The following is a 144,179-nucleotide window of genomic DNA, read 5'->3' on the forward strand; positions in this document are numbered from 1 at the left end:
ATATACCAGCACAGTAGCGATCGCATTTAGCAATGATGAAGAGGAGCGGTGAAGGCGTGTCAGTGGGATGGGGACACAATTTCTGCAATGTCATGGGTGTGCCATATATGTGAAACATAGGAAAGCAGCGAGAGAGCGACGCAGATTGTGGAAGTACTGACGGCAGCAGCAAATGTTCTGATGGGCAAGCTTAATAATTGCACAATCACAGGATGGTGTACACAGTGATGCAGGGAATGCTGCGGAGTGTGCTGATATCAGCAATCGCTAGGTATGAGCTTAGTGAGTAACACCTGCAGTGATTGGCTTAGGACAGACTACAATGGTTTTGTGGTGACATCCATGTATAAGAGCTGCATTTATTCTCCTCACTTTAAGTGAACGTATGCAATCAGTGGCGTAACTACTTCCCCCGCAGCCCTCGCGGTGGCTTGGGGGCGAGGGGCTGCGGGGGCGCCACTGACAGAACAGATTGACATGCGGACGAGCGTCCGCATGTCAATCTGTGGTCTCTTCCCTCCGCCGCTGAGCCGCCCTGTAAGGAGGGACACGGAGCGCACATCACGCGCCCCCCTGTGTCCCTCCTGGCTTTCCCCCGGCCGGTCTAATAAAGGAAGTGCCGGTGGTTAGCTCTGATTGGCTCACGAACCGGCACTTCCTTTATTAGACCGGCCGGGGGAGGGCCAGGGGTTGATTCTATTTCGGAGTGGGAGAAGGGACCTTCTGACGTATCTAGGGGAGGAGACACGTCATCAGGGGAGGAGCTACGGGCGAACAGGGTACCCGAAAAGTACCCTCGCAGGCTCGCTTCGCTCGCCACGCTTCGGGCTCGGTGGCTCGCTCCGCTCCGCTTTGCTCGCCACCTGATTACTAAAGGTAATAGTTGGTGGCGTGGATAGTAGAGGAACTATGCCGCTGGCGTAGCTCCTCCCCCTTGCGTTGTAACTCCTCCCCCAGACGGAAAAGGTCCCTTAGCCCACTTGATTCTAGCATCTACCAAGAGCCAGGAGGGACATTGGAGAGGCGCGCTATGCGCTCCGTGTCCCTCCAAAACAAAGGAGGGGGAGGGGAAGCAGGCACTGAGGGGGGGGGGGCATATACCTGGCACTGGGGGCATATACCTGGCATCGGGGGCATATACCTGGCACTGGGGGGGCATATACCTGGCACTGTGGGGGAATATCTGGCACTGGGGGCATATACCTGGCACTGGGGGCATATACCTGGCACTGGGGGGGGAAGCAGGCACTGTGGGGGAATATCTGGCACTGGGGGGCATATTCCTAGCACTGGGGGCATATACCTGGCACTGTGGGGGAATACCTGGCACTGGGGGCATATACCTGGCACTGGGGGGGGAATATCTGTCACTGGGGGGGCATATACCTGGCACTGGGGGGGCATATACCTGGCACTGGGGGGGAATATCTGGCACTGGGGGGGAAGCAGGCACTGTTGGGGAATATCTGGCACTGGGGGGGGGGGCATATACCTGGCACTGGGGGCATATACCTGGCACTGTGGGGGAAGATCTGGCACTGGGGGCATATACCTGGCACTGTGGGGAATATCTGGCACTGGGGGCATATACCTGGCACTGTGGGGGAAGATCTGGCACTGGGGGCATATACCTGGCACTGTGGGGGAAGATCTGGCACTGGGGGCATATACCTGGCACTGTGGGGGAAGATCTGGCACTGGGGGCATATACCTGGCACTGTGGGGGAATATCTGGCACTGGGGGCATATACCTGGCACTGTGGGGGAATATTTGGCACTGGGGGGAGCAGGCACTGAGGGGGCATATGTGGCACTGTGGGGGAATATCTGGCACTGGGGGCATATACCTGGCACTGTGGGGGAATATCTGGCACTGGGTGCATATACCTGGCACTGTGGGGGAATATCTGGCACTGGGAGCATATGTGGCACTGGGAGCACGGCCCTAGCAACAAGCACTACCCCCTAGCAACGAGCATGACACCCAGTGCATGAAACCCCTGGCAACGAGCATGACACCCTGAGCATGAAAACCCCTGGCACCGTGCATGGAACCAAGAGCATGAAACCCCTGGCAACGAGAAGGTAATTTAAAAGTAATTGGAAGCTTTACTGTAGAACTTAATGTGTAATGGGCATTACGGTGTGTGGTATACTATATCACGGGCATTGTGTGGTATGTGGTATAATGTCTCAGGGTCACTGCAGTGTTTGGCATAATGTATCACGGACATTGCGGTGTGTGTCATAATGTGTCAGGCATTACGGTGTGTTGTATACTATATCACGGGCATTGTGGTATGTGGTATAATGTCTCAGGATCATTGTGGTGTGTGTCATAATGTGTCACAGACATTGTATGTGCTATAATGTATCAGGGGCATTGCAGTGTGTAGCATAATGTATAACGGGCATTGCGATTCCTGTCATAATGTGTCACAGGCATTACGGTGTGTGGCATAATGTGTCGGGGGCATTATGGTGTGTGCATATTGTGTCATGTGCATTATTGTGTGTGGCATAATGTCTAAGGGCCATTGCAGTATGTGGCATAATGTATACTGGGCATTACTATAAGGAGGAAAAATGACAAATAATGTAAGGGGCATGAATCAGGATTATTTTTCTTTCCTGTGGTGGCTAACGTCTGGGCGTGCAGGTTGCAAAACTGGGGTATAAGGTAGTCTTTTCCTGCAATACCACGCCCCTTTACGCGAAGCCACACACCCTTTTTGGCGGCGCGCGCCTGCGGCGCGCGCATATTTATCCCTTTACTAGTGCCAATTATGCGGGGTATGGGGGGGGAGAGGGGGGGGGGCGCCAAAAGATTTTTTGGCTTGGGGGAGAACAATTTCTAGTTATGCCACTGTATGCAATGTTACGTTTGTAGCCATGTGCGGGGGTAGGGCCTGATATGCGGGGTGGACTAGCCCTGTGCTGGGCGTCCTCCCACATGTCAGAAAAACTGATCGTAGATGTGCTAAATTTATCACATCTACGATCAGGTCTGAATAACCCCCATAGAATGACGGAGGAGCAGCGGAGGTCGATGGTGTGTGTAATAAACTGTAGTATGCTCGATCAAATCTAACACAGTGCGGCCTACTCCAGGTGCTGGATCTTGGTTACAGCAAGGCACTTTTATATTCTCCGCTCCCAGGTGATGTAACTGAAGTGGGTGTGGCTATGCTAATTCCCTAACAGCCGCCCGACCACTGCACAGACCCACATAAACTAATGTGAGGACTGTCTAGACCAGGCCTGGACAATCTGTGGCTCTCCAGCTGTTGTGAGACTACAAATCCCAGCATGCCCTGCCCCGTTTTAATATTCTAGAATGCTAAAACTGTGGCAGGGTGTGCTGGAACTTGTAGTTTCACAACAGCTGGACAGCCACAGGATGGCCAGGCCTGGACTGGACTAACGATATCACAGTTTGCGCTTCGCAGCTACAACCCCCCCCCCCCTCCAATATGACATGAAATTCTCTAATTCCGCTACTGCACACAGATAAAATTAGCTAAGTGGGTGACGTCGGCCATGTTTATGTGCCCAAATGAAGCCTGTCTGAGTACACCCCCGCAGGCGCAACAAATTGAAATCCCCTCTCTTTAGAATGGGGCATATTTTGGACAATTGTTAAAAAACTGTAACGCTCTCAACTACCTGAACCCCAAATTGCCCTAAACTGGTACAAGAGCTACCTAACAAAAAAGGCCCCAAGGGGTAAATTTACTAAAGCTTCTAAAACAGAGAATTGGTGGTTGCTATGGGCAAGATCACCAATTCTCTGTTTTATAAGCGTTAGTAAATTTACCCCCAAGTCATTATTCGTCCTTTACCCTGAGTTATACCTTTCCAAACATCCCTCATAGGGCCTAATTCAGATCTGATCGCAGCAGCAAATTTGTTAACAGTTGGGCAGAACCATGGCCCTTATTCCGAGTTGTTCGCTCGCAAGCGGATTTTAGCAGATTTGCTCATGCTAAGCCGCCGCCTACTGGGAGTGAATCTTAGCATCTTAAAAATGCGAACGATGTATTCGCAATATTGCGTTTACACACCTCGTAGCAGTTTCTGAGTAGCTCCAGACTTACTCGGCATCTGCGATCAGTTCAGTGCTTGTCGTCCCTGGTTTGACGTCACAAACACACCCAGCGTTCGCCCAGACACTCCTCCGTTTCTCCGGCCACTCCTGCGTTTTTTCCGGAAACGGTAGCGTTTTTTCCCACACGCCCATAAAACGGCCTGTTTCCGCCCAGTAACACCCATTTCCTGTCAATCACATTACGATCGCCAGAACGATGAAAAAGCCGTGAGTAAAAATCCTAAGTGCATAGCAAATTTACTTGGCGCAGTCGCAGTGCGGACATTGCGCATGCGCATTAAGCGGAAAATCGCTGCGATGCGAAGATTTTTACCGAGCGAACAACTCGGAATGACCTCCCATGTGCACTGCAGGGGGGGGCAGATGTAACATGTGCAGAGAGAGTTATATTTGGGTGGGGTGTGTTCAAATTGAAATCTAAATTGCACTGCAAAAATAAAGCAGTCAGTATTTACCCTGCACAGAAACAAAATAACCCACCCAAATCTCTCTGCAAATGTTATATCTGCCCCACCTGCAGTGCACATGGTTTTGCCCATTAGTTAATAAATTTGCTGCTGCATTCAGATCTGAAATACCCCCAAAGACTACAGCAGAAAAGTGTCAGTTTTGACCAAAGAGGAAGTGGAAGGAAAACGCTGTTATTTTCATCTTTAGATTGTTCCCAATGACTCATACATTTAATTGAAGACAGCAAAACTAGTGTAGATTTTATTGTGAACACCAATGTGTAGACGGGTTTTAGTTTATGTTCTTACTAATAAAATAGCTTTATTTTTGCCCATTTTAGATAGCTTTTATTTGTGGCGTTAGAACATACTTGCCGACTTTATGGCTGATCTCTCCGGGAGAGAGCAGCCAGGTCGGCTCAGCAGTGGGGCGTGCAGTGACGTGACATGCAGAGGGGGGCGGGCCAGAGGCGGAACGGGGGCATGGCGGAGGCGGAACGGGGGAATGGCTGCGGGATCGCATCATGAAAGCCACGCCCCCGCTGTGTAATGCTGCTATTACCAGCATTATACCGCAGGGAGCATGGCTATGATGACGCTATTCAACAAGAATCGCGTCATCGCCTGCCCGTCCCGCCCACTTTATTCGCTATGTGGGCGGCTGGGCAGGTGGAACCCCTGAAATCGGGAGACTTGCCAGATCTTCCGGGGGGCCGTGAGGGTCACCCAATTTTCGGAAGCCTCCCGGCCATTCCAGAAGAGTAGGTAAGTATGCGTTAGAAGGAGTAAGCAGACTCATGATTTTTTACTGAAAACTTGTGGAACAAAAAAAATGTATGATGAGTCGATGATATACTGACACTCCCTTTTGTGTGACAGCACGCACTTACTCTTCTCGTCCCATTTTGGATAATTTTGGGATATAGTTCTATTTTAGGCTTAGTGGTCTTTTAATAAATTGTCTGTACTAAGGGGGTCATTCCGAGTTGTTCGCTCGCTAGCAGATTTTAGCAGCATTGCACATGCTAGGCCGCCGCCCTCTGGAAGTGTATCTTAGCTTAGCAGAATAGCGAATGAAAGATTAGCAGAATTGCGAATAGAAAATTCTTAGCAGTTTCTGAGTAGCTCCAGACTTACTCCTACACTGCGATCAGCTCAGCCCGTTTCATTCCTGGTTTGATGTCACAAACACACCCTGCGTTTGGCCAGCCACTCCCCCGTTTCTCCAGACACTCCTGCGTTTTATCCTGGCACGCCTGCATTTTTCCGCACACTCCCAGAAAACGGTCAGTTCTCGCCCAGAAACACCCACTTCCTGTCAATCACACTCCGATCACTTCAACGATGAAAATTCTTCGTTCGAACGTGAGTAAATCTACTAAGTTTTGTGCTAAAATACTTAGCGCATGCGCACTGCGTACCATGCGCATGCACATTTTTGTCTTAATCGCTCCATTGCGAAAATCGGCAACAGGCGAACAACTCGGAATGACCCCCTAAATTAACATTTGTATTTTATTTGGCAGATCAGTATTGCATGAAAAAATTATTATTAAAAGAAGTATTTTTAAATGATTCATGTAAAAAGGTGAATGCAGATGTAGGATAAAGTATAAACATAACTTTAATTTGACAATGTACCATACATACATTAATCTATAGATTGTAAGACCCCCACATACATTATCGATGGACGGACACTATCTCCTGTCTGTTATTGCACAGTCTTGTTTTATTACTGTTTGTTTCCAATTGTGAAGGGCAGCGGAATATACTGATATATATAATTAACTGATAATAATTATAATTATAATGTATTAAGGTAATAAGATGTGTGCGGAAGTTTTTCCTTAGTATTTATTATCACCTGACTCTACTAGGGAAGAAAAAGTACAATAATAGCCCCAAAAAATTCTCATCTTGGAGCACCAAGGGTGTCGGGGACTTTTCTACATAAAACCTGGTTATATTATAGGGACAGCAGGTAGCAGGCAGTGACACTGGGCCTACAGCAGCTGCTGCTGATGTTACAATGCTGCTTTGTGATGTCACAGAGCTTTGTGATGTCACTGGCTGCTGGCTCAGGGGCTCATGAACCTCATTTCCATTAGTGTATCTTCACCTATTCCAGTGTGAAGCTGCTTTTCTTTGCCCTTGGCAAATTTGTTTATATTGTTTCTACAATATGGATCCAAAAAAGAGAAAGCGACCAAATAACAGCGGGTCTGCTACAAAGGAGCTAGTGGCTCCTAACAAGAGGAAGAAGGAGGAGGATGTATGTGAGGAGAGAGGCGATGTTTCCAAAATCATATTGGCAGGAGACATCCAGGTGCATGAGGAGAACAAGTCAACTGAGATAGCATCAAAGACTCTTCAAAGGAAAAGAACAAGAGAGTCATCAGATGAGTCTCCAACTATGAGCAAGATGAGAAAGACCAGCAGTGGCAGAACTGAGGACATGCTTAAGAGAGTGGCCTCTAAAAGACCCTCAGACAGGACAGGGGACAGTGGAACGTGTAAGAAAAAGAAAGAGGAGGAACATCATGACAATCCAGACGAGGGACCCAGCGTGCCCATCATACCCCTGGCATCTGGACTGAGGGGCATAAAGAGAACTCACACAAGTGAGGAAACTGGCCACAAAAGGAAGAGATCCGCAGGTGCAAGTGGGATATCCATAGCCAGCACCCCAGAATCATCAGCTGCGTCTCACCTTCTGGCTAGTTTGACCTTCCACAAAATGCTTGGAGAGGGCGCCTTCGGGAAGGTGTTCCTAGCTTCCCATTCCACCAGCAAACAGCGTCTGGCAGTGAAAGTAATAGAAAAGAGGAAAGCATTGAACAGCATTAAGAAATACTCCATGTGTGTAGAGAAAGAGGTGCTGAAAATAACTGGGGAGAATGCACTCTTCCCGCACACATATGCAGCGTTCCACACCCCGGGCCATATATTCTTTGTAATGGAGTACCTGAGTGGGGGAGACCTCTTCCAATTAATACAGAGAAGAGCCCCATTTGATGTCCCTACTATCAGGTTTTTTGCAGCAGAAATACTCTGTGGGCTGCAGTTCCTTCACACAAGAGGCATTGTCCACAGGGACATTAAGACAGACAATATACTTCTGGATGCAGCTGGCCATGTGAAAATTGCAGATTTTGGCCTCTCTGCCATGAATGTCCATGGTGATAAGAAAATCTCAGGACAAACTGGGACTCTGTATTACATGGCCCCAGAGATTACCTGTAACCTCCCATATAACACCACGGTAGACCTCTTTTCATTCGGGGTAGTATTATTTGAAATGGCTACCGGAGTATACCCCTTTCATGCTGGCGATGATTCTGACGAGGTTATGGAGTCTATCAGGCAAGATGCTCCACGCTATCCGAGCAATCTCCATCCAGAGCTTAGGGACATCCTTGAAAGACTCTTATGCAAAGACCCAGAGGAAAGGCAGAAACTCTGTAGTAACATCAAATGTCATCCATTCTTCAAGTCCATAAACTGGAAGCAACTAGAGACCGGCAGGATAACTCCCCCATTTACCATGTATCCTACCCCAGAGACAATGGCTGAAGCTATACCGGTGGATGACCTTCTCTCACCTACAGAATCTGCAATATCTGCAGAGGATGAGAGCCTGTTTACAGGATTCTCCTTTACCAGTGACACATGGACAGCAATGAACTGCGAAAAACAAAATACCAGCCGCTGCATCATCCTCTAGGCAGTAGCACCACCAGCTGCCTCCTCCTCCCGGCACAACCACCACCATGTGCCTCCTCCTTCCGGCACAAGCACCATCAGCTGCCTCCTCATCCCGGCAGCACCACCACCAGCTGCCTCCTGCTCCCGGTTGAAGCACCATCTGCTGCCTGCTCATCCTGGCAGTAGCACCACCAGCTGCATCCTGCTCCCGGTAGAAGCACCACCTGCTGCCTAAATGCATATAGGCCAGGTTAGGGACTTGCAGAATATTGGGGTCCCTTGACGTGGGCTGCAAGCTTAAATGGTTTGATCAAAACATGATAACCCCCCCCCCCCTATTTTATTTGCTACACACAGATTTGCAGTATATTATTGTTAGAGCTGGCAGAAAATGTCTCTGTTTTATATATATATGGCATTAATACTGCCACGCAGCTGGTACCATGTACAATATGGGTAACACTGAGTGTGGGCATATTTATTTTCTATTTTGTTTGAAAATATTTTACCTAGTGCTATCATGGCATCTTACAATTAAGGCTATGATAGGCCTATTTGGGTGCGGCCCACATGCCAGCTCTGTATAGATGTTCCCCTGTGTAGCTGGGAGGACATGTAACTGCAATGTAATGGTGTGCTGGGCATATATGTTAGGTTAAGGATTAGTAGAATGTTGGGGTCCCCTGTTGTGGGCTGCAACCTTATATGTTTTGATCAAAACATGACAAAATCCCCAATGTTTTATTTGCCCCATACACACAGGTTTATAGTAGATTATTGTTAGAGGCAACAGCAAATGTTTTTCTACCTCCTCATTGCAGAAACCACACACATGCACACTTATACACCCAGTGGCCTGATACGCACACACAGCAGCTGACACACACACACATACACACAAGCACAGTGGCATGATACCCCAACACACAGCAGTTGACATATACGTACTGCAGCCTGACACGGACATGGACATATGCACAATGGCTTGACACACACGCACAGCAACGTGACACACACACACACACACAACAGCTGACATACACACATAAACATAAGCACAGTGGCCTGACACACACACACACACACACATATACGCACAGCGGCCTGACACCCACACACACAGCAGCTGACATGTACACACAGCAGCCTGACACGCACATGGACATATGCACAGCAGCCTGACACACACACACCGCAGCCTGACACACACACACACGACATGTGAGGGGCAGCACTAGGCTCTCTCGCCTCTATAATTCTGTCCTTCTTTTGCCGGACTGCGGGGTCACGCGGCTCTTTCCCCACTGCTCCTACTAGCTCTTTAAATGTCCGTGGAGGGAGCCTGCCTGCGAAAGTCCCCCTGCCCTGAGCCGCCAGCCTCTCCTTGTACCGCTGCATGAGACTGGAGGATGGGAGAATTAGGCCACAGAGACGGGAGAAGGGAAGGGGAGATTAGGCCAGAGAGAGACGGGAGGAGGGTGGGGATTAGGGTGGAGACAATTCAGTAGGAGGAAGGGGGGATTAGGTCAGAGGGAGATGGGAGGAGGGAGTGGGGATTAGGCCAGAGAGAGACAGGAGGAAGGATTAGGCCAGAAACGAGATGGGAGGAGGAAGGGGGATTACGTCAGGGAGAGACGGGAAGAGGAAGGGGGGATTACGCCAGTGAGATGCAGGAGGAGGAAGGGGGATTGGGCCAGAGAGAGACTGTAGGATGAATGGGGCAATAGGGCAGAGAGAGATGGAAGAAGAAGGAGGGTGGGCGGGAATCAGGCCAGAGAGACAGGAGCAGCGGTACAGGAAGGGGGGGGGGGGGTAAAGGCCAGAGAGAGACAGGAGGAGGGGGGGGGGGGAATAAAACCAGAGAGAGACAGGAGGAGAGGGGAATTAGGCCAGAGAGGGACAGGAGGAGAGGTGAATTAGACGAGAGAGGGACAGGAGGAGAGGTGAATTAGACCAGAGAGGGACAGGAGGAGAGGTGAATTAGACCAGAGAGGGACAGGAGGAGAGGTGAATTAGACCAGAGAGGGACAGGAGGAGAGGTGAATTAGACCAGAGAGGGACAGGAGGAGAGGTGAATTAGACCAGAGAGGGACAGGAGGAGAGGTGAATTAGACCAGAGAGGGGCAGGAGGAGAGGTGAATTAGACCAGAGAGGGACTGGAGGAGAGGTGAATTAGACCAGAGAGGGACAGGAGGAGAGAGGATTAGGGCAGAGAGAGATGCTGCCGGCCGCCTTCAAAAAGCAGTAATTGCGATCGCATCACAATTTCTGCTTGTTGGCAGAAATAGATGAAGCCTCCTGCGCCTGCAGGAGCCCCGCCGCCATTTTGCTGTTACATATATATATATATATATATATATATATATATGGGAATGGACGTGGATCGGCACTCCGTTTTCAATATTCAGAAATGCACCGGTGCCCTCTCAGCAGCAGTGGATAAACAAACAAGGCAGAAGAAGCGGCACTCAGCGTCTTAATCAAAAATAGAAAAGTGTATTCACAACACCATCTTTAAGATGGTGTTGTGAATACATTTTTCTATTTTTGATTAAGACGCTGAGTGCCGCTTCTTCTTCCTCGTTTATATATATTTATATATGTATATACTATTTTATAAAACCCCTCTCTGCCAAGTAAAGGGGGGTGGCAGAGGCCCAGAGATATCAGTGTACTGCTCCCAAAGTCTTCTGTTGCCGGCCCTGTACACACACACACAGAGGCATAGCGTGGAGAAATGACACCCGGAGCACGATCATGCCACGGCGCACCCACCACCACCACCACACATACACAGAGGCGTAGCGTGGAGACATGACACCCGGAGCAGAATCATGCCACGGCGCACCCACCACCACACATACAATTTTATATATATATATATATATATATATATATATAGATTAAAAAAAATATATATATATATATTCCCACACATATAAAAATATAACGACATATGTTGTGACCATGACAACGAAGTTGTAAGAGGTAAAGTCAGTTTTATTGAACACACAGCTTAAGACACCTTGGATATGCAAAACGTCACAGAAGATATGCAGTGGTAATTTACAGTGCAGTTCCCAGAAGTGCAGGGTAATTAGTGCTGTGGCTTGCAGAACAGAATATCACAGAGTCCTTGCCAGAACTGGAGATGGTAAGTCCATATGCCACAGCTAACCGCTGAGGAGAGGTATGAACTGGTACTGCCCAGCAGATGGTGTACAGAGGCTGGAGCGGGTGGTCTTCTGTATGCCGAATGTCGGGATCCCGGCGTACAGTATACCGGCGCCGGAATCCCGACACCCGGCATACCGACAAGTATTCTCCCTCGTGGGGGTCCACGACCCCCCTGGAGGGAGAATAAAATAGTGTGGCGCGCATAGCGTGCCACCGTGCCCGTAGCATGGCGAGCGCAGCGAGCCCGCAAGGGGCTCCTTTGGGCTCACCACGCTGTCGGTATGCCGGCGGTCGGCCTCCCGGCACCGGTATGCTGGTCGCCGGGAGCCCGAGCGCCGGCATACCATACTACACCCACTGGAGCAACACAGATGCACAGCAGTAGATGGTACTTGGTAATTGCAGAAAGTGCTGGATGGAACCGGTATGAATGAAAGGTGTGCAGAACTCACCACTGTAGATTTTAGAGTCCGATGATGAGCATCGATGGACGCTGTGGTTCAATAGTAGAATGTTCACTGATGCAGACGATATAGGAATACAGCTGATGACGTTGAAATAAACTGAAGATACTGTAGAGCACCGCTAGCAGAATACCAGTGACTCAGGAGCACTGTGGAAGCTGGTAGGCCGTGGTAAGTATGCTGTGAAGTATGGAGAGCGGTGCTGCAGAAAGGAGGAATTGAAGACGATACCAGGACACCGCTGGAGGCTGGAAGCGAAGCAGGACCAACGCTGGAAGCAGGAAGCCGGTGTCTGATCGTGGAGAGTAATCAGGAGCAATGCTGGAGCACTGCAGAAGTCAGGCTGCACCGCAGGATGGAAACAGGTGCGGGTCTCTTAGTGAAGCTGAATCGCAGGAGCTGGAATACCTGGGGAAACAAGCAGTAGAATCCACAAGCAGAAGAGACATGTGTATAGATTTGACAACCAAAGCACTGACGATTATTCAGCCCAGGAGCAGGATATTTATACCAGCTAGGAAGCAGGCATTGGCTGGATAATTAGGCAGAGTCCAGAGTGCAGCGGATAGGTTGTGAAATGACATGTGATGAGGAAAAACATGGCTGCACCCATGTTTGCATTTGGAGGGAAAGTCTGTTTGTATATTCCATGTGGTAAATAGCAGTAATGGCGGCGGAGGCCAGGAGACGCCATTCTTTAAAACAGTGCAACTAAACTGTAAGGCTGCCATGACAGCGCTGCAAGATCACAGGGAAGAGACTTGAGGTAAAGATATACAGCGCGCTGCACACAGACAGCGCAGATGGAATCCCGTTTGGAACGCTGGAAGGTAAATAAGCGTGTCCAATAACCCAGATCGTGACAATGTCCCTGTCACCCCAGTCCTGGTCCTGTCACCCATCTCTCCTGTCCCCTATATTCTGTCCTTGCTGTCCTGCTCCTGTTCCCTCTCTTCTATCATGGCCCTGTCATGCCTGTCCTTTCCCTGTCACCCATCTTTTCTGCCCCCTCTGTTCGGTCCTGGCCCTGTCACCAATGTCCTGTTCCTGTCCCCTCTGTCTTAGTCTGTCCTGGACCCGCTGTACTGTCCCTTTCACCGCTCTCCTGAGACTGTCCCTCCTGGTCCTGTCACCTTTGTCCTATCCCCAAATTAGAAATAATTTTCCCTTTTTCTCGAGGGGAGGGGGCATCAAACTCTAACTTGCCTCCGGGCGACGGGGATGAACTTACGCCACTGTGTGTCTGTCTGTCTGTCTGTCTATCTATCTATCTATCTATCTATCTATCTATCTATCTATCTATCTATCTATCATTACCAGTTATTTATATAGCGCACACATATTCCGCAGCGCTTTACAGAGAATATTTGTCCATTCACATCATTCACACATTCATACTAGGTTTAATTTTTGTTGGGATCCAATTGACCTACCAGTATATTTTTGGATTGTGGGAGGAAACCGGAGTACCCGGAGGAAACCCACACAGTTGGGGCCATGGTTGGAATCGAACCCATGATCTCAGTGCAGTGAGCAGTAATGCTGACCATTACACCATCCGCACTGCCCTATCTATCTATCTATCTATCTATCTATCTATCTATCTATCTATCTATCTATCTATCTATCTATCTATCTATCTATCTATCTATCTATCTGTCTGTCTGTCTGTCTGTCTGCATGTTACCCATCACAGCTTTCTTGCATTACAGAAAGCCAGCTGGCACAGCTGGTAGAGCGAGAAGGGGCTCCAAGCCCCCACCCAGCAGAAAGGGAGCTCCACCACACGCCAGTGATGTCGTGCACGGCGGAGGCAAAGCAGGTCCATGTCCGGCAGTACAGTAAGTTAAGCACTCTACCGTCAGCTGCCAGCCTGCCACATTTGTTTTATTGTAGAGGGTATGGAGTGGAGACAGTTGGGGCTGGCCAGGGAGACAAGACGGATTTGGTATGATTTACCGACGTTTGGGATCCCAGTGGTCAGGAGACCAATGCCGGAATACCGACAGTGGTGTTTCGAGTCCCCTCTATGTGCGCTATGTGCGGTGTAATGTGAACAAGATTGTGCTACTGTGTGGAGTAATTTGAATTGGTACTATTGTGTGGCCACGCCCCACTTGTTTTTTTGCGGTGTGCGACTTCAGCACGCACTGTCCCTTTATTAAGTATACTAGGGAGGGCGCTAATTTATAGTTTGCAGGGGGCGCCGAACACCCTTGCACCGGCCCTGGCCTCTCTTCCAGTCATCTCCTCCTACCCTGAGTCAGGACTCCCAGCTCTGTGAACCAGTGCCTTCTGTCCCCAGCGGCACCTGGAGCTCAAGCTCCACTTGCTCCACCCTCGCTACACCCTTGCACACACACATTTTCACTCACTCACTTACTCTCTTTACAGACATTTACCTAAGGTAGTCTGGCTGGCCGGAGCTGCAGCAGCTCATCCTCCTGCTGCAGCCTGGTCCCGTGTAGCTCCGCCCCTTATTCATGTTTGGCTCCACCCCCTTTTAGGTTTGCACACTGCTGCACTGCCACAGGGGAGGGGGAGAACTTGGATTGGAGGCTTCATGCTGCCGGCGCCGCTGCCTGTTAGAGAGTGTGACAGGCGCAGCAGCCGGCAGCAGCAGGGGCATCAGCTCAGCACAGGGATGCAGAGCAGGAAGAGCGCCTCTCCAGCCTGGCACCTACCTGCACTATATCCCTTTACTGAGCGGCTAGCGCCGGGCCTGCCTACTTCCACTAAAGATCTCCAAGATGTCTGAAATAACCTACCTGCAGAGTTCCTTCAAAAACTGTGTGCAAGTGTACCTAGAAGAATTGATGCTGTTTTGAAGACAAAGGGTGATTTGATTTAGATATTAAAATATTGATTTTATTTAGATTTCTCTTCTGTTCATTCCCTTTGCATTTTATTAATTGATAACAATAAACTATTAACACTTCTATTTTTTAAAGCATTCTTAACTTGCAGCATTTTTTCCACACCTGCCTAAAACTTTTGCACAGTATTGTATTATTGTATATCATGTGGGCAGGGGCATCATAGCAAGTGCATTCACTGGGTGCTCGGGCCCACCTTATGTCCCTGTTTGAAAAATATGCGGGTGGGAGGGGGGGGATATTGGGGTCAATGCTTTTTCTGGCCCAGGACACCAAAATGTCTAGTTACGGCCCTGACGCAATGCATAGACTCCGGCACAACGCAATGGTAATAATCTTCATAGTTCTACAGAACACCTGTCAGACAAAGGATAGAACCATTATATCATCTTCAAAACTATGTTTAAACGAAAATATCTGACACCTATTTAATAATATGATATACCGATGTACGAGATGCCGACGGTCATAGGAGTGCCAGCGGCATCCTGACCATCAAAATCCCCACAGCCCCCCCAGAAAGTACCCTAACCCTCCCCTGCCCCCTACCCTAACCCTCCCCTGCCCCCTACCCTAACCCTCCCTTGTGGGAGCCTAACCCTAACCCTCCCTTCCCCGCTGCCTAAACCTAACCATCCACGCTTGGTGCCTAACCCTAACCCTCCCTTCCCCGCTGCCTAAACCTAACCCTCCCCACTGGGTGCCTAACCCTAACCTCCCATTCTATGTGCCTAGCCCTAACCCTCCCCTGTACCTAACCATCCCCTTCCCGTCACTGCACCCTAACCCCCCTTCTAATGCCTAAACCTAATCTCCCACCCCACGTGGAAGGATGTGAGTGCGTCCCGCTCACAGAACGTTCGGGATTCTGCCGCCGTTAGGGATTCCGGCGTATGTATTTCGACCGCCGGGATCCCGTCTGGCGGCATTTTAACTAGAGATGAGCGCCTGAAATTTTTCGGGTTTTGTGTTTTGGTTTTGGGTTCGGTTCCGCGGCCGTGTTTTGGGTTCGAACGCGTTTTGGCAAAACCTCACCGAATTATTTTTGTCGGATTCGGGTGTGTTTTGGATTCGGGTGTTTTTTTCCAAAAACACTAAAAAACAGCTTAAATCATAGAATTTGGGGGTCATTTTGATCCCAAAGTATTATTAACCTCAAAAACCATAATTTACACTCATTTTCAGTCTATTCTGAATACCTCACACCTCACAATATTATTTTTAGTCCTAAAATTTGCACCGAGGTCGCTGTGTGAGTAAGATAAGCGACCCTAGTGGCCGACACAAACACCGGGCCCATCTAGGAGTGGCACTGCAGTGTCACGCAGGATGTCCCTTCCAAAAAACCCTCCCCAAACAGCACATGACGCAAAGAAAAAAAGAGGCGCAATGAGGTAGCTGTGTGAGTAAGATTAGCGACCCTAGTGGCCGACACAAACACCGGGCCCATCTAGGAGTGGCACTGCAGTGTCACGCAGGATGGCCCTTCCAAAAAACCCTCCCCAAACAGCACATGACGCAAAGAAAAAAAGAGGCGCAATGAGGTAGCTGACTGTGTGAGTAAGATTAGCGACCCTAGTGGCCGACACAAACACCGGGCACATCTAGGAGTGGCACTGCAGTGTCACGTAGGATGTCCCTTCCAAAAAACCCTCCCCAAACAGCACATGACGCAAAGAAAAAAAGAGGCGCAATGAGGTAGCTGTGTGAGTAAGATTAGCGACCCTAGTGGCCGACACAAACACCGGGCCCATCTAGGAGTGGCACTGCAGTGTCACGCAGGATGTCCCTTCCAAAAAACCCTCCCCAATCAGCACATGATGCAAAGAAAAAGAAAAGAAAAAAGAGGTGCAAGATGGAATTATCCTTGGGCCCTCCCACCCACCCTTATGTTGTATAAACAAAACAGGACATGCACACTTTAACCAACCCATCATTTCAGTGACAGGGTCTGCCACACGACTGTGACTGATATGACGGGTTGGTTTGGACCCCCCCCAAAAAAGAAGCAATTAATCTCTCCTTGCACAAACTGGCTCTACAGAGGCAAGATGTCCACCTCATCTTCACCCTCCGATATATCACCGTGTACATCCCCCTCCTCACAGATTATCAATTCGTCCCCACTGGAATCCACCATCTCAGCTCCCTGTGTACTTTGTGGAGGCAATTGCTGCTGGTCAATGTCTCCGCGGAGGAATTGATTATAATTCATTTTAATGAACATCATCTTCTCCACATTTTCTGGATGTAACCTCGTACGCCGATTGCTGACAAGGTGAGCGGCGGCACTAAACACTCTTTCGGAGTACACACTTGTGGGAGGGCAACTTAGGTAGAATAAAGCCAGTTTGTGCAAGGGCCTCCAAATTGCCTCTTTTTCCTGCCAGTATAAGTACGGACTGTGTGACGTGCCTACTTGGATGCGGTCACTCATATAATCCTCCACCATTCTATCAATGTTGAGAGAATCATATGCAGTGACAGTAGACGACATGTCCGTAATCGTTGTCAGGTCCTTCAGTCCGGACCAGATGTCAGCATCAGCAGTCGCTCCAGACTGCCCTGCATCACCGCCAGCGGGTGGGCTCGGAATTCTGAGCCTTTTCCTCGCACCCCCAGTTGCGGGAGAATGTGAAGGAGGAGATGTTGACAGGTCGCGTTCCGCTTGACTTGACAATTTTGTCACCAGCAGGTCTTTCAACCCCAGCAGACCTGTGTCTGCCGGAAAGAGAGATCCAAGGTAGGCTTTAAATCTAGGATCGAGCACGGTGGCCAAAATGTAGTGCTCTGATTTCAACAGATTGACCACCCGTGAATCCTTGTTAAGCGAATTAAGGGCTGCATCCACAAGTCCCACATGCCTAGCGGAATCGCTCCGTGTTAGCTCCTTCTTCAATGCCTCCAGCTTCTTCTGCAAAAGCCTGATGAGGGGAATGACCTGACTCAGGCTGGCAGTGTCTGAACTGACTTCACGTGTGGCAAGTTCAAAGGGCATCAGAACCTTGCACAACGTTGAAATCATTCTCCACTGCACTTGAGACAGGTGCATTCCATCTCCTATATCGTGCTCAATTGTATAGGCTTGAATGGCCTTTTGCTGCTCCTCCAACCTCTGAAGCATATAGAGGGTTGAATTCCACCTCGTTACCACTTCTTGCTTCAGATGATGGCAGGGCAGGTTCAGTAGTTTTTGGTGGTACTCCAGTCTTCTGTACGTGGTGCCTGTACGCCGAAAGTGTCCCGCAATTTTTCTGGCCACCGACAGCATCTCTTGCACGCCCCTGTCGTTTTTTAAAAAATTCTGCACCACCAAATTCAAGGTATGTGCAAAACATGGGACGTGCTGGAATTTGCCCATATTTAATGCACACACAATATTGCTGGCGTTGTCCGATGCCACAAATCCACAGGAGAGTCCAATTGGGGTAAGCCATTCCGCGATGATCTTCCTCAGTTGCCGTAAGAGGTTTTCAGCTGTGTGCGTATTCTGGAAAGCGGTGATACAAAGCGTAGCCTGCCTAGGAAAGAGTTGGCGTTTGCGAGATGCTGCTACTGGTGCCGCCGCTGCTGTTCTTGCGGCGGGAGTCCATACATCTACCCAGTGGGCTGTCACAGTCATATAGTCCTGACCCTGCCCTGCTCCACTTGTCCACATGTCCGTGGTTAAGTGGACATTGGGTACAACTGCATTTTTTAGGACACTGGTGAGTCTTTTTCTGACGTCCGTGTACATTCTCGGTATCGCCTGCCTAGAGAAGTGGAACCTAGATGGTATTTGGTAACGGGGGCACACTGCCTCAATAAATTGTCTAGTTCCCTGTGAACTAACGGCGGATACCGGACGCACGTCTAACACCAACATAGTTGTCAAGGACTCAGTTATCCGCTTTGCAGTAGGATGACTGCTGTGATATTTCATCTTCCTCGCAAAGGACTGTTGAACAGTCAATTGCTTACTGGAAGTAGTACAAGTGGGCTTACGACTTCCCCTCTGGGATGACCATCGACTCCCAGCGGCAACAACAGCAGCGCCAGCAGCAGTAGGCGTTACACGCAAGGATGCATCGGAGGAATCCCAGGCAGGAGAGGACTCGTCAGACTTGCCAGTGACATGGCCTGCAGGACTATTGGCATTCCTGGGGAAGGAGGAAATTGACACTGAGGGAGTTGGTGGGGTGGTTTGCGTGAGCTTGGTTACAAGAGGAAGGGATTTACTGGTCAGTGGACTGCTTCCGCTGTCACCCAAAGTTTTTGAACTTGTCACTGACTTATTATGAATGCGCTGCAGGTGACGTATAAGGGAGGATGTTCCGAGGTGGTTAACGTCCTTACCCCTACTTATTACAGCTTGACAAAGGGAACACACGGCTTGACACCTGTTGTCCGCATTTCTGGTGAAATACCTCCACACCGAAGAGCTGATTTTTTTGGTATTTTCACCTGGCATGTCAACGGCCATATTCCTCCCACGGACAACAGGTGTCTCCCCGGGTGCCTGACTTAAACAAACCACCTCACCATCAGAATCCTTCTGGTCAATTTCCTCCCCAGCGCCAGCAACACCCATATCCTCCTCATCCTGGTGTACTTCAACACTGACATCTTCAATCTGACTATCAGGAACTGGACTGCGGGTGCTCCTTCCAGCACTTGCAGGGGGCATGCAAATAGTGGAAGGCGCATGCTCTTCACGTCCAGTGTTGGGAAGGTCAGGCATCGCAACCGACACAATTGGACTCTCCTTGTGGATTTGGGATTTCAAAGAACGCACAGTTCTTTGCGGTGCTTTTGCCAGCTTGAGTCTTTTCAGTTTTCTAGCGAGAGGCTGAGTGCTTCCATCCTCATGTGAAGCTGAACCACTAGCCATGAACATAGGCCAGGGCCTCAGCCGTTCCTTGCCACTCCGTGTGGTAAATGGCATATTGGCAAGTTTACGCTTCTCCTCCGACAATTTTATTTTAGGTTTTGGAGTCCTTTTTTTTCTGATATTTGGTGTTTTGGATTTGACATGCTCTGTACTATGACATTGGGCATCGGCCTTGGCAGACGACGTTGCTGGCATTTCATCGTCTCGGCCATGACTAGTGGCAGCAGCTTCAGCACGAGGTGGAAGTGGATCTTGATCTTTCCCTAATTTTGGAACCTCAACTTTTTTGTTCTCCATATTTTATAGGCAGAACTAAAAGGCACCTCAGGTAAACAATGGAGATGGATGGATTGGATACTAGTATACAATTATGGACGGACTGCCACGGTTAGGTGGTATAAAAAAACCACGGTTAGGTGGTATATATTGTAATACAATTATGGATGGACGGACTGCCTGCCGAGTGCCGACACAGAGGTAGCCACAGCCGTGAACTACCGCACTGTACACTGGTTGATAAAGAGATAGTAGTATACTCGTAACAACTAGTATGACTGACTATGACGGTATAAAGAATGAAAAAAAAACCACGGTTAGGTGGTATATATTGTAATACAATTATGGATGGACGGACTGCCTGCCGAGTTCCGACACAGAGGTAGCCACAGCCGTGAACTACCGCACTGTACACTGGTTGATAAAGAGATAGTAGTATACTCGTAACAACTAGTATGACTGACTATGACGGTATAAAGAATGAAAAAAAAACCACGGTTAGGTGGTATATATTATAATACAATTATGGATGGACGGACTGCCTGCCGAGTGCCGACACAGAGGTAGCCACAGCCGTGAACTACCGCACTGTACACTGGTTGATAAAGAGATAGTAGTATACTCGTAACAACTAGTATGACTGACTATGACGGTATAAAGAATGAAAAAAAAACCACGGTTAGGTGGTATATATTATAATACAATTATGGATGGACGGACTGCCTGCCGACTGCCGACACAGAGGTAGCCACAGCCGTGAACTACCGCACTGTACACTGGTTGATAAAGAGATAGTAGTATACTCGTAACAACTAGTATGACACTATGACGGTATAAAGAATGAAAAAAAAACCACGGTTAGGTGGTATATATTATAATACAATTATGGATGGACGGACTGCCTGCCGACTGCCGACACAGAGGTAGCCACAGCCGTGAACTACCGCACTGTACACTGGTTGATAAAGAGATAGTAGTATACTCGTAACAACTAGTATGACACTATGACGGTATAAAGAATGAAAAAAAAACCACGGTTAGGTGGTATATATTATAATAATACAATTATGGATGGACGGACTGCCTGCCGACTGCCGACACAGAGGTAGCCACAGCCGTGAACTACCGCACTGTACACTGGTTGATAAAGAGATAGTAGTATACTCGTAACAACTAGTATGACTATGACGACGGTATAAAGAAAGAAAAAAAAATACCACGGTTAGGTGGTATATAATTATACAATTATGGATGGACGGACTGCCTGCCGAGTGCCGACTGCCGACACAGAGGTAGCCACAGCCGTGAACTACCGCACTGTACTGTGTCTGCTGCTAATATAGACTGGTTGATAAAGAGATAGTATACAACAATATACTACTATACTGGTGGTCAGGCACTGGTCACCACTAGTCACACTGGCAGTGGCACTCCTGCAGCAAAAGTGTGCACTGTTTAATTTTAAATTAATATAATATTATGTACTCCTGGCTCCTGCTATAACAACCTGCAGTGCTCCCCAGTCTCCCCCACAATTATTATAAGCTTTTATACATTGATGTGCAGCACACTGGGCTGAGCTGAGTGCACACAGACTGAGTCACACTGTGTGACTGCTGTGTATCGTTTTTTTCAGGCAGAGAACGGATATAGCAGAGAACGGATATATTAAATAAAAGTTAACTTAACAACAACTGCACTGGTCACTGTGGTAAACTCTGTCTGCACAATCTCTCTCTCTCTCTCTCTCTCTTCTAATCTATTCTAATGGAGAGGACGCCAGCCACGTCCTCTCCCTATCAATCTCAATGCACGTGTGAAAATGGCGGCGACGCGCGGCTCCTTATATAGAATCCGAGTCTCGCGAGAATCCGACAGCGTCATGATGACGTTCGGGCGCGCTCGGGTTAACCGAGCAAGGCGGGAAGATCCGAGTCGCTCGGACCCGTGAAAAAAAAAGTGAAGTTCGTGCGGGTTCGGATTCAAAGAAACCGAACCCGCTCATCTCTAATTTTAACTACACCCCATCTCTTTAAATGAATGAATGTGTCCTTATATTACGCTGAATTATGGAGGATGTGGAAACACTTGTTGTGTCTGGCAGATGTGACCCCATCACATAAACCTCCTTAATCTGCCCTTGGGAATGAGAGACAGGCACAGAGTGACACTGATACAGCCTGATACAGGCTTAATGGAGGGAGAGGTCCTGACTAATCTACGGAGAGATCCAGCAGGTCAGGAGCTCAGTACTGTAATATTTATAGAGGAAGGAGCATTGTGTTTCCCTCATTGTCAGGCAGGGCGTGGGATCTGCTCTCTATGTTTTAACCCTTTCATTGTTAGGGGACACCTATGTGAATTTACAGCTCATGTGAGTCCTGGACGGATAATCCTGTTCTGTATACGAGTCTACTCCGGCCTCCAAGTCAGGTAGAAGAGGGCTGTTCCTGTTACCTGCACAGTTGCTTAGGAGCTGGTTGGTTTTCATCTACTTTATCTCTCTCTAAGCTATTATACATATCCCCCATGATCTGACCGTGCCCACTGTCATTGTCCATCACTCTGAGGGGTCGATTCAACTGAAGGCACTGCCAGCTATGCCCGTGATCCAGGGCATGCATATGCCACACTTACGAAGCTCCGAGATCGTGTTTTTTTGCTGCAAAAAAATCCCTGACTTGCTGATCCCAATTATTCTTAGGTCGGAATCAGCAAATCAGGGAAATTTAAACATGTTCCCCAACCCAGGCATCGGGGGGTCGGGGAACTGCGACAGACCGTCACAAATGTATGTGGGTCTTCATTAGGAGGAGAATCTAGAAAATGTTATTCAGGTACACAACTTTAGATTGCAACTTTAAAGGTGGCTCTATACCAGCAACTCCAAATAAGGCAGACTGGACAGATGTAACCCATCCTCTTAATACCAGAAGGTATAATTAGGGCTTGATTCAATTGCGTTGGAACACCAGCAACTGCAGACCCCATCACCCCCTTTTACCAGATTTCACCCTGACATTGTATGTTTTTTTAACATGCAGAAGTAATCGGGAAAATGCACCTCAGATGTACGGGCCCCTCTAGTCTTATCTCTCTGTGGGTGAACTGTTACAGAGGTGTCCTTACTATAGCTTCAGTTATGCTCCTCTCAGTACAGAGGGTGTGTTATGTCAGCTCCGGCCCCGATCAGCCTGATTTCTTCGCACTGGAGGAGTAAGTATTGAGCTACGCACAGACTGCACAGAATGGGAAAAACATTTGATGGTGAGTGTGATACGAACGGTTTTGCAGCTGTCCGCTGACTGAGGGGAATTTTCGCACAGCGTACACATGCAATCGCACAATTTAGGGTTAAGATAAGAGATGGGGTAGAAGTGAGCCATGCAGAAGAGGGATAGGATGAGAGATGGGGTAGAAGTGAGCCATGTAGCAGTGGGTTAGGATGAGAGATGGGTAGAAGTGAGCCATGTAGCAGAGGGTTAGGATGAGAGATGGGGTAGAAGTGAGCCATGTAGAAGAGGGTTAGGATGAGAGATGGGGTAGAAGTGAGCCATGTAGCAGTGGGTTAGGATGAGAGATGGGTAGAAGTGAGCCATGTAGCAGAGGGTTAGGATGAGAGATGGGGTAGAAGTGAGCCATGTAGAAGAGGGTTAGGATGAGAGATGGGGTAGAAGTGAGCCATGTAGCAGAGGGCTAGGATGAGAGATGGGGTAGAAGTGAGCCATGTAGCAGAGGGTTAGGATGAGAGATATGGGGTAGAAGTGAGCCATGTAGCAGAGGGTTAGGATGAGAGCTGGGTTAGAAGTGAGCTATGTAGCAGAGGGCTAGGATGAGAGATGGGGTAGAAGTGAGCTATGTAGCAGAGGGCTAGGATGAGAGATGGGGTTGAAGTGAGCCATGTAGCAGAGGGTTAGGATGAGAGATGGGGTAGAAGTGAGCCATGTAGCAGAGTGTAAGGATGAGAGATAGGGCAGAAGTGAGCCATGTAGCAGAGTGTTAGGATGAGAGATGAGGTAGAAGTGTGCCATGTAGCAGAGGGTTAGGATGAGAGATGGGGTAGAAGTGAGCCATGTAGCAGAGGGTTAGGATGAGAGATGGGTTAGAAGTGAGCCATGTAGCAGAGGGTTAGGATGAGAGATGGGGTAGAAGTAAGCCATGTAGTAGTGGGTTAGGATGAGAGATTGGGCAGAAGTGAGCCATGTAGCACAGTGTTAGGATGAGAGATGGGGTAGAAGTGAGCCATGTAGCAGAGGGTTAGGATGAGAGATGGGGCAAAAGTGAGCTATGTAGCAGAGGGTTAGGATCAGAGATGGGGCAGAAGTGAGCCATGTAGCAGAGGGTTAGGATGAGAGATGGGGCAGAAGTGAGCATCTAACAGTGGGTCTTGATAGTGGGAATGTATTTGTATTTCAGCACCCAAGATCAGTCTCTACCTCTATGTCCATCATAGCCAGATTAAGGGTGGGGGTGGGGGTGTCAGAGGATACTGTACCCCTGGACCCCCTCAGTCAGGGGGACCCCCAGCCGGAGCACACTGATATCACTAGATCTCCCTCCTGTGCAGCAGCAGAACCAGGCAGCCAGAATGCGAGAGGCAGTGCCGTAACTAGACATTTTAGCGCTGCGTGCAAGAAACGGCATCAGTGCCCCCACCCCCTTCTGTAAAGTAGGGACTGTGCACACCTTAGGCGCGCATCCAAAATATAGGGGCGTGGCTTCATGGGGAAGGGGTGTGGCCACAAAATAATACCAATTCATATTACGGTGCACAGTAAGCTCCATTGTTCAAATTACGCCGCACATTAGCGCCACTACACCAGGTAGAACACCTTTTACAAATTACGGCAGGTAGAGTCCCATTTTTACACATTACGGTAGACAGAGTCCCCTTTTACACATTACGGCAGAGTCCAACTTTTTACACATTACGGCGGACTGATTCCCCTTTTTACACATTACGGCAGCAGTGTCACCTTTTTACACATTGTCAGACAGAGTCCACCTTTTACACATTACGGCAGACAGTCACCTTTTTTACACATTATGACAGTCAGAGTCCCCCTTTTACACATTACGGCAGACAGCGTCCCCTTTTTACACATTACGGCAGACAGAGTCCACCTTTTACACATTACGGCAGACAGAGTCACCTTTTTTACACATTATGACAGTCAGAGTCCCCTTTTTACACATTACGGCAGACAGCGTCCCCTTTTTACACATTACGGCAGACAGAGTCAACCTTTTACACATTACAGCAGACAGAGTCCCCCTTTTAACACATTATGGGAGACAGTCACCCTTTTAACACATTATGGCAGACAGAGTCACCCTTTTAACACATTACGGCAGACAGTGTCCCCTTTTTACATATTATGGCAGTGTCCCCTTTTTACACATTACGGCAGACAGTCCCCCTTTTTACACATTACGGTAGACAGCGTCTGCTTTACACATTATGGCAGACAGAGTCCACCTTTTACACATTAGGTAGACAGAATAGATAGATAGATAGATAGATAGATAGATAGATAGATAGACAGAATAGATGATAGATACTTACTGTCTCTCTGCTGGCTCAGGCAGTCAGGCTCCTTGGTGCAGCAGCTGCTGGCAGATCCCGGGCAGGGGAGGAGGAGGAGGGAGGGGGGCTCGGGAGCCGCAGCAGCGCACTGTAATTGGTGGTGGCGCTGCTGCAGCTGACCCTCTCCTTCCACATTGGCTGGCCACCACCGCTGTGAATGCTGGGATGAGGGAAGCACATCCCAGCATTCACAGTGATGGCAGCCAGCCTATGTGAAAGGAGAGGGACAGCTGCAGTGGCGCCACCACCAGTTACAGTGCGCTGCTGTGGCTCCTGAGTCCCCCTCCCTCCTCCTCCTTCTCCCCTGCCCTCGGAGCTGCTGCTCCTCTCCGTGCACACACAGGTGGCTTGTAATGAGTCAGTTTGACTCATTACAATGTCACAGACTAAAGTCCCCTTGGAACGGGGATGCGGCCAGTTGCGCCCTCAGGGCGACTGCGCTGTGTGCCAAGCACACCTGGCACACACTTAGTTACGGCCCTGGCGAGAGGGATAGTATACAGTGCAGGCAGAGACACAAGAGTATCAGGTTTCATGACCTACCAATGGAGCTTCCCGAACAGAAGAGAGGTAGGAGGGGGAAGAGCTCTGTAAGTGACCCAGGGATCCCAGCATCTCCTCCTCTTCTGTGTTGAAATACCTTTCTTATCAATTAAATAGTTCAACACAGGTGACGCCAATCACATATTAAGAAGGAGAGCATTTAGTCCCTCCAGGAATGGGTCACTTTGGGAGGTATGCAAAATGTAATATATTCCCCCCCTTCCCCGTGACCCACTTGTATTAAGTGCCCCAGGCTCCCCCAAGACTTAATCGGGTGCCCTATTTTCTAACTTCTCCATTGCCACTCACAATGAGATGTCACAATATTCACTGACAAGCGCTTCCTTTTCTAGATAAAAAAGGCACATTTATGCTCAAAAATGGTCATTTGTAATTTGCGCTGACGCAGGGCTTTTGCACTTCCACAAATAATGACCTCTGGGATCTGTCTCTAATTTGCCATTGGTCCTCTCCTGACCCCTGTGCGACGCAGGGTACAAAGTGCGCGGTGGACTGGATACACTGAGATCTGCTTTTACAGCCCACGCTGGTAGGAATGACAATACACTAATGAAATCTAACAGCCTGCAACAAGTTACTCATTAGGAAATAGAAACAATTATCAAGAATGACTGAACTTCTCAGCCAATAAATTATATGTGATGCAGAGGGAATCGGCTAAATGAATGCTAATTATCTGACGTATTTAATCTATCTATAACCGCAGCCATTTATATAACTATTTATAGGGTTAATAATAGATAAAATACAAGTTTCTCTATGTGCAAGAACAAGAAGTACTAATAACATTCACAAATATATACATGGAGATGCGAAGAGCTTATCAGAAGATGTTGCCATAAGCAGCTGAAGTTTTTAGGGATAAGGGGGCGATAAATGAGCAGGGGTATAAGTACACAGGAATGCCAGTCCTGCAGAAAGTTATTTGCAGGAGATGCAGAAATGTTCCCTGTGTACTCCCCACCAAGAATCCGATACAGGTGACTGCCTCTGTGTTCTATTATGAGAACCTCTCTGGGGAATTAATGATTAACCACATCTGAGACATAAAAGTTACTTAGTTCTCTATTTACTAGCCAATAATTCATCTGGCGACCGCATTAAACGTCAGCTTGCCTGTCACAATTAAGAGAATGGGGCTGGGAATCTGATAGGAACGTTTCAATGAAGTATTAAAGCCATCAAACTTTATAGGGCAAGGAATAAACAGTATATACAAAACTGCACATTCCTTTCCCACGCGTTTCACTGGGTTGTAGTTATCAAACGCGTTTCACTGCAGCTGTCCAAATTTCATGATCAAAGATGCTAATTATGGCAAGAAATCTGCATTATGTAATATTCTATAGCGTTAGTTCATAAGAGTCTCACTGCTATATCCTGGCTACATAATATAATAATAAAAAGCTAGAATATGTATGAACACCAACATACAGGGGCGGATCCAGAAGAAAATGACAGTGGGGGCACCATGGAAGGGGCAAGTACATTTGTGGACGCCTTCAGCGCATGCGCTCCCAGAAAAGGGGTGTGTCACCACTACAAGGGGTGAGGCCTCACAGTACAGGGAGAGAGTGAGAGAGAGAGTGACTTGCAGTAGGTGACAGGGAGAGTGACTATCAGTTGGTGACAGCTAGCGGTTGATGGAGAGTGACTGGCAGTGGGTGACAGGCAGAGGGAGAGAGGGTGACTGGGAGAACATGACTTGTAGTGTGTGACTGGGTATAGAGTGACTGGCAGTGGGTGACAGGAAGTGGGTGACAAGGAGAGTGACTGGCAGTGGGTTACGGGGAGGGTGACTGGCAGTGGGTGACAGGGAGAGGGTGATTGGCAGTGGGTGACAGGGAGACTGGCAGTGGATGACAGAGAGAGGGTGACTAACTGGCAGAAGAGATGCTGAAGGGGAGATACGGGGAGGGTGAGGGTGCTGAGGGGGAGTTACAGGGAGGGTGAGGGTGCTGAGGGGGAGATACAGGTAGGGTGAGGGTGCTGAGGGGGAGATACAGGAAGGGTGAGGGTGCTGAGGGGGGATACAGGGAGGGTGAGGTTGCTGAGGGGGATACAGGGAGGGTGAGGTTGCTGAGGGGGAGATACAGGGAGGGTGAGGGTGCTGGGGGGGAATATAGGGAGGGTGAGGGTGCTGAGGGGGAGATGCTGAGGGGGAGATACAGGGAGGGGGAGGGTGCTGAGGGGGAGATACAGGTAGGGTGAGGGTGCTGAGGGGGAGATACAGGGAGGAGGAGGGTGCTGAGGGGGAGATACAGGAAGGGTGAGGGTGCTGAGGGGGAGATACAGGGAGGGTGAGGGTGCTGAGGGGGAGATACAGGGAGGAGGAGGGTGCTGAGGGGGAGATACAGTAGGGGTGAGGGTGCTGAGGGGGAGATACAGGAAGGGTGAGGGTGCTGAGGGTGAGTTACAGGGAGGGGGAGATGCTGAGGGGGAGATACAGGGAGGGTGAGGATGCTGAGGGGGAGATACAGTAAGGGTGAGGGTGCTGAGGGGGAGATACAGGAAGGGTGAGGGTGCTGAGGGTGAGTTACAGGGAGGGTGAGGGTGCTGAGGGGGGACACAGGGAGGGTGAGGGTGCTGAGGGGGATACAGGGAGGGTGAGGTTGCTGAGGGGGAGATACAGGGAGGGTGAGGGTGCTGAGGGGGGATACAGGGAGGGTGAGGTTGCTGAGGGGGATACAGGGAGGGTGAGGTTGCTGAGGGGGAGATACAGGGAGGGTGAGAGTGCTGAGGGGGAATACAGGGAGGGCGAGGGTGCTGAGGGGGAGATGCTGAGGGGGAGATACAGGGAGGGGGAGGGTGCTGAGGGGGAGATACAGGGAGGGTGAGGGTGCTGAGGGGGAGATACAGGGAGGAGGAGGGTGCTGAGGGGGAGATACAGGAAGGGTGAGGGTGCTGAGGGGGAGATACAGGGAGGGTGAGGGTGCTGAGGGGGAGATACAGGGAAGAGGAGGGTGCTGAGGGGGAGATACAGGAAGGGTGAGGGTGCTGAGGGGGAGATACAGGGAGGAGGAGGGTGCTGAGAGGGAGATACAGGAAGGGTGAGGGTGCTGAGGGTGAGTTACAGGGAGGGTGAGGGTGCTGAGGGGGGATACAGGGAGGGTGAGGTTGCTGAGGGGGATACAGGGAGGGTGAGGTTGCTGAGGGGGAGATACAGGGAGGGTGAGGGTGCTGAGGGGGAGTTACAGGAAGGGTGAGGGTGCTGAGGGGGGATACAGGGAGGGTGAGGTTGCTGAGGGGGATACAGGGAGGGTGAGGTTGCTGAGGGGGAGATACAGGGAGGGTGAGGGTGCTGAGGGGGGATACAGGGAGGGTGAGGTTGCTGAGGGGGATACAGGGAGGGTGAGGTTGCTGAGGGGGAGATACAGGGAGGGTGAGGGTGCTGAGGGGGGATACAGGGAGGGTGAGGGTGCTGAGGGGGAGATGCTGAAGGGGAGATACAGGGAGTGGGAGGGTGCTGAGGGGGAGATACAGGGAGGGTGAGGGTGCTGAGGGGGAGATACAGGGAGGAGGAGGGTGCTGAGGGGGAGATACAGGAAGGGTGAGGGTGCTGAGGGGCAGATACAGGAAGGGTGAGGGTGCTGAGGGTGAGTTACAGGGAGGGTGAGGGTGCTGAGGGGGGATACAGGGAGGGTGAGGGTGCTGAGGGGGATACAGGGAGGGTGAGGTTGCTGAGGGGGCGATACAGGGAGGGTGAGGGTGCTGAGGGGGGATACAGGGAGGGTGAGGTTGCTGAGGGGGATACAGGGAGGGTGAGGTTGCTGAGGGGGAGATACAGGGAGGGTGAGGGTGCTGAGGGGGGATACAGGGAGGGTGAGGGTGCTGAGGGGGAGATACAGGGAGGGGGAGGGTGCTGAGGGGGAGATACAGGGAGGGTGAGGGTGCTGAGGGGGAGATACAGGGAGGAGGAGAGTGCTGAGGGGGAGATACAGGAAGGGTGAGGGTGCTGAGGGGGAGATACAGGAAGGGTGAGGGTGCTGAGGGGGGATACAGGGAGGGTAAGGGTGCTGAGGGGGATACAGGGAGGGTGAGGTTGCTGAGGGGGCGATACAGGGAGGGTGAGAGTGCTGAGGGGGGATACAGGGAGGGTGAGGTTGCTGAGGGGGATACAGGGAGGGTGAGGTTGCTGAGGGGGAGATACAGGGAGGGTGAGGGTGCTGAGTGGGAATACAGGGAGGGTGAGGGTGCTGAGGGGGAGATACAGGGAGGGGGAGGGTGCTGAGGGGGAGATACAGGGAGGGTGAGGGTGCTGAGGGGGAGATACAGGGAGGAGGAGAGTGCTGAGGGGGAGATACAGGAAGGGTGAGGGTGCTGAGGGGGAGATACAGGAAGGGTGAGGGTGCTGAGGGGGTGATACAGGGAGGAGGAGGGTGCTGAGGGGGAGATAAGGAAGGGTGAGGGTGCTGAGGGGGAGATACAGGGAGGGTGAGGGTGCTGAGGGGGAGATACAGGGAGGAGGAGGGTGCTGAGAGGGAGATACAGGAAGGGTGAGGGTGCTGAGGGTGAGTTACAGGGAGGGTGAGGGTGCTGAGGGGGGATACAGGGAGGGTGAGGTTGCTGAGGGGGATACAGGGAGGGTGAGGTTGCTGAGGGGGAGATACAGGGAGGGTGAGGGTGCTGAGGGGGAGTTACAGGAAGGGTGAGGGTGCTGAGGGGTGATACAGGGAGGGTGAGGTTGCTGAGGGGGATACAGGGAGGGTGAGGTTGCTGAGGGGGAGATACAGGGAGGGTGAGGGTGCTGAGGGGGGATACAGGGAGGGTGAGGTTGCTGAGGGGGATACAGGGAGGGTGAGGTTGCTGAGGGGGAGATACAGGGAGGGTGAGGGTGCTGAGGGGGGATACAGGGAGGGTGAGGGTGCTGAGGGGGAGATGCTGAAGGGGAGATACAGGGAGTGGGAGGGTGCTGAGGGGGAGATACAGGGAGGGTGAGGGTGCTGAGGGGGAGATACAGGGAGGAGGAGGGTGCTGAGGGGGAGATACAGTAAGGGTGAGGGTGCTGAGGGGGAGATACAGGGAGGGTGAGGGTGCTGAGGGGGAGATACAGGGAGGAGGAGGGTGCTGAGGGGGAGATACAGTAAGGGTGAGGGTGCTGAGGGGGAGATACAGGAAGGGTGAGGTTGCTGAGGGGGAGTTACAGGGAGGGTGAGGGTGCTGAGGGGGGATACAGGGAGGGTGAGGTTGCTGAGGGGGAGATACAGGGAGGGTGAGGGTGCTGAGGGGGGATACAGGGAGGGTGAGGGTGCTGAGGGGGAGATACAGGGAGGGGGAGGGTGCTGAGAGGGAGATACAGGAGGGGGTGGGTGCTGAGGGGGAGATACAGGGAGGAGGAGGGTGCTGAGGGGGAGATACAGGCAGAGCCGGATTAAGGCCACGGGAGGCCTGGGGTACTAAAGAGCAGGGGGGCCCCCACGGACTAAAAAACGAAAAAAAAAAAAAATTATATATATATATATATATATATATATATCGCTAAGAATCCCTCCTCCTTCAGTTCAGCGTGCGACGCGCCAATGACTGAGCCGCAGGCTTGCTGAGCCGGACAGCAATTGGACAGCTGAGCCGTCGCTCAGCTGCCCTGACTACACCTGTTAGAGCACTCTTCTTAGAGCTGTAGTCAGCGCAGCTGAGCGACGGCTCAGTTGTCCAATTGCTGTCCGGCTCAGCAAGGATGCCGCTCCGTCATTGGTGCGCCGCACGCTGAACTGAAGGAGGAGGAAAGACAGGGCAGCGGGGAGCTGGGGCTCGTGAGCGCAGCACCGCAGATCGGATTGAAGAAAGATCCGATCTGTGGTGTGGCAGGGGGACCTTTTGGAAAGGGGGGCCCGGGGTACATATCCCCGGGACCCCCCCTTAATCCGGCTCTGGATACAGGAGGAGGAGGGTGCTGAGGGGGAGATACAGGAAGAGGAGGGTGCTGAGGGGGAGATACAGGAAGAGGAGGGTGCTGAGGGGGAGATACAGGAGGAGGAGGGTGCTGAGGGGGAGATACAGGGAGGGGTGGGGTGCTGAGGGGGAGATACAGGGAGGAGGAGGGTGCTGAGGGGGAGATGCTGAGGGGGAGATACAGGAGGAGGAGGGTGCTGAGGGGGAGATACAGGGACATACTGTAACTTTGTTTCAGGAAAGACACAACAAAGGATTCCCTGACAACCTTGCATGCCCCCCCCCCCCCCCCCCATCCTATCACATTTACTTTGAGCAAATACCTCAAGTCTTTGCCCCACTGGCTGGCATCCTAGGACAGGAAGGAGCGTTTGTGACTCCTAATGGTGCCCATAAACAGCAGCTTCAGGAGGAGAGAGCGCTCAGCGCATGGTGAGTAAAGGCTGGGTACAGGAGGAGAGAGCGGCAGCGCGCGGCGCGGTACAGGACGAGAGAGTGGCAGCGCGCAGCGTGATGTGTTGGCACCGGGTTGCCATTGGTTACGAGGCAGGAGGAGGTGCAGCGCAGCGCTGGCGGCTGACAGTGTGAGCTCTGACCGCCGGGCCTCCTGCGCTGGGACTACTGCCCGCTGGCTCTATCAAGGGGAGAATGCAGCAGTGCCGTTGGCGGTCTAAAAAAAAAAACTGCCACAAATGACAGGGGGGGCACGGCTTGAGTGCCCCTCCCCTGGATCCGCCACTGCCAACATACATGGGATAAAGATTGCAATGGGCAATACTGCACATTGGAAAGATATTACTAGTCTCTACAAGCTCCATGGTTATATGATGGATTGTCATGTTATTCCATATAATACCGTACAACTCTTAATACCCAAGCAATGTAAAATGATGATATTTGAGAATAATTTACAGGATAGTATCACACCATGGAAATGATGTAGATATCATAAATATATTAATGAAAAATAAATATATAAGAAGATATATAAATGAACAAATGATCTATTGCATTTAAATAAAAAACAAACAGTTTATTTGGCCTACGTCTTGCACAAACATTGTGTCTACAATTTAGCGTTTTCCAACAGATTAATAAAAGGCATGTACAGATCAGTGACAGTCTGAAGTGATCACAAGGAAGGAGTAGGTTTGCAGCTACTCTGAAACTGCTTGAAAAAATTTCACCGCCATTCTGCTAACCTTTAGTTCGCACTTCTGCTAAGCTAAAATACACTCCCAGACGACGGCGGCTAAAAGCAGCTAGCGAGCGATCAACTCGGAATGAGGGCCTCTGTGTGGTGCCAATAACTCGTACAATGCAGGTGAACAGATTACATCAACATAGAATATTCTATAAATTTGTTCTGCAAAACATCCATACTGTGATCAGGAGCATGATTGTCCAACGCAAGTAACTCAACAAGAATTACAATGATTATCTCAAATCTGCATAGTTGCCTACTAATAATGATACGAACGTGCTCCGTAGCCCATCTCACCAGGAACTGCTCCTCCCTTTCTCTCACAGTCTCAACCAATAAAACGAGGAAGGCGGGGACGTGAGCGATGGGAACCGGTCAAGTATATTGCAGTGATTATGCCTCCAGCTTGTCCCTGCCCTTCTGCTGCCATTTTAAAGCGGTAAATCGGCATTGAGCAGTCACCGCCGGTTCGGTGGAGGCAGTGCACGTTCGTAAGATTTACAGTAGGCCTCCTCAGGAAAGGCAATGGCATGGGATGGACTTTCTCAGAAATATGGCAGTGTACAGTGAGAAAGTGTTGCATGATTTCATGAGTAAACACAGCTGTCGCTGTCAATCAGCAATCAGCTACAGAGTGAACAATTAATCCTTTTTTGTAACATATAAAAATATATATATATCTTATTTTAGCTATAGCTTTGCATTAAAGTGCACCTATGGATTACACGTGGTGGTGGACACCATTTTCTGGTCTGTGCTGATCATCGTGGTAATGCAGAAGCAGTGAACAGTGGTTCAGCTCACAAGGGGGTCTATTCATGATGAAGCAGTGAAAAGAGTGGAGAAGTGAGCCAGTGGAGAAGTTGCCCATGGCAACCAATCAGCTGCTCTGTATGATTTTATAGTATGCAAATTATAGATGTTACTTCAATGCTGATTGGTTCTTCTCCACTGGCTCACTTCTCCACAGTTTTCACTGCTTCATGAATAGACCCCAATGTAACTGGGTTTCCACGACAGGTGCAGGTTTTGTAAGCCATAGTGTAACGCAAGTCACAACAACAGTAGCAGGGTCTCGTTGATTGGCCTAACCAAGCAGCGTAACTATATTACAGGTAGATGGCTGGTGGACAGGCCCTACAGGTGGGGGTCGGGGGTCAGTACAAAACAGCCACAGTGGTGGGATGGGGGAAGGTGGGGGGTTGCAGCATTTCCATTCTTTATAAAACAGGATGTTTCAACTATAAATTAAGGTGTAACAGTGAGAAATCAGTGGGAAAGTGCTCGTCTAGAGGTGGAGGGCAGAATGGCGTAAGGCAGGACGTGGTGCGAGGAGGAGCCCCGTGGTCAGCCAACAGTCTCTGGCTGGCGAGATAGTTTGTGGTCCTTGGTGACATCAGCACTTAAAAGATGCTTCCACTTTCCTGCCCTTGAGAGGCTGCGGAGGCCGGAAGTTGTTCACCATGTGGATCCTCTCTTCTTCCTCCTCTCCGGAGAACAGAAGGGTCTTCCTGAACCGTTCCATCTGGGGAAACAGGGAGTTGTTACGTTACAGGGAGGGTATCCTCTATATGGCGGTAAAAGGACAGGGGAGGCTACGTACACACAGCTCTACGTGTAACACCAACTTGGACCATTCACACAATAGAAGCTGTAACTAAAAGGGAGTTATCTGGAACTGGAGAAAGATGTGATATGTGACTAAACTGCTGGTCATGAGATTATGTATCTAGAAAACCATAAAACCCAAACTCGCTGCTTCTAACAAAGGATAATGCAGGGAGCCAGTCAGAGTCTGTACTCAGTGGCAAACGCAGGATTTGCATGGGGGGGTTTCCAGAACTGGGTGGAGCCAATCACGGGGGTGGGGACTGAGGTGACCCAGTATATGCTGGGTCCGTAAAACTAGTGTGTGTGTGTGTGTGTATATATATATATATATATATATATAAATATATATATATATATAATACACAAATACGGAAAGGAGGAAGCAGGCAAAAAGTGTATTCAACAACACATCTACAGGACCTGTAGATGTGTTGTTGAATACACTTTTTGCCTGTTTAAAGACGCAGAGTGCCGCTTCCTCCTTTCCGTATTTGTAAGTATTTGTTTCAAGAGGGCACCGGTGCTTACTGTGGCCATCAGTGGGAGTGCCGATCCACCTCTCTCTCTCTCTCTCTGTATATATATATATATATATATATATATACACATACATATCTACACATATATATACCGTATATACACATATATATGTGTATATATATATATTAAACGCATACATATATATATATATACATACAGTACACGTCTATTGTATACAGTATACACATGTATATATATATCGTGTGTGTGTGTGTGTGTGTGTTTATATGTATGTATGTATATATATAGATACATGTGTATATATGTATGCACATGGATATATATGTACTATAATTAAAATAAAGTAAACTTTTATTAAGCACTTACAAGCGCCACCAGGAAGACAGCAGGCTGCAGAGGATGCTAGACAGCCATTAATAATACTCATGCAGCTAAAAAAAAAAAAAAAAAAAAAAAAATTTTTTTTTTTTTTGCTGGAGGGGGGTTTCTGGGTGCTCGGAAACCCCCCCTGGGTGCGCCACTGGTACTAAATTCCAACATCCCGCAGATGTTACCGGCGGCATCGTATTATATCTACGTTGCCACTTTATCACTTATAGGGGGTCATTCCGAGATGATCACTAGCTGCATTCGTTCGCTGTGCAGTGTTGAGGCAAAAAAACGGCACTTCTGCACATGCGTATGCGGCGCAATACACACGCGTGATGTACTATTGCAACGAATGATGTAGTTTCACACAGGGTCTAGCGAAGCTTTTCAGTCGCACTGGTGGCCGCAGAGTGATTGACATGAAGTGGGCGTTTCTGGGTGTCAACTGACCGTTTTCAGGGAGTGTTGGAAAAAACGCAGGCGTGGCAGGTAAAAACGCAGGCGTGGCTGGGCGAACGCAGGGTGTGTTTGTGACGTCAAAACAGGAACTGAACAGTCTGAAGTGATCGCAAGCGCTGAGTAGGTTTTGAGCTACTCTAAAAATGCACAAAAAAAAACTTTGTAGTCGCTCTGCGATCCTTTCGTTCGCACTTCTGCTAAGCTAAAATACACTCCCAGTGGGCGGCGGCATAGCGTTTGCACGGCTGCTAAAAACTGCTAGCGAGCGATCAACTCGGAATGACCCCCATAGTTTTTAGTCCCAATACTAATACTGTATAGTTACAAATATTTCATTATACATGGATGAAGCACGGTTGGTGTAGTGCAGGCCTGGCCAACCTGTGGCTCTCCAGCTGTTGTAAAACTACAAGTCCCATCATGCCTTGCCACAGTTTTGCTCTTAGGGAATGCTAAAACTTTGGCAGGGCATGCTGGGATGTGTAGTTTCACAACATCTGGAGAGCCACAGGTTGGCCAGGCCTGGTGTAGTGGCTAGCATTACTGAGGTATTGGGGTTGATTTCCACCAGGGCTCTCTCTATCTGCGGGCAGATTCATGTCTACAAATCAAAGAACTGTCTCTGAAGTAGGCAACATGTGACTCCACAGCTGCTGTTGAACTACAAGTTCCAGCTTGCCTTGCTTTGCTGAGACAGCTGACCAGCAAGAGATTGCTTGCCTCTGGTCTAGAGAGTAAATTCTACTTTGTCATCGCAACTCGCAAACATTCTGACACCCATTGCTGGGAGTGCCCCTCTTCTTCTGTGATTGCTGCTGTGAGATATCTGACATTGATTGCTGCCCAGGCTTGGACTGGCCCACAGGGGTACAGGGGAAACCACCAGTGGGCCCTACTGCCTGGGGGCCCTCCTCCTGCTTTAAGGATCAGGTTCCAGACTGTGCACTTGAATTGTACATTATACATATGTTACCTTATACTGGACTATGGTGTATTTTCTACAGTGCATTGCTGTTATTAATCTGGTACATTATCATGCATGCAGCAGCTGAATTTACTGTATATATTTATGAAGGGGCCCAGACGTTGCATTCTCTAATGGTTAGCCAAAACAATGAGGTGGCAGGCCACACCCCCTCAGCAGACTGGCACCACCCCTAAACATGGCCCCCTACCACTGCATTCCCCCGGTGGGCCCTACATGCCCCAGTCCGACACTGTTGCTGCCTTTGCACTCCTCTCACTCTGTGAATTTGCAGAATGCGATCAGGAATTAAGCATAATACGGAGCAGGTGTTAAGGTGCGCTGATACCACCACGCCCCATTTCTGGTGAGGTGCCGTACACAACTCGCCTTTATTGACGTTGGTTGCACAGTAGCCTAATTAGTAAGAGCTTGTTTCTCTCACCTCATCCCCTTTTATGATCTAAAGGCAAACAAGAGATTGCTTTTTAATTCGTTAATAAGAAAGCAATCAGGTACAAAGTTCACTCTCCTCACAGTCCAATTTCTAGAGCTGTCAAATCTGGGAAGGGCTGCTATTTATGAAGGGAGAACTGTAATTCCACTTTCACCTTTTCACACATTTTAGAATTACAAGAAAAAGTGTCTGCAATAATATTGTCTGTCAGTGAAATGTAATATAATTATCACTGGAGAATGTGAGAGAGCGGAGGCCAATCAGTCAGCACCCCGCTGCCTAATGCTAACCAAATACAGACTCACAAACTGGCGGCAATGGGCAAATCAGATGTGATGCAGGGAATTATTGCCCAAGGCTACTAGTCACCAGGGTGTCGAAAATATTATTTCTACCTGGCGCCATCTAGAGGAGATGAATCAGACTGCAGCCTCGGGGAGAAGAGGCGGACATCACCGCTCTCTACACACAACTAAACTTTGTATCTCTTTCACCTTGGTTCCTATCCTACATAAATGACATGCTGTAGCTACGCTCTAATAAATAATATAGCGTCTGTCTCTTAATAGGTGTCTCCACTCCAAGATGTAGTACTATGTTCTTTTAATACTGGTGTAATCAGCTCACTTTGTACAGGTGAGTAACAACATGCTCCATATTTTTTTTTAAATTCAATAACTTTTTATTGAGATTTTACATTTTGTAGAGATACAAATACAGAACAAATTGAAAATGCTGTAGCATGTGCAGGTATTCGTGGCAGAATATAGAATATACATCAAAAAGCTGCAGATCAAGATGACACATGACATATGATTCAGCATAAGTAAATTGACTCCCTCACCATAGTACGCAGAGGCCCACAGGCGCCATGTGGGCCCACACAATTTATCCACAGAATAAAATGGGGAGTATCTAGTCCCTACACATGTCACCGTGAAGACACATCTATCGTTAAGTATAATCCAATAGGATATAAAACGTCTGCCAAACAGCCACAAAAAGAAAACAAAACCCACAAAAACAAACCACCCCTATAACCCCACACCCTGTATAGCCTACCCCCAACTCAGGTATACGTGGATCCCTAAACCCCCATCCCCCTCTATAAATACACTAACTAGCAACCCCCCCCCCCCCCCCCCATTCGAAACTAATAGGAGCAATAAACTAATGACCTTAAGCTAGGCTAAATCCGACTCTCCCGCAGAAGAACATAACTTTTCTCCCGCGTAGCGTGCTGAGCAGTATATAAACTTATACATAGCATAGATAGGAGGAGATTCAACCATATCAGAGACCCAACCCTCCCACTACACATAAAACATCACTATAGCACAGTCGTATGAAAAAAAATAAAAAAAAATAAAGTAAAATACAAGGAGATGGAAACCATCCCCACCATCAAAGCTTAGCAGGAAATGGTGACACAGTGTTACATTAGTCCGGTCAAGGCTCAGCACCATGATAGGATAAGTCGAAAAGGAAAAACCTGGTCCAGCACAGACAACAATCAGTAGGGGAATGTCCAGAGAATGCAAAAGTCAAATCCCCCAGACCTGGCGCGAACCAAAGAGATAGAGGATGGCTTTTCGGAGAGGGCACCGTTAGCTCCATCCAGCCATAGTATGTCACGCTACACGGTGTCCACATAGCAGCAGGAGAGATAAAACCAATAACTGTAAAGGACACAGCATAGTCGAGGCAGTCAGAAGGTAGACAACAGATGATATTAGGAGCAATTCCAACGGAGGATGACAGAAAATCCAAACGGGTTTTCGGCTGGACTGCAAGAGAGTCAGGGCATACAGGGACTAGATCAGCATCCTGTACAATAGAATCCACAGTGTCGGAATAGGAGACAGCCGGAGAATATTTCGATGCAGGAAGCGCAGTGAAGGCAACCATGGAGCTGGGGGATACATCCACCATTTTGGTAAGATGAATAACAAGTCTCTCTGTAGAGGCATAAATAGCCTGGAGTGTGTGCCGCAAAGAGCCAGCCATCGTAAAGGCATGTAGATGCCAAGACAGGAGAGTGGGCACAATAGACAAATCCGAGCACCAGCTGGGATGGCCACAAATGGTACAGACTGCAGGAATCTCAGGGCATCAGGTATAAACCTCCAGAGGCAAAATGGCGGCGGCTGACACACCACCAAGTCACATCCAGTAGGGAACCCGGATAAAGCAGCCAGCTAGTAGCAGCAGACCCACTAAACAGGAGCAAAGAAACAGGCAGCCGGCGTCACCCTCACCATCAGAATGTGCAGAGCAGGAGTGATATCCAGAGGGCCGTCAGAGGAGAGGTTAGCAGCAAAATGGCGGCCGTCGGCGCAGAGCCGGCCCTAGGCATAGGCAAACTAGGCAATTGCCTAGGGCATCTGGTATGCCTAGGGCACAAGCAGCTTCTGCTGATTAAAATGATATGTGGCATGCCTATATTCTGTGTGTGGCATTTCGTATGCAGATGCAGCCACAGTCGCACACAACATGTAGGCATGCTGCATATCATTTTAATCAGTGGAAGCTGCTTGTGCATCCTAGCCACATAGCAATGCAAATAAGATGCATTTTCATAAAAAATAGGCACCCAACATTAGCAAAGCTGCCAGTTGACTCACGCCAGGAACTATATGTGTATAAGGGCATTAGTAATGTGTAACATATGTGTAAGGGGTACTATGTTTGTCATTATGTGTATAAGGGCACTAATTATGTGTGGCATATGTGTAAGGGACATTATGGGGGATATTCAATTATCCGCAAATTCGCGGCAATTTTGCGCCTGAAAATTTTTCGCGGCAATCGGCCGAAAATTGCCGCGAAAACGCTCCGTTTTTCGACCTATTCAATTCCGACCGGGTTTCACGTGAAAATTCTTGCAGTGAAAAGTGCAGGTGAAAATGGGGAAATCAGCCTGTACCCCAAAAAATGCTAAACTAACATAGGAAAACAGAAGAGAAGTATGTTAGAGATCACATTAGAGCGTTTTTGGGGACTTAAATTGTGTGAAATGGCTGTTATATGCATTTTTTTTAAAAATGCAAAAAAATTATAGAAAGCTATTTTTTTTTTAGCAAAATAAATGCTCTCATTAAATTTTGGGTACATGAAAATGGGTATAAGTATATATTTGGGTCATTTTAGGGTACTTTAAAAAAAAGTGGAAATCTGCAAGTCTAAAAAACACCTGCCCCACTCATAAAGCACCCCAATATACCTGTCCCATACCTTGAACCCCAATTTCCATGGCTTTTTACTTTTTCACCCCAAAAATGACATGTCATTATTGGCCAATTAAAAATAATTAAAAACTTCAACGTGCCTAATTAGTCATTAAGGGGGGTGTCCCAGGAGTTCTGTACCATATCCAAACATTTTTACCTTAAAATAGTGACTTTTCCCAACTTTTCACCTGCTTCAGAGAAGGTGAAGTGAAATTAGTGAAAAAATGATCACCAATAAGTTTTCACGGAAAATTGAATAGGCTGTAATTGCGTTTCACGTGAAAAGTCCGTTTTTTCACCTGAAAACCGGACTTTTCACGTGAAAAGTCCGTTATCACTGCTAATTGAATATACCCCTATGTGTGTCATTATATGTATAAGGGCATTAACACTGTGCAGCATATGTGTAAGGGAAATGATGTGTATAAGGGCATTAATAAGGGTTGGCATAATGTATAAGGTGCATTATGTTTATAAGGACATTAATAATGTGTGTCATATGTGTAAGGGGCATTACTGTGTGGTATTATGTGGATAAATGCATTACCAATGTGTGGCATTATGTGTATAAGGTGCTTTACTGTGTGGCATAACGTATAGAAAGGGCACTACTGTGTGGTCTAATGTGAATAAAGAGCAATATGGCGTGGTGTAATGTGAATAAGGAGCAATATGGTGTGGTGTAATGAGAATGAAAAACAATATGGTGTGGTGTAATGTGAATAAGGAGCAATTCAGTATGATGTTATGTGAATGAGGGGCACTACTGTGAGGAGTAACGTTTATAAGGTAAAGTGGTACTACTGTGTGATGTAATGTGAATAAGGGACACTATCGTATGATAAATTGTGAATAAAGTTGCACTACTGTGAGGCATAATTTGAATTGGGGGTACTATTGTGTGGCCATGCCCCTTGCCAGCAAAAACACGTCCCTTTTTGGGCTGTGTGCCGAATGTGCGCACTGTTCTTATTTAGATTACAGGGGGTAGGGAAGAAAAAAAGGACTGCTATTGGTGGGGGGGGTGATGGTGCTGGGAAAGGGGTGCAGGGTCAGAGGCGGAACTAGTGGTGGTGCTAGGGGGCACCAGCCAAAATCTTGCCTAGGGCATCATATTGGTTAGGGCCAGCTCTGCGTCGGCGTCACACACACCCGCAGGCACCGGGAGCGAGACAGACAGCAGAAGACGCACGGAGGATCCCCGGAGACATAGCCGAAGAATGGGAGATAGTAACAGGTGAGTATCGCACACCGCACTGCAGCCGCTGGAACCAGAAACAGAGGCAACGGGACTCTGTGCTGAGGCCGGGCCAGCCGGCCGATCTCTAGGACGCACACGTGGAGATCCCGAGATTTCGACACTCCAAGGAGCTCCGGCGGGAGAGGGTCCAGCAGAAACACAAGGTGTTTGGGGGGAGAAAACAGCTTCTAGCAGGATATTTTCAGGATATCAGCGGGAGAGCCGGAAAAATGCTGCCTGTCCCCAGCTAATCCAGGCCACGCCCCCCAATATGCTCCATATTTAGTGTATACTTACTACTCATACATAAGGTTACTAGTAGCGGTGTCTGGGACAGCCAGCTTAGCACACACAGGACCCCTGATCTCACCCTTGGACCGTGATTGTCACCCATTGAAGTTGGAGCCAGGCTTGTGACCATCTTCCCAGAGTGATAATGTAAGGTGCTGCTGGATTACCACCATTGTTTGTACTGAGGGGGTAATTCAGAGTTGATCGTAGATGTGCTAAATTTAGCACATCTACGATCATTTACTCTGACATGCGGGGGGACGTCCAGCACAGGGCGTTGTCCGCCCCGTATGTCAGGCCCTACCGCCCCCCCTCCGCCCCGCACAGGTACAAAAGCATCACACGGCGGCGATGCTTTGTACCTGACGAGTAGCTCCCTGCCAGCGCAGCTATTGCGCACTTACCGTGTCCCAGGTCGCAGCGGCTGCGGGTGACGTCACGCAGCCGCCGCAGCCCGCTCCCCCAACGGTTTCAGACACTCCTCTGTTGTCCGGACTGCGCCCCGCCAACGGCGTTCTAACGCTGTTGGCACGCCCCCTTCCGCCCCGCACCCGCCTCTGCCTGTCAATCAGACAGAGGCGATCAAAGCCAGTGAGATGCTGATAGCATCTCAGTGGGCTCCCGGGGTGCGTGCGCGGTGCGGCCGCTGCGCGTGCACACTCCACACAGTAATTCAGACTGCGATCCAGTCTGAATTACCCCCTGAGTGCAGCTCTCCCCAGTTAACTCCAACTGGAAGCGCTACCTACCTTGTACATCTGCCCAAACTTCCCCACTTCTTGCCCCACTGGTACCGCTGTAACTGGATGACTTCAACTCCCAGGTCAGCAAGGATGGTGTAATGGTTAGCATTACTGCCTCACAACACTGAGGTCATGGGTTCAATTCCCACCACGCCCTAACTGTGGGGAGTTTGTATATTCTCCCCGTGTTTAAGTGGGTTTGCTCCGATGTACTCTCACAATCTAAAAACATACTGATAGGCTAACTGGATTCTGAATCTGGTGTGTGTGTACATGTGGTAGGGAATATAGATTGTAAGCTCCACAGGGCCAAGAATTCTCTGTACAGCGCTACAAATTATGTGTGCACTATGGCCCTCATTCCGAGTTGTTCGCGCGCTAGCTGCTTTTAGCAGCATTGCACACGCTAGGCCGCCGCCTACTGGGAGTGTATCTTAGCTTAGCAGAATAGCGAACAAAAGAGTAGCAGAATTGCGATTAAATAATTCTTAGCAGTTTCTGAGTAGCTCGAGACTTACTCCTACACTGCGATCAGCTCAGCCCGTTTCGTTCCTGGGTTGACGTCACAAACACGCCCTGCATTCGGCCAGCCACTCCCCCGTTTCTCCAGACACTCCCGCGTTTTATCCTGGCACGCCTGCATTTTTCCGCACACTCCCAGCAAAAGAAAACGGTCAGTTTCCGCCCAGAAACACCCACTTCCTGTCAATCACACTCCGATCACTTCAACGATGAAAATTCTTCGTTCGGACGTGAGTAAATCTACTAAGTTTTGTGCTAAAATACTTAGCGCATGCGCACTGCGTACCATGCGCATGCGCATTTTTGCCTTTATCGCTCCGTTGCGAAAATCGGCAACGAGCGAACAACTCGGAATGACCCCAATATAAATAACTGTTAGTAAATAATATCTAAAGAAACTGCCCCTTCTCCTTTATTGCTGGGCAGCCTGGTCCCTTATATGCCTCCGGTGCCATTTATCCCCTTCATCCTTATGTCTCAAGGTTTGCCAATTCTGTCCTATAGACAGACCCAGTTACCGTAGGTCTCACTGACCTGTTTTTCGGAAACCTTGATAGTCTCTTTCAGGACAATCCATGTTACGCTCTCGTTGAGGGGCGGCGTGGTCAGGGAACCGGGGTACGTCCAGTAGTCAAGTCTTTCTGGCAGTAGGCATTTAGGATTGAAGTTGTCAAATTGTGCTTTGGTTCCCTGGAAGAGAATTGTATCTGATCAATGTATGAAAGCACTGATATAATATAATACCTGCTCCCCGTGCTGTATTCCAGACCACAGGTGATAACACATCTGCCTACACAGTCATCTGGAAAAACACATTATGTTACCAATTAATTTGTGATTACAGCAAGGTCTGAGCAACACTCCCGTAAGCAGTAGCTGGCAGTGATAAGAACTGTATGTTGCGTTATAGCCCTAGATAACAACCGGATTGAGTTGTTATTGGTTTAGGTAATAAAGTCATTATGCGATAGTCTGGGTCTGTATTGCGGATTTCTGTACATTCAGGGGCTGGCGCTGAGCTGTACTTACACCAGTTTGTGTAGTGTAAAACACGCAGATTTGCTTTTTAATTTCTTTTTACATACATTAGAGAAGGCCGAAACTAGGATTTTCGTCACCCGGGGCAAGGCAGTAATTTTGCGGGATCCCAGGTACTGGAGCTCACTCGCACAGCATCGGAGCCAGCTGCGAGCAGACAGGTGGATCAGATACATTGCCCTGGGAGCTGTCTGCTGTCTCACTGGAGCAGCACAGCACTGCCGGTAGAAAAAAACCCTGCTCCTCTGTAACTCCTTGGTGCCCCTTCAAATCCTGCACCCGGGGCACATGCCCCCTTAGCCCCCCCCCCCCCCTAGTTACGGCCCTGCATTAGATGTACAGTTGTACCTGCTCTATTAGATGTACAGTATGTAAATCTAATAGAAAATGCATATTGTGTCAAAGAAATTACTATAAATATGGTAGTGAGTGTATGTCACGTATGCAGAGTGTAAACCTGGCGCACTCGCTACTAGTGCAGACCTGTGCGCATTTTACGATGCGTAAGACTCAGCCCATGGCTGCAAATGCAGTTTTTTTGTGTGCAGTTTTATCTGAGCGTAAATTACATCCAGTCTGTGACAATCTCAGCATCAGATCCTCAGTGGGATTTTAGTATATAATATATCCGATTGGCACACTGATATGTATCATACATATAATTTAGCAGCTGATCAATAAAGCTCAAACAAGATTGTTACAACCATCACATGGGGTGTGGTATATTTAGTCTAGATGTCCTGAACGTCAACATGTTAACAATGGGATTCCCGTTCACTTTTACTCTAAAACTAACCCTAATCTAATCCTAACCAAAATTGTAGTATAACCCTAACCCTAATAGCAGCCATACCATAATCTAACCCTAACCAAATTTGCAGCATAACCCTAATCCTTCCTATCTGCATCCTAACCCTAACTGCATCATAACCCTAACTGCATCATAACCCTAACTGCATCATAACCCTAACTGCAGCATAATCCTAATCCTTACTGCAGCATAACCCTAATCCTAATTGCAGCATAACCCTAACTGCATCATAATCATAATCCCAACTGCATCATAACCCTAATTACAGCATAACCCTAATCCTTACTGCAGCATAACCCTAATCCTAACTGCATCATTATCATAATCCCAACTGCATCATAACCCTAATTACAGCATAACCCTAATCCTAATTGCAGCATAACCCTAACTGCAGCATAACCCTAATCCTAACTGCATCATAATCATAATCCCAACTGCATCATAACCCTAATTACAGCATAACCCTAATCCTTACTGCAGCATAACCCTAATCCTAACTGCAGCATAACCCTAATCCTAACTGCATCATAATCATAATCCCAACTGCATCATAACCCTAATTACAGCATAACCCTAATCCTTACTGCAGCATAACCCTAATCCTAACTGCAGCATAACCCTAATCCTAACTGCATCATTATCATAATCCCAACTGCAGCATAATCCTAATGACAGCATAACCCTAATCCTAACTGCATCATAACCCTAATCCTTACTGCAGCATAACCCTAATCCTAACTGCAGCATAACCCTAATCCTAATTGCAGCTTAACCCTAACTGCAGCATAACCCTAATCCTAACTCCATCATAGTCATAATCCCAACTGCAGCATAACCCTAATCCTAACTGCATCATAACCCTAACTGCATCATAACCCTAATTAGAGCATAACCAGTAGCGGATCTTGCCACGGGCAAGCAGGACTTTTGCCCAGGGCGCCGCCTTCCGGAGGGCGCCGGCGCCATCCGGAGGGCGCCGCACCATGGCAAGATCCGCTGCTGCTGTGGTGCCCCCCGCTGCCGTGGCCCGCTGTCCGCTGTGAAGGGAAACTAGACGCTATGCGTCTAGTTTCCCTTCCAGGAGGGGACCGTCACTGTAATGATGTGCGGTGCGCGTTGACGTCATTGCGCACAGCAAAGGTCCTCTCCACAAAGGGAACTAGACGCTCTAGTTTACCTTCGTGTAGAGAACCTTTGCTGTGCGGTGCGCGATGACGTCATCGCGCACCGCACATCCTACAACAGTACAGGGGGGCGTAGCTGACCACGCCCCCTGTATGAAGCCACACCCCCTAATGCCGCCCGGGGCGCCAGAAGCCCCGGAACTGGCCCTGAGCATAACCCTAATCCTAACTGCAGCATAACCCTAATCCTAACTGCATCATAATCATAATCCTAACTGCAGCATAACCCTAATTACAGCATAACCCTAATCCTAACTGCAGCATAACCCTAATCCTAATTGCAGCATAACCCTAACTGCAGCATAACCCTAATCCTAACTGCATCATAACCCTAACTGCATCATAACCCTAATTAGAGCATAACCCTAATCCTAACTGCAGCATAACCCTAATCCTAACTGCATCATAATCATAATACTAACTGCAGCATACCCTAATTACAGCATAACCCTAATCCTAACTGCAGCATAACCCTAACTGCATCATAAACCTAATCCTAACTGCAGCATAACCCTAATCCTAACTGCATCATAACCCTAATCCTAACTGCAGCATAACCCTAATCCTAACTGCAGCATACCCCTAATCCTAACTGCATCATAATCATAATCCTAACTGCAGCATAACCCTAATTACAGCATAACCCTAATCCTAACTGCAGCATAACCCTAACTGCATCATAACCCTAATCCTAACTGCATCATAACCCTAATCCTAACTGCAGCATACCCCTAATCCTAACTGCAGCATACCCCTAATCCTAACTGCAGCATAATCATAATCCTAACTGCAGCATAACCCTAATTACAGCATAACCCTAATCCTAACTGCATCATAATCCTAACTGCATCATAACCCTAATTACAGCATAACCCTAATCCTAAATGCATCATAACCCTAACTGCATCATAACCCTAATCTTAACTGCAGCATAACCCTAATCCTAACTGCAGCATAACCCTAACCCTAACTGCAGCATAACCCTAATCCTAACTGCAGCATAACCCTAATCCTAACTGCAGCATAGCCCTAATCTAACCCTAACCATAATTACAGCATAACCCTAACTCTAATGGCAGCCTAAACATAATCTAACACTAACTGTAATTGCATCATAACCCTAATTCTAACTGCATCATAACAGTAACTCTACAGTAATTGTTGCTTTACTCTAACTGCAGCCTAACCCTAATCTAACCTTAACCGTAATTGCAGCATAACTCTAATTTTAACTGCATCATAACCCTAACTGCAGTCTAACCCGAATCTAGCCCTAACTGTAATTGCAGCATAACTCTAATTGCAGCATAGCACTAACTGCAGCCTAGCCCTAATCTAACCCTAACCGCAATTGCAGCATAACCCTAATCCTAAATGCAGCATAACCCTAACTCTAATTGCAACATAACCCTAACAGCAGTCTAACCCTAATCTAACCCTAACCCTAATTTAACTTTAACCATAATTGCAGCATAACCCTATTCTAATCCTTACCATAACAGCATCATAACCCTAACTGTAGCATAACCCCTAACCCTAAGGGCAGCATAACACTAATCTAACCCTAATTTAACTTTAACCATAATTGCAGCATAACCCTATTCTAATCCTTACCATAACAGCATCATAACCCTAACTGTAGCATAACCCCTAACCCTAAGGGCAGCATAACACTAATCTAACCCTAAGCGTAATTGCAGCATAACCCTAACTGCAGCATAACCCTAATCCTAACTGCATCATAATCATAATACTAACTGCAGCATACCCTAATTACAGCATAACCCTAATCCTAACTGCAGCATAACCCTAACTGCATCATAAACCTAATCCTAACTGCAGCATAACCCTAATCCTAACTGCAGCATAACCCTAATCCTAACTGCATCATAACCCTAATCCTAACTGCAGCAATACCCCTAATCCTAACTGCATCATAATCATAATCCTAACTGCAGCATAACCTTAATTACAGCATAACCCTAATCCTAACTGCAGCATAACCCTAACTGCAGCATAATCCTAACTGCAGCATAATCCTAATCCTTACTGCAGCATAACCCTAATCCTAATTGCAGCATAACCCTAATCCTTACTGCAGCATAACCCTAATCCTTACTGCAGCATAACCCTAATCCTAACTGCAGCATAACCCTAACTGCATCATAACCCTATCCTAACTGCAGCATAACCCTAATCCTAACTGCAGCATACCCCTAATCCTAACTGCATCATAATCCTAACTGCATCATAACCCTAATTACAGCATAACCCTAATCCTAACTGCATCATAACCCTAACTGCATCATAACCCTAATCTTAACTGCAGCATAACCCTAATCCTAACTGCAGCATAACCCTAACCCTAACTGCAGCATAACCCTAATCTAACCCTAACCATAATTACAGCATAACCCTAACTCTAATGGCAGCCTAAACATAACCTAACACTAACTGTAATTGCATCATAACCCTAATTCTAACTGCATCATAACAGTAACTCTACAGTAATTGCTGCTTTACTCTAACTGCAGCCTAACCCTAATCTAACCTTAACCGTAATTGCAGCATAACTCTAATTTTAATTGCATCATAACCCTAACTGCAGTCTAACCCGAATCTAGCCCTAACTGTAATTGCAGCATAACTCTAATTGCAGCATAGCACTAACTGCAGCCTAGCCCTAATCTAACCTTAACCGCAATTGCAGCATAACCCTAATCCTAAATGCAGCATAACCCTAACTCTAATTGCAACATAACCCTAACAGCAGTCTAACCCTAATCTAACCCTAACCCTAATTTAACTTTAACCATAATTGCAGCATAACCCTATTCTAATCCTTACCATAACAGCATCATAACCCTAACTGTAGCATAACCCCTAACCCTAAGGGCAGCATAACACTAATCTAACCCTAAGCGTAATTGCAGCATAACCCTAACTGTAGCAAAACTCTATTTCTAGAATTGCACCTCATATTGTATTACTACTGCCTGCTAGGCTTTGCTTATCTAGCTGAATGTTGCAATGTCCAAGCGGGATCAGTACTAAATGCCGCCGGTCGGAATCCCGGCGGTCGAAATACTGACGCCGGAATCCCGACCACACAATCCCGACAGGGGTGGTGAGCGGAACGCAGCCCCTTGCGGGCTCGCTTCGCTCGCCACGCTGCGGGCACGGTGCCTCGCTACGCTCGGCACACTATTATATTCTCCCTCTATGGGTGTCGTGGACACCCAGGGAGGGAGAATATGTCGGGATTGTGGCGGTCGGGATTCCGGCGTCGGTATTTCGACCGCCGGGATTCCGTCCGGCGGCATCTTGACCGCATCCCGTCCAAGCACTGGAATGGTATTGGGACAGGCCAATCATTGTACTTTTTGGGTTGGGTATACGTGACCGGATGTAGGGATCCCGTCGGTCAGCATACCTTCGCCGGGACCCGGCCGCCAGAATGCCGACAGGGTGGCGAGCGCAACAGAGCCCCTTGCGGGATCGCTGTGCTTGCCATGCTGCGGGCACAGTGGCTCGCCACAGGTTCTAATCCCACTCTATGAGCGTCGTGGACATCCACAAGTGGGAATAGCCCCTGTATGTCGGGATACAGTGTGTCGGCATTTTAAGCAGTCGGCATCCCGACTGCCAGTAACATAACCGCATCCTGTACTTTTTTGCTGGGTACAAAAACATCCCAAACTAAGGGGCTGATGCAGAGTGAAACATACACCAGGTTTGCGGAGCGTTTCTTATGTGAATTCGCACTACGCATGTGCCAAAGATTGGCGCACGCAAGTACAGGAGATTTAAGGTCTTTCCCATTTCAATGGAAGACATATTTGTGACTGTGGAGGTGGAGGTGGAACTGGGATGTGACAGGATGTTCTCATGTAGCCAAATTCATTGAAGGACGTGATTATGTAACCGCGTCCTGCGCAGACCTGGATGTTAGCTGCAGCGCACGTGTCATTTGCACCTAGATAAAGATGACGACCAGCTGCAAACCCAGCACATACTGGGCTGAATTCAGAGTTGATTGCAGAAGCAAATTTGTTAGCTAATGGGCATAACCATGGGGGTCATTCCGAGTTGATCGCTAGCTGCATTTGTTCGCAGCGCAACGATCAGGCTAAAAACCGGCAGTTCTGCGCATGCGTATGCGGTGCAATGCGCACGCGCGACGTACGGGCACAACGAACGATGCAGTTTTGCACAGGGTCTAGCGATGCATTTCAGTTGCACTGCTGGCCGCAGAGTGATTGACATGAAGTGGGCATTTCTGGGTGGCAACTGACCGTTTTAAGGGAAAATGCAGGCGTGCCAGAAAAAAACGCAGGCGTGGCTGGGCGAACGCTGGGCGGGTGTGTGATGTCAAATCCGGAACTGAACAGTCTGAAGTGATCGCAAGTGCTGAGTAGGTTTTGAGCTACTCTGAAACTACACAAACATTTTTTGCATGCGCTCAACGATACATTCGTTTGCACTTCTGCTAAGCTAAAATACACTCCCAGTGGGCGGCGGCATAGCATTTGCATGGCTGCTAAAAACTGCTAGCCAGCGATCAACTCGGAATGACCCCCCATGTGCACTGCAGGTGGGGGCAGATATAACATGTGCAGAGAGAGTTAGATTTGGGTGGGGTGTGTTCAAACTGAAATCTAAATTACAGTGTAAAAATAAAGCAGCCAGTATTTACCCTGCACAGAAACAATATAACCCACCCAAATCTAACTCTGTCTGCATATGTTACATTTGCCCCACCTGCAGTGCACATGGGCCCTCATTCCGAGTTGTTCGCTCGCAAGGCGATTTTAGCAGTATTGCACACGCTAAGCCGCCGCCTACTGGGAGTGAATCTTAGCTTCTTAAAATTGCGAACGAAAGATTCGCAATATTGCGATTACACATCTCGTAGCAGTTTCAGAGTAGCTTCAGACTTACTCGGCATCTGCGATCAGTTCAGTGCTTATCGTTCCTGGTTTGACGTCACAAACACACCCAGCGTTCGCCCAGACACTCCTCCGTTTCTCCAGCCACTCCCGCGTTTTTTCCGGAAACGGTTGCGTTTTTTCCCACACGCCCATAAAACGGCCTGTTTCCGCCCAGTAACACCCATTTCCTGTCAATCACACTACGATCGCCTGAGCGAAGAAAAAGCCGTGAGTAAAAATCCAAACTTCATAGCAAATTTACTTGGCGCAGTCGCAGTGCGGACACAAACGCTGCGATGCGAAGAAATTTTCCGAGCGAACGACTCGGAATGACCTCCATGGTTTCCCCCCCTTTACTAACAAATTTGCTGCTGCAATCAGGTCTGAATTAGGCCCACTGTACGTTACAGTCGCAGACAAGGTAGTAACAGAAGTGCGCACAGGTGAATACACAGGTGAATACAGGTATTTGTCCTGCATGCGCTTACTTTGAGTAATGACCGTCCCATTTACTTCCTCTCTATATCAGGCTCTTTCTGTGTATTTCTACAGTCCGCTCTGTTTAATACGTGGATTTGTTTTGTATTCTTTGTTTTAGTCTTTTAAATATTGCAAAAAGAAAGAAACGAGAGCCGTCAAAAATGTATTAATAAAAGAAAAACATGTCGGTTAATTTTGTTTCTCTTTTTAACTTATAAACGCAATTCTTTGTTTCTGGGTCTGACCGCGTGGGTATTTAGTAATCAGAAGCCACTGAAGGACACAGCGATTGTAAAGTCTGTGATTTTGTTAAATTAACCTTGGAGAATTCCAGGATCGCCTGCACAATATTACAGTCTCGCCCACAAAGTGACAGAGCCAGCTGATGAAAGAGAGAAAGATGCATTCTCTAACGCCGCATGGAGGTGTAGATTTGCCCTGAATCACTGCCCCACGCGCCCTAGACTAGTGTTTTCCAACCTCGGTGCTAAGGCACAATAACATTCCAGGTTTTGAGTGGTTAAGTCACCTGTGGTCAAGTATAGCTATACTTAAATCCCAGACCGTTAGTGTGCCTTGAGAAGAGAGGTTGGGAAACATTGCCCTAGATGGATTAAACCCACTATCGGGGTATTTTTCGTGTTACCCCCTTTACCTGTATTTTATCACCACTACCTATTATAACTTAACAACTAAAATAAAGACACACACAACAGTGCTGGCGTTTAAAATCTTTGTCAAATTTATTATTGACAGGTACTATTTTTAATTTTTTCTTTAAATGGTGGCGGCAATAAAAAACGGACAGGGAAAACAAACACACACACAAAACCAAGCGTTGGTGTTCAACTCTCCACTCCACAACCCACCCGTTCAGGTGGTGTAACCATTTCCCGTCCAGGACAATTGGTTTACGCCATACCCCACTGCAAGGAGAGCGCACCCACTAAAGCCTAAAAACTTAACAACCAACCGTTCTTTACCGCCACATACTGAACCAACCAACCAACCAACCAACCAACCAACCAACCAACCAACCACACAAACTGGGTGGGAGGGTGGGAAAAACAGGAACCAAGAGGCAGATAATCTGCCTCAGCCTAGTTTCAAACAAAACTCTCCTCCCCACTTGACCACCATTGGCTGACCCCTAATCATGCCATAACAAACAAAAACAATCATAACACATCCTTAAAGTGGCAACCCTCAAAACCCCTTGTGGCTTAATATGACCTCAGTGCTTACATATATATATTCAGCCTTCGGTCGGACAACTGCTGGTAAATGGGTGGGCTCTCTTCTACAGCCTTCTCAGAACACGTTCCCTTTGTAAATGACTGGTGGTTTAGGTAACAAAGCTGGAATAATGCTGCCGCATAAGACCGGGGAGGTATAATAGCAAGTACTACTAGAAGCACAAAGGCAGGGGTTTCCAGAGACTATAAATACTGGAAAGCACAATGTTCTACACCACAAAGCTTCTGCTATGAAAGGGCTGTATTTAGGACAGAGAAGGTAACATTAGTAAGTGATATCCTTACTGTGAAACCTGATCGGAGGACCACAATAAGCTACAGAAACTGTACAATGCCGGCTATAGAAGATGTACAATACCGGCTATAGAAAATGTACAACACCGGCTATAGAAAATACACAATACCGGCTATAGAAAATGCACAATATAGGGCTTCCGTATCCAGTGTTAGCTATGCCCAGGACCCCCACCTGGAGAACTGGAAATGACTGTACAAGGAGAATAGGTGGGTGACTATATATAGGTATGGTTAGTGAGCTCCTATCTCATTATCAGTGGACTGACCTATTAAGAGCTACATAGGATTCTGGCGGCTCCTGCTGCCACTTATACCTGGGTTTGTGGCTACTTATGTCCATGTAACAAATGCTTCATAGGTAGACGTGTCAGCCTTCTTAAGTCAAATCATGATCACCATCTAACCCTAAAATTCTCCTTGGTCCCCACTCCCATTTTGCTAAACTGGACAGTCAAGGGTATAGGGGGCTGTAGTAAGGCATTGATCAGGCACAGATAGGGCCAATGTCAGGATCGGCGGATGCTGGAGGAGGACCTATCAGCTGCTATTTGGGGGTTTCCTCTTTGGCAACACAGAGCCTGCCTATCACTACAGGTGACATCTCAGTATCATGTGACAGATTGCCTTTCTGGATGTGATAGCACCATGTATTCCTGTGCTATTATCACACGTTATATAGATGACACACAAGAGCTCAGTCATTAACATTGTATTTAGGTGCATACTTTACATTACACCATAGTTCCCAACTGTCACCATTTACACAGAACATTCTCAGGTTTAATGAAACATAGAAACAGAGAATGTGACGACAGATAAGAACCACTTGGCCCATCTAGTCTGCCCCCCTTTTTTTTAACCATATTTTTATCTCAAAACTTATTTGATCCTTAATTCTTTGTAAGGATATCCTTATGTCTATCCCATGCATGTTTAAATTGCTCTACTGTCTTAGCCTCTACCACCTCTGATGGGAGGCTATTCCACTTGTCCACTACCCTTTCTGTGAAGTAATGTTTCCTCAAATTTCCCCTGAACCTCCCCCCCTCCAGTCTCAGTGCATGTCCTCGTGTCCTTTTCCTTCTCTTCATATGGAGAATGTTTCCCTCCCGGACTTTGATAAACCCCTTGATATATGTGAAAGTTTCTATCATGTCCCTTCCCTTCTCTGCTCCAGACTATACTAGTGATGAGCGGGTTCGGTTCCTCGGAATCCGAACCCCCCCGAACTTCACCCATTTTACACGGGTCCGAGGTATACTCGGATTCTCCCGTATGGCTCGGTTAACCCGAGCGCGCCCGAACGTCATCATCCCGCTGTCGGATTCTCGCGAGATTCGGATTCTATATAAGCAGCCGCGCGTCGCCGCCATTTTCACTCGTGCATTGGAAATGTTAGGGAGAGGACGTGGCTGGCGTCCTCCCCGTTTATTAATGTTGATGCAAATATTTGTGCTTATTGCTTAATTGTGGGGACTGGGGAATAGCAGTATTATATAGGAGGAGTACAGTGCAAAGTTTTGCTGATCAGTGACCACCAGTTTTATCCGTTCTCTGTCTGAAAAACGCTCCATATCTGTGCTCAGTGTGCTGCATATATCTGTGCTCACACTGCTTTATTGTGGGGACTGGGGACCAGCAGTATTATATAGGAGGAGTACAGTGCAGAGTTTTGCTGACCAGTGACCACCAGTATTATACGTTGTCTGCCTGAAAAACGCTCCATATCTGTGCTCAGTGTGCTGCATATATCTGTGCTCACACTGCTTTATTGTGGGGACTGGGGACCAGCAGTATTATATAGGAGGAGTACAGTGCAGAGTTTTGCTGACCAGTGACCACCAGTATTATACGTTGTCTGCCTGAAAAACGCTCCATATCTGTGCTGTGTGCTGCATATATCTGTGCTCACACTGCTTTATTGTGGGGACTGGGGACCAGCAGTATTATATAGGAGGAGTACAGTGCAGAGTTTTGCTGACAGTGACCACCAGTATATATAGCAGTACGGTACGGAAGGCCACTGCTCTACCTACCTCTGTGTCGTCAAGTATACTATCCATCTAGATTCTATACCTGTGGTGCATTTTAGTTTTGCAGTTTGCTGACAGTGACCACCAGTATATATAGCAGTACGGTACGGAAGGCCACTGCTCTACCTACCTCTGTGTCGTCAAGTATACTATCCATCTAGATTCTATACCTGTGGTGCATTTTAGTTTTGCAGTTTGCTGACAGTGACCACCAGTATATATAGCAGTACGGTACGGAAGGCCACTGCTCTACCTACCTCTGTGTCGTCAAGTATACTATCCATCTAGATTCTATACCTGTGGTGCATTTTAGTTTTGCAGTTTGCTGACAGTGACCACCAGTATATATAGCAGTACGGTACGGAAGGCCACTGCTCTACCTACCTCTGTGTCGTCAAGTATACGATCCATCTAGATGCTATACCTGTGGTGCATTTTAGTTTTGCAGTTTGCTGACAGTGACCACCAGTATATATAGCAGTACGGTACGGAAGGCCACTGCTCTACCTACCTCTGTGTCGTCAAGTATACTATCCATCTAGATTCTATACCTGTGGTGCATTTTAGTTTTGCAGTTTGCTGACAGTGACCACCAGTATATATAGCAGTACGGTACAGAAGGCCACTGCTCTACCTACCTCTGTGTCGTCAAGTATACTATCCATCTAGATTCTATACCTGTGGTGCATTTTAGTTTTGCAGTTTGCTGACAGTGACCACCAGTATATATAGCAGTACGGTACGGAAGGCCACTGCTCTACCTACCTCTGTGTCGTCAAGTATACTATCCATCCATACCTGTGGTGCATTTCAGTTGTGCGCAGTATATATAGTAGTAGGCCATTGCTGTTGATACTGGCATATAATTCCACACATTAAAAAATGGAGAACAAAAATGTGGAGGTTAAAATAGGGAAAGATCAAGATCCACTTCCACCTCGTGCTGAAGCTGCTGCCACTAGTCATGGGCGAGACGATGAAATGCCATCAACGTCGTCTGCCAAGGCCGATGCCCAATGTCATAGTAGAGAGCATGTAAAATCCAAAAAACAAAAGTTCAGTAAAATGACCCAAAAATCAAAATTGAAAGCGTCTGATGAGAAGCGTAAACTTGCCAATATGCCATTTACGGCACGGAGCTACCTCATTGCGCCTCTTTTTTTCTTTGCATCATGTGCTGTTTGGGGACTATTTTTTTTAAAGTGCCATCCTGCCTGACACTGCAGTGCCACTCCTAGATGGGCCAGGTGTTTGTGTCGGCCACTTGTGTCGCTTAGCTTAGTCACACAGCGACCTTGGTGCACCTCTTTTTTTCTTTGCATCATGTGCTGTTTGGGGACTATTTTTTTGAAGTGCCATCCTGCCTGACACTGCAGTGCCACTCCTAGATGGGCCAGGTGTTTGTGTCGGCCACTTGTGTCGCTTAGCTTAGTCACACAGCGACCTTGGTGCGCCTCTTTTTTTCTTTGCATCATGTGCTGTTTGGGGACTATTTTTTTGAAGTGCCATCCTGCCTGACACTGCAGTGCCACTCCTAGATGGGCCAGGTGTTTGTGTCGGCCACTTGTGTCGCTTAGCTTAGTCAACTGCAATGAAGCCACACATTTTTTCAGACAATGCGTCCTGATTCCCAGACATAGATTGTTAAAAGCATACTTTCCTACTCTTCTGGATAGTCCGGGACGCTCCCGGACGCCCGGAAGAGAGTGGGCAAGCCTCCTGGAGCCACTCTGCCAGGAGGTGCCCACTTCCTGAGTGACGTGGGCAGTACAGGTGGCCAATGACGCTATTTGCAATGCTTAGTGTCATCATGGCTCCACCCTCTGCTTCACATGTCGATATTAGCGTCATTGTATAGCAGGCGACAACGTAATTGTCTCTGTCTTCTGGAGCTCCCCCACCCCACACTGCTGACCTGACTGCCCCCATCAGCCCAAAGGTCAGCAGGTATAATTAAAAGGTATGATCAGCCCACAGCAACCAATCATTCCATTGTGCAACTTGCACTAGATATAAGCTAATTGGTGATTGTCTTCTTCTTTATTTATTTATTTTTTATTGAAAATTTCGCACCAAATTGCAATGCTATTAAAAATCTTCTTATTGCTCTCGCCATCCCAGGACAGCTACAGCAGGTGCAGCCAGCCGGAGGAACACTTTAAATAAATAAAGCATTTTTCTAAAAACAAATGGTTCTTGTGCTGCCAGCCAGTATCACTGGGAAACAGAGTAACACTTTTCTTAGTAAATTGCAGTGATAACTTTTTCTCTATCACTGCAATAAGTGGTAAAAGTAAATCAGCCTTAACGCCGTAGATTAGTAAATAAACATTCCTCCCAATATATGGGTGGTGGGAAGAGGGACCCACCTGCGCGTGCCGCAGGCTGCCGGGCTGCCCCCAGGCTATCCTCCACACTGTTTAAATGCCGCGCATCTATCCAGCCACTTTCATCGCTTGTCACTGCGATTTTCAAACAGGTTTCAGAGCTATTTATCTTTAACCCTACACCGGAACAGCTGCTCCGATGACGTCAACAACTGTACTTTATCGCAAGTAGTATCGGTGTCAGTGTACCCTGCCGGGTTTTGTCCTGTCAGTGTGTACTGCAATGTTCTTTGCGGTGCTTGCAGGCAGGAAGTCTGGTGTCCACATATAGATATGAGTGTTTTATTAGCTGGATATAATTTAGAAATCCACCATACAGACATTTGAGCAGGCCACTACCCAAATGTTGCTATGGTGTAACCTACGGCATGCTGGGGAATCACAAAGAATCATGGGAAAAATGAGAAACACTTACTTTAAACCTGACCATATACAAAGCGTCTGTCAGTCTGTTCAGCCCCGGGTGCTTTGCTCCAATCTGGAAGTCAATAAAAAAAGATTGCTGATATATTTCCTTTACAATTGCATTAAATCTATTGTCACTGTGAGTAGACTAAAGGGGGGTACACATGGAGAGATCTGTGTTTAACATCTAAGCAATCTGACTAGATTGCTTAGATTTTAAGCACAGATCTGCCATTTGTATGCCCCCAGCAAGAGCGATGCCCTGCGCATCGCTATCGCCGGTGCTAGATTGAGCCTGCATACAGGCTCAATCTAGCGGGTCGCTCACTTCACCGCAGTGTGAAGTGAGCGGCCCCCCGTCGTCACCCCCCCTCGCTCAGCACATCGCGCTGTGCTGAGCGGGGGGAGAGATGTGTGCTGAGCGGTCTGTGTTAAGATCTATCAGCACACATCTCTCCCATCAGTACCCCCCTTAAGGGCTTAATTCATGTTTGTGCGCACATGCCTATGCAGCTGTGATTTTCCAGGCTACGTATCTGCTAAATGTCGCAAGTGAAGCGGCCAAACAGAAAAGACCACCGGAACCATGGCAGAGTCCTCAGCACCGACGCAGTAATGAGGACCAAAAGCTGCGCAAGTGAGTCTATAGTCACTCAGACCGGCCGTGGCAGTAGTGACGCTGGCTCCACGTTTCCCTACGTACATGACTGCAGCTAAAGGCAGTAACACGCATCAAATATGCCCTTGACACGCCTGCGTTTTTGCCAAAACTCCCCGTTACCGCTTCCAAGCGGTCCCTTCCTGTCAATCACTCTGCATAAAAATCTCACTGCTAGCACAATCGCAAAGGTCACTTGGTGTGTGCGCAGTACGATCGCGGCACATGCGAAGTCACCGGCACTGTCTACATACCTGAATTAGACCCTAAATTCAGTACCGCCATATTATTTATTACCCGATTGCTGAAAACTCCTAAGGACAATTATCACAATTGTGTATTTCATTTTCAATTGGATTAAAGGTCACTTTTAGGCACAAATAGGCTATTTTTGGGGGGAATAGAGTTTTGCAAACAGATCTTACAGTCCCTGTCTTATTGTTGGCGATGCAGCTGTGTGCGACTGCAGCAGAGAAGCTGCAATTCTCTAGTCCCTGCATACAGCCTGGGGAGACTCAGAGGCCGGCTACATGAGAGGGAGACATCAGAAAATGCAAACTGCCTGCTCTTGTAGAAGCTCAGATGCTGAACCCACCCTAGCAACCGGGCACCCTTGCACACGTTCCACCCTTGTGTCCACCTCTGCCGCTCGCCTTAGCAGGCCAGAGATGGGGCGGACACCTTTCCTCTTGGGACTTGGGGACAAGTACCTCACTCACACACTGAGATGAAGGAGCAGCACCCATCTTTGGTTTGACCATCCATGGTTTTAAACTGTCTACAAGAAGCCATCAATGATTAATTGATGGCATAACTTTGTGCGGGCGGCATTAGCCATTGGCAAACCACCAATTATGTACACCATCGGTGGCCTCCCATTGATGGTAGAACTAGTTACCATCAGACCATCAGTAGTTCCCAACCTTTACCTTACTCGTCCTGTGCAGACCTGGACGTTAGCTGCAAGCACACGTGTCATTTGCACCTAGAATAGGGCAGACACAAGTACTCCCTGATAAAGATGATGATCAGCTGCAAACCCAGCGCATACTGGGCCTAATTCAGAGTTGATCGCAGCAGCAAATTTGTTAGCTAATGGGCAAAACCATGGGGGTCATTCCGAGTTGTTCGCTCGCAAGCTGCTTTTAGCAGCATTGCACACGCTAAGCCGCCGCCTACTGGGAGTGAATCTTAGCTTATCAAAATTGCGAACGAAAGATTCTCAAAATTGCGAATAGACACTTCTTAGCAGTTTCTGAGTAGCTCGAGACTTACTCGGCATCTGCGATCAGTTCAGTCAGTTTCGTTCCTGGTTTGACGTCACAAACACACCCAGCGTTCGCCCAGACACTCCCCCGTTTCTCCAACCACTCCCGCGTTTTTCCCTGAAACGGTAGCGTTTTTTCCCACACACCCATAAAACGGCCTGTTTCCGCCCAGAAACACCCACTTCCTGTCAATCACATTACAATCACCAGAACGAAGAAAAAACCTCGTAATGCCGTGAGTAAAATACCTAACTGCATAGCAAATTTACTTGGAGCAATCGCAGTGCGAACATTGCGCATGCGCATTAGCGACTATTCGCTCCGTTGCGAAAAAAAATAACGAGCGAACAACTCGGAATGACCCCCCATGTGCACTGCAGGGTGGGCAGATGTAACATGTGCAGAGAGAGTTAGATTTGGCTGGGGTGTGTTCAAACTGAAATCTAAATTGCAGTGTAAAAATAAAGCAGCCAGTATTTACCCTGCACAGAAACAATCTAACTCTTTCTGAAATGTTATATCTGCACCGCTGCAGTGTACATGGTTTTGCCCATTAGCTAACAAATTTGCTGCTGCGATCGGAACTGAATTAGGCCCCATGTGTCCACAGACCGTCTGATAGTAAAGGAACTAGTTCTTCCTGGCTGAGGAACATGTTCTGCACTGTACGATATCTCTATTTGCTTTGCAAAGACAGGAAGGTTGTGACTGTGGAATGTTCTTGTACTGCGAGTTACTGTTCTCTGTATGGGGGTCATCTGGTGCATACCATAATTTTTATCTGTCTTATGAAAGAGGCTTTTTCTTGCCTTCTGTCTTATATAGCAACACAGTGACCTTCAAGGACATTGTTTATTTCCTGCCCGTGTGCTATCTTTCTCTATAAACCGTTTATGGGCCTAACTCAGAGTTGAACGCAGCAGCAAATTTGTTAGCAGTTGGGCAAAACCATGGTGGTCATTCCGAGTTGATCGCACGTAGCAACTTTTTGCTGCTCGTGCGATCAACTTGACGCCGCCTATGGGGGAGTGTATTTTAGCATAGCAGGGCTGCGATCGCTTGTGCAGCCCTGCTATGCTAAAAAAGTTTCCTGCAAGACAAGACCAGAGTCAGACGGATCCAGCGATGAAGGTCCCGGCTGTGACATCAGACATCCGCCCTCCAAACATCTGGTCACGCCTGCGTTCGTCTTACCATGCCCGGGAAACGGTGAGTAGACGCCCCAATCCTCCTTCTCTTCTTGCGATCAGGCCTGTGATCTTTTTCTTCGGTCCTGGCGTTGTTGCCCGGCAACTGCCGTCGCTGGGCAACGACGTGTGTGCGCAATGCGCAGCCGCAGTTCCGACCCATTCGCACCACAGAGAAGAACCGCGTCCCGTTGCATGCGGGCAAGGTGACTCGATTCGCTTGGCACAGGTTGCCGTTCTCAATCGTAGTCCATGTGGATGGTAAAGTATGAAAAAGTTCAAATTCTATTATTATTATTTTTAAAAGCCATGTCGACCTTTTCATGTGTCAACATTTCATGTGTCGGCCATTTCCATGTGTCGACCATTCGTCCATGTTGACCATGTCAATGTCGACCAATAGTGGTCGACCTAATGACTGTCGACCTTAACGTTGTCGACCATCTGAACGGATACCCTACCCTGCACAGAAACAATATAACCCACCCAAATCTAACTCTCTCTGCACATGTTATATCTGCCCCACCTGCAGTGCACATGGGGGGTCATTCAGACCTGATCGCTCGCTAGGGGTTTTTTGCACTGCTGCGAGCAGTTAGTCGCCGCCCACATGGGAGTGTATTTTTGCTTTGCAAGTGTGCAAACGCATGTGCAGCCAAGCGGTACATAAGAGTTTTGTGCAGTTTCTGAGTAGCCCAGGACTTACTCAGCCGCTGCGATCACTTCAGTCTTTTTGGTCCCGGAAATGACGTCAGACACCCTCCCTGCAAACGCTCGGACACGCCTGCGCTTTTCCAAACACTCCCAGAAAACGGTCAGTTGACACCCACAAACGCCCTCTTCCTGTCAATCTCCTTGCGATCGCCTGTGCGACTGGATTCTTCATACAGTCCACCGCCCAGCAACGATCCGCTTTGTACCCGTACGACGCGCCTGCGCATTGCGGTGTATACGATTACGCATGCGCAGTTCTGACCTGATCGCAGCGCAGCGAAAAATCCTAGCTTGCGATCAGGTCTGAATGACCCCCATGGTTTTGCCCAACTGCTAACAAATTTGCTGCTGCGATGAACTCTGAATTACCCCCTGTGTCTCCTAGTAAAATACACTCATCACACATGTCCATTTGTCTCTAACAAGGTTCCTGCATATTTTTAATAATCTGCACATTTCCTTTGCAGGCAACAAGTCCGTACTCACTTCCAAGAAGACGCCGATCACCACCAGCCCGTCAGCAGCGGCCACAGCCTCTGCGAATGTGGGGTACACTTTTGCATTCCAATGAACCAAGTGCAGCTGTAATTGTAACAGTAAACATCATTTTAGTGTAAAGCCTGACCGGGTGACATCAAGCGATGAACTGCGATACGCGGACAGAAGAATACGTGAAACTACTTGTTTACAGTAAGTATACACCGTCAGGGATAGAGTTTCTGAAACCAGTATAAGTTGTGCTATTTTTGTGTTCATTGTGTGGTTTCAGTAAAAGGAAGTATTAATGATCAGCCCCACCCTGTCCTCCAGTGTCTCTATAACTAAACTCTCTCCTCACAGTAACATTCATTCAGGAGCGGAAGTCCTCTGGGTCTACTTTACACTATGGAAGCATTGGTTATACTAATCCAATCAAAATGGGCCATCAACAACAGATCCTGCTTCTGGATCTAGGGGACAGGATTAGGGCAATCAACAGATCCTGCTTCTGGAGCAGTTACAGTATAAGGGCCATCAACAGATCCTGCTTCTGGAGCAGGGACAGTATTAGATCCATCAACAGATCCTGCTTCTGGGGCAGTTACAGGATTAGGGCCATCAACAGATCCTGCTTCTGGGGCAGTTACAGTATTAGGGCCATCAACAGATCCTGCTTCTGGGGCAGTTACAGGATTAGGGCCATCAACAGATCCTGCTTCTGGAGCAGTTACAGGATTAGGGCCATCAACAGATCCTGCTTCTGGGGCAGTTACAGTATTAGGGCCATCAACAGATCCTGCTTCTGGGGCAGTTACAGGATTAGGGCCATCAACAGATCCTGCTTCTGGAGCAGTTACAGTATTAGGGCCATCAACAGATCCTACTTCTGGAGCAGTTACAGTATAAGGTCCATCAACAGATCCTGCTTCTGGAGCAGTTACAGTATTAGATCCATCAACAGATCCTACTTTTGGAGCAGTTACAGTATAAGGTCCATCAACAGATCCTGCTTCTGGGGCAGTTACAGTATTAGGGCCATCAACAGATCCTGCTTCTGGGGCAGTTACAGTATTAGATCCATCAACAGATCCTACTTCTGGAGCAGTTACAGTATAAGGTCCATCAACAGATCCTGCTTCTGGAGCAGTTACAGTATAAGGTCCATCAACAGATCCTGCTTCTGGAGCAGGGACAGTATTAGATCCATCAACAGATCCTGCTTCTGGGGCAGTTACAGTATTAGGGCCATCAACAGATCCTGCTTCTGGAGCAGTTACAGTATTAGGGCCATCAACAGATCCTGCTTCTGGGGCAGTTATAGTATAAGGTCCATCAACAGATCCTGCTTCTGGAGCAGGGACAGTATTAGATCCATCAACAGATCCTGCTTCTGGGGCAGTTACAGTATTAGGGCCATCAACAGATCCTGCTTCTGGAGCAGTTACAGTATTAGGGCCATCAACAGATCCTGCTTCTGGGGCAGTTATAGTATAAGGTCCATCAACAGATCCTGCTTCTGGAGCAGTTACAGTATAAGGTCCATCAACAGATCCTGCTTCTGGAGCAGGGACAGTATTAGATCCATCAACAGATCCTGCTTCTGGGGCAGTTACAGTATTAGGGCCATCAACAGATCCTGCTTCTGGAGCAGTTACAGTATTAGGGCCATCAACAGATCCTGCTTCTGGGGCAGTTATAGTATAAGGTCCATCAACAGATCCTGCTTCTGGAGCAGTTACAGTATAAGGTCCATCAACAGATCCTGCTTCTGGAGCAGGGACAGTATTAGATCCATCAACAGATCCTGCTTCTGGGGCAGTTACAGTATTAGGGCCATCAACAGATCCTGCTTCTGGAGCAGTTACAGTATTAGGGCCATCAACAGATCCTGCTTCTGGAGCAGTTACAGTATTAGGGCCATCAACAGATCCTGCTTCTGGGGCAGTTATAGTATTAGGGCCATCAACAGATCCTGCTTCTGGGGCAGTTACAGGATTAGGGCCATCAACAGATCCTGCTTCTAGAGCAGTTACAGTATTAGGGCCATCAACAGATCCTGCTTCTGGAGCAGTTACAGTATTAGGGCCATCAACAGATCCTGCTTCTGGAGCAGTTACAGTATTAGGGCCATCAACAGATCCTGCTTCTGGTGCGGTTACAGTATTAGGGCCATCAACAGATCCTGCTTCTGGGGCAGTTACAGTATAAGGTCCATCAACAGATCCTGCTTCTGGGGCAGTTACAGTATTAGGGCCATCAACAGATCCTGCTTCTGGGGCAGTTACAGGATTAGGGCCATCAACAGATCCTGCTTCTGGAGCAGTTACAGTATTAGGGCCATCAACAGATCCTGCTTCTGGAGCAGTTACAGTATTAGATCCATCAACAGATCCTACTTCTGGAGCAGTTACAGTATAAGGTCCATCAACAGATCCTGCTTCTGGAGCAGTTACAGTATAAGGTCCATCAACAGATCCTGCTTCTGGAGCAGGGACAGTATTAGATCCATCAACAGATCCTGCTTCTGGAGCAGTTACAGTATAAGGTCCATCAACAGATCCTGCTTCTGGAGCAGTTACAGTATAAGGTCCATCAACAGATCCTGCTTCTGGAGCAGGGACAGTATTAGATCCATCAACAGATCCTGCTTCTGGGGCAGTTACAGTATTAGGGCCATCAACAGATCCTGCTTCTGGAGCAGTTACAGTATTAGGGCCATCAACAGATCCTGCTTCTGGGGCAGTTACAGGATTAGGGCCATCAACAGATCCTGCTTCTAGAGCAGTTACAGTATTAGGGCCATCAACAGATCCTGCTTCTGGAGCAGGGACAGTATTAGATCCATCAACAGATCCTGCTTCTGGAGCAGTTACAGTATTAGGGCCATCAACAGATCCTGCTTCTGGGGCAGTTACAGGATTAGGGCCATCAACAGATCCTGCTTCTAGAGCAGTTACAGTATTAGGGCCATCAACAGATCCTGCTTCTGGAGCAGGGACAGTATTAGATCCATCAACAGATCCTGCTTCTGGAGCAGTTACAGTATTAGGGCCATCAACAGATCCTGCTTCTGGGGCAGTTACAGGATTAGGGCCATCAACAGATCCTGCTTCTGGGGCAGTTACAGTATTAGGGCCATCAACAGATCCTGCTTCTAGAGCAGTTACAGTATTAGGGCCATCAACAGATCCTGCTTCTGGAGCAGGGACAGTATTAGATCCATCAACAGATCCTGCTTCTGGAGCAGTTACAGTATTAGGGCCATCAACAGATCCTGCTTCTGGAGCAGTTACAGTATTAGGGCCATCAACAGATCCTGCTTCTGGAGCAGTTACAGTATAAGGTCCATCAACAGATCCTGCTTCTGGGGCAGTTACAGTATAAGGTCCATCAACAGATCCTGCTTCTGGAGCAGTTACAGTATTAGGGCCATCAACAGATCCTGCTTCTGGGGCAGTTACAGTATAAGGTCCATCAACAGATCCTGCTTCTGGGGCAGTTACAGTATTAGGGCCATCAACAGATCCTGCTTCTGGGGCAGTTACAGTATAAGGTCCATCAACAGATCCTGCTTCTGGGGCAGTTACAGTATAAGGTCCATCAACAGATCCTGCTTCTGGGGCAGTTACAGTATAAGGTCCATCAACAGATCCTGCTTCTGGAGCAGTTACAGTATAAGGGCCATCAACAGATCCTGCTTCTGGAGCAGTTACAGTATTAGGGCCATCAACAGATCCTGCTTCTGGAGCAGTTACAGTATTAGGGCCATCAACAGATCCTGCTTCTGGGGCAGTTACAGTATAAGGTCCATCAACAGATCCTGCTTCTGGGGCAGTTACAGTATAAGGTCCATCAACAGATCCTGCTTCTGGAGCAGTTACAGTATTAGGGCCATCAACAGATCCTGCTTCTGGGGCAGTTACAGTATAAGGTCCATCAACAGATCCTGCTTCTGGGGCAGTTACAGTATAAGGTCCATCAACAGATCCTGCTTCTGGAGCAGTTACAGTATAAGGGCCATCAACAGATCCTGCTTCTGGAGCAGGGACAGTATTAGATCCATCAACAGATCCTGCTTCTGGAGCAGTTACAGTATTAGGGCCATCAACAGATCCTGCTTCTGGAGCAGTTACAGTATTAGGGCCATCAACAGATCCTGCTTCTGGTGCGGTTACAGTATTAGGGCCATCAACAGATCCTGCTTCTGGGGCAGTAACAGTATAAGGTCCATCAACAGATCCTGCTTCTGGGGCAGTTACAGTATTAGGGCCATCAACAGATCCTGCTTCTGGGGCAGTTACAGTATTACATCCATCAACAGATCCTACTTCTGGAGCAGTTACAGTATTAAGGCCATCAACAGATCCTGCTTCTGGGGCAGTTACAGTATTAAGGCCCGTACACATACACACTGGTCGATGTATCGGCCGTTCTCTTGAACGGCCGATACATCGCGGGACCGTCGGCCAGTGTGTACGGGCGATACGTCTGTGAACTCCGTCGCTCACAGACGTATCGCGTCGGCCGCGCAGCACAGCAGACAGCCAATATATCTAACGATATATTGGCGCGTCGCTGTGTGTGTACGGGGCGGTCGTCCGACCGCCCGTACACATGCTGCGGCGGCCGGCGGTGATTGACAGGTGAACTGGGCGGGCGCGCCCGCCCGCCCAGTTCATGACGTCAGTCCCCCGACGGATTGGGCTGTGTGTATGCACAGCACACTGCCCGATCCGTACATAGATATATCTGCAGATCAATTGATCTGCAGATATATCTAATAGTGTGTACCCACCTTTAGATCCATCAACAGATCCTACTTCTGGAGCAGTTACAGTATTAGATCCATCAACAGATCCTGCTTCTGGGGCAGTTACAGTATTAGGGCCATCAACAGATCGTACTTCTGGAGTCAGGGGACAGTATTAGGGTCATCAACAGATCCCAATGCTGGAGCAGGGACAGTATTAGGGCCATCAACATATTACACTGCTGGAGCAGGGACAGTATTAGGGCCATAATCAGATCCTGCTGCTGGATCACAGAGACAAGATTAGGGACATCAGCAGATCCTGCTGTTAGAGCAGGGACGAGTTCAGTATGAATAACCGGCAGCCGGGAAGCAGGCCGTTAGTATACTGACATCGGCGTCCCGGCCACCAGTATGCTGGCAACGGGGCGAGCATTAGAAAGCCCCTTGCGGGCTTACTGCACTCGCCACAGGTTATATTCTCTCTCTATGGGTGTCAAAGACAACCACAGAGGGAGAATAGCCTGTGTCGCCAGTATTCCGGTGGCGGCATTTCGCCGCTAGTCCGGATTCCAGCACCGGCATTGTGACCACCGGGATCCCAACTAGCACTATTTTAACCACTTCCTTCAGGGACTGGAGCAGGGACAGTATTAGGACCATAATAATCGGATCCTGCTGCTGGATCCGTGGGACAGTATTAGGGCCATAATAATCGGATCCTGCTGCTGGATCCGTGGGACAGGATTAGGGCATTTATAGACGCACAGTCGCTCACACCGGCCATACTCAGACGGAGAAACTGCTCCTGCCACAGGGATGGTGCTGGTTCTGGTGAAGCGACCAATGCTGTGCCTACAGACACACTGCATGGACACGCACTTATGATGCAGCAAGTGGGGGTCTCAGTTCTTTACAAACTGGAGACGCAGATGCCGCTGTTGCAAAAGATAAAGATGCCAACACGTCTGCATCCACTCCAGAATCAGACCAATTGTGTCCAGCCATATCCCCTATAGACTTCAAGCCTGTATAAGTAGGGCCCTCTCCCCTTTGTCTTCTCTATATAATTCTGCTAAGTGCACGATATAATTATTATCTTTGGGATTTGTTAATAACTTATCAGCTTTATCCTCCTTGTATGGTGCTACAGAACCCTTGTGGCGCCTTATAAATCATAATAATAATATGTCGGCGCTATTTCTGCTGCTTTGTGGTGCACTCTGGTCCTGCTTTTCCTCTCGCTGATTGCCCAACCTCTGTGACAGTGACGGGCAGCCTGACACGCTTCAGGGGCTGCACTGGACCAGCCGGCTAATCTTCAAAGAGGCCGCACATTACACTTACTTTCAGTAATAAATTATTAACAATACAAAGTCACCAACCTGTAATAACATATGGGCAACATTTCACATAAGGGTTACACGCTATAACAGACAAATCTGACAATAGGGCAGCAAGGTGCTGGAGGCCTCAAGGGAAGGCCGGCTGCTGTCCACCTGTACTCTACAGGCATGTACCACTACCTACCTCACAGGGGTAGGACTTCCCATCCACGGTGTGCTCTGACCCTTCATGGCACTGGTTTCCCCAGTGAAAGTGGAACTGCTTGAGGCGGTATGATTCATTAAGTGGCCCCCCGCTGATCACTGCAATTCAGGAAAGTCCATTTATTGGCAATCTGAGGTTTTAACTTACAGAACTGTGGAGAAGATGTATGAAGCAACCAACAGAGTGGAGAAGTGAAGCAGTGGAGAGGTTGCCCGTGGCAACCAATCAGCTTTGAAGTAACATTTATCAAGTGCGTTAGGTAGCAGCTGATTGGTTGCCATGGGCAACTTCGCCACTGGCTCACTTCCACACTCTTTTAAATGCTATCAGAAGGAAAATCAACACATTTGGAACGCAGAGCGAGAATGTGGTTTGTAGAAGACTCTTTTGCAGCATGAAATCGGACAAAACAGAGCAGCACTCATTAAAGGTGTTCCCGCCCAGTCAGATAATCTCCTGTACTCTGTACCTGGCCCCTGGGGTGCGGGGAGAATGCTCCATTAACACAGATTCATTATTTTAATCCTGTTATAGAAAATGCAAATCAGCTGCAGTTCTGTCCCTTTTAGGCCGCCTCTATAATCAGTTTATTTCTCAGAATCCACCTGCTCAGCAATTATTTGTCCGTCCCATTTCTACGGTGAATGTAATCTGTGTCAGTGGTGTGGAATATCACACAGAGGTGTGATCAGATCTCTGTGCTGCCTGATCTGTCAGCGGTGAGTGGAAAATGTGCCCAGTTGTAACAGATAACGTATCAGGTATATTCTGAGTTGCTAAACTTGCAACCTGTCCACCCTTCCCCAGTCCCCTCATATTCTGGGCCTGATATGGAAGAGCAGGCTTACCATAATATGCTATCCCTTTAAACTAGGACACTCCTGAATTACACAGGTTCTGTGGCTGGCTGACTTCAAGCCTGCATTTTGCCTGGTTTTAATCAGCCACAGAACCTGTGTAATCCTTGAGCGTCCTGGTTTAAAAGGATGGTATGGTAAGCCTATGGGAAAGGGTCACATAGGTTTGGGTCTTGTGAGGCAGAGCTGGGTGGGTGGGGGGTGGTATGGAGGGGATAGCTACAACTGACCCCCAATCTATTCCACATACAGTACAGATGTTTCATATGAACTAAGCGCCAGGAGGCTCCCCCAGCCATAGTACATAATATGATACAGTATATATAATTTTTACCTGTTTTATCATCATTGTCGTCAAACTCCACCATGACCGAGTGGCCGTTATTGGACAGGTTGATAGGCGTGCACTGGTCGTATGACACCACCAGCGGTTTCAGGCTGGGATTGTAAACAGCCTTACTGGCGACTATATCAATGGGCGACTGGCGATCCCCCTGGGCGATGGGAAAATACCGGTGCCACTCAGAGGGACCTAAGGGTGTAAGCAGAAAGGCCGGACCATAATGATACACTGTATAGAACAACTTTTGCTACACTGTATAGAACAACTTTTGCTCCCATTCCAAACAAGTACGAAAATGGGGATAAACCGCGATTATTTCTTGACACATGAGGAAAAGATCAGATGTTGGCTTTCATTACTATGACTCCACTACAGTGCTAAAAGCAGGCATCTGATTGGCTGCTAATTGGTTGCAGTACATAATCTCTCTCTGCACCATATTATTTAAAATAAAACACCGCGCAGACGATTAACAAATTAATCAGAACATTTATATGGAAGGGAGGCCGTGCACGCATCGCTTTACGTAAACTTATCCAACCCAAATCTAATGGGGGGATTCATTTCCCAGATGTGGTAATTTATAACCAGGCGGCACTCTTGAGACACTTAAGAGACTGGCTACAAAACAGCTCGATATATACGAATACCACATATTGCGCCACAATGCGAAATTGAATCAATACCATTCTTTACATTTGCCCTTAATCAAAAACCCAGAAATTTGGATGGCATGGCTGCTCACCCCTTTGTGTTGTGGAGGGAGGCTGGTATAATATCCATTCGCTCATTGGTGTCTGTGGAGGACAGACGCTTGCTAACCTTCTCGGAGGTCTCAACGAGAAATGTTGGGGTTGCTTCGTCCCCCCTTCCATTTCTCCAAACACAATTTTATGTTAGGCATGTTCTTACACATTTTGCGAGGAGAACTGGACTAATTCTTTAGACAGCCTCTTATTACACCCTGTACCTAACCACAAAGCCATATCCATACATTATACATTTTTAAGGACAATCCTGGATCTTGCTACCGTGGCGGGTGGCATGTCCAAATGGTTGACCCATTTTCCTAGGCTGACTATACCCGTAATGGAAAAAGCACTATCTTATTCTCGAAAGGTCCTGCCAGCCAGTATGTATACTGAATTATTTTTTAATATATACCATAATACATACCTATCCCCGCTACGACGCTTCCATATGGGCACGTCGGAAACACACTCTTGCCCAAAATGCCACCAGAGTGAGGCAGATATCTATCATTGTCTATGGGCATGCCCAGTGCCGTTTCTTGCGGCGGGCGAGCCGTGCAACCGCCTGAGCACTTTCAAACCCCCCTCCCCTCTCCTCCCGAGTGCCCAGCTCGGGGGGCGGGGTTTCGCGGAATGACGCGCTTGCGTCGTGACTCGGGAGGAGGGTGAAGGGGGAGCCAAGCCGGCCAGTGCTGCGCAGACGAGGGAGAGGCGGCTGAAGAGCGGGAAGAACCGCTTCAAATGCGGCTCTCCCCAGGGTTACTTCTATTATCCATATTTCTATAAATAATACGAATGAAGGAATACATACTTTGTAACAATTTTTATTATTATACATATGTGAATTCAATGCACAACACACATTTGTAATTTTTCTTTACTGCAATTTTTCATTGTCTTTGTATCTTTTTGGATTATATTTACCATGATGTCTCAATAAAAAAATATAAAAAAAAATTAAAAAAAATAAAACACATTTAGGGGGACATTTTTACTAAGCAGTGATAAGAGCGGAGAAGTGAGCCAGTGGAGAAGTTGCCCATGGCAACCAATCAGCACTGAAGTAACATCTATAATTTGCATACTATAAAATGATACAGAGCTGCTGATTGGTTAATGGGGCAACTTCTCCACTGGCTCACTTCTCCGCTCTTATCACTGCTTAGTAAATGTCCCCCTTAGAGTCATCAGAGTATATAAATTGATTGGCGAAAGCTGACTCATTAATAATTAACTCCCCCACCTTGTCCAGAATGCCCCTTCCCTCCCCTTTGTGTTTTGCTCATCTTTTGTTTTATTCTTTATTGCGTGTGATTACATGGTTCGCACAATGAAAATAAAATCCACTTATGTTATATAGGAGCAATCACTCAGTAATCGCTGTCTATTGTTCCCACCATTAGCGTTGACGATGGTGCGAGTATCTGTGGGGCATCTAGAGGGAAGCTGCTCTGACCACTGTTTTTTTTTTTCTGTCCGCAGTCGCAATAGTCATCATCAGTAGTGGCGATTGCACCTGACCCATGCTGGGTGCTAGAGATCCCTCAGACTCAGCCATTTTTTCGGAGACTTGCGCATGCACAGTAGACTCTGGCAATGTGCCAGAGTCTCTAGCGCTCAGCCTCAGACAAAGCGCTAACAGCGCTGCTGCCGGCTACGTGACGGGAGAGGAGGGGGCCCACACCCGGAAACTGCACACGGGTCCCCTCCTCTCTAGATACGCCCCTGCCCGGAGCTATGCAAAAATGCGTAAACTGGCTACAGCGCCTGCTATGTTAGCTGAAGGTCACAATGTACAAAGCTGCGGGCGACTTAGAATCAGCCACAATATAGACTCCTCTTGTGCACCAGCGTGTGCCTGAGTGTGCAAGCCCTGAGATGGCTGAGCACACCATAGACCCTTGCACACTGCCATATAGCAGACATTGGGGGTAACTCAGACCTGATCGCTGCGTGTGGGTTTTCGCACAGTGGGCAATCAGCCACAAACTGTGCATGTGCACGGGTACAAAGCGGATCGCCGCTCAGTGATGGGTTTGTGCGACTGATCCGTTCGCTCGGGCGATCGCAAGGAGATTTACAGGAAGAGGCGTTTGTGGGTGGGCACAGCTAAAATACACTCCCCCTGTAGGCAGCGACTATCTGATTGCAGCAGTGCAAAAATCGCCTGCTAGCAAATCAGATCTGAATTACCCCCACAGTGCCTCTGTCTGACCATGTCTTCTGTGGAAGCGGCTGTGCGTATGAGAACGCAGCTGCTGTCACTGACACATCCACGCCACTCCCATGTTACGCCCACTTCAGGCCACTGCCCAGTCACCGCCTCTTGATTTGTCCCATATGCAGTACTGCCGGGCAGCGACAGACTGGGGCTGCATCACTCATGTTGTTTCTCTAGAACTACTGTAAAGCAAATAAACTGGGGACAATGTCCTCCTGGACATCAGAAGACATACAGGTATTTCTGCTGGACAGCAGTTTAATTTACATGTGCCTGTTACATAACCTGAGTCTGCATATGACACGTAGGTGGGACAGAGGGAGCTGATAAATCACCTGCTCTGATAACAGTACAGCCCGGTCTGCATTCCATTGCATGAGAAACTTTTATACAGTAAATTGTATATTAACCATTGTATCGTACAGGGGGAGCCGGGGCATGCAATATAATCCTCTCCTGTGCAAATGGAAATAGGAGTAAAGGAATCCTCTTTAGCCCTAAGTATGATGACCCATATGTCTCATGTATCACCCAGGGAGTGACATGAATGTGTCCCATCTCTACGCTATATGGGCACAGAAATGCTATGGTTCTGATTGGCTAAGAATAAAGTGATGTGATGGCGGTGATGTGGTTTGAGTATTGCTCTCTAATGAGACAGCTTGTTAGGTTTCATACAAACAGCAGAACATCTAATAATCTCTTCTGGCTAGAAAGCAGAGGGCAAAGCAAAAAACAGCAAGTAACAGTTCACCTTATTAAAGCCATGCTGCCCTAGGGTAGGGATGGCCATCAACCATCGATGATTCAAAATAATTTCATGGTCTACGATCGATGTTGAATACTTTAGCCATCGATGGGGGCGAACCAGATGGTTTCCTGCCATCGCTGGTAAAGACCAACCAGATAGTTGTTTTTCCCCCCGTTTACATTGTGTTGGGACACGGAGCATAGCTCCGCCCACAACAATCGTAAAGCCACTCCCCCAGTCACTGGTTGGCCAGCAACCCACTCCATAGTAAAGAAGGGATGACCATCTGTGGGTGAAACCATTGATAATTTCCTAGCAGATAGTTTCATCCCATCGATGTTAGGCATCAGTGGTACCATCGATGATGACCATTGATGGGTAACCCACAGAAGCCCATCCCTGCCCCTGGTTCGGCAGATTTAGAAGGTACAGAGATCTAAATCTAAGTTGTAGTGTAAAAACAAAGCTGCCCAGCATTTGGGGACTCCATGCAAAAGCAGCCGGTATTTACCCTGCATGCAAAATACAATAAATGTTTTTGCCCCCCTTGTAGTGCAACATGGTTTATTCAAGGGCAAAGTTATTTGCTTTCTTTTTATTTGCTGCAACCTCAGAATCGGTCAATTAGTTACACTGAATGATATGTACTGCCAGGGCAGTCGAGACCCGGGCTGGGCCCAGGTACTTTTCAAGGGGCGTAGCCTAATCACAGGAGGTGTGGTCATGTACTTTTAGAAAAAAATACTGACAAAAATTATATTTTAAGCACCTCCATGGCCACACTGCAGCCCAGTACACAGCAGAGTGTGCTGGGTTGAGGAGAAGAGCTGCAGCTGCTACTGCCAGGTAAGGTGGAGGGGGCCTGGGCCCCTACCTACTGGACCCTCACTGGGCCCCTCCATCAGACCTGGGCCCGGGTAATTTGTACCCTCTCCCCCCTCTCTCGACACCACTGTATACTGCCCACACACAGTGAGACTTTGATTTGTTAATTTGACAAAGTCATTGCCCATGATGCCAAAGTTATCGCTATACAAGATCCAAGCCTGATCTGTTGGGAAAGGACGAGATCGGGGACAGTGGGTCATTGCTCTGTGTTGTGCTTATAGGCAAAGGTCCTAATTCAGAGTCAGACCTGATCGCAGCAGAAAATTTGTTAGCTAATGGGCAAAACCATGTGCACTGCAGGGGGGGCAGATATAACATGTGCAGAGAGAGAGAGATTTGGGTCTACTGCAGTGTAAACTGCAGTGTAAAAATAAATCAGCCAGTATTTCCCTGCACAGAAACAATATAACCCACCCAAATCTAACTCTCTCTGCACATGTTACATCTGACCCACCTGCACTGCACATGGGGGGTCATTCCGACCCGATCACACGCTGCAGTTGTTCGCAGCAGTACGATCGGGTCAGAACTGTGCCTGTGCCGCGACCGCAATGCGCAGGCGCGCCGCTGCCCGGCGACGGGAAACGCCGGGCAGCATAGGACCTATCAAAGAAAGCGATTGCAGCAGCGATCGCAAAGTGATTAACAGCAGGAAGGCGTTTCTGGGTGGCAATTGACCGTTTTCTGGGAGTGTCGTGGAAAACGCAGGTGTGTCCAGGTGTTTGCAGGGCTGGTGTCTGATGTCAATTCCGGGACCTGACAGGCTGAAGTGATCGCAGCGGCTGAGTACGTTCTGAGCTACTCAGATAAGGCACAAAAACTTTTTGTACAGCTCCCCCGCACAAGCGATCGCACACTTGCTATGCTAAAATACACTCCCCCATAGGCGGCGACTATCTGATCGCACGGCTGCAAAAAAACTGCTACCGTGCAATCAACTCGGAATGACCCCCCTGGTTTTGCCCATTAGCTACCAAATTTGCTGCTGCCATCAGATCTGAATTAAGCCCAAAGTATTGTGATCTGTTTGTATCCTAGACCATAGGTGTGTAATCTGTGAGTCGGGGACCCCTTGCCCAATAAATCTGTTTTTTGGATCTCCTGCCAGATATATATATTCTCCTTGTGAGCCACCTTTTTTGGGGTCACAGAGCAGCAGCTCATTGACATTTGGGGGTCCCAGCTAAAGAAAAAGTTAAGCCCCACTGGCAGAGCCAGCTGGCTCAGGAATGTGGGCAATTTCCACATGGATATGATCTTTTGGAAGTACAGTGCAGCCTGTGAGGGTATCATACATATTTGCCTACACAGGTTGAGTATCCCATGTCCAAATATTCCGAAATACGGAATATTCCGAAATATGGCATTTTTTGAGTGAGGCTGAGATAGTGAAAGCTTTGTTTTCTGATGGCTCAATGTACACAAACTTTGTTTAATGTACAAAGTTATTAAAAATATTGTATTAAATGACCTTCAGGCTGTGTGTATAAGGTGTATATGAAACATAAATGCGTTCTGTGCTTAGACTTGGGTCCCATCGTCATGATATCTCATTATGGTATGCAATTATTCCAAAATACGGAAAAATCTGATATCCAAAATATTTCTGGTCCCAAACATTTTGGATATGGGATACTCAACCTGTATATCAAGCAGCCAGTCTCTATTTTAATGGGTCATTATACTAAACATGTAAGGATTAATTTGCTTTCTTTAAAGTTGTTGCTCTAGAGAAACCTTACACGTGTTCTATACGGTATGTGTACTGATTGTGAAGGAGCCTTAAGGCCAGTACTCACTGGCCGATGCGGGAGAGATGTGTGCTGAGTGAACCGCTCAGCACACATCTCTCCCACCGCTCAGCACAGCGCGATGTGTGCTGAGCGTGCGGGGGGAGACGGGGGGCGCTCATTTCACCCAGCGGGTGAAATGAGCGAACCGCTAGATTGGCCTGCATGCAGGCCAATCTAGCACCAGGGATAGCGATGTGCGGGGCTGCGCATCGCTATCGCTGTGGGGGGTACACACAGAGCGATCATGCTTAAAATCTAAGCAATCTAGTCAGATTGCTTAGATTTTAAGCAGCGATCGCTCCGTGAGTACCCCCCTTTACAAGTGTGGAGTGCCAGCTTCTGGGGCACACTGGCAGCTGTACTGCCCACCTAAGTGGCTGCTTACTGGACTGAAGGGGGGCGTGAGGAGGCTAAAGTCGAAGGAAAAGTTTACTAAAGTGCTCCAACTTTTCAACTGCTGTGAATATTACCAACGGGTGGTCTTCAGTATGCCGAATGTCGGGTTCCCGGCGCACAGTATACCGGCGCCGGAATCCCGACACCCGGCATACCGACAGCTATTCTCCCTCGTGGGGAAGAAGGGAGAATAAAATAGTGTGGCGAGCGCAGCGAGCCCGCAAGGGGCTCCTTTGCGCTCGCCACGCTGTCGGTATGCCGGTGCCGGTATGCTGGTCGCCGGGAGCCTGAGCGCCGGCATGCCGTACTACACCCTTACCAACCAGTATTAAAGTTCAACCTAGGTACACTTACATTAACCCACTAAGAAGCCTAAATATAAAATCTATGACTTGATTTAAAGTGTCACGCTATTTAGAGTTGCACGTGGATTTATCTTGCCATTTTTAGCAAAGTACGCAGGCTTCTACTGAAACCTATAAACAAAGCACACCGTACTTCCTAATTGTGATATCCCACCGCTAATCTCTGCAGTTTATTTATTCTGAATGCCTGTGGTAAGAGCGTCTGGTGTGAGGCACAAAGACCTCAGCTAGGAGTCAGATGTATGTGATTTATTTCATATTGTGTTGCTAATGAGTCTTACAGACACCTGCTGTCGCTCCTTCCTGATGAAGCACTGGCAGAGATAATATCTGTCTCATTTATAAAGGACAAGTGGCTTCTCTGACACACATGATCACAGGCAGAACACTCACGCCTCCGCCCCTCCAATCTCCCCATAATGGACAGCCTGTCACTATTAACTCAGGGAAAGTTAACAGGCTCAGCCCTGGAGCAAGGAAATGATTACCACTAAGGGAATTCTACACGTCACATTACATTCCCATTCTATCTGTCGTCATGATAAAAAAAAAAAATGTGGGTGAAAATGTGAGGTGCTTAACTATAGGTCGTAGATGCAACACGTGATTCCATTACTATTGTATAACTACAAGTCCCAGCAATTGTGCCAGTGCCTGAGCCACAGTCTATTTACCCCAGTACTAGGCAGTGACCACAGAAGTAATACAGTGCACCTCACCCAAAGACATTTGGGCAGTCCCTTTAACCTTGACATTATCCACTATGCATTATCGCAAATACAGTATGAGTGAGGACATACTGTACAGCTGCAGAGTCACACAGAACAGCACCAGATTACCATGACAACAGCAGATTTCTTTTTCGGGCCCAGTCACATATGACTTAGGTAGCATAATCAGCTCTCGCTCAGTTTAACAACAGTGGGGGATATTCAATTGTTTGAAAAGTCAGTTGGGTGTCTGTTTTTTTTCCTATCTCATAGGCAGGAAAAAACAGACACTCAACCAACTTTTCAAACATTTGAATATCCCCCAAAGTGTCCTCTTTAAGGGGGGTACTGACGGGAGAGATGTGTGCTGAGCGATCTTAACACAGACCGCTCAGCACACATCTCTCCCCCCGCTCAGCACAGCGCGACGTGCTGAGCGAGGGGGGGGGGGGCGACGACGATGGGGGGCCGCTCACTTCACACAGCGCTGAAGTGAGCGAGCCGCTAGATTGAGGCTCAATCTAGCACCGGTGATAGCGATGCGTGGAGCCGCGCATTGCTATCGCTGGGGGGCATACACACGACAGATCCGTGTATACCCCCCCTTAGGCACAGGGGAAGGAAACGCCCTTTGTAATTACCGATGCACTATTACCCTGGGCCATGACATGACTTGTAACATTAATTGCATCGCAAGTAGCAGTAATGAGTTATTCAGTAATACTGTAATGTGCCACCAGCATCTCTATTATCTACAACACTTTCATATAGCTTCAGTTTACCGATCCCACCTTTTCCAAGTTATCCCTGTAATATTATTACATAGTGATGAGGAGTGAGGACAAATATCTAACAGCGCCCACAAATCCTATAACTCTTGTAGTGCTTAGCTGGGGACAAGCCTTGTGGGTACCACGGCACCAGCGGTGCAAGTATGCGGGTACGCTCGGGTATGGAGTGCCCATAAGAATTTGGCAGCGGGTACGCAGTACCCCCTGCCACACACTCTGCCATTACCACAATTATAATGTGCCACAAAGCAACAAGACCATGGTGCTTGGCAGCATGACGGCTCCTCCCACTTTGTCAGGGTTACTGGGAGTGCAACAGTGGCTGTATTTTCCTGTTATAATGGAGGCATTACTATAGATTGTTATTAAATTGGGGTCATCACTATATATTTCTATTATACTGGAGGCATCACTATATATTTCTATTATACTGGAGGTATCACTATATATTTCTGTTATACTGGAGACATTATTATATATTTTTAGCCTTGCCCCCAGATAAAAAAAAAAAAGGGGGCTGTCGTGGGGCCACGTCACTAGTGTCATGTAGCCACTCCCACTAGCAGCATGTGGTCACGCCCCCTCACAACACATGACCTCGCCCATTTTCGGTAATCAGTACCACTAAGAAAATATTTCTACTTGAACCACTGCACGGCACCCACACAATCCACTACCCTACATCAGAGACTCACCTGCCCCCTCCTTTGAATCTGCATTTCCCAGTGTCCTGCACATATTGCTCCATATTAGAGGGAATTCCACCAAAATGACATATCAGCTGGATCATTCAGTGTGTACACCCAATCTGTACACTCCAGCGGTCGCATGCGATATCATCCGGTGCTGTATGGCCAACCGGATGATATCACATGTGGCGCCATGCAGTGTAATGCAGGACAGAATGAGGGATCGTTCGGTCCTTGATTACAACGGATGTGTACCGCGGATACAATGTCGGCCTGACGTGACGCTAAGGTATCCACCTGTGCAGCAGCTCTGATCGGCTGTTCCGGTGAAGGTGTCCCGACGAGTCACGGTTTAGACAAAACTGGTGGCACGGTGTGAGGTCCCAGGCGGGGAGTGAGCGGGCTTGCAGTACATGCCGGTGGATTTTTTCATTGAACCATGTGGTAACTAGTCCACACTGTGAGTTATATGGTACAAGTTTTTAAATGATTGCTCTGCTTATATTGCTGTTTTACATTTATTTAAAATAAACAGTCTGCACTATGAGCACCCTTTCTATCATTGTCCTTTTCTAGAACCAAAACATTGCTCCAAGAGTCCGGAGCAATCAGTGAAAAGTGCAGTGGTTGCTTAAGTGCCTAACCCAGAGGTCTTCCTGTGGTTTCTAACTGTCTCCTCTTACAGTACATACATATATATATATATATATATATATATATATATATATATATAAAATTATTTTTTTCTTAAAGAGACATACTTTATAAAGTCTTTACAGGATATTGTTTTATATCACCTACAGCATACTACTACTACTACTACTAATAATAATAATAATAATAATAATAATAATAACAATAATAATAATAATTCCTAAAAGATTAATAGCGCAATTGAAACTGGCAATTGTACTAACATAACCATCATGCATTATGCATATAATAGAGTTATATATGGGATGAAAATGAACTATATATCAGTATATATATAAATGTATATATATAGATAGGTAGACAGATAGATAGATTTATATATATATTAGTTACCCGCCCATCACAATGATGGAACAACATAACAGTAATTTCAACGCTGCGGCTGAGCGCGCTCGAACGAAGCAATACTGAAATTGCTCCGTTGGGTGCAGTCTAGTGGCTGCCTATGCACAAAGCACTTGAATTCCACCCATGTAGGTAAGGAGCTGTGTTAGCCTTTTATATTATAGGATATAAAAACAATAAAAAATAATACAGGTTGAGTATCCCTTATCCAAAATGCTCGGGACCAGAGGTATTTTGGATATGGGATTTTTCCGTATTTTGGAATAATTGCATACCATAATGAGATATTATGGTGATGGGACCCAAGTCTAAGCACAGAATGTATTTATGTTACATATACACCTTATACAAACAGCCTGAAGGTCATTTTAGCCAATATTTTTTATAACTTTGTGCATTAAACAAAGTGTGTGTACATTCACACAATTCATTTATGTTTCTTATACACCTTATACACACAGCCTGAAGGTCATTTAATACAATATTTTTAATAACTTTGTGTATTAAACAAAGTTTGTGCACATTGAGTCATCAAAAAACAAAAGTTTCACTATCCCACTCTCACTCAAAAAAGTCCGTATTTCGGAATATTCCGTATTTCGGATATTTGGATATGGGATACTCAACCTGTATATATATAGATAGATAGATAGATAGATAGATAGATAGATAGATAGATAGATAGATAGACAGGCAGACACACACACACCCTTGCTGACACATGTGCTGCTAAAAGAGAACACACACACACACATGAGAACTAGCGTGCACTCTTCCTGTATCTTACCAATGTGTTACTTAGTGCATTTTCCACGTACAGTGCCGTCACCAACATCGCACTGGCAGGAACGCACTAGAACATGAAAACTAGGTCATGGTGACTTTTAGATTTTAAAAAGCAGCGTTAACATTTCAGAACACGCTGGTGGGGACGGCACCCTTGCCTCTCACCTGATCCATTTAATTGCTCATCTCACACATTTATTAACGCATAAATAAAAGCAGATACTTATTAAATTCTATAACCTGAACATACAAAAGTCTAGATTTCCAATTTTCCAGTAATCAAACCTGTTCCGGGATAACAGGAAAATGACTGTTCAGCAAAGAAACTCAACAAGTCAGCAAAGAATAATCAATACAAGAGCCGCCGAGCACTGGGAAGTGAGTGCAGCACTGGGGTAAGGACAGGTGAGTGCACAGGTGTCCCTAGCTCTGAGAAGGCAGCACATAGTACACAATAAGGGAATGCACACACACTGCAGGGATGCAGCCGGCTGGCAGGAACCCACAGATCTGCTCCCACAGATGGAAACAGAAGGAAGAGCTGTCTGCAACTAATACACTGAGGAATGTGGCAGCACCAAGGACCACGCTGGTATGGAAAGAAGCGATTAGCAGGCATTACCGTCCTCCTCTCCGTATCCCCAGCAGTGCTGGCCAGTCATTGTCACAGGCTGCAGGGAGGACTGGGTGCCAGTCAGTCAGCAGAGAGTCAGTCTCTGAGGTATGTACCTGCTGCCTTTATATCACAGACACAATACCTGTCATCAGTCTCTTAAAGTGACGGTGCGGATGGGAGGGAGGGGGGTTGCTCAGCTGATTACCAAAGGGACACAGGCACTGCCCAATTTTCACCCCCCCCCCCCCCTCTCCTCCCATTCAGGATTCTGCTAACACAATCATTGCACCTTATGAATGAACGCAGAATTCCAATAGTAAGGTGCAACTGCCATAGTAGCAAGGGGTGCACCTGCCGCTGAGGGGGTGATTCACCTGCCCCACCGAAACTCCATTCATTTATGTCCTTTTTTCATCATTGTCCCATAAGAAGCAACAATGACATCGGAACTCACCACTTATACAGCAAGACTGTGCAGCAGCAGTATATTAGCATCAATTAGCATTTCAGTATTATAAACTCATTCTACCATGAGATCTGCTTTAAAAAAAAGAAAGTGTCTAATATGCAAACAGGAAGAAAAATAATATCCCATGTCATCTCCTTTCATTTTTTTTCATCACTTAAGTGACAACCTCCCCCCCTCCCCCCCCCCCCAAATAAAAATTCAAATTAATAAATAAATAAATTTAAAAAACTGCGGCAATTGTAGCTTTTTTTAATTTTATTTTATAAAGTGAAATTTTTTTTTTAAAGGTATAAGTTTAAATATTTTATTTCAAAAATATACCTAGGGGATGTTTTGCACCCCATCCCCCAACCCTGTGTCCTTATGCCCCCACTGTAGTTTTACTTCCCATCCCCCATGACAAATATTCTCCCTATTGGCATAAGATCCCCGAATTGTCACCCCCCACACCCTCCCACACCCCCTGGGAGGTAACAGATCCCCTGGCAGAACTCCCATCCTCATCCCCCATTGTCAATGGGCCCAAGTTAAGTACAACAACCCCCCCCCCCCCCCATCCTCCATGCTGCAGCTGCACGCGCAGAGATGAGCATAGATGTGCTGGGGCACAATTTCGAAAGTGATGTCCCGGACCGCGACATCACTTCCAGGGGGCGCTGCAGCAGGAGGAAGTCTGTTCTGCACTTGATTAGCGTTCCGGAAAGCTAATCGCACCTAGCTGAATTGACCCCTTTGAAAATTATAGAGAGTGATTTTGGACACATAGGGGGACATTTACTAAGCAGTGAAAAGAGTGAGCTAGTGGAGAAGTGGCCCCATCAACCAATCAGCAGCTCTGTATAATTTTATAGTATGCAAATTATAGATGTTACGACAGTGCTGATTGGTTTCCATGGGCAACTTCTCCACTGGCTCACTTCTCTGCTCTTATCACTGCTTAGTAAATGCCCCCCTTAAACCTCTAATAAAAGTGGTGTTTTTTGTGTGTGTTTTTTTACCAAATTCACCTGAGGGAAGAGGAGGTTACGGAGCAGGTTCTGTGTAGGTAATTGTCTGGCCAGACTATACAGTCATCTTTTCTCATTGTTCTGCCCTAAACATCTCACTGCTAGCTGACTGTACCCTGACTTTCGTCATCATAGCAGTATAGCTATACAGTATTATGTGTACATGTATATAGTATAATATTGCACTATACAACTCGCCTTTTGTTTGGATAACAAACAAAGGGTAGTTAGAAAACTGTTGTGCTGTATAAACAAGGATCTTGGTCGTTAACACAATTATGTCCTATTCTTCCATTTATGCTGGTTCGTCGGCAAATTAATAGTTAGTAAACAAATTTGCCATTGTTTGTGGCAGGAAAACAAACTGCGACAAAGTCATTGAGAGTTTCTGGGTGAACAATGGTTGCATGAAAACATGACTTTCGTCCAGGATTTGCAGATAGTGTGAGGTTTAACTCCAGACTTCTGAGTAATTAAGGCGTTTTGTCACATTTTGATCATTTCTTGTTTTTTCTCTGTCTTTCTAGATAAGGCCAGTAATTGCCATGAGTCAGTCGTTCTGTTCACAAGAAGAAGCACACTAATAACATGAGTGGGATTGTGACTGAGCTGCAGAATGGAATAAAATCAGGACATCATCGATGACAGTGACCCCTAGTGGCCACATGATTTTGGAAACTGCAAAAATCTTACCTGAGTTTCAGGAGACTCCTGCCAGAGCCGGCCCTAGCCAATATGATGCCCTAGGCAAGATTTTGGCTGGTGCCCCCTAGCACCGCCACTAGTTCCACCTCTGACTCTGCAACCCTTTCCCTGCACTATCACCCCTCACCTGTAGCAGTCCTCATTTTGGTGTTCCTACCCCCTATATTTTAAACAGGAACAGTGCGCACATTCGGCGCACAGCCAAAAACGGGGTGTGTGCTTGCTGTGAAGGGGCACGGCCACACAAAATACCCCCAATTCAAATTGTGCCACACAGTAGTGCAACTTTATTCACATTTTATCATGCGATAGTGCCCCTTATTCACACTACATCACACTGAATTGCTCTTTATTCACATTAGACCACACAGTAGTGCCCTTTCTATATGTTACACCACACAGTAGAGCATCTTATACACATAATGCCACATATTAGATATGCATTTATATAGAGATGAGCGGGTTCGGTTTCTCTGAAACCGAACCCGCACGAACTTCATGTTTTTTTCACGGGTCCGAGCAGACTCGGATCCTCCCGCCTTGCTCGGTCAACCCGAGCGCGCCCGAACGTCATCATGACGCTGTCGGATTCTCGCGAGACTCGGATTCTATATAAGGAGCCGCGCGTCGCCGCCATTTTCACACGTGCATTGAGATTGATAGGGAGAGGACGTGGCTGGCGTCCTCTCCATTAGAAATTAGATTAGAAGAGAGAGAGAGATTGTGCAGAGTCAGACAGAGTTTACCACAGTGACCAGTGCAGTTGTTGTTAGTTAACTTTTATTTATTTTAATATATCCGTTCTCTGCTATATCCGTTCTCTGCCTGAAAAAAAACGATACACAGCAGCAGCCAGTCACACAGTGTGACTCAGTCTGTGTGCACTCAGCTCAGCCCAGTGTGCTGCACATCAATGTATAAAAGGCAAAGCTTATAATAATTGTGGGGGAGACTGGGGAGCACTGCAGGTTGTTATAGCAGGAGCCCCCAGGAGTACATAATATTATATTAATTTAAAATTAAACAGTGCACACTTTTGCTGCAGGAGTGCCACTGCCAGTGTGACTAGTGGTGACCAGTGCCTGACCACCAGTATAGTAGTATATTGTTGTATGTATTGTATACTATCTCTTTATCAACCAGTCTATATTAGCAGCAGACACAGTACAGTGCGGTAGTTCACGGCTGTGGCTACCTCTGTGTCGGCAGTCGGAACTCGGCAGGCAGTCCGTCCATCCATAATTGTATTACAATATATACCACCTAACCGTGGTATTTTTTTTTCTTTCTTTATACCGTCGTCATAGTGTCATACTAGTTGTTACGAGTATACTACTATCTCTTTATCAACCAGTGTACAGTGCGGTAGTTCACGGCTGTGGCTACCTCTGTGTCGGCAGTCGGCAGGCAGTCCGTCCATCCATAATTGTATTATTATTATAATATATACCACCTAACCGTGGTTTTTTTTTCATTCTTTATACCGTCATAGTGTCATACCAGTTGTTACGAGTATACTACTATCTCTTTATCAACCAGTGTACAGTGCGGTAGTTCACGGCTGTGGCTACCTCTGTGTCGGCAGTCGGCAGGCAGTCCGTCCATCCATAATTGTATTATTATTATAATATATACCACCTAACCGTGGTTTTTTTTCCATTCTTTATACCGTCATAGTGTCATACTAGTTGTTACGAGTATACTACTATCTCTTTATCAACCAGTGTACAGTGCGGTAGTTCACGGCTGTGGCTACCTCTGTGTCGGCAGTCGGCAGGCAGTCCGTCCATCCATAATTGTATTATTATTATAATATATACCACCTAACCGTGGTTTTTTTTCCATTCTTTATACCGTCGTCATAGTGTCATACTAGTTGTTACGAGTATACTACTATCTCTTTATCAACCAGTGTACAGTGCGGTAGTTCACGGCTGTGGCTACCTCTGTGTCGGCAGTCGGCAGGCAGTCCGTCCATCCATAATTGTATTATTATTATAATATATACCACCTAACCGTGGTTTTTTTTTTCATTCTTTATACCGTCGTCATAGTGTCATACTAGTTGTTACGAGTATACTACTATCTCTTTATCAACCAGTGTACAGTGCGGTAGTTCACGGCTGTGGCTACCTCTGTGTCGGCAGTCGGCAGGCAGTCCGTCCATCCATAATTGTATTATTATTATAATATATACCACCTAACCGTGGTTTTTTTTCCATTCTTTATACCGTCGTCATAGTGTCATACTAGTTGTTACGAGTATACTACTATCTCTTTATCAACCAGTGTACAGTGCGGTAGTTCACGGCTGTGGCTACCTCTGTGTCGGCAGTCGGCAGGCAGTCCGTCCATCCATAATTGTATTATTATTATAATATATACCACCTAACCGTGGTTTTTTTTCCATTCTTTATACCGTCGTCATAGTGTCATACTAGTTGTTACGAGTATACTACTATCTCTTTATCAACCAGTGTACAGTGCGGTAGTTCACGGCTGTGGCTACCTCTGTGTCGGCAGTCGGCAGGCAGTCCGTCCATCCATAATTGTATTATTATTATAATATATACCACCTAACCGTGGTTTTTTTTCCATTCTTTATACCGTCGTCATAGTGTCATACTAGTTGTTACGAGTATACTACTATCTCTTTATCAACCAGTGTACAGTGCGGTAGTTCACGGCTGTGGCTACCTCTGTGTCGGCAGTCGGCAGGCAGTCCGTCCATCCATAATTGTATTATTATTATAATATATACCACCTAACCGTGGTTTTTTTATACCACCTAACCGTGGCAGTCCGTCCATAATTGTATACTAGTATCCAATCCATCCATCTCCATTGTTTACCTGAGGTGCCTTTTAGTTCTGCCTATAAAATATGGAGAACAAAAAAGTTGAGGTTCCAAAATTAGGGAAAGATCAAGATCCACTTCCACCTCGTGCTGAAGCTGCTGCCACTAGTCATGGCCGAGACGATGAAATGCCAGCAACGTCGTCTGCCAAGGCCGATGCCCAATGTCATAGTACAGAGCATGTCAAATCCAAAACACCAAATATCAGAAAAAAAAGGACTCCAAAACCTAAAATAAAATTGTCGGAGGAGAAGCGTAAACTTGCCAATATGCCATTTACCACACGGAGTGGCAAGGAACGGCTGAGGCCCTGGCCTATGTTCATGGCTAGTGGTTCAGCTTCACATGAGGATGGAAGCACTCAGCCTCTCGCTAGAAAACTGAAAAGACTCAAGCTGGCAAAAGCACCGCAAAGAACTGTGCGTTCTTTGAAATCCCAAATCCACAAGGAGAGTCCAATTGTGTCGTTTGCGATGCCTGACCTTCCCAACACTGGACGTGAAGAGCATGCGCCTTCCACCATTTGCACGCCCCCTGCAAGTGCTGGAAGGAGCACCCGCAGTCCAGTTCCTGATAGTCAGATTGAAGATGTCAGTGTTGAAGTACACCAGGATGAGGAGGATATGGGTGTTGCTGGCGCTGGGGAGGAAATTGACCAGGAGGATTCTGATGGTGAGGTGGTTTGTTTAAGTCAGGCACCCGGGGAGACACCTGTTGTCCGTGGGAGGAATATGGCCGTTGACATGCCAGGTGAAAATACCAAAAAAATCAGCTCTTCGGTGTGGAGGTATTTCACCAGAAATGCGGACAACAGGTGTCAAGCCGTGTGTTCCCTTTGTCAAGCTGTAATAAGTAGGGGTAAGGACGTTAACCACCTCGGAACATCCTCCCTTATACGTCACCTGCAGCGCATTCATAATAAGTCAGTGACAAGTTCAAAAACTTTGGGTGACAGCGGAAGCAGTCCACTGACCAGTAAATCCCTTCCTCTTGTAACCAAGCTCACGCAAACCACCCCACCAACTCCCTCAGTGTCAATTTCCTCCTTCCCCAGGAATGCCAATAGTCCTGCAGGCCATGTCACTGGCAAGTCTGACGAGTCCTCTCCTGCCTGGGATTCCTCCGATGCATCCTTGCGTGTAACGCCTACTGCTGCTGGCGCTGCTGTTGTTGCCGCTGGGAGTCGATGGTCATCCCAGAGGGGAAGTCGTAAGCCCACTTGTACTACTTCCAGTAAGCAATTGACTGTTCAACAGTCCTTTGCGAGGAAGATGAAATATCACAGCAGTCATCCTACTGCAAAGCGGATAACTGAGGCCTTGGCATCCTGGGTGGTGAGAAACGTGGTTCCGGTATCCATCATTACTGCAGAGCCAACTAGAGACTTGTTGGAGGTACTGTGTCCCCGGTACCAAATACCATCTAGGTTCCATTTCTCTAGGCAGGCGATACCGAAAATGTACACAGACCTCAGAAAAAGAGTCACCAGTGTCCTAAAAAATGCAGCTGTACCCAATGTCCACTTAACCACGGACATGTGGACAAGTGGAGCAGGGCAGGGTCAGGACTATATGACTGTGACAGCCCACTGGGTAGATGTATGGACTCCCGCCGCAAGAACAGCAGCGGCGGCACCAGTAGCAGCATCTCGCAAACGCCAACTCTTTCCTAGGCAGGCTACGCTTTGTATCACCGCTTTCCAGAATACGCACACAGCTGAAAACCTCTTACGGCAACTGAGGAAGATCATCGCGGAATGGCTTACCCCAATTGGACTCTCCTGTGGATTTGTGGCATCGGACAACGCCAGCAATATTGTGTGTGCATTAAATCTGGGCCAATTCCAGCACGTCCCATGTTTTGCACATACCTTGAATTTGGTGGTGCAGAATTTTTTAAAAAACGACAGGGGCGTGCAAGAGATGCTGTCGGTGGCCAGAAGAATTGCGGGACACTTTCGGCGTACAGGCACCACGTACAGAAAACTGGAGCACCACCAAAAACTACTGAACCTGCCCTGCCATCATCTGAAGCAAGAAGTGGTAACGAGGTGGAATTCAACCCTCTATATGCTTCAGAGGTTGGAGGAGCAGCAAAAGGCCATTCAAGCCTATACAATTGAGCACGATATAGTAGGTGGAATGCACCTGTCTCAAGTGCAGTGGAGAATGATTTCAACGTTGTGCAAGGTTCTGATGCCCTTTGAACTTGCCACACGTGAAGTCAGTTCAGACACTGCCAGCCTGAGTCAGGTCATTCCCCTCATCAGGCTTTTGCAGAAGAAGCTGGAGGCATTGAAGAAGGAGCTAACACGGAGCGATTCCGCTAGGCATGTGGGACTTGTGGATGCAGCCCTTAATTCGCTTAACAAGGATTCACGGGTGGTCAATCTGTTGAAATCAGAGCACTACATTTTGGCCACCGTGCTCGATCCTAGATTTAAAGCCTACCTTGGATCTCTCTTTCCGGCAGACACAGGTCTGCTGGGGTTGAAAGACCTGCTGGTGACAAAATTGTCAAGTCAAGCGGAACGCGACCTGTCAACATCTCCTCCTTCACATTCTCCCGCAACTGGGGGTGCGAGGAAAAGGCTCAGAATTCCGAGCCCACCCGCTGGCGGTGATGCAGGGCAGTCTGGAGCGACTGCTGATGCTGACATCTGGTCCGGACTGAAGGACCTGACAACGATTACGGACATGTCGTCTACTGTCACTGCATATGATTCTCTCAACATTGATAGAATGGTGGAGGATTATATGAGTGACCGCATCCAAGTAGGCACGTCACACAGTCCGTACTTATACTGGCAGGAAAAAGAGGCAATTTGGAGGCCCTTGCACAAACTGGCTTTATTCTACCTAAGTTGCCCTCCCACAAGTGTGTACTCCGAAAGAGTGTTTAGTGCCGCCGCTCACCTTGTCAGCAATCGGCGTACGAGGTTACATCCAGAAAATGTGGAGAAGATGATGTTCATTAAAATGAATTATAATCAATTCCTCCGCGGAGACATTGACCAGCAGCAATTGCCTCCACAAAGTACACAGGGAGCTGAGATGGTGGATTCCAGTGGGGACGAATTGATAATCTGTGAGGAGGGGGATGTACACGGTGATATATCGGAGGGTGAAGATGAGGTGGACATCTTGCCTCTGTAGAGCCAGTTTGTGCAAGGAGAGATTAATTGCTTCTTTTTTGGGGGGGGTCCAAACCAACCCGTCATATCAGTCACAGTCGTGTGGCAGACCCTGTCACTGAAATGATGGGTTGGTTAAAGTGTGCATGTCCTGTTTTGTTTATACAACATAAGGGTGGGTGGGAGGGCCCAAGGATAATTCCATCTTGCACCTCTTTTTTCTTTTCTTTTTCTTTGCATCATGTGCTGATTGGGGAGGGTTTTTTGGAAGGGACATCCTGCGTGACACTGCAGTGCCACTCCTAGATGGGCCCGGTGTTTGTGTCGGCCACTAGGGTCGCTAATCTTACTCACACAGCTACCTCATTGCGCCTCTTTTTTTCTTTGCGTCATGTGCTGTTTGGGGAGGGTTTTTTGGAAGGGACATCCTGCGTGACACTGCAGTGCCACTCCTAGATGTGCCCGGTGTTTGTGTCGGCCACTAGGGTCGCTAATCTTACTCACACAGTCAGCTACCTCATTGCGCCTCTTTTTTTCTTTGCGTCATGTGCTGTTTGGGGAGGGTTTTTTGGAAGGGCCATCCTGCGTGACACTGCAGTGCCACTCCTAGATGGGCCCGGTGTTTGTGTCGGCCACTAGGGTCGCTTATCTTTCTCACACAGTCAGCTACCTCATTGCGCCTCTTTTTTTCTTTGCGTCATGTGCTGTTTGGGGAGGGTTTTTTGGAAGGGACATCCTGCGTGACACTGCAGTGCCACTCCTAGATGGGCCCGGTGTTTGTGTCGGCCACTAGGGTCGCTAATCTTACTCACACAGCTACCTCATTGCGCCTCTTTTTTTCTTTGCGTCATGTGCTGTTTGGGGAGGGTTTTTTGGAAGGGACATCCTGCGTGACACTGCAGTGCCACTCCTAGATGGGCCCGGTGTTTGTGTCGGCCACTAGGGTCGCTTATCTTACTCACACAGCGACCTCGGTGCAAATTTTAGGACTAAAAATAATATTGTGAGGTGTGATGTGTTCAGAATAGGCTGAAAATGAGTGTAAATTATGTTTTTTGAGGTTAATAATACTTTGGGATCAAAATTACCCCCAAATTCTATGATTTAAGCTGTTTTTTAGGGTTTTTTGAAAAAAACACCCGAATCCAAAACACACCCGAATCCGACAAAAAAAATTCGGTGAGGTTTTGCCAAAACGCGGTCGAACCCAAAACACGGCCGCGGAACCGAACCCAAAACCAAAACACAAAACCCGAAAAATTTCCGGCGCTCATCTCTACTGATTTATACACATAATACCACATAGTAATGCCCCTTACACATATGACACACATTATTAATGTCCTTATAAACATAATGCACCTTACACACTATGCCAACCTTTATTAACTTATTATACATATTGCAGCTGATTGGCTGGTGCGTTATCACCTTGCACTTATCACTGCTTTATCACTTCTCCAGCCTTAATACATCTGCCCCAAAGTCCCTTACACATATGCTGCACATTATTAATGCCCTTATACACACAATGACACACATAGTGCCCCTTGCACATTTGCCGCACATTATTAATGCATTTATACACATGACACACATAATGCCCCTTACACATACAGATGGAGCAGCGCTAATCGTTGCTTTATCTGCATCTGAGTGTGCCCGGTGAGGCGGACTCCCAGGCACGAATGGGAAACGCGTGTGTCGTAGACGTGCACCTACCCCATTCAAAGTGAATGGGAGCATCTCTGTACACTCAGCGGCGTGCCTAGGCACAGGTGCACCTAGGCACGCCAGGCGCCCCTCTGGCGATGTCACGCTCAATGAGCATGGCTCCATCTATATGCCGAACACGACCACCCGCACACAGCACTCACATGGCTGCTAACACTGTGACCTCTGCTTGGATATATATGTGCCATCATACATCTTGCCTCAATACGCCATGCAGCAGGAGAGTCAGCTGGCAGCTCTGCTAACGCCGGGCACCTTTTTTTGATGAAAATGCACCTTATTTGCATTACTATGTGGCTATGATGCACAAGCAGCTTCTACTGATTAAAATGATATCCGGCATGCCTATATTCTGTGTGCGACTGTATCTGCATACGAAACGCTACATTACAGTGATTTCCAGGAATACACTGTAACGTAGCACTTCGTATGCAGATACAGCCACAGTCACACACAGAATATAGGCATGCTGCATATCATTTTAATCAGGAGCAGCTGCTTGTGCCCCTAGGCATACCAAATGCCCTAGGCATTTGCCTAGATTGCCTATACCTAGGGCCGACTCTGACTCCTGGTCACACTTCAATTGACTGTCAAGCTTTCCTGGTGATGAATTGGATGTCGCTGAAGCCATTTTCTTAGCACGAGACTGCAGACGAATTAAATGTATAAAGTGTACCACAAAATATAAAACTCTTTGGGCCGCAAATTTTCACACATTCAGTTCCTGCAACAAGGGGGGGGGGGGGGAACGTAAATAAAGTATTAAAACACATTTTATTTATTTTTATATTGAATACATTTTCCAGATATATCAAAGCGTGGAGAGAGATTACTATAAAGTACCAGCCAAGTACCTGTCATTTTCCAAACACAGGGGGAGATGTACCAAGCCTTGAAAAGTGACAAAGTGGAGAGTGATAAAGTGACACAAACACAGAATTTGACGGCAGATAAATAAACACTTGGCCCATCTAGTCTGCCCCCTTTTTAACCATATTGTTACCTCAAACCCTATTTGATCCTTAGTTCTTTGTAAGGATATATTTATGTCAATGCAAAGTATGTTTAAATTGCTCTACTACTGTAATAGCAGCCCATTTATCATTGATCGTATATTCAATGCGATCTGGGCGTAATATTAGTGCCCGGGATCACCTTGCAATATGGGCCTAATTCTGAGTTGATTGCAGCAGCAATTTTGTTAGCAGTTGGGCAAAACCATGGGGGTAATTCCAAGTTGATCGCAGCAGGAATTTTTTTAGCAGTTGGGCAAAACCATGTGCACTGCAGGGGGGGCAGATATAACATGTGCAGAGAGAGTTAGATTTGGGTGGGGTGTATTCAAACTGAAATCTAAATTGCAGTGTAAAAATAAAGCAGCCAGTATTTACCCTGCACAGAAACAAAATAACCCACCCAAATCTAACTCTCTCTGCAAATGTTATATCTGCCTCCCCTGCAGTGCACATGGTTTTGCCCAATTGCTAACAAACTTTCTGCTGCGATCAACTCAGAATTACCCCCAATGTGATCACTTCGCCTGGATGTATAAATAAGCACCCATAGGGACGAGAGCCTGTCCCTGCAATCAGTGGAGTCGAGAGGGAGGGGGGGGTACAAATTACCTGGGCTCAGGTCTGATAGAGGGGCCCAGTGGGGGCCCACATCCTCACCTCCTATGATTAGGCCATTCCCCCTAAAAAGTGCCTGGGCCGAGCCAGGCTCTCCACTGCCCTGACTGGGAAGCATGCCATGCTTCTGTGGGTGGGTGCTTCTAATGTGCTAGACACGCCCCCAAAGAGAAGTGGCCATGCCCTCAGCATGCTGTGGTCACACCCCCTCCAGTGGGGGCAGGGGGGCCCAGGATGTTGTTGTTCCGGGACCCAGAATTTCTCTTGGCAGCCCTGCCGGCAATGTGCTCAGTGAGATGCCACTTCCGGGGAACCCTCAGCCGGTTGTGATTGCCGTGAGTAGTCCATAGACCACAATGTGTAGTTTTTATATTTTTTATATTGAATACATTTTCCAGGGTCAATCTCGAGAATGTATCGCATTTTGGAAATTTACAAATATGGCAGCATTGCATCCCCAAAAGAATTCTATGGGTGTTGCGGCTGATGACGGGAACGGAGGGATCGCAGCAGGCATCAAAGATATCTTCTGCGGTCCCTCCTATGTACATTTGGGGGATACTTACTATTTAAAATACTTAATACTTAAAATGGTCGCAAATATTATTTGATAAATGGGCCCCTTAGTCTATACCACCTCTGATGGGCGGTTATTGCACTTGACCACTACCCTTTCTGTAAAGTAAGTTTTCCTCTAATTCTTCCTACCTCCCTCCAGTTTCAGCGCAGGTCCTCACAAAGTACCAGACCATCAGCTCCTATCTGCCATGTTATAGGCTGTGTTTGAAAAAAATGACAGTTAGCAGCTGATTGACTGGTAGTTTATCTCGGTTCACTTTATCTTTCTCCAAAGAGCCCCACAGCCTGTAGAGTGACGGTTAGAAGACCATTGGTTTAAACTTTATCTTTTTCCAAAGGTTTAAACATCTCCAACAAAATAACTGGTGTCAGATTCTTAGGAATATCCATTATTTTATAACTAGGTGCTTCATCGTGCCCTACGGGCGCTCTTCACACCGTCGCAAGGGGCTACGCCCCCTTAACCCTTGCATGCCTTTCTGGGGTTTAATATTTGTATTATATGGAGTATTACCTGCATTCCTTTGTTAGTGGTTAAATATTGCACAATGAAAGGGCGTGCGATGGTGAAGGAGGCGCAGCCCCTTACGACGGCGTGAACAGTACCTGCAGGGCACGATGTACAGAATGTAGCGGGTGCGGGGGGGACTGCGGATGGTGTCTGTAGATGCTGCGGGTGGAGGGGGGCAGAAGTGGGGGTGGGGCCCGGATGGGGAAGGTTCGGGAGGTGCTGCGGGTGGGGGGAGGGGCAGAAGAGTGGGGGATGCAGATGGGGGAGGGGTCCGGAGGCACTGCAGGTGGGGGAGGGGCAGGGGTGCCACGGGTGGGAGAGGGGCAGGTGTGGGGATATTGTGGATGGGTGAAGGGTTCCGGAGGTGCTGTGGGTTGGGAAGGGACGGGAGTGCCGGGGGTGGGGTAGGGGACCGCAGGCACCATGGGTAGGGTAGGGGCAGGTACGGGTGGTGCGGCAGATGGGAAAGGAGGTCCGGAGGTGCTGCAGGTGGTGGAGGGGCAGGTGCGGGGGTGCCATTGGTGGGGGAGGGGTGGGTGAGGGGGGGACCGCGGATGGAGGAGGGTGTCTGCAGATGCTGCGGGTGGAGGGGGCAGGTGTGGGGGGAGACATATAAGGGGGGTGAATGGTGGAGGTGGCCTGGAGGTGCTGTGGGTGGTGAAGGGGCGGAGGAGTGGGAGCTGCGGGTGGTGTAGGGGGTCTGGAGGCACAGCATGTGGGGGAGGGGTGGAGTGCCGCATGTGGTGGAGGGGAAGGTGCGGAGGTGTGGTGCATTGGGGAGAGGTCTGGAGGCGCTGCGGGTACTGTACATGCCATAAAGGGTAGTTGGAGGGTATGCAGTAACAGGGCCAGGACAGGGGTGACAGGGTCAGAACAGGGGTGACGGTGCCAGGACAGGGGTGACGGGGCCAGGACAGGGGCGACGGGGCCAGGACAGAAATGACAGGGACAGGATAGGGGTGACAGCGCCAGGGTAGGGGCGGCAGGACCAGGACAGGGGTGACGGGGCCAGTATAGGGTTGACAGGGCAAGCACAGGGGTGACAGGGCCAGGATAGGGGTAACAGGGCCAGCATAAGGGTGACAGGGCCAGGATAAGGGTGAAAGGGCCAGGATAAGGGTGAAAGGGCCAGGATAAGGGTGGCAGGGCAAGGCCAGGGGTGACAGGGACATGACAGAACACAGGGCACGGGAGAGATTGGTATTAGGGACAAAACAGTGGTGACAGACAGATGTGTCTTACCGGAGTCACTGCTGCTGGTTGCTGCTGTTCCACTCCAACCTGTTGGGATCTGCTGCTGCTGGAGACTTGGCATGGCTGACTCTCTCAGGCTGGAGTCCTGCTTCCTCTGCCCGTCCGCATCCCTCCCCCCCTCCTCAGTCACACACCGCAGACCTCGCGCAGCTGCCGGGCACTGTGGTAAGGTGAGACTGGAAATGACTGGTTAGCCCCCAGGAGATGCTGCGGCTGGAGGGAGGAGGGGGTCATAGCATGCACGTGGCGCGGACCTCGCGGCTGCCGGGCACTGTGGTAAGGGGAGACTGGGAGTGACTGGTTAGCTCCCAGGAGACGCTGCGGCTGGAGGGAGAAGTGGGTCGGAGCCTGCAAGCAGCTCGGATTTCTGCAGCGCTACCCGCCAGCTAAAGTGTGTGAATGAGCTGGGCGCACCTCACTGCGGGTGGCAGCGCTGCAGCTAGCGGTGGGGTTGCCGGGGCTGGAGATAACAGAGGCAGTACGGAACCTGCACAGCGGCAGGTGCCCCACAAAACTGCAGCTAAGAAGCGTGGAGTGTGCCAGAAAGTGACGCTCCTCCGCGCCAGAGAGACCCTGCTGAGTATGCCGATGTGGGGGGTCAAGCACACAGTGAGCCGGTGCCCGTCTGTCTGTATGACATACCTCTCACACACCCCCATACCTCCCAAATGTCCCGATTTTCGCGGGACAGTCCCATTTTTTGGGGTCTGTCCCACCCGCGGGTCGCAGTGTCCCGTGGTGGGGGGGGGGGGGGAGTTGGAAAGCTCCTGTACTCGCTGTTCTGCTTAGCAGAGCAGCGGTGAATAGTGGAGACAGAGGGAGAGGGGGCATTAGGGGGTATGGATTAAGGGGGGGGTTCCAGCAGCAGAGCCGGATTAAGGTGGGGGGGAGGCAGGGGGTACATACCGTTGGCCCCACAGTTTTAGGGGCCCCCCCGGCTGGAGTAGCTCTGTCCCAGCTCAGAAGCCCCACCCCCCGTACTGCCAGCAACAACGGCAGCATTGTGCTACAGTCAGCACACGCTGCTGCGTGTTGGCAGGTCTGTGGTGTTACAGGGAGGCAGCAGTCTCCCTGCTTTCTTCTGCCTGTGCGGGTGTGTAGGGGGGAGCGACCACCTCCTCTGTATTTAGCACTAGCTGAGGGGCCAAAATCCCATAAAAAAAAATTAAAATTAAAAAAATCGGAATTTGCATAAGGGGGCGTGGCCGCGCGTCCCGCGATTAGACCACGCCCCCAACCCCACAGCAAGCACATAGGGCTCCCCTGTCTCAAGTGCCCTGGGCCCCCCGGACTCATAATCAGCCCCTGGGGGCATGCCAGCAGCTCACAGAGTGCTGGGCATGCCCCCTCACTGACGAAAACGGGAGCCCTCCCGTGAAGCCACGCCGAGTGTGTGTCCCTCCTTCTGCCTGAAGAAAGCTCTTGCAGAAAGCTGGGAGGTATGCACCCCTGCCTGTGCCATGCCCATACCATCTGCTTCTGCTCCTGCTCCTAGTCTCCTGTAGATTTGGCCAGATCTGTGACTCATTTGACTAACTCCGCCCAGTGTTGTGACTCCGCCCAGCGTTAGCAAATGAATCACAAAGTCACAGATCTGGGCTATTATATAGGAGATGATCTATTTGCAAGACTGAGAGGTTAGAGGTAAAAACCCAAAAAAACGCCATTACCCATGAAAATGTGCAGAATTCACAGATTTTATAAACGTAAAAATAGAGTATCTCCTTTCTCTCTGAGACACAAAATTATTAATAGGTAAATTCTTTAATTAGTTCTCCTGCTAATGACCTTTACAGAGGTGTTAGGTTTCTGTACATGAGGCCGCCTACCCCATAAGGTCAGTTTATAAAACAATTATGTCAAGCCTGTGAATTTAGTGTAACAGCCTTTGTCATATATTTGGCAGTGTGCAGTGAGTTGGGCCCTAAAAATCAGACAGCCTGAGAGTGACGTGTCTGCCAGTATGAATAAAGGGGGTCATTCCGAGTTGTTCGCTTGTTATTTTTTTCTCGCAACGGAGCGATTAGTCGCTAATGCGCATGCGCAATGTCCGCAGTGCGATTGCGCCAAGTAAATTTGCTATGCAGTTAGGTATTTTACTCACGGCATTACGAGGTTTTTTCTTCGTTCTGGTGATCGTAATGTGATTGACAGGAAGTGGGTGTATCTGGGCGGAAACAGGCTGTTTTATGGGTGTGTGCGAAAAAACGCTACCGTTTCTGGGAAAAACGCGGGAGTGGCTGGAGAAACGGAGGAGTGTCTGGGCGAACGCTGGGTGTGTTTGTGACGTCAAACCAGGAACGACAAGCACTGAACTGATCGCAGATGCCGAGTAAGTGTGGAGCTACTCAGAAACTGCTAAGAAGTGTCTATTCGCTATTTTGCTAATCTTTCGTTCGCAATTTTGATAAGCTAAGATTCACTCCCAGTAGGCGGCGGCTTAGCGTGTGCAAAGCTGCTAAAAGCAGCTTGCGAGCGAACAACTCGGAATGACCCCCAAAATCAAAGTCTTTTTCAAAGTTAAACAAATAGAACAGTGGTTCTTCACTATTGTGGAACTACAGATTCCAGCATGCCCTTATGTCTATACAAAGTAGGCCATGCAGGAACTTGTTGTTCTACAGCTCCTGGCGAGCTGGCGGTTGCTGAAGCCTGGTTTACAGGATTACTGAGAGTGAGTGAGTTCAGAGCATTGAAAATGAGGAAGCTGAATAATTGGTCGTGTGAGGGTAACTTTTAGCCGAGTGTGTAGTTTAAACAAAAGTTCATGTTATAAAACTGACACATAAAAGCAATCTGTAAAATGTAATTTATGTTTATATCAAACTTGTTTGCTGTAATTGGCCTCATACTGTTTACTATAGACATACCCATCCCCAAAAACGACCTTGGTTATTCTGGCCTGACAGGTTTACTGATCATAAGCCATGCATTTACTGTGTACAGCTGTCATTCACTTATAGTACTCCAGGCCTGGCTGGGAATGAATGCACCATAGATTTCCTGCATTCAAACTTGGACACTATTACACATGCCCAAATGGGGCACTACAAATCCCATCATGCCTTATGTATTTCAATTGATTATAAAACACAGTTTATATTTCTTTTTTTCTCAATAACTGTCCAACGATATAATCCCACTAAGCAATGTGTCCATGATACAAGCAGTGAGAGATGATGGCACACGCGTGTACATGCACACATCCCACTGAGGTAATATGGCAGTTGTGACCGACACGCAGTGCAAGACATCAGAGCCGGCCCTAATCAATATGATGCCCTAGGCAAGATTTTGTCTGGTGCCCCCTAGCACCGCCGCTAGTTCCACCTCTGACTCTGCACCTCCTTCTCAGCACTATAACCCCTCACCCATAGCAGTCCTCATTTTGGTGCTCCTACCCCCTATATTTGAAATAGGAACACTGTGCACTTTCAGCGTACAGCCCAAAAAGGGGCGTGTTCTTGCAGGGAAGGGGCATGGCCACACAATAGTGTTAGGATATGGTGCGCTCTCTGTGCCTGTCTCCTACACAGAAGTCTATGGGCGCATCCCCTAGTGTTAATCCCCTTGTGCCAAGTGTCACTCGGAGGCGGAGCTATGTGATGTAATCCCTGCTCCTCCATTTTAGAGTGAGGGAGTAAGAGAGACTGAGTCCTGGTGCGTGCAAGCATGCAGAGCTGAGACCAGGAGCGGATCTCAGCAACAGAGACTCACAGTGTTCCATTGCATGTATTGCGGCTCCAGAGCTGACGCTGAGCCGGGCGTCGCATCTTCTCTACAGTGGGAGTCAGACTGCACGGCTGCGCAGTCCTCCGTCCCTCACCACCGGAGACAACTCCTGATAAGTACCGCTACCACTGCTGTTACCTTGTATATATATAAGGGCCCCTAATTGCCTGTATCAGTATTACATCTGAGTCACCTGTGTTCACTGAATAAACCTGCATTACTGTTTAAGTCATTAAGTGTGTGGACTGACGTCACTGCACCAGGCAATTCCAATACACTCTGCCTACAAATAGTACTCCCAGTTCAAATTACGCCACACAGTAGTGCAACGTTATTCACATTATATCATGCGATAGTGTTCCTTATTCACGTTATATCACATTGTAGTACCACTTTACCTTATATACATTACTTCTCACAGTAGTGCCCCTTATTCACATAACAGCACACTGCATTGCTCCTTATTCACATTGTAACACACCATGTTGCTCCTTATTCACATTACATCACACCATATTGCTCTTTATTCACATTAGATCACACAGTAGTGCCCTTTCTATGTTATGCCACACAGTAGAGCACTTTATACACATAATGCCACACATTAGTAATGCATTTATATACATAATACCACACAATAATGTCCCTTACACATATGACACACATTATCAATGTCCTTATAAACATAATGCGCCTTACACATTATGCCAATCTTTATTACTGACCTAATTCACATAATGTCCCTTAAACATAGGCCGCACATTATAAATGCCTTTATACCTTTAGAATGTAAGCTCTCACGAGCAGGGCCCTCTTCCCTCATGTGCTTATCCTTTTTCTTACTTTAATAATATTCAACTACACCAAATCCAGCAGTCTTCTGCCACCTGATACTTATTCCAGTGTCATCTGCTGAAGTAGCTATATTTATTTACCCTGTCCTATACTGTCATCAACTGTAAGTTGCTGTTTTACTGTTTGATTATTTGTTTATGTACTCTGTAATTGGGCGCTGCGGAACCCTTGTGGCGCCATATAAATAAAGGATAATAATAATAATAATACTACACAAAATTACACACATAGTGCCCCTTTCACATATTTCGCACATTATTAATACATTTATACACATGACACACATAATGCCCTTACACATGCCGAACACTACTGCACAACCAACCCACCTGTACACAGCACTCTCATGGCCGCTAACACTGTGATCTCTGCCTCTGCTTGGATACAGATGTGTCCTCATACATCTTGCCTCAATACACCATGCAGCAGGAGATGCCTGGCGTGAGTCAGCTGGCAGCTCTAGGCCAGTTCTACTAACGTCGGGCACATTGTTTTTCTGAAAATGCATGTTATTTGCATTGCTATGTGACTAGGATGCACAAGCAGCTTCTGCTGATTAAAATGATATGCAGCATGCCTATATTCTGTGTGCGACTGCGGCTGTATCTGCATATGAAATGCTACATTACAGTGATTTCCAGGAATACACTTTAATGAAGCACTTGTATGCAGATACAGCCACAGTCACACACAGAATATAGGCATGCTGCATACCATTTTAATCAGCATAAGCTGCTTATGCCGCTTGGCATTCCAAATGCCCTAAGCATTTGCCTAGTTTACCTATGCCTAGGGCCGGCTATTCAAGGTATGGGCATAGAGTGCGGGGACAGTGGGAGTGAATGGAGACCAGCGGCTGGGACACCGAGGCAAGGCCTAGCTCCTCCTCTGTCCTTCATGTCACAAAACAAGAGACCCACCACAGGCTCAGGGAGACTCAGGCCCAACACACCTCCCTATGCCAGGGGGCCCACTCAGGCTGCAGCCGGCTGGTACAGGATGCATTAAGGCTCAGACTTTGGATCCATCCCTCGGAGAGTTAATTCCCATGGGCAGGAATAGTCTAAACAGTAACCTAGCCCAAGGTGAGGAACATTCAGCTGCCTCAAACAAGGAAAACCAGGGATTGGAGACCTACAGGCTGGATTTATAGATAGCCGGAAAGCCTGAGGATGTGCCAGGAACTCAGTGCATACACAGCACACAAGAAGGTCACGCATGGTCATATGACGTTGGGCTGTGCCACATCCTACGAGGGGATTTACAGCGCTCATGAAGCATTGGGGCACCCCAACCCTAATTCTTTCACCTTCTCATAAAACACCCCTTCGTGTGCACCTGACATTGGGACCTGCAACATTGAAGATGCAGCCGTTAATGTGATGTAGCAACAACTGTCCTGGAATTGGGACTTTCGATCCATGGAACGGTGGACTGAATATGCGATAGGTTTGCGTCTCGCATACTTCAGATACAATTAGACATTGAAAAAAAAAAATCTAAATTCAATTACCCCTTACCTCCCCTACCCCACTTCTAAAGTAACACAAGTCACATGCAGGCGGATCTTCGTACACACATATGCTTGCCCTGATCAGTGCGTATGTGCAGACCCAATTTGTGCATTTTGCGCTACACAACTGACGTACGTGCGGTGCAACTCAGCCTCATCCCCCGCACCTCTGGAAGACTCAGACTCTACGTATGCCCCACTATGTTTTCAATGTGAGAAACTTGTCTTGAGACATTTTCTGTCAAGAAATATTAAAAATGGCACATTTGCTATGTTTACTAATTGCCCCCCACTGGCCTGTTGATCTGGTCATTCAGCGATTACCTCTGTGGTGACCAGATGGCACAGAGTATGACCAACATGAATTTCTGGGAACAAATATTGCTGCCAAGATGACATTTTCAGCATTGATTGTTGATAATACAGTGATTTAGTGAGAGGCAGGTTTATTGAATTCTTTCACTGTTCCAGTGTCAGCATTAGGAAGATCAATTGTAATGAGAAGTGATAATAGAGTTATTCAGGCTGTGAGTTTATAATTATATTCCGCCTCGTTCACTGCCGTAAACTCCCGGAATCTCAGGGAATACTATATGGCAGATAAGTATCCCGGGAGATGTGTCTGTCTCATGTTGGTTACACAGAGGAAATATAACCACAGTAGCTGGATCAGTCTGTAATTCTCTCCGCATCGAATGGGACATTTTACTGAGACCATAGTACATTTATACCCCTTTCAGACCTAAACCCAAGCTTTAACCTGGCATGGACTCAGAACACTGAGCACGGGTTGAAGCCGGGGTTTTTTGTACTTAGCCTGTTCACACATGGCTGATGACCAGGGTTACTTCCGGGTCGTCACCCTTCACACCAGACCTGGGTTTTCCAGCTAACACTGGGTGCTTGGAGATGATGTCATCGGCAAGTGCTACTATCCCCAACCAATGAATTTCTTTTAGGCATGACCTGGGTCATCAAGACCCGGGACATACCTTGCAAACACCCTGCACACACAAGCCAGGCACTGACCCGGGTTGGAAGTCCCGGGAATAACTCTGGTCGGTTGCGAGATCGCAGACTGCTGTGTCTGGCACTGACTGTTATTTGTTTGATTATTTTGTTCCTAATATTGTAGATAGTGTTTTAACTGACATCTCTTAAGGTGGGTACACACTTAGCGATAACTTAAACAACGTCTCTCATTTTGACTCTTCCTGAGTGACGTCGTTTAATTTACCGCTTAGTGTGTATGTCACCGACGACGAGCGATGCGTGTCCCTGACGGTCGTTAACAACCCTCGCTGTCAGCCGTGCATGCAGCTCAATTTGGACTGTTGTCCAAAAACTGCATGCATGGCCCGGCAGCGGCATGATGTTACTGTGCGATATGGTTGTCACATTGCTCAGTGTATACTAGAGATGAGCGGGTTCGGTTCCTCGGAATCCGAACCCGCCCGAACTTCAGGTTTTTTTACACGGGTCCGAGCGACTCGGATCTTCCCGCCTTGCTCGGTTAACCCGAGCGCGCCCGAACGTCATCATCCCGCTGTCGGATTCTCGCGAGGCTCGGATTCTATCGCGAGACTCGGATTCTATATAAGGAGCCGCGCGTCGCCGCCATTTTCACACGTGCATTGAGATTCATAGGGAGAGGACGTGGCTGGCGTCCTCTCCGTTTATAGAGAAGAGAGTGAGACTAGAGTAGAGAGAGACACAGTAGTAATTTTGGGGAGCATTAGGAGGAGTACTACTACTTGCTGAAGTGATAGATAGATAGTGTGACTGTATAATGTATATCTGACTTGTGGGGGAGACACTGACAGTGGGGAGCAGTTAGAGTCTGAGAGCAGGACTCAGGAGTACATATAACGTACAGTGCACACTTTTGCTGCCAGAGTGCCACACTGCCATTGTGACCACACTGACCACCAGTATAATATATATTGTGATTGTCTGCTTAGGAGTACTACTTGCAAGTTGCTGATAGTGTGACCAGTGACCTGACCACCAGTTTAATAATCACCACCAGTTTAATATATATATATATAATTGTATATAATATATATATAATATTGTATACCACCTACCCGTGGTTTTTTTCTTTTCTTTCTTCTTCTTTATACATACTACTATAGTAGCTTACTGTAGCAGTCTGCGGTGCTGCTGAGCTGACAGTGTCCAGCAGGTCCGTCATCAGTCATTACATAATAAATATATATACCTGTCCGGCTGCAGTACTAGTGATATTATATATATATATATTGATTTCATCTCATTATCATCCAGTCTATATTAGCAGCAGACACAGTACGGTAGTCCACGGCTGTAGCTACCTCTGTGTCGGCAGTCGCTCGTCCATCCATAATTGTATACCACCTACCCGTGTTTTTTTTTTCTTCTTTCTTCTTTATACATACTACTATAGTAGCTTACTGTAGCAGTCTGCGGTGCTGCTGAGCTGACAGTGTCCAGCAGGTCCGTCATCAGTCATTACATAATAAATATATCTACCTGTCCGGCTGCAGTACTAGTGTGATATTATATATATATATATATTGATTTCATCTCATTATCATCCAGTCTATATTAGCAGCAGACACAGTACGGTAGTCCACGGCTGTAGCTACCTCTGTGTCGGCAGTCGCTCGTCCATCCATAATTGTATACCACCTACCCGTGGTTTTTTTTTTTTCTTTCTTCTTTATACATACTACTATAGTAGCTTACTGTAGCAGTCTGCGGTGCTGCTGAGCTGACAGTGTCCAGCAGGTCCGTCATCAGTCATTACATAATAAATATATCTACCTGTCCGGCTGCAGTACTAGTGTGATATTATATATATATATATATATTGATTTCATCTCATTATCATCCAGTCTATATTAGCAGCAGACACAGTACGGTAGTCCACGGCTGTAGCTACCTCTGTGTCGGCAGTCGCTCGTCCATCCATAATTGTATACCACCTACCCGTGGTTTTTTTTTTTCTTCTTTCTTCTTTATACATACTACTATAGTAGCTTACTGTAGCAGTCTGCGGTGCTGCTGAGCTGACAGTGTCCAGCAGGTCCGTCATCAGTCATTACATAATAAATATATCTACCTGTCCGGCTGCAGTACTAGTGTGATATTATATATATATATATTGATTTCATCTCATTATCATCCAGTCTATATTAGCAGCAGACACAGTACGGTAGTCCACGGCTGTAGCTACCTCTGTGTCGGCAGTCGCTCGTCCATCCATAAGTATACTAGTATCCATCCATCTCCATTGTTTACCTGAGGTGCCTTTTAGTTGTGCCTATTAAAATATGGAGAACAAAAATGTTGAGGTTCCAAAATTAGGGAAAGATCAAGATCCACTTCCACCTCGTGCTGAAGCTGCTGCCACTAGTCATGGCCGAGACGATGAAATGCCAGCAACGTCGTCTGCCAAGGCCGATGCCCAATGTCATAGTACAGAGCATGTAAAATCCAAAACACCAAATATCAGTAAAAAAAGGACTCCAAAATCTAAAATAAAATTGTCGGAGGAGAAGCGTAAACTTGCCAATATGCCATTTACCACACGGAGTGGCAAGGAACGGCTGAGGCCCTGGCCTATGTTCATGGCTAGTGGTTCAGCTTCACATGAGGATGGAAGCACTCAGCCTCTCGCTAGAAAAATGAAAAGACTCAAGCTGGCAAAAGCACCGCAAAGAACTGTGCGTTCTTCGAAATCCCAAATCCACAAGGAGAGTCCAATTGTGTCGGTTGCGATGCCTGACCTTCCCAACACTGGACGTGAAGAGCATGCACCTTCCACCATTTGCACGCCCCCTGCAAGTGCTGGAAGGAGCACCCGCAGTCCAGTTCCTGATAGTCAGATTGAAGATGTCAGTGTTGAAGTACACCAGGATGAGGAGGATATGGGTGTTGCTGGCGCTGGGGAGGAAATTGACAAGGAGGATTCTGATGGTGAGGTGGTTTGTTTAAGTCAGGCACCCGGGGAGACACCTGTTGTCCGTGGGAGGAATATGGCCGTTGACATGCCTGGTGAAAATACCAAAAAAATCAGCTCTTCGGTGTGGAAGTATTTCAACAGAAATGCGGACAACATTTGTCAAGCCGTGTGTTGCCTTTGTCAAGCTGTAATAAGTAGGGGTAAGGACGTTAACCACCTCGGAACATCCTCCCTTATACGTCACCTGCAGCGCATTCATAATAAGTCAGTGACAAGTTCAAAAACTTTGGGCGACAGCGGAAGCAGTCCACTGACCAGTAAATCCCTTCCTCTTGTAACCAAGCTCACGCAAACCACCCCACCAACTCCCTCAGTGTCAATTTCCTCCTTCCCCAGGAATGCCAATAGTCCTGCAGGCCATGTCACTGGCAATTCTGACGATTCCTCTACTGCCTGGGATTCCTCCGATGCATCCTTGCGTGTAACGCCTACTGCTGCTGGCGCTGCTGTTGTTGCTGCTGGGAGTCGATGGTCATCCCAGAGGGGAAATCGTAAGACCACTTTTACTACTTCCACCAAGCAATTGACTGTCCAACAGTCCTTTGCGAGGAAGATACACAGATACACAGCAGTCATCCTGCTGCAAAGCGGATAACTGAGGCCTTGGCATCCTGGGTGGTGAGAAACGTGGTTCCGGTATCCATCATTACTGCAGAGCCAACTAGAGACTTGTTGGAGGTACTGTGTCCCCGGTACCAAATACCATCTAGGTTCCATTTCTCTAGGCAGGCGATACCGAAAATGTACACAGACCTCAGAAAAAGAGTCACCAGTGTCCTAAAAAATGCAGCTGTACCCAATGTCCACTTAACCACGGACATGTGGACAAGTGGAGCAGGGCAGGGTCAGGACTATATGACTGTGACAGCCCACTGGGTAGATGTATGGACTCCCGCCACAAGAACAGCAGCGGCGGCACCAGTAGCAGCATCTCGCAAACGCCAACTCTTTCCTAGGCAGGCTACGCTTTGTATCACCGGTTTCCAGAATACGCACACAGCTGAAAACCTCTTACGGCAACTGAGGAAGATCATCGCGGAATGGCTTACCCCAATTGGACTCTCCTGTGGATTTGTGGCATCGGACAACGCCAGCAATATTGTGTGTGCATTAAATCTGGGCAAATTCCAGCATGTCCCATGTTTTGCACATACCTTGAATTTGGTGGTGCAGAATTTTTTTAAAAACGACAGGGGCGTGCAAGAGATGCTGTCGGTGGCCAGAAGAATTGCGGGACACTTTCGGCGTACAGGCACCACGTACAGAAGACTGGAGCAACACCAAAAACGCCTGAACCTGCCCTGCCATCATCTGAAGCAAGAAGTGGTAACGAGGTGGAATTCAACCCTATATATGCTTCAGAGGTTGGAGGAGCAGCAAAAGGCCATTCAAGCCTATACAATTCAGCACGATATAGGAGGTGGAATGCACCTGTCTCAAGCGCAGTGGAGAATGATTTCAACGTTGTGCAAGGTTCTGCTGCCCTTTGAACTTGCCACACGTGAAGTCAGTTCAGACACTGCCAGCCTGAGTCAGGTCATTCCCCTCATCAGGCTTTTGCAGAAGAAGCTGGAGACATTGAAGGAGGAGCTAACACGGAGCGATTCCGCTAGGCATGTGGGACTTGTGGATGGAGCCCTTAATTTGCTTAACAAGGATTCACGGGTGGTCAATCTGTTGAAATCAGAGCACTACATTTTGGCCACCGTGCTCGATCCTAGAATTAAAACCTACCTTGGATCTCTCTTTCCGGCAGACACAAGTCTGCTGGGGTTCAAAGACCTGCTGGTGAGAAAATTGTCAAGTCAAGCGGAACGCGACCTGTCAACATCTCCTCCTTCACATTCTCCCGCAACTGGGGGTGCCAGGAAAAGGCTCAGAATTCCGAGCCCACCCGCTGGCGGTGATGCAGGGCAGTCTGGAGCGACTGCTGATGCTGACATCTGGTCCGGACTGAAGGACCTGTCAACGATTACGGACATGTCGTCTACTGTCACTGCATGATTCTCTCCCCATTGAAAGAATGGTGGAGGATTATATGAGTGACCGCATCCAAGTAGGCACGTCACACAGTCCGTACTTATACTGGCAGGAAAAAGAGGCAATTTGGAGGCCTTTGCACAAACTGGCTTTATTCTACCTAAGTTGCCCTCCCACAAGTGTGTACTCCGAAAGAGTGTTTAGTGCCGCCGCTCACCTTGTCAGCAATCGGCGTACGAGGTTACTTCCAGAAAATGTGGAGAAGATGATGTTCATTAAAATGAATTATAATCAATTCCTCCGTGGAGACATTGACCAGCAGCAATTGCCTCCACAAAGTACACAGGGAGCTGAGATGGTGGATTCCAGTGGGGACGAATTGATAATCTGTGAGGAGGGGGATGTACACGGTGATATATCGGAGGATGATGATGAGGTGGACATCTTGCCTCTGTAGAGCCAGTTTGTGCAAGGAGAGATTAATTGCTTCTTTTTTGGTGGGGGTCCAAACCAACCCGTCATTTCAGTCACAGTCGTGTGGCAGACCCTGTCACTGAAATGATGGGTTGGTTAAAGTGTGCATGTCCTGTTTATACAACATAAGGGTGGGTGGGAGGGCCCAAGGACAATTCCATCTTGCACCTCTTTTTTCTTTAATTTTTCTTTGCGTCATGTGCTGTTTGGGGAGTGTTTTTTGGAAGGGCCATCCTGCGTGACACTGCAGTGCCACTCCTAGATGGGCCAGGTGTTTGTGTCGGCCACTAGGGTCGCTTATCTTACTCACACAGCTACCTCATTGCGCCTCTTTTTTTCTTTGCGTCATGTGCTGTTTGGGGAGTGTTTTTTGGAAGGGCCATCCTGCGTGACACTGCAGTGCCACTCCTAGATGGGCCCGGTGTTTGTGTCGGCCACTAGGGTCGCTTATCTTACTCACACAGCTACCTCATTGCGCCTCTTTTTTTCTTTGTGTCATGTGCTGTTTGGGGAGTGTTTTTTGGAAGGGCCATCCTGCGTGACACTGCAGTGCCACTCCTAGATGGGCCCGGTGTTTGTGTCGGCCACTAGGGTCGCTTATCTTACTCACACAGCTACCTCATTGCGCCTCTTTTTTTCTTTGCGTCATGTGCTGTTTGGGGAGTGTTTTTTGGAAGGGCCATCCTGCGTGACACTGCAGTGCCACTCCTAGATGGGCCAGGTGTTTGTGTCGGCCACTAGGGTCGCTTAGCTTACTCACACAGCTACCTCATTGCGCCTCTTTTTTTCTTTGCGTCATGTGCTGTTTGGGGAGTGTTTTTTGGAAGGGCCATCCTGCGTGACACTGCAGTGCAACTCCTAGATGGGCCCGGTGTTTGTGTCGGCCACTAGGGGCGCTTATCTTACTCACACAGCTACCTCATTGCGCCTCTTTTTTTCTTTGCGTCATGTGCTGTTTGGGGAGTGTTTTTTGGAAGGGCCATCCTGCGTGACACTGCAGTGCCACTCCTAGATGGGCCCGGTGTTTGTGTCGGCCACTAGGGTCGCTTAGCTTAGTCATCCAGCGACCTCGGTGCAAATTTTAGGACTAAAAATAATATTGTGAGGTGTGAGGTATTCAGAATAGACTGAAAATGAGTGGAAATTATGGTTTTTGAGGTTAATAATACTTTGGGATCAAAATGACCCCCAAATTCTATGATTTAAGCTGTTTTTTAGTGTTTTTTGAAAAAAACACCCGAATCCAAAACACACCCGAATCCGACAAAAAAAATTCGGTGAGGTTTTGCCAAAACGCGGTCGAACCCAAAACACGGCCGCAGAACCGAACCCAAAACCAAAACACAAAATCCGAAAAATTTCAAGTGCACATCTCTAGTGTATACACACTGCCGCCGACCCCCCTGTCAGGGAAGGAAATACACTAGGGGATGTCGCTCATAGAGCACATTGCCTAGTGCAGCGGTGGCCAACCTGTGGCTCTTGAGCCTCATGCGGCTCTTTCTTTATTCAGATGTGGCTCCCGACACTCGAAGTCACGTGACCACAACAGATCCGGAAACCACTGCACTCCAGGGCAGACAGGCAGCAGCAGCACTACGGGGACTGAGAACTAAGAAAGCCAGATACTAGAGGTGAGACACCCACTGGCAAACAGAGGACACATAAGGGGATGCTGCAATGACAACTGGTGTGTTTTCGGGAGGGCTGTAGTGACACATGAGGGTCCTGGCAGGAGTGACACAGGAGAGTGTTGGCAGGAGTGACTCATGGGGGAGCTGGCTGGAGTGACATACTATAGGAGTGTGCTAGCAGGTGTGACACATGAGGTAGCTGGCTGAAGTGGCACAGCAGGGTACTCGCTGGAGTGACACATGGGGGAGCTGAAGTGTATTATGTGAATGTGGCTTTTTCAATATATTTTAATGGAGATCTTTCTTTCTCAATTATTTTATGTGGAAGTGGCTTTTTAAATGTTGGACCTGGCTTTAAAATTTTATTTTATGTGGATCTGGCTTTTTAAATGTATTTTATACCAGAGGCGTGGCCTAGCAGGCACAAGGCCACACCCCATTTTTGTATGTGCGCCTGCGGCTCGATGTCTGCTCTTTGACGTGCCTAACAAGATTTTTTGGCTCTTTGTTTCTGACTGGTTGGCCACCCCTGGCCTAGTGTGTACCCACCCTAACTATCAACAGATTTATAATTAGGCCTATTTTGCAGGCTTGTGGTAACACTGCTACTACCATGGCTGGGTGCGGTCCTTCATCAGGTGCTCTCTTCCGTGTTCCATACATATTTACCCGGGCTTACAGTTCTACTGTGCATACTTGAGCTGGCTGGCTGACTAACGCAGAGCCTGAATCATTATTATACGCTTTTCCGATGTTCACACAGGTGAGCGATTATCGGTGGTCTGTGCTTCACTGCTGTAATGCGCACACGTCAATTTAATTTAAATTTTGGTCGCAGCAGTTTTGAAAAACGCTGTCCCTACTATGATCAAGTGTCAGTACCGAGACATGAGGCATCACATACCTACATAGGGCCAGACGCAGAGCCAATGTTCGCGAAAAAGTAACAGTGCATAGTCAAATGGTGTGTGCGTGCACAGTAGCAGGATCGTTCAGGGCCGTCTTTTCGTATGGGCTCAGTGGGCTCTTGCCCAAGGGCCCCAGGAGTAAAAGGGTCCTAGGCTGATAGCTGAGGGTCCCCTCTTTCCAGGGGTACCAGATTTTTGAAAATCGGCCCTGGGGAACCGGAGATATCCGACTTCAAAGCAGTGGTCCCCATCCGAGCCTGTTAAGCCTGTTGATTGTTCTTCCCAGCCAGATATCTTGGGTTCTGTCTGACTTAGAGTTTTTCTGAGGATATACTCCAAAAGCTGGGACTCTCCCCTTTCAGTGGACGCTGGCAGCTTGTCTCTACTATGCCCAGAGCCAGATATATCAGCCTTCAAGCAGCTGGTCCCTGCTCCAGCTCCACACGCCTAATATGCAGTTTTATATTTTCATTGGTGGATTGATCTGGCTCCTGAAGTCTGATCCCCAAGTCCCCAGTACCTCCTGAAAGGTGGGACTCTCTAGTTTATCCCATTAAAGCTAAGAAATCTATTTCCAGGAACTGGAGATATCTGCAGTAAAGTAAGCTGCCCTGACCCCCGGAAAATAATGAATATTAAGCCCACTCCACAATCCACCCCTCCCCTGTGTATTAAACACCCCCTACCACCCTGGAAGTCATGTACCAGGGCCCCTTCATTCAGAATAATGTCCCTTTCTACAGTTTAGTGTTCTCCTTCCCGTCCCATTTGTGCAGTAAAGGAGTAATTAGCAGAAATTATTCCAGGTCCTACATGCTGAGCGAAAGATAGAACTCCCCTACGCCCCGCGGGACATCAAAGCTGCCGCTGATAGCACCCTCCACCCCTACCACTGATGGGTGGGTAGGGGCCCCAGTGCACTGCTGTGCCCAGGGGCCTACACTGCTGTTAAGACGGCTCTGGGATCGATTGAGACATACGGATGCTGAAATGTATTGCAAATGTGCTGGGTGTTACTGGAAGGGGGATAGTTAGACTCACGAGGATGGTTTGTCTTATGGGCATGTTATGGGAATGTTGCAGATGTGGTTGCGGTGTCAGACACACATACTCTCACTTTGTCGGCTATACTCTGATGGAGAATCTGCACCATTTCGATGTTTTGGTTGCGTTTACAGACTCACCAGAGTCCAAATGGAGCAACAATTGAATTGCTCCATTGGGGGCCATCTAGTGGCGGCCGCGGAGACTAACAATTGAATTGGCCCCAATAAGCTCCATTTCAGAAGCTAAAGACGCTGACAGTGGCCGTCTCGGGCCTTACACAGTCAGACACACAGATGTACATCAGGGAGGCGCTTGTAACGGCATTAGCATAAAATCGCAGATGAGTGATCGGCAAAAGACTCGGACATGGACGCCGCTGATTCAGGCCCTTAGTGTCCTCAGTGTCCCACCTTTAAATACCTGCCACCTTTTAACGATTATTGCATTGCTTCCCATATTGCTTTTGTCTGTTTTTTTTTTTCTTATATATATATCTCTATAATTTATTTGTTTATGGCTCCTAGAATAACTCAAAATGTATTATTTCCTGTAGGCGGTCGTCATTTCTGACAGTCACTACTGGACTGTGTTCTGGGCCCATCAGCACCGTATGAAGATTTCCATCAAGAACCTGTTGGAGAAATGGTTAATAAACGGCCACGTGGACACCACAGTCATCATAGGTGTGCGCAGGGGGGGTGCCTGGTGCGCACAGGCACCCCCTAATGTCTGGCACCCCGATCTCACATCAGTTACAGAGGGAAATGGGCCCTAATTTGCACACCTTAATTAGGTAGTGAGGTGCTACTCTGCTTGAGACTTAGTAAAGTGTACAGAGGGAAAAGGTAGCAGGTGCACTATCTCACACTAGCTCAACCTGTAGTAACCAGAGGCACTTAGCATATTCCTGGCCAGGGCTTTGAGCTTACCCACCGCATCAAGGTAGCCTCTCATTGGGTAAGTCCCTAACACTAACTATAGGGGTTCAGGTCCTGAACCCCTATCGTTAGTGTTAGGGACTTACCCAATGAGAGGCTACCTTGATGCGGTGGGTAAGCTCATAGCCCTGGCCAGGACTATGCTAAGTGCCTCTGGTTACTACAGGTTGAGCTAGTGTGAGATAGTGCACCTGCTACCTTTTCCCTCTGTACCCCGATCTCACATGCCTGATGCAGCGATCGCCGAGCAGGCTGATTTCTGTCCCCTCTGCACTGCACCCTGGCAGGACTGCATTACTGACCGGACGCCTGGGTTAATCAAGGGTGCCACTGCCACCGGCTTTCAAACTCCCGGCTCCACCTCCATGTACAAAAACAGCGTGATGTGATGTGATTACATCATGCTGCTCGCATGCCCACCCATCACACCCGCCACATACACACCTCTCTCCTTCTATGCTATGCCAACGCCAGCCACTGATGCGGAGCAGCATGCAGCCAGCGTTCCTCTTAGGAAGACAAATTCAATACTGGCAGGCTGTCGGCAGCAACATTGACATGTCACTCGTTTTTCCAGCAGCAGGAGTACTAGTCTGCGACTGTCAGTGTCAGTTTAGTTACTGACTTGTAAGTAAGCTGCTGCAGCTTGCAGGGGAAAGAGAGGGGGAGCCAGACCAGGCTGAGGAGGAGCAATGTAATTGCAGTGAGTGCCATCAGGGGTGTTTGTTTGGTGCACACCACAACATCTGACAATGTATCTGCTTTATTAGGATTGGTACAAAGGTGGATATTTTATATGCGTTGACCATCAATAGATGGTGCTAGACTCGCCCAAAAGGCGGTGCTAGACACCCCTCTGACAGTGCACCCCCTAATAAAATGTGCTGCGCACGCCAGTGACAGTCATATCACAGACGAGGAAGGAGGCTGCCTTGTTATAAAGGCCTAAGTACAGTGTGACCTATCAAACCATGGGTGGCTGTAACATTGGCCAGTATCACCACCAGAAGCCTGTGAGCTATATACAGGCCTGGTCAACCTGAGGCTCTCCAGCTTCTGTGAAACCACAGGTTCCGGTTGTGGGAAGCTTTCCCATCCTTGGAAAACGATTAATTTCAGTACAGAATAAAATAAAACAGATTAGAACCAATGCATTTATACCCTGGTTGGGATTCCTGGAGATTTATTGCTCTCCTGGACATGTTAACAGTGGTTATATCCATTTATGTTGGTATTTATAGAGTGTTAGGGAAGATAAGCCCAGGTCACAGTATATCATTGTATGATAAGGGCTCCGTATCAATATATTATTATTTATAACCGTACAATCAATTTTTAGGACAGGTAAATTATCGCTGATAACAAAAAGCCTCTTTGAGGTCTTGGGAATGGATTGAAGCACAAATGTTCAGGTCAATTATTACCTGCTTGATACTAGCATCAGTGACCGGCGTGGTTCAGTGGCTTCACCAACACATGGGGGGTCATTCTGAGTTGATCGCAGCAGCATGTTTGTTAGCAATTGGGTAAACCCAAGTGCACTGCAGGGGGGAGGGGGGGGGGGGGCAGATATAACATTTGCAGAGAGAGTTAGATTTGGGTGGGTTATTTTGTTTCTGTGCAGGGTAAATACTGACTGCTTTATTTTTACACTGCAATTTAGATTTCTGTTTGAACACACCCCACCCAAATCTAACTCTCTCTGCACATGTTATATCTGCCGGGGTTTTGCCCAACTGCTAACAAATTTGCTGCTGCAATCAACTCAGAATTAGGCCCATTGTCCATCCTGTAACACTGACAACGGTGGGAATAGCAGGTATCCAGCGTAGGTCACTTCTGTGACACCTGCCGCTGTTGGATTAACAAGGAGAGCGACCGCCTTTTTGTGGAACGATCAGGTGAAACTGGAATTTCTGACCAAACTTAAATCTTAGACATAATTTAAAATAAATATCAGTTTATGTCAGAGTCTTTCTGTTCATGTAGGTTCTCAACCTAAATGTTCATATAGGGGCGGATTATGGCACAACTGCGGCCCCACCACTCTGCTTACCACCTTATGCTTATTTGAGTATCAAGCGGAGTATGCCTGAGTATTGGGACCTTCACCCACCCCAGCCGTTGGAAGAAGCATGGATGTTACCGACGCAGCGATGAAACTCTGAGATGGATCAGTTCTGTGTATTCGCATGGGCGCCACCCAGAAAGGCCCATGGCACATAAAGCATACCTCCCAACCATGTGCTGCACGCGCTGTGAGGAGACTGACTGGATGCACTGTGACCCGGAAGCGGATGTGACGCGTGCACCCAAGTGCACAGACAGAGGCGGTGCCGGGGGAGAAAGACGCCAAGAGTGAGAGCCGGAGGGGGACAGGAGCTGGAGCCAGGTGCCAGGGGTAAGGCACCAGGAGCGGGGAGTTGCAGCGGGATGAAAGCCAGGCGCCAGGGATAAGGCGCTGTGGGCGAGGGAAGCCGGAGCAGGACAGGTGCTGCAGCCAAGTGGCGGGGCAATCCAGATTGTCAACAAAGCACACTGAGACGCTGTAAGGAGCGAGTGTGCAAGCGCGGGATGGAGTCAGGTGCTGGGAGCAACCGGCAGCAGGAGGTCCAGACTCGCTAGTATCATTGGCATTAGTGTATTGAGTGTTTTGCATTGATATAATTTTACACATTGTATTATCTATTACTGTTCTGTTGTTTAATCTTGTTTCTCTCCACAGATAGGCTTTAGTACCATATTGTATTGCATTTTATGTATTGTTTTCTAAAGGTAACAGGGAGTTAGACCTTACACACAAAATGGGTGGGGCCGTGACTGAGAATCTCACTCAGTGCATGTCGTGCAAGATGTATGCGCACCTAGAGCAACCGTCCCAGTGTGACTACATCTGCGTGGGGTGTGTTCGAATGGTTGCTCTGGAAGCCTAGGTAACTGATCCAGAGCAAACAGTTACGCGACTGAGGGACAATCAGGTAGCTAGCTGGGTCATGGTTAGAAGGGAGAAGAAGAGGTGGAGACAGGACATCTCCGATCTGCCAAACCCCAATAAATTCACCTGATTGGACAAGGATTCTGGGAATGGCAGTGAGGAAATGACAGAGCCGGTGGATACCGTTCCCTCTAGCAACCGGAGGGGCAGTCCTTCCGGCGCAAAGGGGATAAGAGAAAGCGAGGTGCCTAGTCTGATTGTGGTGGTAGAGGATTCTATCATCAGGAAGACAGACAGGGTAATCTGCTACCGGGATCGCGATCACCATACAGTCTGTTGTCTCCCGGGTGCTCGGGTACGGCACATTGCGGACAGGGTAGAAAGATTGTTGGGAGGGTCCGGGAAAGACCCGTCGGTCTTGGTGCACGTTGACACTAACGACAAAGTTAGTGGTAGGTGGGATGTCCTTAAGGAAGATTACAGGGACCTAGGCCAGAAAATAAAGGCAAGGACATGTAGGGTAATATTCTCTGAAATATTACCTGTGCCACGCGCTAGTCCAGGGAGGCAGACGGAGATTAGGGAGGTAAATGTGTGGCTCAGGGACTGGTGCAGTAAAGAGGGGTTTGTGTTCTTGGAACACTGGGCAGACTTGTCAGTCAGGCGCCATCTTTTTCGTTGCGATGGTTTGCACCTGAATGAGGAGGGGGCAGCGGTGCTGGGGAAAGGATGGTTAGAAGGTTGGAGCAGTTTTTAAACTAGGTGCCTGGGGGGAGGGACAAGAAAGAATTAGTGGGACAACTAGAGAGAGTAGAAAAGAGGGCTGTATAAACTATAATGGGGGTGGAGAGGGGGTAGGAGAAATATAGTTAGCGATGGTAAATTAAGAAAAACTCAACTTCCTAAGGAAACGTCTACAACTAAACTTGCCGTTCAGGGAAGTACTAAACTGAAGTGTATGCAAGAAGCCTAACAAGTAAAATGGGGGAATTAGAAACAATTGCAGTTAATGACCAATATGATATAATAGGCATTACAGCTCCATGGTGGGATGATTCTCACAACTGGGCAGCAAACATGGAGGGGTACACCCTCTTCCGGAGAGATAGGACTAATAAGAAAGGAGGGGGTGTTTGTCTTTATGTTAAGCCATTCTTAAAACCTTATGTAAAGGGGGTAATTTATGAGGGGACTGGAGATAACATGGAGTCATTATGGGTTGAGATTTTGAGTGGGAGTAAAGATACAAAAAAGCTTTTAATAGGGACATGCTACAAACCGCCAGATATTAGTAGAGATGAGCGGGTTCGGTTTCTCTGAATCCGAACCCGCCAGAACTTCATGTTTTTTTTCACGGGTCCGAGCGACTCGGATCTTCCCGCCTTGCTCGGTTAACCCGAGCGCGCCCGAACGTCATCATGACGCTGTCGGATTCTCGCGAGGCTCGGATTCTATCGCGAGACTCGGATTCTATATAAGGAGCCGCGCGTCGCCGCCATTTTCACACGTGCATTGAGATTGATAGGGAGAGGACGTGGCTGGCGTCCTCTCCGTTTAGAATTAGAATAGATTAGAGAGACACTTGATTTACTAATTTTGGGGAGCATTAGGAGTACTCAGTAGTGTACAGTGCACAGTTTTGCTGATAGTGACCAGTGACCACCACTTTTATTTATAATCCGTTCTCTGCCTGAAAAAAGCGATACACAGCACACAGTGACTCAGTCACATACCATATCTGTGTGCACTGCTCAGGCTCAGGCCAGTGTGCTGCATCATCTATTATCTATATATAATATTATATATATCTGTCTGACTGCTCAGCTCACACAGCTTATAATTGTGGGGGAGACTGGGGAGCACTACTGCAGTGCCAGTTATAGGTTATAGCAGGAGCCAGGAGTACATAATATAATCCGTTCTCTGCCTGAAAAAAGCGATACACAGCACACAGTGACTCAGTCGCATACCATATCTGTGTGCACTGCTCAGGCTCAGGCCAGTGTGCTGCATCATCTATTATCTATATATAATATTATATATATCTGTCTGACTGCTCAGCTCACACAGCTTATAATTGTGGGGGAGACTGGGGAGCACTACTGCAGTGCCAGTTATAGGTTATAGCAGGAGCCAGGAGTACATAATATATTATATAGTGAGTGACCACCAGACACACAGTGCAGTTTATTTAATATATCCGTTCTCTGCCTGAAAAAAGCGATACACACAGTGACTCAGTCAGTCACATACCATATCTGTGTGCACTGCTCAGGCTCAGGCCAGTGTGCTGCATCATCTATATATATTATATATCTGTCTGACTGCTCAGCTCACACAGCTTATAATTGTGGGGGAGACTGGGGAGCACTACTGCAGTGCCAGTTATAGGTTATAGCAGGAGCCAGGAGTACATAATATTATATTAAAATTAAACAGTGCACACTTTTGCTGCAGGAGTGCCACTGCCAGTGTGACTAGTGACCAGTGACCTGACCACCAGTATATAATATTAGTAGTATACTATCTCTTTATCAACCAGTCTATATTAGCAGCAGACACAGTACAGTGCGGTAGTTCACGGCTGTGGCTACCTCTGTGTCGGCACTCGGCAGCCCGTCCATAATTGTATATACCACCTAACCGTGGTTTTTTTTTCTTTCTTTATACATACATACTAGTTACGAGTATACTATCTCTTTATCAACCAGTCTATATATTAGCAGCAGACACAGTACAGTGCGGTAGTTCACGGCTGTGGCTACCTCTGTGTCGGCACTCGGCAGCCCGTCCATAATTGTATATACCACCTAACCGTGGTTTTTTTTTCTTTCTTTATACATACATACTAGTTACGAGTATACTATCTCTTTATCAACCAGTCTATATATTAGCAGCAGACACAGTACAGTGCGGTAGTTCACGGCTGTGGCTACCTCTGTGTCGGCACTCGGCAGCCCGTCCATAATTGTATATACCACCTAACCGTGGTTTTTTTTTCTTTCTTTATACATACATACTAGTTACGAGTATACTATCTCTTTATCAACCAGTCTATATATTAGCAGCAGACACAGTACAGTGCGGTAGTTCACGGCTGTGGCTACCTCTGTGTCGGCACTCGGCAGCCCGTCCATAATTGTATATACCACCTAACCGTGGTTTTTTTTTCTTTCTTTATACATACATACTAGTTACGAGTATACTATCTCTTTATCAACCAGTCTATATATTAGCAGCAGACACAGTACAGTGCGGTAGTTCACGGCTGTGGCTACCTCTGTGTCGGCACTCGGCAGCCCGTCCATAATTGTATATACCACCTAACCGTGGTTTTTTTTTCTTTCTTTATACATACATACTAGTTACGAGTATACTATCTCTTTATCAACCAGTCTATATATTAGCAGCAGACACAGTACAGTGCGGTAGTTCACGGCTGTGGCTACCTCTGTGTCGGCACTCGGCAGCCCGTCCATAATTGTATATACCACCTAACCGTGGTTTTTTTTTCTTTCTTCATACATACATACTAGTTACGAGTATACTATCTCTTTATCAACCAGTCTATATATTAGCAGCAGACATAGTACGGTGCGGTAGTTCACGGCTGTGGCTACCTCTGTGTCGGCACTCGGCAGCCCGTCCATAATTGTATATACCACCTAACCGTGGTTTTTTTTTCATTCTTTATACATACATACTAGTTACGAGTATACTATCTCTTTATCAACCAGTCTATATTAGCAGCAGACACAGTACAGTGCGGTAGTTCACGGCTGTGGCTACCTCTGTGTCGGCACTCGGCAGCCCGTCCATAATTGTATATACCACCTAACCGTGGTTTTTTTTTCTTTCTTTATACATACATACTAGTTACGAGTATACTATCTCTTTATCAACCAGTCTATATATTAGCAGCAGACACAGTACAGTGCGGTAGTTCACGGCTGTGGCTACCTCTGTGTCGGCACTCGGCAGCCCGTCCATAATTGTATATACCACCTAACCGTGGTTTTTTTTTCTTTCTTTATACATACATACTAGTTACGAGTATACTATCTCTTTATCAACCAGTCTATATATTAGCAGCAGACACAGTACAGTGCGGTAGTTCACGGCTGTGGCTACCTCTGTGTCGGCACTCGGCAGCCCGTCCATAATTGTATACTAGTATCCAATCCATCCATCTCCATTGTTTACCTGAGGTGCCTTTTAGTTGTGCCTATTAAAATATGGAGAACAAAAATGTTGAGGTTCCAAAATTAGGGAAAGATCAAGATCCACTTCCACCTCGTGCTGAAGCTGCTGCCACTAGTCATGGCCGAGACGATGAAATGCCAGCAACGTCGTCTGCCAAGGCCGATGCCCAATGGCATAGTACAGAGCATGTCAAAACCAAAACACCAAATATCAGTAAAAAAAGGACTCCAAAACCTAAAATAAAATTGTCGGAGGAGAAGCGTAAACTTGCCAATATGCCATTTACCACACGGAGTGGCAAGGAACGGCTGAGGCCCTGGCCTATGTTCATGGCTAGTGGTTCAGCTTCACATGAGGATGGAAGCACTCAGCCTCTCGCTAGAAAACTGAAAAGACTCAAGCTGGCAAAAGCACCGCAAAGAACTGTGCGTTCTTTGAAATCCCAAATCCACAAGGAGAGTCCAATTGTGTCGGTTGCGATGCCTGACCTTCCCAACACTGGACGTGAAGAGCATGCGCCTTCCACCATTTGCACGCCCCCTGCAAGTGCTGGAAGGAGCACCCGCAGTCCAGTTCCTGATAGTCAGATTGAAGATGTCAGTGTTGAAGTACACCAGGATGAGGAGGATATGGGTGTTGCTGGCGCTGGGGAGGAAATTGACCAGGAGGATTCTGATGGTGAGGTGGTTTGTTTAAGTCAGGCACCCGGGGAGACACCTGTTGTCCGTGGGAGGAATATGGCCGTTGACATGCCAGGTGAAAATACCAAAAAAATCAGCTCTTCGGTGTGGAGGTATTTCACCAGAAATGCGGACAACAGGTGTCAAGCCGTGTGTTCCCTTTGTCAAGCTGTAATAAGTAGGGGTAAGGACGTTAACCACCTCGGAACATCCTCCCTTATACGTCACCTGCAGCGCATTCATAATAAGTCAGTGACAAGTTCAAAAACTTTGGGTGACAGCGGAAGCAGTCCACTGACCAGTAAATCCCTTCCTCTTGTAACCAAGCTCACGCAAACCACCCCACCAACTCCCTCAGTGTCAATTTCCTCCTTCCCCAGGAATGCCAATAGTCCTGCAGGCCATGTCACTGGCAATTCTGACGAGTCCTCTCCTGCCTGGGATTCCTCCGATGCATCCTTGCGTGTAACGCCTACTGCTGCTGGCGCTGCTGTTGTTGCCGCTGGGAGTCGATGGTCATCCCAGAGGGGAAGTCGTAAGCCCACTTGTACTACTTCCAGTAAGCAATTGACTGTTCAACAGTCCTTTGCGAGGAAGATGAAATATCACAGCAGTCATCCTACTGCAAAGCGGATAACTGAGTCCTTGACAACTATGTTGGTGTTAGACGTGCGTCCGGTATCCGCCGTTAGTTCACAGGGAACTAGACAATTTATTGAGGCAGTGTGCCCCCGTTACCAAATACCATCTAGGTTCCACTTCTCTAGGCAGGCGATACCGAGAATGTACACGGACGTCAGAAAAAGACTCACCAGTGTCCTAAAAAATGCAGTTGTACCCAATGTCCACTTAACCACGGACATGTGGACAAGTGGAGCAGGGCAGGGTCAGGACTATATGACTGTGACAGCCCACTGGGTAGATGTATGGACTCCCGCCGCAAGAACAGCAGCGGCGGCACCAGTAGCAGCATCTCGCAAACGCCAACTCTTTCCTAGGCAGGCTACGCTTTGTATCACCGCTTTCCAGAATACGCACACAGCTGAAAACCTCTTACGGCAACTGAGGAAGATCATCGCGGAATGGCTTACCCCAATTGGACTCTCCTGTGGATTTGTGGCATCGGACAACGCCAGCAATATTGTGTGTGCATTAAATATGGGCAAATTCCAGCACGTCCCATGTTTTGCACATACCTTGAATTTGGTGGTGCAGAATTTTTTAAAAAACGACAGGGGCGTGCAAGAGATGCTGTCGGTGGCCAGAAAAATTGCGGGACACTTTCGGCGTACAGGCACCACGTACAGAAGACTGGAGCACCACCAAAAACTACTGAACCTGCCCTGCCATCATCTGAAGCAAGAAGTGGTAACGAGGTGGAATTCAACCCTCTATATGCTTCAGAGGTTGGAGGAGCAGCAAAAGGCCATTCAAGCCTATACAATTGAGCACGATATAGTAGGTGGAATGCACCTGTCTCAAGTGCAGTGGAGAATGATTTCAACGTTGTGCAAGGTTCTGATGCCCTTTGAACTTGCCACACGTGAAGTCAGTTCAGACACTGCCAGCCTGAGTCAGGTCATTCCCCTCATCAGGCTTTTGCAGAAGAAGCTGGAGGCATTGAAGGAGGAGCTAAAAGGGAGCGATTCCGCTAGGCATGTGGGACTTGTGGATGCAGCCCTTAATTCGCTTAACAAGGATTCACGGGTGGTCAATCTGTTGAAATCAGAGCACTACATTTTGGCCACCGTGCTCGATCCTAGATTTAAAGCCTACCTTGGATCTCTCTTTCCGGCAGACACAGGTCTGCTGGGGTTGAAAGACCTGCTGGTGACAAAATTGTCAAGTCAAGCGGAACGCGACCTGTCAACATCTCCTCCTTCACATTCTCCCGCAACTGGGGGTGCGAGGAAAAGGCTCAGAATTCCGAGCCCACCCGCTGGCGGTGATGCAGGGCAGTCTGGAGCGACTGCTGATGCTGATATCTGGTCCGGACTGAAGGACCTGACAACGATTACGGACATGTCGTCTACTGTCACTGCATATGATTCTCTCAACATTGATAGAATGGTGGAGGATTATATGAGTGACCGCATCCAAGTAGGCACGTCACACAGTCCGTACTTATACTGGCAGGAAAAAGAGGCAATTTGGAGGCCCTTGCACAAACTGGCTTTATTCTACCTAAGTTGCCCTCCCACAAGTGTGTACTCCGAAAGAGTGTTTAGTGCCGCCGCTCACCTTGTCAGCAATCGGCGTGCGAGGTTACATCCAGAAAATGTGGAGAAGATGATGTTCATTAAAATGAATTATAATCAATTCCTCCGCGGAGACATTGACCAGCAGCAATTGCCTCCACAAAGTACACAGGGAGCTGAGATGGTGGATTCCAGTGGGGACGAATTGATAATCTGTGAGGAGGGGGATGTACACGGTGATATATCGGAGGGTGAAGATGAGGTGGACATCTTGCCTCTGTAGAGCCAGTTTGTGCAAGGAGAGATTAATTGCTTCTTTTTTGGGGGGGGTCCAAACCAACCCGTCATATCAGTCACAGTCGTGTGGCAGACCCTGTCACTGAAATGATGGGTTGGTTAAAGTGTGCATGTCCTGTTTTGTTTATACAACATAAGGGTGGGTGGGAGGGCCCAAGGACAATTCCATCTTGCACCTCTTTTTTCTTTTCTTTTTCTTTGCATCATGTGCTGATTGGGGAGGGTTTTTTGGAAGGGACATCCTGCGTGACACTGCAGTGCCACTCCTAGATGGGCCCGGTGTTTGTGTCGGCCACTAGGGTCGCTAATCTTACTCACACAGTCAGCTACCTCATTGCGCCTCTTTTTTTCTTTGCGTCATGTGCTGTTTGGGGAGGGTTTTTTGGAAGGGACATCCTGCGTGACACTGCAGTGCCACTCCTAGATGGGCCCGGTGTTTGTGTCGGCCACTAGGGTCGCTAATCTTACTCACACAGCTACCTCATTGCGCCTCTTTTTTTCTTTGCGTCATGTGCTGTTTGGGGAGGGTTTTTTGGAAGGGACATCCTGCGTGACACTGCAGTGCCACTCCTAGATGGGCCCGGTGTTTGTGTCGGCCACTAGGGTCGCTAATCTTACTCACACAGCTACCTCATTGCGCCTCTTTTTTTCTTTGCGTCATGTGCTGTTTGGGGAGGGTTTTTTGGAAGGGCCATCCTGCGTGACACTGCAGTGCCACTCCTAGATGGGCCCGGTGTTTGTGTCGGCCACTAGGGTCGCTAATCTTACTCACACAGCTACCTCATTGCGCCTCTTTTTTTCTTTGCGTCATGTGCTGTTTGGGGAGGGTTTTTTGGAAGGGACATCCTGCGTGACACTGCAGTGCCACTCCTAGATGGGCCCGGTGTTTGTGTCGGCCACTAGGGTCGCTTATCTTACTCACACAGCGACCTCGGTGCAAATTTTAGGACTAAAAATAATATTGTGAGGTGTGAGGTATTCAGAATAGACTGAAAATGAGTGTAAATTATGGTTTTTGAGGTTAATAATACTTTGGGATCAAAATGACCCCCAAATTCTATGATTTAAGCTGTTTTTTAGTGTTTTTGGAAAAAAACACCCGAATCCAAAACACACCCGAATCCGACAAAAAAAATTCGGTGAGGTTTTGCCAAAACGCGTTCGAACCCAAAACACGGCCGCGGAACCGAACCCAAAACCAAAACACAAAACCCGAAAAATTTCAGGCGCTCATCTCTAGATATTAGTGTGTCTGACGAATTACAACTCTGGCAGCAAATCGAAAAAATAGGATTTTAATTACCTACCGGTAAATCATTTTCTCGTAGTCCGTAGAGGATACTGGGAATCTATTTAGTATCATGGGGTATAGATGGGTCCACTAGGAGCCTTGGGCACTTTAAGAATTTGATAGTGTGCGCTGGCTCCTCCCTCTATGCCCCTCCTACCAGACTCAGTCTAGGAAACTGCCCAAGGAGACGGACATACTTTGAGAGAAGGATAGATAAGAAAAGTGGTGAGAGTACGAACCTACACACACAGAACAATAAGAAAGCCATGCTAACCAAACTTGAAACATGAACAGCAACACTTGAACAAACCATAATACTTAACCAAGTAACAGTGCAGGAAGAACGAAGCACCGGGCGGGCGCCCAGTATCCTCTACGGACTACGAGAAACAGGAGTTTGAACACTGGAGACCGGAAACAGGAGTTTGAATATTGGAGACTGGAAACAGGAGTTTGAACACTGGAGACTGGAAACAGGAGTTTGAACACTGGAGACTGGAAACGGGAGTTTGAACACTGGAGACTGGAAACAGGAGTTTAAACACTGGAGACCGGAAACAGGAGACGCTATGCAGCAACACGACGCGTTGTCCAAGGCGATGAGACTGAGCCAGGAACTGGAGTTTATACTAGAGATGAGCGGGTTCGGTTCCTCGGAATCCGAACCCGCCCGAACTTCATGTTTTTTTTCACGGGTCCGAGCGACTCGGATCTTCCCGCCTTGCTCGGTTAACCCGAGCGCGCCCGAACGTCATCATGACGCTGTCGGATTCTCGCGAGGCTCGGATTCTATCGCGAGACTCGGATTCTATATAAGGAGCCGCGCGTCGCCGCCATTTTCACTCGTGCATTGAGATTGATAGGGAGAGGACGTGTCTGGCGTCCTCTCCATTAGAATAGAGATAGATTAGATAGAGAGAGAGAGATTGTGCAGAGTCGCAGACAGAGTTAGTTTACCACAGTCAGTGACCAGTGCAGTTGCTAGTTAACTTTTATTTAATATAATATATCCGTTCACTTCTCTCTGCTATATCCGTTCTCTGCCTGAAAAAAAAAACGATACACAGCACAGTCAGTCACACAGTGTGACTCAGTCTGTGTGCACTCAGCTCAGCCCAGTGTGCTGCACAGTCATCAATGTATAAATTAAAAGCTTATAATTAATTGTGGGGGAGACTGGGGAGCACTGCAGGTTGTTAGCAGGAGCCAGGAGTACAATTATATTAATTAACAGTGCACACTTTTGCTGCAGGAGTGGTGACCAGTGCCTGACCACCAGTATAGTATTGTTGTATACTACTAATATCTCTTTAAATATCAACCAGTCTATATTAGCAGCAGACACAGTACAGTGCGGTAGTTCACGGCTGTGGCTACCTCTGTGTCGGCACACGGCAGGCAGTCCGTCCGACCAGAATTGTATTATTTATTATTATATACCTACCACCTAACCGTGGTTTTTTTTTCATTCTTTATACCGTCATAGTGTCATCCTAATTGTTACGAGTATACTACTATCTCTTTATCAACCAGTGTACAGTGCGGTAGTTCACGGCTGTGGCTACCTCTGTGTCGGCACACGGCAGGCAGTCCGTCCGACCAGAATTGTATTATTTATTATTATATACCTACCACCTAACCGTGGTTTTTTTTTTCATTCTTTATACCGTCATAGTGTCATCCTAATTGTTACGAGTATACTACTATCTCTTTATCAACCAGTGTACAGTGCGGTAGTTCACGGCTGTGGCTACCTCTGTGTCGGCACACGGCAGGCAGTCCGTCCGACCAGAATTGTATTATTTATTATTATATACCTACCACCTAACCGTGGTTTTTTTTTTCATTCTTTATACCGTCATAGTGTCATCCTAATTGTTACGAGTATACTACTATCTCTTTATCAACCAGTGTACAGTGCGGTAGTTCACGGCTGTGGCTACCTCTGTGTCGGCACACGGCAGGCAGTCCGTCCGACCAGAATTGTATTATTTATTATTATATACCTACCACCTAACCGTGGTTTTTTTTTTCATTCTTTATACCGTCATAGTGTCATCCTAATTGTTACGAGTATACTACTATCTCTTTATCAACCAGTGTACAGTGCGGTAGTTCACGGCTGTGGCTACCTCTGTGTCGGCACACGGCAGGCAGTCCGTCCGACCAGAATTGTATTATTTATTATTATATACCTACCACCTAACCGTGGTTTTTTTTTCATTCTTTATACCGTCATAGTGTCATCCTAATTGTTACGAGTATACTACTATCTCTTTATCAACCAGTGTACAGTGCGGTAGTTCACGGCTGTGGCTACCTCTGTGTCGGCACACGGCAGGCAGTCCGTCCGACCAGAATTGTATTATTTATTATTATATACCTACCACCTAACCGTGGTTTTTTTTTTCATTCTTTATACCGTCATAGTGTCATCCTAATTGTTACGAGTATACTACTATCTCTTTATCAACCAGTGTACAGTGCGGTAGTTCACGGCTGTGGCTACCTCTGTGTCGGCACACGGCAGGCAGTCCGTCCGACCAGAATTGTATTATTTATTATTATATACCTACCACCTAACCGTGGTTTTTTTTTTCATTCTTTATACCGTCATAGTGTCATCCTAATTGTTACGAGTATACTACTATCTCTTTATCAACCAGTGTACAGTGCGGTAGTTCACGGCTGTGGCTACCTCTGTGTCGGCACACGGCAGGCAGTCCGTCCGACCAGAATTGTATTATTTATTATTATATACCTACCACCTAACCGTGGTTTTTTTTTCATTCTTTATACCGTCATAGTGTCATCCTAATTGTTACGAGTATACTACTATCTCTTTATCAACCAGTGTACAGTGCGGTAGTTCACGGCTGTGGCTACCTCTGTGTCGGCACACGGCAGGCAGTCCGTCCGACCAGAATTGTATTATTTATTATTATATACCTACCACCTAACCGTGGTTTTTTTTTTCATTCTTTATACCGTCATAGTGTCATCCTAATTGTTACGAGTATACTACTATCTCTTTATCAACCAGTGTACAGTGCGGTAGTTCACGGCTGTGGCTACCTCTGTGTCGGCACACGGCAGGCAGTCCGTCCGACCAGAATTGTATTATTTATTATTATATACCTACCACCTAACCGTGGTTTTTTTTTTCATTCTTTATACCGTCATAGTGTCATCCTAATTGTTACGAGTATACTACTATCTCTTTATCAACCAGTGTACAGTGCGGTAGTTCACGGCTGTGGCTACCTCTGTGTCGGCACACGGCAGGCAGTCCGTCCGACCAGAATTGTATTATTTATTATTATATACCTACCACCTAACCGTGGTTTTTTTTTTCATTCTTTATACCGTCATAGTGTCATCCTAATTGTTACGAGTATACTACTATCTCTTTATCAACCAGTGTACAGTGCGGTAGTTCACGGCTGTGGCTACCTCTGTGTCGGCACACGGCAGGCAGTCCGTCCGACCAGAATTGTATTATTTATTATTATATACCTACCACCTAACCGTGGTTTTTTTTTTCATTCTTTATACCGTCATAGTGTCATCCTAATTGTTACGAGTATACTACTATCTCTTTATCAACCAGTGTACAGTGCGGTAGTTCACGGCTGTGGCTACCTCTGTGTCGGCACACGGCAGGCAGTCCGTCCGACCAGAATTGTATTATTTATTATTATATACCTACCACCTAACCGTGGTTTTTTTTTCATTCTTTATACCGTCATAGTGTCATCCTAATTGTTACGAGTATACTACTATCTCTTTATCAACCAGTGTACAGTGCGGTAGTTCACGGCTGTGGCTACCTCTGTGTCGGCACACGGCAGGCAGTCCGTCCGACCAGAATTGTATTATTTATTATTATATACCTACCACCTAACCGTGGTTTTTTTTTCATTCTTTATACCGTCATAGTGTCATCCTAATTGTTACGAGTATACTACTATCTCTTTATCAACCAGTGTACAGTGCGGTAGTTCACGGCTGTGGCTACCTCTGTGTCGGCAGTCGGCAGGCAGTCCGTCCATCCATAATTGTATTATTATTATAATATATACCACCTAACCGTGGTTTTTTTATACCACCTAACCGTGGCAGTCCGTCCATAATTGTATACTAGTATCCAATCCATCCATCTCCATTGTTTACCTGAGGTGCCTTTTAGTTCTGCCTATAAAATATGGAGAACAAAAAAGTTGAGGTTCCAAAATTAGGGAAAGATCAAGATCCACTTCCACCTCGTGCTGAAGCTGCTGCCACTAGTCATGGCCGAGACGATGAAATGCCAGCAACGTCGTCTGCCAAGGCCGATGCCCAATGTCATAGTACAGAGCATGTCAAATCCAAAACACCAAATATCAGAAAAAAAAGGACTCCAAAACCTAAAATAAAATTGTCGGAGGAGAAGCGTAAACTTGCCAATATGCCATTTACCACACGGAGTGGCAAGGAACGGCTGAGGCCCTGGCCTATGTTCATGGCTAGTGGTTCAGCTTCACATGAGGATGGAAGCACTCAGCCTCTCGCTAGAAAACTGAAAAGACTCAAGCTGGCAAAAGCACCGCAAAGAACTGTGCGTTCTTTGAAATCCCAAATCCACAAGGAGAGTCCAATTGTGTCGTTTGCGATGCCTGACCTTCCCAACACTGGACGTGAAGAGCATGCGCCTTCCACTATTTGCATGCCCCCTGCAAGTGCTGGAAGGAGCACCCGCAGTCCAGTTCCTGATAGTCAGATTGAAGATGTCAGTGTTGAAGTACACCAGGATGAGGAGGATATGGGTGTTGCTGGCGCTGGGGAGGAAATTGACCAGGAGGATTCTGATGGTGAGGTGGTTTGTTTAAGTCAGGCACCCGGGGAGACACCTGTTGTCCGTGGGAGGAATATGGCCGTTGACATGCCAGGTGAAAATACCAAAAAAATCAGCTCTTCGGTGTGGAGGTATTTCACCACAAATGCGGACAACAGGTGTCAAGCCGTGTGTTCCCTTTGTCAAGCTGTAATAAGTAGGGGTAAGGACGTTAACCACCTCGGAACATCCTCCCTTATACGTCACCTGCAGCGCATTCATAATAAGTCAGTGACAAGTTCAAAAACTTTGGGTGACAGCGGAAGCAGTCCACTGACCAGTAAATCCCTTCCTCTTGTAACCAAGCTCACGCAAACCACCCCACCAACTCCCTCAGTGTCAATTTCCTCCTTCCCCAGGAATGCCAATAGTCCTGCAGGCCATGTCACTGGCAAGTCTGACGAGTCCTCTCCTGCCTGGGATTCCTCCGATGCATCCTTGCGTGTAACGCCTACTGCTGCTGGCGCTGCTGTTGTTGCCGCTGGGAGTCGATGGTCATCCCAGAGGGGAAGTCGTAAGCCCACTTGTACTACTTCCAGTAAGCAATTGACTGTTCAACAGTCCTTTGCGAGGAAGATGAAATATCACAGCAGTCATCCTACTGCAAAGCGGATAACTGAGGCCTTGGCATCCTGGGTGGTGAGAAACGTGGTTCCGGTATCCATCATTACTGCAGAGCCAACTAGAGACTTGTTGGAGGTACTGTGTCCCCGGTACCAAATACCATCTAGGTTCCATTTCTCTAGGCAGGCGATACCGAAAATGTACACAGACCTCAGAAAAAGAGTCACCAGTGTCCTAAAAAATGCAGCTGTACCCAATGTCCACTTAACCACGGACATGTGGACAAGTGGAGCAGGGCAGGGTCAGGACTATATGACTGTGACAGCCCACTGGGTAGATGTATGGACTCCCGCCGCAAGAACAGCAGCGGCGGCACCAGTAGCAGCATCTCGCAAACGCCAACTCTTTCCTAGGCAGGCTACGCTTTGTATCACCGCTTTCCAGAATACGCACACAGCTGAAAACCTCTTACGGCAACTGAGGAAGATCATCGCGGAATGGCTTACCCCAATTGGACTCTCCTGTGGATTTGTGGCATCGGACAACGCCAGCAATATTGTGTGTGCATTAAATCTGGGCCAATTCCAGCACGTCCCATGTTTTGCACATACCTTGAATTTGGTGGTGCAGAATTTTTTAAAAAACGACAGGGGCGTGCAAGAGATGCTGTCGGTGGCCAGAAGAATTGCGGGACACTTTCGGCGTACAGGCACCACGTACAGAAAACTGGAGCACCACCAAATACTACTGAACCTGCCCTGCCATCATCTGAAGCAAGAAGTGGTAACGAGGTGGAATTCAACCCTCTATATGCTTCAGAGGTTGGAGGAGCAGCAAAAGGCCATTCAAGCCTATACAATTGAGCACGATATAGTAGGTGGAATGCACCTGTCTCAAGTGCAGTGGAGAATGATTTCAACGTTGTGCAAGGTTCTGATGCCCTTTGAACTTGCCACACGTGAAGTCAGTTCAGACACTGCCAGCCTGAGTCAGGTCATTCCCCTCATCAGGCTTTTGCAGAAGAAGCTGGAGGCATTGAAGGAGGAGCTAACACGGAGCGATTCCGCTAGGCATGTGGGACTTGTGGATGCAGCCCTTAATTCGCTTAACAAGGATTCACGGGTGGTCAATCTGTTGAAATCAGAGCACTACATTTTGGCCACCGTGCTCGATCCTAGATTTAAAGCCTACCTTGGATCTCTCTTTCCGGCAGACACAGGTCTGCTGGGGTTGAAAGACCTGCTGGTGACAAAATTGTCAAGTCAAGCGGAACGCGACCTGTCAACATCTCCTCCTTCACATTCTCCCGCAACTGGGGGTGCGAGGAAAAGGCTCAGAATTCCGAGCCCACCCGCTGGCGGTGATGCAGGGCAGTCTGGAGCGACTGCTGATGCTGACATCTGGTCCGGACTGAAGGACCTGACAACGATTACGGACATGTCGTCTACTGTCACTGCATATGATTCTCTCAACATTGATAGAATGGTGGAGGATTATATGAGTGACCGCATCCAAGTAGGCACGTCACACAGTCCGTACTTATACTGGCAGGAAAAAGAGGCAATTTGGAGGCCCTTGCACAAACTGGCTTTATTCTACCTAAGTTGCCCTCCCACAAGTGTGTACTCCGAAAGAGTGTTTAGTGCCGCCGCTCACCTTGTCAGCAATCGGCGTACGAGGTTACATCCAGAAAATGTGGAGAAGATGATGTTCATTAAAATGAATTATAATCAATTCCTCCGCGGAGACATTGACCAGCAGCAATTGCCTCCACAAAGTACACAGGGAGCTGAGATGGTGGATTCCAGTGGGGACGAATTGATAATCTGTGAGGAGGGGGATGTACACGGTGATATATCGGAGGGTGAAGATGAGGTGGACATCTTGCCTCTGTAGAGCCAGTTTGTGCAAGGAGAGATTAATTGCTTCTTTTTTGGGGGGGGTCCAAACCAACCCGTCATATCAGTCACAGTCGTGTGGCAGACCCTGTCACTGAAATGATGGGTTGGTTAAAGTGTGCATGTCCTGTTTTGTTTATACAACATAAGGGTGGGTGGGAGGGCCCAAGGATAATTCCATCTTGCACCTCTTTTTTCTTTTCTTTTTCTTTGCATCATGTGCTGATTGGGGTGGGTTTTTTGGAAGGGACACCCTGCGTGACACTGCAGTGCCACTCCTAGATGGGCCCGGTGTTTGTGTCGGCCACTAGGGTCGCTAATCTTACTCACACAGCTACCTCATTGCGCCTCTTTTTTTCTTTGCGTCATGTGCTGTTTGGGGAGGGTTTTTTGGAAGGGACATCCTGCGTGACACTGCAGTGCCACTCCTAGATGTGCCCGGTGTTTGTGTCGGCCACTAGGGTCGCTAATCTTACTCACACAGTCAGCTACCTCATTGCGCCTCTTTTTTTCTTTGCGTCATGTGCTGTTTGGGGAGGGTTTTTTGGAAGGGCCATCCTGCGTGACACTGCAGTGCCACTCCTAGATGGGCCCGGTGTTTGTGTCGGCCACTAGGGTCGCTAATCTTACTCACACAGCTACCTCATTGCGCCTCTTTTTTTCTTTGCGTCATGTGCTGTTTGGGGAGGGTTTTTTGGAAGGGACATCCTGCGTGACACTGCAGTGCCACTCCTAGATGGGCCCGGTGTTTGTGTCGGCCACTAGGGTCGCTTATCTTACTCACACAGCGACCTCGGTGCAAATTTTAGGACTAAAAATAATATTGTGAGGTGTGAGGTATTCAGAATAGACTGAAAATGAGTGTAAATTATGGTTTTTGAGGTTAATAATACTTTGGGATCAAAATGACCCCCAAATTCTATGATTTAAGCTGTTTTTTAGTGTTTTTTGAAAAAAACACCCGAATCCAAAACACACCCGAATCCGACAAAAAAAATTCGGTGAGGTTTTGCCAAAACGCGTTCGAACCCAAAACACGGCCGCGGAACCGAACCCAAAACCAAAACACAAAACCCGAAAAATTTCAGGCGCTCATCTCTAGTTTATACCCCTTGCCAATGCTCAGTAATGATTGGATGTTGCATCTTTGTGCTGGATTGGGTGTTCAGATCAGCTGTGAGTTAGCTGGAGCTAATGATTCATCAGGAGAGTAATTCTGCAATGTACTGCTGATTGCAGGCTGGGCTCAGTAGTGCACCGGGAGTAAATGCTGTTAACTAGAAGCAATGTGTACTCCAGGCTGCTGGCTGAAACCAGTAGTTTACCAAATGATAGTACTGGTTGGGTGGAGCACAGTGAGCTGTAGGCTACAGGAGACTGAAGACTGGAACGGAACTGGAACCGCTGGGACCTGTAGTTCCACAGGTCCAATTCACAGGGGATACTCTGAAGACAGAGAACTGAAGCCAGGAGACGCCTGTTCACAGGAAGTGATGCGATGGAGAATGCAGATTCCTGACACTCTCACACCAAGAGATATACTTCTTCCATATACGGTGGTAATGTTTAGACATTACCCCTTTCCTGGCTTGGATCATAGTCAGGATGACCTTGTCAGGAATCCCTCTCCTGGCTAGAATCAGTCGTCCAACCTCCATGCCATTAAATGTAGCTGCAGTAAGTCTTGATAGACGAACGGGCCCTGTTGCAGAAGATCCTCGCGAAGAGGCAGAGGCCACGGATCTTCGAGGAGCATCTCCAGAAGGTCTGCATACAAGGCCCTTCTTGCCCAGTCCGGAGCAATTAATATTGCTTGAACCTTTTCCTTTCTTATTCTTTTTAGAATTCTTGGGATCAGAGGAAGTGGAGAAAACTGCCTGTGGGTCTCTTGATCTGGAACAATACCGCTTGTGCTTCTTGTTGAGGCGAAAGGCTATCATGTCCATTTGCAGATATCCTCACCGACGTGTCAAGCACCTGATCACTTCCGGGTGAAGGCTCCACTCCCCCGGGTGCAGGTCGTGTCTGCTGAGGAAGTCTGCTTCCCAGTTGTCTACTCCTGGAATGAAGACCACCGACAACGCCACGGCGTGTTTTTCAGCCCAGAGGAGAATTTTTGACACCTCTGACATTGCTGCTCTGCTTTTCGCTCCGCCCTGTCAGTTTATGTACGTTACTGCCGTTACACTGTCCAACTGGACTTGAATGGCCTGATTCCAAAGTAGAGATGAGGCCTGCAGAAGGGCATTGTAGATAGCCGTGAGTTCCTGGAGGTTTATTGGAAGGACGACTTCCTGACTTGACCATCTTCCTTGAAACTGCACCCCCTGGGTGACAGCTCCACAACCTCTGAGGCTTGCGTCCATGGATAGCACAATCCAATTCTGAATCCCGAACCGCCAACCCTCGACGAGGTGAGAAGTCTGTAGCCACAACAGAAGGGAGATCATGGCTCTTGGCGACAGGCGGATCCTCTGGTGCATGTGAAGATGCGATCTGGACCATTTGTCCAATAGATCCAGCTGGAAGGGACTCGCATGAAACCTTCCGTACTGAAGCACCTCATAAGAGGCCACCATTTTCCTGAGAAGGCGAATGCACAGATGCACCGAGATCAGGGTTGGTTTCAGGACAGCCCGAACCATCGACTGGATTTCCATAGCTTTCTCCACGGGAAGAAACACTCTCTGAGATTCCGTGTCCAGTATAATTCCCAGAAAGGAAAGCCTCTGCGTCGGTTCCAGGTGAGATTTTGGTAAGTTCAGAATCGACCCGTGATCCAGGAGTAGTCTGGTTGAGAGGCGAATACTGTCCATCAACCGCTCCCTGGATGGTGCCTTTATCAGAAGATCATCCAGGTATGGAATTATGTTCACTCCCTGTTTGCGGAGTAGAAACATCATCTCTGCCATCACCTTGGTGAACACTCTCTGTGCCGTGGAGAGACCAAATGGCAGGGCCTGGAACTGGTAGTGGCAGTCCTGCAGTGCAAATCATAGATAAGCCTGATGAGGTGGCCTGATCGGAATGTGAAGGTACACATCCTTATCCAGAGACACTAGAAATTCCCCCTCCTCCAGACCTGAGTTCACCGCTCTTAGAGACTCCATCTTGAATTTGAACACTCGTAAGTACGAGTTCAATGACTTGAGGTTCAAAATTGGCCTTACCGAACCGTCTGGTTTTGGTTCTACAAACAGGTTGGAATAATATCACCTGTCTCGCAGGTGAGGTGGAACTGGAGTAATGACCTGAGTCTACCAGTTTTTCAATGGCGTCCTGTAAGGTTATACTTGCTTCCTGTGAAACTGGTAAGCCTGATTTGAAGAATCTGTGAAGTGGGAGCTCCTGAAACTCTAGTCTGTAGCCCTGGGAAATAAGATCTATGACACAGGGATCCTGGCATGATGATGTCCAGATGTGACTGAAATTTTTTAGTCGGGCTCCCATTTGCCGGTCTTCCAGGCATCGCGGTCCACCATCATGCTGAAGACTGTGAGGAACCAGAACTTGAGCTCTGTTCCTGTGAACCTGCAGTTGCTGGTTTTCGTGGTTTACCTCTAGCGCCTCTGGTGGCTGTAGAAGCACCTCTGGTTTTGCCCTTGAACTTGGCAGTCCAAATGGACTGTAGATTAGGTTCTGGGTAAGCCTTCCTGGCTGGGGGAGCTGCAGAAGGAAGATACGTGGACTTACCCGCAGTAGCTTTGGAGATCCATTTGTCTAGTTCATCTCCAAATAAGGCCTCTCCTGTGAAGGGTAGGTCTTCCATGCCTTTCCTGGAGTCTGCGTCGGCAGTCAACTGACGTAGCCATAAGCCTCTGCGTGCTGACACTGCAATAGCAATGGTGCAAGCATGAAGTAAGCCTATTTCCTTTATGGCTTCCACCATAAAATTTGCAGAGTCCTGTATATGTTGCAGGAGTAAAATAATCTCCACCTTAGGCAAGGTACCTAACCCCTCAATTAGGTTACCTGACCATTTTGCGATGGCTTTAGTAATTCACCCACATGCTATAGTGGGTCTCTGTGCCACCCCAGCAGCTGTATACAAAGATTTGAGTGTATTCTCAATTCTACGATCAGCCGTGTCTTTTAGGGAGGCTGCACCAGGGAAAGGCAATGCAAATTTCCGTGACAGCCTGGATACTGATGCATCCACTATCGGTGGATTTTACCATTTTTTTCTATCCTCAGGAGGAAAGGGAAAAGATGATATCAACCTTTTAGGGATTTGAAATGTCCTATCAGGATTAACCCACGGTTCTTCAAACAGGGTATTTAGTTCCTTTGACACAGGAAAAGTGGCTGAGGATTTCTTTTTTACATTAAAATAAGATTCCTCAGTCTCCTCTCTTACCTTTATCAGGCATATGCAGTACCTCTCTAATAGCTTCTATGAGAGCCTCTATTCCCTGTGACAGAGTAGCCTCCCCCACATCTGCATCCACCTCCCCCTCCTCCATGTCTGACCCCGCTTCATCAGAGTCAGACTGCAGGATATGGGCCAAAGGACGTTTTTTATGGACAAATGGTAGGGGACTGAGATGCTGGTTTGTGTACTGAGTCTCTATTCATAAACTCAGTCATCAATTGTCATCAGTATTGCGTCTCTTTCTCATTGCCGGACAATTTAGAGGAGATATTGGAGATCATTCCCCTAATGGAATCCAGCCAAGCTGGTTCTGCCCCGCTAGCCTGGGAGGGTGCACTGCATTGAGTACACTGTAGTGAATTCCCTGGAGAAGAGGAACACTGTGCCTTACAAGAAACACACTCTTTGTCTGACATACTGTGACAGTGACAGCACACACACACACACACACACACACACACACACACACACACACACACACACACACACACACACACACAGGAACAGGTTAAGAGCACAATTAACCCACAAAGAGCCCTTCAAGAGAGACACAGAGATAGCCTGGAGCCAGCACACAGCGCCCTTACTGTTAGGCGCCGGGGTCTCGTCGCTGCGGCCCGGCGTCTAGCAACCAGGGACGCCGTGCGCGTACAGCCGCCGGCTCCCTGGCAACGCTAGACGCCGGGCGCACGGAGCCGCACGGACCCTAGCAACGGGGACGCCACTTACGGACTGCGTTCCCCGTTGCTGGGTTCAATTTAAATAATGAGATGTCTGTTTTCCTGGCCATGCAGCTTGGCAGCTGTATGGCATTTAATCCAATCAGCCTCCAAACAGCTGATTGGAGGACTCCCTGTTAAATACACTTCCTGGGCTTCTCACAGACGCCGGTAATAGCTTCCTGAATGCTGAATCTGTTTGCTGAAAGTGTTTCCAGTCCTGCTGTATCCGGTCGTTCCTGTTCTCAGTTGTCCTGTACTCGGAAGTCGTCATCTGTTCCTGGAGTCCTGACCGAGCACCTTTGAACATCCAGTGGTGTTCGTGAGTCACGGCGTAGCCGTGTGTTGCGGCTTGGGCCGCTTAATTATTTATCATTTATTATTTGTGTTCCGGAGCTTTTGCGGAGGATTCCGCTCCCACAGATCCACTCTGGTATCCAGCGGTGCTGGGTAGGAGTACGGACTAGTGGATTTTGGTTGTCCTTTTCCCTGGCGGGTTACCGCACATACCTCAGGTTTAGTCAGTTAGCTTGTAGCCCCTGGCCTGGTTGTTTAGTCAGAGGGCCCCTTGTTATCACCCTGTCTCGGATTTCCCTTTGTCTCCCATTAAGACCTGAGGGGGCATCGGAGTTGGGCAGACATAATCCGCCCTTCAAACGCGGCTGCCATGGGCTCAAGCAACCATAGTCTCGCAGGGGATTTCTGACCACACGGGCGAGACAACGGAGTTAGGGCGCCAGGGGCTACTTTCTATTCCCGCTCCCTTCCCCAGCATTCCGTTCCAGTGCTCCGGTCCTTGCAATAGGACCACCTCAGACCAGAGTGCTGGAATCATAACATTATTACCGGCCACACCAAAACTTAAAATTAAACAGGGTTTGATTTTTTCCCTTATTCAGTTTTGTAAGGTTTGTCGGCCTCATGAATCCCACTGGTTTAGGGCCAAATCCTGGCCAGCTTCTAGTTAGCCAGATTCAAGAACTTACTCAAATGGTTCAGGATCTTTCCCTTCGGGTGAAGTCGCAGGAAGATCTTTTACGAACTTCCCCGAGGGTAGTTCCTGAACCGAAAATGCACTTGCCTGACCGTTTTTCTGGTGATAGGAAGCAGTTTTTTAATTTTAAAGAGTCCTGTAAACTTTATTTTCGTTTAAGACCTATCTCCTCAGGTACTGAATCTCAGCGGGTCGGAATTATTATTTCTTTGCTCCAGGGGGATCCCCAGACCTGGGCTTTTGGTTTAAAAGCAGAGGATCCGACATTGTTGTCTGTAGACGCCTTTCTGGGGTCTTTAGGGCTTTTGTATGATGACCCTGATAGAGAGGCATCCGCCGAGAGTCAGTTACGCGCTCTCAGACAAGGTAGAAATCCTGCAGAGGTTTATTGTACAGAGTTTCGCCGTTGGTCGAACGACTGTGGCTGGAATGACCCAGCCCTGCGCAGTCAGTTTCGCCTCGGTTTATCTGAGTCTATAAAAGACAGTCTCCTTCAGTATCCCGCTCCTGAGACTCTCGATAAACTCATGGAGCTTTCTATTAAGATTGATCGTCGTCTCAGAGAGCGGAGGGCTGAAAAAGGAGCACCTGTCAGATCTACTCCGTGTGTATTTTCCATTCCTGAGGACGTAGAGGAGCCCATGCAGATGGGTCTCTCCAGGCTGTCTCCAGAAGAAAGAGCCAGAAGGCAAAACTCTGGTCTTTGTTTGTACTGTGGGGGTAAGGGACATTTTGCCCGTAATTGTCCGAACAAGTCGGGAAACGCCTCGACCAAGTGAATTGTGAGGGGGTTCACTTTGGTCTGCAGCTTATCTCCTCGAATAACTCCCTGTTAGTCCCAGCTAAAGTTTCCTTTGGCAGCCTCAGTTCTTCGGTGTCGGCTTTTGTTGACAGTGGAGCTGCAGGGAACTTTATGGACTTAACGTGGGCCAAGGCCTTAGGTATTCCTCAGTTAAACTTGGGTAGGTGTGTCACCATGCATGGTTTAGACGGGAGTCCCTTGTCCAATGGGGTTATTTCCCTCTGTACACCCCCTGTACTACTTATGGTAGGAGCTCTTCATTCCGAAAAGATTGAGTTTTTCCTTACCCATTGCCCAGCAGTTCCAGTGGTTCTGGGTCACCCTTGGCTGGCCTTTCATAATCCCATCATTGATTGGCAGTCGGGGGAGATCTCACAATGGGGTACCATCTGTAATAAGGAATGTATTACGTTTCCCGTCAGAATAGCTGCTGCCATTCCCGAACCCATTCCCGTGGAATACCAGGACTTTGTTGATGTATTTTCCAAGGGCAATGCGGACATTCTGCCTCCCCATCGGCCTTATGATTGTGCTATTGAGCTAATTCCTGGTGCCACATTGCCAAAGGGAAGGTTATATGCATTGTCCGGACCAGAAACTGCGTCCATGAATGAGTATGTTAAGGAGAGCCTAGGGAAAGGATTTATTAGGCCATCTAAATCCCCTTTAAGTGCAGGCTTCTTCTTTGTGGAGAAGAAAGATGGATCACTCAGACCTTGCATCGACTTTAGAGCCCTGAATAAGATCTCAGTTAAAAATACTTACCCTCTGCCGCTGATTTCTGTCCTCTTTGATCAGCTGCGTTCGGCTGTGATTTTTTCTAAAATTGACCTGAGGGGAGCGTATAACCTCATCCGAATCAAGTCGGGAGATGAGTGGAAAACGGCGTTCAGTACTCAGTCGGGTCACTACGAGTATCTGGTGATGCCGTTCGGCTTGTCTAACGCTCCGGCAGTTTTCCAGGATCTCATTAACGATGTGCTCCGTGATTTTCTTGGAAGATTCGTGGTCGTTTACTTAGACGATATCCTGATCTATTCTGACTCTAGTGAACAACATGTTACCCAGGTGCGTCAGGTTCTTCAAAAATTACGTGAAAATCACCTATATGCCAAGCTGGAGAAGTGCGAGTTTCATGTCACGGAGGTATCCTTTTTAGGGTACATTATTTCCCCTCTGGGATTCTGTATGGAACCAAAGAAGCTCCAAGCCATCCTTAGTTGGGCGCAACCCACCAACTTAAAAGCAATTCAGCGCTTTTTAGGGTTTGCGAATTATTATAGAAGATTTATTCATTCTTTTTCCGACCTGGTTGCTCCCATTGTGGCACTGACTAAGAAGGGAGCGGATCCTACCAACTGGTCACGTGAAGCTGAGTTATCCTTTCAGGCCTTGAAACAAGCTTTCGTCTCAGCCCCAGTCCTCAGACATCCCAAACCAGAATTGCCCTTCATTGTTGAGGTTGATGCCTCGGAGGTTGGAGTGGGGGCTATCCTATCCCAGAAGGATCCGGACTCTCTAGAATTACATCCTTGTGCCTTTATGTCCAGGAAATTCTCATCCGCTGAATCCAACTACGATGTTGGTAACCGGGAGTTACTGGCTATTAAATGGGCTTTCGAGGAGTGGAGGCATTGGCTTGAGGGAGCAACACATACCATTTCAGTATTGACTGACCACAAAAATCTTCAGTACATCGAATCAGCTAAGCGGCTGAATGCCCGGCAGGCTCGTTGGGCTTTATTATTTACTCGTTTCAAGTTTATTATCACCTTCAGGCCAGGTTCCAAGAATACCAAGGCGGATGCCCTGTCACGCAGTTTTCTTCCAGTTCATAATAACAGTCCTGTTACTCCCATACTTCCGTCTTCAGCCATTTGGGCAGGCCTCACACAAGATTTATTTACCCAGTTAAAGCAGCTTCAACATCAAGCTCCTGGGAATACTCCTGCTGGTCGTCTTTATGTCCCTGAGTTTTTGAGAGCTACTGTTTTGACTGAGTTTCACGATAGCAAAGTTGCCGGGCATCCGGGGATCTCTAAGACTTTGGAATTAGTCTCCCGCTCAGTATGGTGGCCTGGTCTTTCTAAAGACATTAAGGAGTTTGTTTTTTCTTGTCAGGTCTGTGCACAGCATAAAGTTCCCCGTTCCTTGCCTATCGGGCAACTTATGCCCTTAAATGTTCCTCTCAGGCCATGGTCTCATATTTCCATGGATTTTGTGGTAGACCTCCCTCTGTCAGCCGGATTCCGAGTCATATGGGTGGTAGTGGACCGTTTTAGCAAGATGGCCCATTTCATTGCTCTTCCCCGACTGCCATCTGCCCAGGGATTGGCAGTTTTGTTTCTCCGCCATGTTTTCAGACTTCATGGGTTACCCACTGATATTGTTTCTGATCGGGGTCCACAATTCATTGCACAATTTTGGAAGTCTTTTTGTGCCTCATTAAAGATGAAATTGTCTTTAACGTCCGGCTACCATCCCCAATCCAACGGGCAGACCGAGCGAGTTAATCAATCATTAAAACAGTATTTGCGTTTGTACTCAGCCAAACTCCAGAATGATTGGTCCGAGTTTCTTCCTTTGGCGGAGTTTGCGTACAACAATTCTTGTCATTCCTCCACTAATGTGTCTCCATTCTTTTCAGTTTTTGGTTTTCACCCCAGAGCTAATTCTTTTTTTCAACATTCCTCTGTCTCCTCGCTAACCTTAACCTCTCATCTCAGACTCATTTGGAGAAAAGTGCACCTTGCTCTCAGAAAAGCGGCATTTCGAGAGAAAAAAATTTCTGACAGGCTCCGGCGGCCTTGCACTTTTAAGGTGGGAGATAGGGTATGGTTGTCGACTCGTAACATTAAACTTCGACAAACCTCAGCTAGATTGGGCCCCAAATTTATTGGACCATTTCATATTATTAAAAAAATCAATCCAGTTGCTTTCCGGTTACGTTTACCAAGAGCTCTCCGGATCGGAAATACGTTCCATTGCTCCCTGTTGAAACCATACGTTTCATCCAGTAGATTTCCTCGGAAGATCTCTCAGGGGAAATCACCAGTAGATGTACAGGGTCATCAGGAGTTCTTGGTAGAGAAGGTTCTCGATTCCAAATTGTCCCGGGGTCGGCTTTATTTTCTGGTGCACTGGAGAGGCTATGGTCCAGAAGAAAGGTCTTGGGTCCTGGATAAGGATCTCCATGCCCCGAGGCTCAAGAGGGCATTTTTTCGTGAATTTCCTCGGAAACCTGGCTTTAGGGGTTCCTTGACCCCTCCTCAAGGGGGGGGTACTGTTAGGCGCCGGGGTCCGCTCGTCGCTGCGGCCCGGCGCCTAGCAACCAGGGACGCCGTGCGCGTACAGCCGCCGGCTCCCTGGCAACGCTAGACGCCGGGCGCACGGAGCCGCACGGACCCTAGCAACGGGGACGCCACTTACGGACTGCGTTCCCCGTTGCTGGGTTCAATTTAAATAATGAGATGTCTGTTTTCCTGGCCATGCAGCTTGGCAGCTGTATGGCATTTAATCCAATCAGCCTCCAAACAGCTGATTGGAGGACTCCCTGTTAAATACACTTCCTGGGCTTCTCACAGACGCCGGTAATAGCTTCCTGAATGCTGAATCTGTTTGCTGAAAGTGTTTCCAGTCCTGCTGTATCCGGTTGTTCCTGTTCTCAGTTGTCCTGTACTCGGAAGTCGTCATCTGTTCCTGGAGTCCTGACTGAGCACCTTTGAACATCCAGTGGTGTTCGTGAGTCACGGCGTAGCCGTGTGTTGCGGCTTGGGCCGCTTAATTATTTATCATTTATTATTTGTGTTCCGGAGCTTTTGCGGAGGATTCCGCTCCCACAGATCCACTCTGGTATCCAGCGGTGCTGGGTAGGAGTACGGACTAGTGGATTTTGGTTGTCCTTTTCCCTGGCGGGTTACCGCACATACCTCAGGTTTAGTCAGTTAGCTTGTAGCCCCTGGCCTGGTTGTTTAGTCAGAGGGCCCCTTGTTATCACCCTGTCTCGGATTTCCCTTTGTCTCCCATTAAGACCTGAGGGGGCATCGGAGTTGGGCAGACATAATCCGCCCTTCAAACGCGGCTGCCATGGGCTCAAGCAACCATAGTCTCGCAGGGGATTTCTGACCACACGGGCGAGACAACGGAGTTAGGGCGCCAGGGGCTACTTTCTATTCCCGCTCCCTTCCCCAGCATTCCGTTCCAGTGCTCCGGTCCTTGCAATAGGACCACCTCAGACCAGAGTGCTGGAATCATAACACTTACTGCTAATGCCAAGCTTAGCTGGGTCGCAGACTAAGTACCCAGATTGGGGACTTAGTACACTATGACCCCCTGGTACCGCTGAGGTAATCTGGAGTCTCTCCAGAGGAGCTGCACATCCCTGTCAGTCAGCGTCTGTGTCCACTGCAGAGGGAAAATTGCGCTGGTGAGCTGCTAGATCCGCTCATAGTGAAGCCCCGCCTCTTCAATGGCGCATGGTCTTCCCGCTTTTTTATACTGGCTGAGGTAAGTTTTAATGCTTAAAATGGAGTCAGTCGCTTTTAAGTCTGTAATGCCAGTCTGGTTACTGTGTACACTCGTAGTGTACTTAAACTCAGTTCGCTCCCTCAGAAGCGGTGCGTTCACACTGTGTACTGAGTCCCGAGACTCCGCTGCCTCCATAGAAGCCGTGCGTCTCTGTACCCTCATGCCACTATAATGGCCGGCGACCTGCTAGCTGGGACACCGGCTTAGTACTCACCACTCTTCTTTCTTCTGGCTCTGTTAGAGGTGGCAGCGTGCTGCGGGAATGTATGCTTGCCGTGGTGGGGCGTGCAAATAGTTCCCTCATGAGCTAGTGTCCTGTCAGCGGGGAATGGGACCATTAACCCTTCAATAGGTTGGGCCGTTCCCCCCACTAAGTCCCATGAAGCAGACAGGCTGGTGCTATCCAGTCCTGCCTGAAAATAACAAACATAAAATAAATGCAGAAAACTCTTCAGGAGCTTCCATGCGATGTGACCGACTCCTCCGGGCACATTTTCTAAATTGAGTCTGGTAGGAGGGGCATAGAGGGAGGAGCCAGCACACACTATCAAATTCTTAAAGTGCCCAAGGCTCCTAGTGGACCTGTCTATACCCCATGGTACTAAATAGATTCCCAGTATCCTCTAGGATGTAAGAGAAAGCTGCAGGAATAGGGAAGGTCATTATCATAGGGGACTTTAATTACCCACACTTAAATTGGAACACCAAAACAGTAAATACAGCTAGGCAAAACAGGTTCTTAAACATGCTAAATGATCATTACTTGTCCCTGGTAATCGAGGAACCAACTAGGACTATACTGGACCTAGTACTAATTAATAGTATGGAGATAATATCAAATGCTAAA

The 144,179-nt window shown here is 47.8% G+C and overlaps 2 protein-coding genes across 2 annotated transcripts; one reads left to right on the forward strand and one right to left on the reverse strand.

Annotated features, from left to right (window-relative positions):
• The first annotated feature begins 6,672 nt into the window (after window positions 1-6,672).
• LOC134970217 (protein kinase C delta type-like) lies at window positions 6,673-8,493 on the forward strand. Its single transcript, XM_063946226.1, has one exon. The coding sequence runs from the start codon at window positions 6,743-6,745 to the stop codon at window positions 8,282-8,284; it is 1,542 nt and encodes a 513-aa protein (XP_063802296.1). The 5' UTR covers window positions 6,673-6,742; the 3' UTR covers window positions 8,285-8,493.
• Window positions 8,494-32,978: 24,485 nt separating this feature from the next.
• CA7 (carbonic anhydrase 7) lies at window positions 32,979-82,165 on the reverse strand. The gene is made up of 7 exons (XM_063945635.1): window positions 82,016-82,165; window positions 70,184-70,381; window positions 68,972-69,090; window positions 62,698-62,793; window positions 58,395-58,457; window positions 44,097-44,252; window positions 32,979-34,700 (listed from the first exon to the last, which is right to left on the reverse strand). The coding sequence occupies exons 1-7, from the start codon at window positions 82,053-82,055 to the stop codon at window positions 34,572-34,574; spliced, it is 801 nt and encodes a 266-aa protein (XP_063801705.1). The 5' UTR covers window positions 82,056-82,165; the 3' UTR covers window positions 32,979-34,571.
• Between the last annotated feature and the right edge of the window lie 62,014 nt (window positions 82,166-144,179).

Source organism: Pseudophryne corroboree, chromosome 11 (genome assembly GCF_028390025.1).
Source record: "Pseudophryne corroboree isolate aPseCor3 chromosome 11, aPseCor3.hap2, whole genome shotgun sequence".
In the NCBI taxonomy this organism is placed as follows: Eukaryota; Metazoa; Chordata; class Amphibia; order Anura; family Myobatrachidae; genus Pseudophryne; species Pseudophryne corroboree.

What these genes read in the sequence shown, in the direction of transcription:
- LOC134970217 (XM_063946226.1), top strand. Translation starts at nt 6,743, where the DNA reads ATGGATCCAAAAAAGAGAAAGCGACCAAATAACAGCGGGTCTGCTACA.
- CA7 (XM_063945635.1), bottom strand. Translation starts at nt 82,055, where the DNA reads ATGACTGGCCAGCACTGCTGGGGATACGGAGAGGAGGACG. An exon ending in TGTATATGGTCAGGTTTAAA is followed by an intron (nt 44,253 to 58,394) that starts GTAAGTGTTTCT and finishes ATTCTCTTCCAG; the next exon opens with GGAACCAAAGCACAATTTGA. An exon ending in TCAAGGTTTCCGAAAAACAG is followed by an intron (nt 34,701 to 44,096) that starts GTCAGTGAGACC and finishes CTGTTTCCCCAG; the next exon opens with ATGGAACGGTTCAGGAAGAC.